This window comes from Anastrepha ludens, chromosome 5, assembly GCF_028408465.1.
Source record: "Anastrepha ludens isolate Willacy chromosome 5, idAnaLude1.1, whole genome shotgun sequence".
Classification (NCBI taxonomy): Eukaryota; Metazoa; Arthropoda; class Insecta; order Diptera; family Tephritidae; genus Anastrepha; species Anastrepha ludens.
In genome coordinates, this window is record NC_071501.1 from 109613431 (window position 1) to 109757609 (window position 144179).

General features: G+C 37.1%; 5 protein-coding genes and 1 long non-coding RNA gene across 7 annotated transcripts; all 6 read right to left on the minus strand.

Moving 5' to 3' along the window:
• Positions 1 to 13558: 13558 nt before the first annotated feature.
• On the minus strand, positions 13559 to 14502 carry LOC128864314 (uncharacterized). Its single transcript, XM_054103919.1, has one exon. The coding sequence runs from the start codon at positions 14304 to 14306 to the stop codon at positions 13719 to 13721; it is 588 nt and encodes a 195-aa protein (XP_053959894.1). The 5' UTR covers positions 14307 to 14502; the 3' UTR covers positions 13559 to 13718.
• A 28427-nt stretch (positions 14503 to 42929) lies between these two features.
• LOC128863289 (uncharacterized) lies at positions 42930 to 43646 on the minus strand. Of its 2 annotated transcripts, XM_054102395.1 has the most exons (2): positions 43371 to 43646; positions 42930 to 43340 (listed from the first exon to the last, which is right to left on the minus strand). In XM_054102395.1, the coding sequence occupies exons 1-2, from the start codon at positions 43567 to 43569 to the stop codon at positions 43072 to 43074; spliced, it is 468 nt and encodes a 155-aa protein (XP_053958370.1). In that variant the 5' UTR covers positions 43570 to 43646; the 3' UTR covers positions 42930 to 43071. The 2 variants fall into 2 exon arrangements, with proteins under 2 accessions (XP_053958370.1, XP_053958369.1); XM_054102394.1 differs by having other exon boundaries at positions 42930 to 43645.
• Positions 43647 to 46399: 2753 nt separating this feature from the next.
• On the minus strand, positions 46400 to 101293 carry LOC128864527 (uncharacterized). Its single transcript, XR_008454706.1, has 3 exons — positions 101064 to 101293; positions 100443 to 101003; positions 46400 to 46479 (listed from the first exon to the last, which is right to left on the minus strand). It is a non-coding gene; the product is annotated as an uncharacterized LOC128864527 (long non-coding RNA).
• On the minus strand, positions 54340 to 54841 carry LOC128864526 (uncharacterized). Its single transcript, XM_054104227.1, has one exon. The coding sequence runs from the start codon at positions 54738 to 54740 to the stop codon at positions 54474 to 54476; it is 267 nt and encodes an 88-aa protein (XP_053960202.1). The 5' UTR covers positions 54741 to 54841; the 3' UTR covers positions 54340 to 54473.
• A 6-nt stretch (positions 101294 to 101299) lies between the features above and the next one.
• On the minus strand, positions 101300 to 101980 carry LOC128864525 (keratin, type II cytoskeletal 1-like). The gene has a single exon (XM_054104226.1). It carries the CDS (start codon positions 101847 to 101849, stop codon positions 101436 to 101438), a length of 414 nt encoding a protein of 137 aa, XP_053960201.1. The 5' UTR covers positions 101850 to 101980; the 3' UTR covers positions 101300 to 101435.
• Positions 101981 to 120945: 18965 nt separating this feature from the next.
• On the minus strand, positions 120946 to 121263 carry LOC128864839 (uncharacterized). Its single transcript, XM_054104597.1, has one exon. The coding sequence runs from the start codon at positions 121261 to 121263 to the stop codon at positions 120946 to 120948; it is 318 nt and encodes a 105-aa protein (XP_053960572.1).
• Positions 121264 to 144179: the final 22916 nt, after the last annotated feature.

Genomic DNA, 144179 nt, shown 5'->3' on the forward strand with positions numbered 1-144179 from the left:
AAGATAATATTAACCCTCTAACCGTTTAGACCGTCTGTAGACGGTCAATAATTTTTTGCCAACAACTACGCCTTAAATATTACTTTAGAATAAAAAACCGTTACTCCGCACTGTTGTGAGTATGCATTTTATGAAGTGAAGCTAACAATCTCAGTTTTCTCTCTATTTTGAGCTCACACGCTAGTGGAGTGCCGCAGGTCAATGTGATAAGTGAAATAAATTATTTTGAAAACTGGTGAAGTTACGATTCGAAAGAAATTGCAATTTTTACTTATGCTGATGCTTTAAAATTTTATGGTAACCTTAAAATAATATATATTTTTATAATTTATCTTGTTACTTTGAGTAAGCGGAAGGTTATATGTATTATTCTAGCATTTTCTGATGACCGTCTGTAGACGGTCATAACGGTTAATGCGAAATTTTACATATTCATACCAAATATGACTTTCATTTATATATCGGCTATTTTGTAACGTATTTTTTCAAGTAATGGACAAAATGTGAAAATGTAAGTTGTCTACGATGTCGGATGAAGAGATAGAAGCATATATGATGTCAGTTGATGAGCAACTCAACGATGATGGCTTCGATAGTGACGACGATATTTCTGACCCTGACTTTCAACCTGATGATTTCAGTGAGGAGAGTACCGAAGAGAGTACCGATAGGGCAATATTGGAGTGCTTAGATGAAATGGAGGAAGCTAACACAAGCTCTGCATTTTTGAATGCTTTGGATTTGTCTTTGAATGTCAGCTCTGTTGAACAAGGTATATCTGAAAACTCTGTACTTTTCTTTACATTGAATTTCGATTTAATTTTTAAGAGAAACTAGCCCCTACCACCTCGGCAGCAACGCCTTTTAAACCATCAAAGCGACCACGATCTCCACTTCCTGTGATTGAAATTGAGGGACCTTTGTCAATTCCATCTAACGAAGGATTTAGCTGCAAAAATGTGAGGGAAATCGATATCAGATCGAAAGAATTTCAAAAAATTTGTTGGAAGAAAAAGTCATTACAACTTCACGTTAACGACATCGCATTTCGAGGCAATACATCTTTGCCAGCATTCATTAATAATTTAGAAACGCCATTCCAATTCTTCAAATACTTTTTTTCTTCAGAAATTGTCGACCTAATTGTTATGGAAACAAATCGTTCTGCACATCAGGAAAATGTCAATACATCGTTTTCAGCTACAGAAGCAGATATTCACAAATTTGTAGGAATTTTGTTGTATATGTCACTGTACCGATATCCAAACATGGAGCTACTGGAGCAAAAACGCATTTGAGCCAATACGAAAAGCAATGTCTTGCAGGCAGTTTGAAAATATAAAGCGTTACTTATCATTTGCTGACAAAGAGCAACGCGCTGAAATCCAAGCGATAAAATTAATCTTCCAGACTTCCGCGAGAAAATCGCTAGTGGCCTTTGTTCTTTTTCGCTTCCAAAGAAAGTAGGCAGACCATCAACAACCTCCTGTCAGCCAACTACAAGCCAGGGAAAAAGGTGTGTCAGACCTATAGATGACATCAGATTTGATAACACTGGACACATTCCCGCTATGTTTGATAAATCAGGAAAAAGGTGATGCAAATATTGCAAGCAGTCCGATACTAAAATATATTGCTCGAAATGTGAGATAAACTTGTGTTTGACGCCTAAAAAAAATTGCTTTAAGGAATTCCACTCGAAATAAATTTGATTAATAATCTTTTAATATGATTTGTATTTTAAACCATTGCAATGTAGTATATTTTAACTTTAATTGAATTATTAAAATACATTGCTTACCAGATTTCATATTTGATTTGTTTTGTCTCAAGCCGTTTTGACCGTCTACAGGCGGTCAAACTTTTTTCCTCTCTATATTAATTTCCTCATTTCGGGAATTTTATTGATCTGCAGTATTACAACATTATTCAGACTGCTAAATTCACCGGAAAATGAAATTCGTATGCATTTTAAATCGTTATTTAAAAAAACGGTTAGAGGGTTAAATGGAGTCGGATCAGAATATATTCGACGAAATATGTTCAGAAGTGGAAATAAGTCAGTGGCAAGAAAATGACGGTACAGTTTTATGTACTTTTATTTGTGGTTTTATATATTCTTATTTTATTTCAGAAATACAAATTCGAAGCCTTCAATTTGGGGTGGAATGTCCCCATGACGAGCGCTCTCCACCAAAAAAGCCTGCTCTTCCCAAAAAGTTGTCGTCATCTAAAGGCAGACACGCGGCAATAATAGCTGAGTTAAGCGCTATCCAGATATGCCAGGACTAAATATTGGCGAAACTGGATAGCGTCGAGACCCGTCAACTGGGCGTTGCTGGCCAAGTAGCTGACATACAAAGTGCCATTTTCGATAAGGTAATAACAGACTTTCACCATATGTACTATATATTTCGTTTGTAACATCGAAATTTCCCTTTTCAGATGCCGGAACGTGGTGAGGTGCAAGCGCAAAGTAAGCTGTTGCGCGAATGCAAATTGCTGACAGCTAGGGTTCAACAGTCTGTCAGTCGCATCACCGGGGACGCGGAAAGCGAGGAATCCATGGAACTTGCTGCTATGTTTCCCGTATTATCGGTGGAGCAAGTGCAGGCTGTTGAAGCCAAGCTGATAAATAAAGCTTACGCCGACGCAATGGTAACATAATAAAATGAACGCTAGTATAATTTGAAAATAACACTTTTCTTCCATATGTAGATTGGGCTTCTGGCAAGATCAAAAGGCACGAAAGGGATGGTTGACGGGGTTATGCGTTATCTTTTCACAGATGACGTCATGTACAGCTTCAACTTAGAAGGAAGAGCAGGAAAGATTCCACTTCTTAGACTTAAGGCGGTTGAACTTATATTTGGTAAGTACATAGCAAAAAGAAGAATACCTACGAGTTGCTAACAATTATTTCATTTATTAGACCTCTTTTCAGAAAAACACAAAAGAAGATGTACAAGGCGCTATTAGGAAGTATGTTCGTTTAAGCCACAATAGGTCTAACCAAAAAAAATATATTAATAGAAAAACTTTAAATGTGTAAATATGTAAAATCTTGAAATGTGTAAATATGTAACATCTTGAAATCTGTAAATATGTAAAATCTTGAAATCTGTAAATATGTAAAATCTTGAAATCTGTAAATATGTAAAATCTTTAAATCTGTAAATATGTAAATGAAAATTCTTAGTTTGTAAACAAGAAATGAAAAATATATATTATTAGAATAAATTTAAATATGTAAATATATAATATAAAATTTTATAATAACTAGTTTGTAAACAATAAATGAATATAATAATATAAATGTAATTTCGTTTTCGTCGTGTAATTTCGAATGAGGAGTTTAGGCCATTTGTGCTGATGAGTTTGTGATGACAACAATGAGGAGTTTAGGCCATTTGTGCTGATGAGTTTGTGATGACAACAATGAGGAGTTTAGGCCATTTGTGCTGATGAGTTTGTGATGACAACAATGAGGAGTTTAGTGAGCCTTTAGAGCAGGGCAGATATATTTTTCAGTTATAAGAAATTGCTATTGGTAAAAGAGAGATAGAATATCACACCGACAAGGGGAAACTATCAGAACTTTCCCACGGCTAGAACAAAAATGTGTAGTTGGATGATGATAGTAATGATGATAAAAGAGTGCTAATATGATAGTCAGCTGTCTTGTAGGGTTGCTGCACGGACAACACTTGCCTATTCATACACACACATGCATAATTGTGTTGATGTTTCGTTGAGTGTGATTTGCTTTGTTTTTTTTTTGCATTTTGTGTGACGGATAAATTAAAGGTGAGTTCCAAATAAATTCGCACGCGCTTGTAAAGAGGGAGAAAAAAAACAACTATCCAATGGAAGCAAACTAGTTCTAACTAACACATATTTAAAGAGGCCAATAGTAGTTCACTGGTATTTGGAGATGTTCACAGATGAAGAGAGAATGACGTTTGCAAACTCGTATGGCTCTTAGTTCTATTTAGTTTTATTATTATTTACTTAAGGGGTTATATACCTTGGGAGCCCGAAAAAATGGACGATTGTCATAATTTTTTAATTTTTTTTAAATATGTTTCAGAACATTTATTTAAATGAGGCATATATCATACTGAAGCGTAACTCTCGAAGAATACATTTTGGTGTTTTTATTTCAAAAAATGTTATTATTTATTGTTGATATCGCCCCTCTCCCGAAACGCCGTTTTTTAGAAGAGGATTGCGGTGATCCCGGTAGCGCATGAGCAGCTCAACTGAAATCAAAAAAGAGGTTGTCTGTAAAGTCGGTTTACTGACGATAGTTTAACGTGATAACGTCATAAGAAAATACTGAATTGCAACCATTCCATTTTTCAAAAGAAAATTTTAATTTTATTTGTTTGATAGATATTTTGTATGGATATAGAGAATGAGTTAACATTAACATAACATAATATACTTTAACATAAATAACATAACATAACATAACATAACGTAACACAACATAACACAACATAACACAACATAACATAACATAACATAACATAACATAACATAACATAACACAACACAACACAACATAACATAACATAACATGACATAACATAACATAACATAACATAACATAACATAACATAACATAACATAACATAACATAACATAACATAACATAACATAACATAACATAACATAACATAACATAACATAACATAACATAACATAACATAACATAACATAACATAACATAACATAACATAACATAACATAACATAACATAACATAACATAACATAACATAACATAACATAACATAACATAACATAACATAACATAACATAACATAACATAACATAACATAACATAACATAACATAACATAACATAACATAACATAACATAACATAACATAACATAACATAACATAACATAACATAACATAACATAACATAACATAACATAACATAACATAACATAACATAACATAACATAACATAACATAACATAACATAACAAATTACCCCGTATTAAAGCACTTATCAACAGCTTTCATTTGATACCCATATTGTACATACACAACCAAAGGTTACCCGGGTCCACGTTTTGACCTATATCTCAAGACTCCAGTCACGGAGCGGCATGAAAAATACTCTGTACTAAAGCATTCACCAACAGCTTCAATTTGATATCCATATTGTACAAACACATTCTAGGGTCCACGTTTTGGTCTCTATCTCGAGACCCTAGTCACGGAGCGGCATGAAAAATAACCTGGACTAAAGCATTCACCAACAGCTTCCATTTGATACCCATATTGTACATACACATCCGAAGGTTACCCGGGTCCACGTTTTGACCTATATCTCGAGCCTATTTCCAAAATAAAGTATAATCCATGTTACTCGTGGAGGATGTAGCTTTCGAATGGTGAAAGAATTTGCAGTTCATTCAATGCAATGAGCAAGATAATTACATATGAGCAAGGTAACACTAATGAGCAAGGTAACACTAAAGAGCAAGGTAACACTAATGAGCAAGGTAACTACATATGAGCAAGGTAACACTAAAGAGCAAGGTAACTACATATGAGCAAGGTAACACTAATGAGCAAGGTAACACTAAAGAGCAAAGTAACACTAATGAGCAAGGTAACACTAAAGAGCAAGGTAACACTAATGAGCAAGGTAACTACATATGAGCAAGGTAACACTAAAGAGCAAGGTAACTACATATGAGCAAGGTAACACCAAAGAGCAAGGTAACACTAATGAGCAAGGTAACGACACATTTTTTCGTGCGTGCAGCCTGTTAAATCGAATTTTAAGACGTTATCACGTCAAAAATTAAATGATTATTGTAGAAAAATGTTTTTTAGCGAATCCGAATGGTTTATTTACCCAAAAAAAATTTTTTCACGATATGAGGGTTAGAAAAATTAAAAAAAGAGGTCGTCTGTAAAGTCGGTTTACTGACGATAGTTTAACGTGACAACGTCATAAGAAAATATTGATGGAATGGTTGCAATTTTCAAAACAAAATTTTAATTTTATTTGTTTGATAGATATTTTGCATGGATATAGAGGAGGAGGTAAATGGAATTGCAATGGAAAAGGTCAAGTTACAGTTACACAAACGTGAAAAATGACGAAACATTTATCAAATTCATGGAAGATATCTTCAATTTCCATTGTACATCAGACGTTAATAAGTCAACAACACTAAGAGGCACCATCATCGATTTGCCTTTTTCAAGACACTTTACACTCGAAACACTCCCTTTCATTTCCTACTTTTTCTATCATCGTCCTATTCTCAACAGAGAAATGGTTCATTACCATGCACACAGGAAGAAGGCATATGCAAATACAAGTATGTGAATTTATATACTTACATATGCGCAAATACATACATATACATACATATATATGCTCACTCAAGTAGGACAGAGCCAGATGTCGAACGTTGCCGAACGCGGGGACCGATTGTGCCTTTGTCGTTCGTTCCGCGCTCTCGCTTGCAGTTCAAGCACATTAGCTTACATTTGCTTGCGTACGGAAAAGATTCGTATATTTGATATGCCCATATGACTTGTATGCATTTTTACATATAGATTTGCTCTTTTTGAAAATTGCGCGAAATTGTATATGTATATGCATGTTTATATACACATATTAGTATACAACATATCTTATAAGGTATATGGTAAATATTTCCATACATTTTTTCCTTCATATATATTATATTAAAAAAATTTATAATAATAACATTAAAACAACAGGTATTATTAACAAACTTGGTTTTTTTTAAATTCTTCAAGTAAATCAAATTAATAATAATCAATAAGAAGGCATATGCAAATACAAATACGTGAATTTATATATGTATATATGCGCATATACATACATATATACGCTCACTTAAGTAGGAGAGAGCAAGATGTCGAACGTTGCCGTTCGTTTGCTTTGTTCGTTCCGCGCTTTCGCTTGCAGTTCATTCAAGGTAACGGCAATGAGCAAGGTAACGACAAATGGGAAGGTAACACTAATGAGCAAGGTAACGACAAATGAGCAAGGTAACGACACATTTTTTCGTGCGTGCAGCCGGCTAAATCGAATTATAAGACGTTATCACGTCAAAAAAATTAATTCCAGCGTACTATGCAAATATTTATAAAAAGTGAACCGTTCAGATTCACGAGGTTGTAACTTCGAATAATTGAAAAACAAAGTTTATGCAAATCGCTCAAATAGTTTTTGATAAATAATAATCACCGCGACGGTAATTTTCAAAAAACACTACTTCGAGATAATCGCGCCTAAAGTTTGCGTGCACTTCATTTATGGATAAGGTCGCGCGCTTCCATGGCCTGTAACTTTGATTCTAGTGCTCCGATGTTTATCATTTTTTGAATTTAAATTTTTAGGATGATAAAAAATATCACGCCATAAAAAATTTTCGATTTTTTAGTCCAACATAAGGTATATAACCCCTTAAATGACTTTTTTAGTATTTAAATAAATCAAATAAACTATAAGGTTCTAAAACTATTTCGAAATAAATATGCACAACAATAATAAAAATTGTTTATACTTTGAATCAATTAAAATATAAACGTTAGATTTGTTTTTGTATAATGCGTAAATACTAATAAATTTGCCTACTTATATACATACAGCTACGTACACAATAATAGATACGCGACATATTGCAAAGTTTTGACTATTTATTTATTTTCTATTCACTTTTTATTACTTTTCACTACTACGACAAAAACTATATTACGCAAAGTTTCAAATTTTCGTACAAAATAAAAAAAAAATTTGGGTATGCAATTTTTTTAGTCAATTGAATTTTGATATATTATACTAAAATGCTAGTTTGAAGTGACTCACAAGTCGCGCTCATTTTGTACAATTTTTTGCACAAGACAGCGGACTTCCTCCGTTTCTCGAGTATTTTCATATGAATGAAAATGCATAACACCGTCAACAAAAAAACATGATTAACAAATAAATCCATTATTTTCTCGGTAGAAGGTGGCAGTGATCGACATGTCCTAAAGTATCGTGCAAACTATTTGAAATTTATGCTCGTTGAAAAGGCGACATTTTACACTAAACAAATCTTTTGCTGTTTTTTGTTTGTTCCCTTCAGTTCTGAGTTACAGGGTGTTACAGCGGAAGTCAACAAAGAGAAAGTTCGATACTTTCTACAGTTTTTTTTTTTTTGGTAAAGGCGAAAGTGCACAAATTATGAATAATGTTTCTGGTGCCGGCAGATTAGTAGTCGTAGCATCGCACAGTAGCTAAAGATCAACCATAAAACAATTTTAAACCATTTAAGCAAAAATAATGGATTTATTTATACACAAACTAATATTTACTTACATTCTTCATTTTAATCACTATTTTTTTTTTTTTATTTAGAACTTTTACCAAACTTCCAAATTATAATTTGTTTTTATTTTTACTTTGCGATCAGCTGTTTTTCTCACTTGCAAATTCTTACAAGTAAAAATGTATCCAGTAAAAACTTACGATTTCCCCTCAAAATGAAATGCCATTTTGCTCTCTCACTTTCCCCACTCACTTTCCAAGTCTTTTGCATGCATGAACACCAACAACTGTTACATATTATTTGCTTCATGAACAGACCCATTGAAGCGACAAAATGTGTTCAAATGGCGAACGGCACACGAGTCGTTAGCTGCTCGCCATTGTCACCGCAGGCATGCAGTGAGATGTCTATCGTACGACAGTCGGTTCTATGTAACCGGAACGACTCGGATTTATATTCAGCCAAGGACTGGCACTTCAGCAGCATTCCCCATATACATATGTATAAGGAATGTTTATGCTGCTACAACAACAACAACGACTATCGTTTACCAGTGTCATCTCGTAAAATACAAGATACTCGGTGGCCCCAAGCTCATTGTGATACCCTCATTTGATTTCACTCCTCTAACTAAGTTGCTACAACTACAGCGTGGCCGGGGACCAAATAAAGTGTGGTGTTGTGTTGTTGGCGATAAGCGAGAGCGACCTCCAGCATTCTTTAACATATCTTGAATTGATGCGCGCTAAGGCCAGCGCCTTGTTCGCTGCTTGGCTATCAACAAAAATGATAAAATTTGCTGGAGGTAAGTCTAGAAGTTTTATGATTTTGGATGTTCGTCTCTAATGTAGATCTCATGCCATAATGCAAGCGCGTGAACTGCTCAAGTTAGCGTATTTCCACGCCTTATAACAGGTGGCGTTAAAGTAATCCTCCTATCAGAAAATGCTATAAATTTTGCGATTGGCCCCTAATGTCAGTTCTGTTTTGACATTTGTGTGGTAAACACATGCGAAAAACAAGTTAATAAACAATGTTACGCTACACTGCTCCAGAACGCGGAATATGGCTGACTATTTATTTGACCAATAACCGGTCGGTGACTTTGGCACAACGTGAATTTCGTCGCAGATTTCCTCGCCGTCCAACGCCTACTGGTGAAACACTGCGACGTTTAGCCGCTCGCCTCGAAGAGACTGGCACAACACAAGATGCTGCCAGGCGTGGCAGACCCCGGAGTAGCCGTTCTGCAGAGAATATTGCTGCTGTAGCCGAGGATGTCATGGAAGCGCCGTCGACATCGATCAGACGACGTGCCACGCAAGTGGGTAACAGTCGACGGTCTTTACAGCGAATTTTGGTACAAGATTTGAAGATGTTTCTGTACAAAGTCCAGACGGTGCATCAGCTGTTAGCTGCTGACCGCCAATCGCGTCTAACATACGCTAAGCCATCCTTAATCACCACCAAGAGGAAGATGATTTTTCATCAAAAATAATCATGAGTGATGAGGCCCATTTCCATCTTAGCGGGTACGTAAAGAAGCAAAATTTACGCTTCTGGGGCACTGAAAATCCGCGTGAAACCCACGAAGAGCCATTACACCCGCTCAAAGTCACTGTATGGTGTGCTGTTTTCGCTGGAGGAGTCATCGGACCTTTTTTCTTCGAAGACGTCGCGGGCCAAATGATTACTGTGAATGGTGAGCGCTACAGAGCAATGATCAACGAGTTCTTTTTGCCGCAACTTGATGAATTGGGATTGGAAAACATCTGGTTCCAACAGGACGGTGCAACGGCATACACTGCACGTGCCACAACCGATATGCTGAAGGATGCATTTCCCGGGCGCCTAATCTCCCGTTTTGGCGATTTGCACTGGCCAGCAAGATCGCCTGATTTGACCGCTCCAGACTTCTTTTTGTGGGGCTTTTGGAAGGTGCGGGTTTATGTCAACAAGCCTCAGACTCTTGCAGCTCTTAAAGACAATATCCGTCAAGAATGTGAGGACCTATCGCCGGAAGTTTTGGCCAAAGTGATGGAAAATGCCATAAAAAGGGCTCAAATGGCAATCAACTGTGGCGGCGGCCATTTACATGACATCATATTCTCGACTTGATGTAAAAAAAATTAAAAGACTAAATAAAAATAATGCACAAGAAGAATTAAAGCTTTTCATTTTTTTTTTTAAATTACAACCAAAAAACATCGCAAGGTTACTTTTGCGCCACCATGTAAATCCAAGCTGACCGGCGAATAATACAACCCCAACGCCAGCGCAACCTGAATCTAAGCTTACCGGCGAATGCTACAACAACGTCAGCGCAACCTGAGCCAAAAATGCCAGCAGAAAATTCTACAGCAACACTGTCACCGAATTGTGCCAAGCTTAGGGACAGATAAGTAGGCGTCAATATTTTTAAGTTTAGTTGTAATTAGCTCGTTAAATAAAGAACAGCGCATAACTTAGTCCCTTATTATGAGCAACATTCGATCTTCGACAGTAGTCGAAAGTGCTGATCGAACGAATTTTCATTTGGTATTATGGAGCTCATTCGCTGAAGAATAGGACTATTGTGGATTTCGATCGCTCGACGAATTTACAGTAGATAATTTTTTCTCAGCAGATACAGCAAATCAAAATAAAAGAAAAAGCGATTGTATTGAAATTCTTTGTTAGCAACATTTTTAAAAGTTAAAAAAGAATTTTTTGTGAAACTGAGTACAACGAAGTTGTGGTTCGACGATTCATCGGACAATAAAAGATTAGTGGAATTAGCTAAAAGTAAAAAACGGTTGAGGTACGCATCCAACCCCCTAGAAATGGTTTCCATTGAGTAAGTTTCTTCTTCTTCTTAATTGGCGCTATAACCGCGGGGGGCAGCGCTTATAGGAGCGCTCCAGGCGCTCATAGAAAGAATCTTTGGTCGCATCGTCCTTCTCTTCCATCGGGGCGTGGGCGCAAATTAGCGATATGTTAAAAAAACGGGCTTTGATGCAGATTGTTGCGAGACGCTCGTCCACCGGAGTGAACGACAGTACTTGGCGACGAAGTCTCTCTCCCACAACAAATCCGACACCGAATTTGCGCTCCTTTACATGGCAGCTGTAGTAGACGTCGCAAGGTCCTATGGTTTTCTTCCTTGCCCCGTCCATCGCATCTCTTGGATGGCAGTGATTTCAGCCTTTACTCTCACGAGGACATCAACCAGCCGGGCAGAGGCACCTTCCCCATTAAGGGACCGGACATTCCAGGTGCATACCCTCAAATCATATTCCTTATTTCGTTTGCAGGGGTCGTCATCAGTATAGGGAGGTCTCATCCGAGGCTTTTTCAAACTTTTCATTGGGGGGGATTTTTAAGTGGCGGGTCCCAAACCCAACGCACAACCAGCTATCCTGGAATGTTTCGCCTTCTCACGTTAGCTCACTCCCAAACGGGTGTTCGGAAGCTACCCAGAGGATACGTGGGCTAATCCCGGACGTTGTGAGCTGCTTGAACCATATGTAGAAGAATAGTCCTAGCCATTCCCAAGTGAATGGCGATCAGTAACTTTCCCCACTTGCGTGGACTTCTACACATGGAACCATCCACTGAGTAAGTTTAGAATTTGTAAAATGTGTTAATGTACTTAGTATCACAGAAATTTCCTTACAGATTTTTAAAGAAATTTAGATTATCTAAAGAGGTGTTTATGAACCTACTGTCCAATACAGAAAATCAGTTGCAGCAGTGCTTTCGAGCCAAATCCATTCCAAATATTTCAAAACTAGCAACAGTTCTGCGATTTTATGCTCAGGGATCGTACCAGTTGAGCATTGGTAATGAAGGTATGCTAGGACTTGCTCAACCCACAGAGTCTGTTGTGCTATCGGAAGAAATAGATGTACTGGAAAATTATATTTGCCAAAGATAGATATAATTTAGTAGTACAGAGGCTGATCTGCAACAAACAAAAGCACATTTTTATAGCAAATACCGGATTCCAGAAATAATTGGCTATGTTGATGGCACGCATATTAAAATTGTCGCTCCCAGGAAAAAAGTTTAGCATTTGTATTCTAACTGGTGGTCCCAAGCAATTCAGCTCCGTTGTAAACTCCTCCCATTTTTTTGCTGCTTGAACTCTGGTGCAAATCCCTTTTGCGAATTGTGGATTCTCTTCCATTAATGCAACTAGCCTTTCTAATTGCTGTTTGGTACTCACGACTTTCGACCTGCACAAAATTAACAAAATTACAATAGTATATATTAATTATTTGGTTACTATAAAACCATAAATAATCGCAAACAACTTACATTTTAACAAATTTTCCCACAATACGCTACACAATCGCCACACACAGTGGTGGACCGCTCATAATACTAAATTGACATTCGAGTTTCGATCTTCGACAACCAGCGAATATCGAAGATCGAATGCAACTCATAATAGGGGCCTTAGTGTTTAAATGAGCACATAGAGCTCGCTAACTAAATAAAAAATAACTTCTGCAGATAGTAATTTAAAAGTTACCTCAGTATTCTATAGCGGCAGTGAAGAGAGGACGGATAACTTTTGTTAAAAATTAGACACTGACTTTCCTACGGAGTAGGGCTGAGAAACCCATACCTTCTTGTACTCCGTCCACCACACACTTCAGCGTAATCATAAGCCTTTGCTCCGCATTAATGCATTCACGCATGTTAGGATTTTTTTATTTTTTTATATCTTTTTTTGTGAAGCCGGCTATCACAATTTCTACAAGCTTCTTAAAAGCAAATTTAGACATTCTTTAAAGTGTCTAAAATTTGCAATAATCCTCTTGTAACTCTCTCGTGGCAATGAATTATCTGCTGTATGAGTTATTCCTATTGTAGACTGCACCCAGTGCCCCTTTTTCTCTTGTTTCTCCTCCGATGGAGAAGATAATATATTAAAAAATGCAGGAATTCTTCATCGTTCGACATATTGACAACTCGTACTTTGACGATAGTTGGGCGCATTGTGAGCGGACATAAAAAATAACAAGTCGTGCCGATGAGCGGATACGAGCCTTGTGCGAAGGGCCTAAGTTTACCATAATTGCAAGCAATCAGGTAATGTCAGTGTGTAGGTTAGTTGGAAAACCCACTTCTGCTGTTGTAAATTCCCGTGACTTAGTGCTGCATGAGAATCCACCCGGTTGAATGAACTTGGACACACTTCCTTAAGTTTACAAATATATGCAGGAATTTACAGTTATTATACTATTCACTTTTATTTTTTTCCATTTTTTATTCTTCATTCATTTAATATAAATTAATTTAATTCTAAGGCAGTCACATATAAAATATGTATGAATCAGGATACGAACACCGTTGGTTGTCGTTGATGTGCTTACTGAAAGACTTCATACGCACGTTTTTATACGAATGTCTACTTGCCGAATGCACCGGCGTTCGCAGTGGCGTCAGCATTAGCCGAACTGCCTCCGAATCCGCTGGCGTTCGCAGTGGCGTCAGCATTAGCCGAACTGCCTCCGAATCCACCGGCGTTCGCAGTGGCGTCAGCTTTAGAATTAGCATTGGCATTATTGAAACCGCCGCCATTGAATCCTTGGTTTCCACCGAAACCGCCTCCAAATCCTGGATTTCCACCGAAACCGCCTCCGAATCCTGGATTTCCACCGAAACCGCCTTTAAATCCTTGGTTTCCACCGAAACCGCCTCCAAATCCTGGATTTCCACCGAAACCGCCTCCAAATCCTGGATTTCCACCGAAACCGCCTCCGAATCCTGGATTTCCACCGAAACCGCCTCCGAATCCTGGACCTCTGCCAAAGCCGCCGCCACCGGGTCCACCAAATCCTCCTGCTCTAGGGCCACCAAATCCTCCTGCACCAGGTCCACCAAAGCCTCCTGCACCAGCGTTAGCTTCGGCATTGGCATTTGCATTTCCGCCACCAAATTGTGGCATAGCCCAACCAACGGCTACAATTGCGGACAGCACTACAAGTAATTTCATTTTGGTGGTGAAGTTTTAATTTGAGGAGAAATTCCGAACCCAACTATTTAGTATCGATAACGAAACTGATGTACTTTTGTCCAAATTTCCCCTTTTATAGCAAAAATCATCAAGCGGACTGCCGTTCATTGGTTATCACTTTGACACTTTGCTAGACGGACAATACTTGGCTACTCACGCGCATACATACATAATTTTGTTCAAGTTTCTTTGCGTGCGAGTATGTTTTGTATTTTATGAGACAGATAAATTAAAGGTGAGTTCCAAATATTTTCGCACGCGCTGCTAAAGAGAGAGAAAAAAACAAAACAAAAAACAATAGAGGCAAACTAATTCTAACTAAAACATTTTAAGCGGCCGATAGTAGTTTACTGATATTTGGAGATGTTCACACATAAATAGTGGAAAAGTGGAAGAGTGGAAGAGGCTTTCAAACCCGTATGGGTTCAACTGCTATTTAGCTGTAGATTACATACAAGTTTATCTTGAGTTAACATAAATGAGCTTCCACCAATCAAATTTTCAACAAATTACGTTTGCATGTCAAATGAGGCAAAGCTCAAAATGATTATTTTCATTTATCATATAAATACGTGCGTACTTCGTATTCTGTTACGTACGCAGAGCTGCTGTTTTGCCTTTTGGTGGATTTTCTCGTTGACGTGGGGGATTTAAATTGTTTAGCAATAAAACAGCCGTTGTTCTTTCATATCTTTCGATCAGTGTCTACTTATTCCAAATATTAAACTATATTAAAATAATTTTTTTTATTAGAAAATAGTAGTAATAGAGTATGTATGTATGTTTATATGTTTGTATGCAGGTATGTTTTGGTTTTCATTGAAAAAAACTTTGTTTATCAATTGACAGAATTTATGTTATATTAATTCTCGGAATGTTATTAGAATATCAAAGTAGTTAAGTTCTTAAACTTAGACTTGCCATAAACTCTGTGTCAAATTTTACTATGCATTCAGCGCGAATAAATTTGCAGAAAAAAGATCCGTTATTTTCGCTTTTGTTCGTAAGCATTGTCTACACTGCACAATACCATGACAGAGGATTGGGTTATGACATATGATCCTAATCCAATATTTTATGAGGATTTCAAATCTGTAACTTAAATTTCAGTATCTCTCTTCTCTAAATTGGCGCGATAACCGCTTACGCGATTTTGGCCGAGTTCAACATAGCGCGCCAGTCGTTTCCTTTTCGTGCTAACCGGCGCCAATTGGACACACCAAGTGAAGCCAAGTCCTTCTCCACCTGATCTTTCCAACGCAGAGGAGGCCTTCCTCTTCCTCTACCACTACCAGCTGGTACCGCATCGAATACTTTCAAAGCCGGAGCGTTTGTTTCCATTCGGACGACATGACCCAGCCAGCGTAGCCGCTGCAGCTTTATTCGCTGCACTATGTCTATGTCGTCGTAAAGCTCATACAGCTCATCGCTCCATCGCCTGCGATATTCGTCGCTGCCAACGTGCAAAGGTCCAAAAATCTTACGCAGAATCTTCCTCTCAAACACTCCAAGCGTCGCTTCATCGGATGTTGTCATCGTCCACGCTTCTGCGCCATACGTTAGGACGGGCATGATGAGAGTCTTGTAGAGTGTTAGTTTTGTTCGTCGAGAGAGATCTTTACTACTCAATTGCCTACTTAGTCCAAAGTAGTACTTGTTGACAAGAGAGATTCTACGTTGGATTTCAAGGCTGACATTGTTATCGGTGTTCTTGCTAGTTCCTAGAAAAACGAAGTCTCTTACAACCTCAAAATCATACCTGTCAACAGTAACGTGGGTGCCGATACGCAAATGCGTCGACTGTTTGTTTGAAGACAGGAGGTACTTCGTTTTGTCCTCGTTCACCACCAAACCCATTCGCATTGCCTCTTTATCCAGTTTGGAGAAGGTAGAACTAAAAGCGCGGTTGTTAAGGCCGATGATATCGATATCATCGGCATACGCCAACAATTGTGCGCTCTTACAAAATATTGTCCCTGAGCGATTAAGTTCTGCGGCTCGTACGATCCTCTCCAACATCAGGTCAAAGAAGTCACACGATAGTGAGTCACCCTGTCTGAAACCTCGTTTGGTATCAAACGGCTCGGAGAGGTCCTTCCCAATTCTGACGGCGCTGCTGTTGTTGAGCAACGTCATCTTACATAGCCGTATTAGTTTTGCGGGGATACCAAATTCAGACATCGCGGCATACAGATAACTCCTTTCCGTACTGTCGAATGCAGCTTTGAAGTCGACGAAAAGATGGTGTGTGTCGATTCTCCTTTCATGGGTCTTTTCCAAGATTTGGCGTATTGAGAATATTTGGTCGATGGTAGACCTTCCAGGTCTGAAGCCACACTGATAAGGCCCAATCAGTTGGTTGACGGTGGGCTTCAGCCTTTCACACAATACGCTCGCTAGAACCTTATAGGCGATATTTAGAAGACTAATCCCGCGGTAATTGGCACAGATTGCAGGATCCCCCTTCTTATGGATAGGGCAGAGCACACTTAAAATCCAATCGGCAGGCATGCTTTCATCCGACCATATTTTGCATAGGAGCTGATGCATGCACCTTACCAGCTCCTCACCGCCATGTTTGAATAGCTCTGCCGCCAGTCCGTCGGCGTCCGCGGCTTTATTGTTCTTTGGCCGCGTTATCGCTATTCTCACCTCGTCATGGTCGAGTAGCGGAACGTCAATTCCGTCGTCAACGATTGGGGTATCGGGTATCTTCACATTCTCTGTGACATGCCCAGCTATCACAGTTTAACAGGTTCGTGAAGTGTTCCGTCCATAATTTAAGACTGCTCTGTACATCAGTCACCAGTTCGCCGTCTTTGTTCTTACAGGAAAACGCCCCGGTCTTAAAACCTTCTGTAAGCCGCCGAACTTTCTGGTAGAATTTTCGTGCGTTGTTCCTGTTGGCCAGCATCTCAAGCTCCTCGCACTCACGTATTTCGGCCTCCCGTTTCTTCTATCGGATAATACGTCTCTCTTCCTTTCTTAGCTCTCTGTAGCGATCCCACATGGCTCGCGTTGCGCCCAATCGCAGCGTGGCTCTATAGGCAGCGAAATTTCAGTATCAGCTCTTATTAAAAAAATATGACACAAAAGTCCTTTTATAAAAAAATACTAATATTTAAGGGGACGTTTGTACATAATTTAAAAAAAATCGATTTTCTTTTACAGATTGCATTGTGCAACAGCAATTTTCGGGCCCAAGCCAAACCAAATGCAATTGCATGTTTTTCAAGTACGTTTAACCCATAGGTGTTCAATGTATTTGACAACCCCTAGTGAAATTTTCCAAGAAATCTTTTTGTAGAACATATTAACTCTTTAACACCCATCTTAAGGGGGCTTTTAAAGACATGGTTTTGGAAAAAATTGGTTAAATAGTCACATAACGGTGGGATTCAACGGGTTAAGATGTTCTGGAAAAAAATGTATCATTGAATTTTACTAGAAGTCTTCTAAGACAAAATTTAAGAAAAATCAATATTTCTACGGGATTCACCAGATTATTTTATATGGCATTTGATCAATATTGCGAATCTTTAATACACTCTAAACGAAAACTGTGACCCGGTAGATCAAACCAGAGTTGGGCTTTACTATACTATTCGTTTTTTCCGAAACTACTTTTTCCGGCACGGTCTGTATGATAACTCATACAGTTCATAATATTTTTCGATGCGGTTTTTTTTATATTCGAAAGTGCCTCAATTTTGATATTTTTATTACAAAATTTTATAAACATAAATAAAGTGTGACATTTATGACGTAAAACGCATAATTTAAAAAAAAACCGTAAATTGCAAAATTTTTCGAAATTCAATAATCTGGCTCGACAGACTATAACTACAACTTTATTTTGCAAGACGTCTTTACCTTTTACAGATCCATCAACATTTCAAGGAGAAATGATGCAGACCGTGGAGCAACCGTTTTTTCATTGTACTTTGGGTCACGTGATCTTTTATACAAATATTAGGTACGCAACTAAGTTCCCGCTGTTGATCAATTGACGCCGCCAGTAGTGTGTGCTAGTCGATTCTAGCATAACCTGAACGTCATAAACCAAGCTTAGACATATGGTAAACAAACTGCTTCGACACATTAGTGATTTTGTTTTGGTATCATATACTTTTGGTTTTGTGAAAATGTCCGATTTTGCGCCGAATAATCGTCATTTGCGGGAAGTGTTGATTTTCCTCTTTAATTCGAAAAAAACGGCGGCTGAAGCTCATCGAGAGCTACAAAGAGTTTATGGAGATGCTGCCTTAAGTGAAACAACGTGCCGAGATTGGTTCCGCCGCTTCAAAGACGGTGATTTTAATGTTGACGACCGTCCGCATGAAGGAAGGCCAAAAACCTTCGAAGACGCTGAATTGGAGGCATTGCTCAATGAGGAATTGTGTCCGTGGCAAACGCAAGAAGAACTTGCTTCAGTATCAGGAGTTACCCGCCAATCCATTTCCAAGCGATTGCATTCTTTCGAAATGATTCAGAAACAGGGGACTTGGGTTCCTTGTGAGTCAAAACCAAGGGATGTTGAACGTCGTTTTTTCGCCTGTGAACAACTGATCCAGCGGCAACAAGGGAAGAGTTTTCTTCATCGCATCGTGACGGGTGATTACAGCAATCCAAAGAAAAGAAAGTCATGGGGACTGCCCGGTCATGCTACTACCTCGTCGTCATGACCGAACATTCACGCTGCGACTATGTAGGTATTTGATGGGACCGAGTTGGTGTTATTTATGAACTGTTAAATCTAAGCGAAACCATCTTTGAGCAGCTTCAATTGATGCGATTGAGCCGAGCACAGCGCGAGAAGCGGCTACAATATGCGGAGAGGCATGAAAAAGTGATTCTACACTATGACAACGCTCGGCCTCACCTTGCCAAACCCGTTAAAACCTACCTGGAAACACTGAAATGGGAAATCCGACCCCACCCGCCATATTCTCCAGATATTGCGCCGTCCGATTATCACCTGTTCCGATCGATGGCACATGGTCTAGCAGACCAGCAGTTCCACAGTTACATTCATATGAAGACATAAAAAAATGGCTTGATTAGAGGATAGCCTCAAAGATGAACAGTTTTACCGCGGTGGTATACGAGATCTAGCAGAAAGATGGGGAAAATGTAGTAGCCAGCGATGGGCAATACTTTCAATGATTCACTTGTAACCATTTTTTTTCAAAATAAAGTTGTATTTTCACAAAAAAAAAAGCGAGAACTTAATTTCGCACCGGCTGGACGGTAGGGTCGGAGGAGGAGTATTCTGCAAAGAGCTCCCCATCAAACTCAAATTTAGGTTACCGGATCACTGCAGTGTGTTCCAAGCAGAGGTGGCCGCAATTAAAGAAGCAGCTGACTGGCTACTTACTTGCGTAAAAACTGTTAAGAAGGTAAATATTTACTCCGATAGCCAAGCGGCTACTAGGGCCCTAGGCTCTATTATGGTGCATTCGAGGCTGGTCACGAAATGCCTGGTCTCCCTCTCGATTGCATCAGAATTCTTCGACATAAAGATAATTTGGGTACCTGGTCACAGTGACATTGCAGGAAACTGCGAAGCCGACGAGCTGGCCAGACAAGGGACCTGTGAGGTAATGTGCCCGCGAAAGGAGAGAATCGGGATCCCCTTTGACAATCTGCGCTCTACTCCTGGAAGGATGGGCTCTGCACCAACTCAGCGAGCGCTGGGCAAGTACACGAATGTGTAGGGTCGCGAAGTCCTTCTGGCCACGTTTGGATAGGAGGCGTTCGAGGGATATCCTGGGGATGACAAAATGTCATCTCTCAAATTTCGTGGGCATCCTCACGGAGCACTGTCCGCGAGGTATACATGCCGTGAGACTCGGAATTACTTCGAGTCCTTTTTGCGTCAGCTGTAGGGAGGATGAGGTGGAATCATCTCAGCACCTGCTCTTTAGCTGCCCAGCTTTCGCGGGACTAAGATTCAAGCATCTTGGTTCTCGCTTCTTTTCTGCGCCTGCTGATATAGCAGGTGTTGATAACAAAAATCTGATGAACTTCATCAGCAGCATAATGAGGTTAACACAACCGCAGACTAGTCACCGTTCGTAGTCCACAAACACTCACCATTCCCCATCCCTTCCTCCCCTTTTCTCCTTCACCCTCTTGCAATGGTATCACAAAGGACGAACCAAACTTTTTTCGTCCAAGTGGGCTCTACTTTCTGGGCAACCATCACTACCTAACCTAACCTAACCTAATTTCGCACCTAATACTAATTTTTGGAAAGAAAAATTAAAATATATTTTTTTATAAAGTTTAAGTACTAATAGACAATGTATAAATTTTTTTTATATTTTTATTTTTATTGTTGTCCTTCTAAAAACAGTTTTTCTTTTAGCGCATTTTTGCCGCAGCTGGACGTCTGTAACCCCTTAAAGATAATCATATTTTAGTTTCTAAGTTGAAGAAAAACATTCTTTTATTTGATTTTCTTTTTGAAGCTGAAGGCTCATGTGTGCGTTTAAGTAGCCTTGATAGCGTTCATTCATCGTACGAAGGTCCTGGTGGAACCGCTCCTCTTGTTCTTTACTTCACATCCCCAGGCAGGGAAATAGTCGAGTTGAACGTTGAAAGTGAATCGTTTTTCGATGTGTTATTTTCCAAAAAATTTTGAACAAGCCCAACAAACTCATTTCATGCGTTTTTCTCGATCTCGCTCTTAACGTCCGTAACATCTGAGTGTTTTTATAAAGACCTTACCTGCGGACCATCAAAAATTCCCCCTTTTATCTTTTCTGCACTTAGTTTTGGAAACTTTTTTGATAGAAAAAGGAAACAATTTCCGTTTTTCACACGACCTTTTACAAATGGTATTATAAGCCCTGGTTTTATGTGTAACGGCGATAAAATTATACTAGAGGTGGATTTATCAGTGCTTCCCGAGTAGGCCAATCTTTTTTAATCCAGTGATGTGTTTTGACTCTACTGTTTCACAAGCAAAGAAAACAGGGATACTTTGTGTAACCACTTTGTTGGCCTAGAAGGAAGCTTACCATTTGTAAACCGACACACAAGAGCCAATTGTGTTCAATATATTTAATTTTATCTAAAACCAGAGCAACAGTTGTATATTCTTCTTTTTTTTATTAGAATGTGCAATCGGCAACGATCCGAATTGATTCCCATTGTGCAAGAGAACACATTTTAGACTCCGTTTTGTTGAGTCTATGAATAAGCGCCACTTTTGTAGTCCCATTGTAGCCATTAAGCCCGGTATATCTTGACAAAATACAAAGTCATCTTCTTCAGCAAAGTATTTCAGATGATTTTGTTCTCTTGTGCGGTAACAACAAATTTTAGTTTCCTTTGTTACTAAGTTTCTTTCTTTTAGCCTAGAAGCCAAAAGTTCAGAAGCACAATTTCATAAACCCAAATCTCTGATAAGCTCGTTTAAATCATCTTGGTTAAATGGTCTTGGCGTATCCAGGTCACATTCAAAGTCACTACCCCTATAGTCGGTATTCGCCTTTAAACGCATAGGCTCCTCCTGTAATGGACCAGCAAAAATAACAGTCGTCGTGGTGGTTCAGGGATTCCATCCAGGCCATAGCGCAAATCTATTCGTACAAACGTAGAAACTCAACGCATATTTGCAGTGAGATTTACGAATTGCAGAAAAACTAAATATTTGGAGAAGGTTTGCTTACCGCACGATCCGTGGTTTTACCCAAACGTCTGAAGTGACAGACAGAAAGATACGTTGTCGTCCTCGCGGGCTTGGAACTCGTGCAGTCTTAAAACCGTTCGAAAAAGCATTCACAGAAATCCCCTTAAAAAGTAGAAAATCATGTCCAGGGAAATGAATGTATCGACCAGATCCGTGTCAAGACAAATTACAGATGATCTCCACATAAAAACCTTCCCCCTGGTCATCTTTTGGCAACGCGCTTGAATAAAATTAGACTCGACAGATGCAAGCAACTTATTCGGTGGCACGCGGTCTTTTCACAGATGATAAAATGTTCACTGTTGAAGAAGTTTTTAATCAGCAAAACGACAAAATCTATGCTAAAACTTCTAAAGACGCAAAATATGTTGTTCCAAGGGTTCAGCGTGGCCACCATCTTGCCTCGGTAATGGTTTGGTGGGGCGTGTCTTGTAAAGGCGTTACATCTCTTCATTTCTGCGCAAAAGGAGTTAAGATCGGGGCAAAAGTGCACCATAAAGATGTCTTAGAAGGCGTGAGGGAAGTAATTGAGCAGAACTCTCTTCAATGGAGAGTGACGGATCGTCTAGCAAGATTGCGCTCCAGCCCATAAAGCAAAAACCACCCAGGAGGGGCTAAAAAACAGTATTCCTGTATTCATAGCCGCAAAAGATTGGCCATTTGGAAGTCCAGATTTGAATCCATGGGACTACAGTTTGTGGTCAGAATTGGAGGAGATGGACTTTTGAAGACCTCAAAGAAATTTGGAGAGTCTCAAGCAACTTTTGGTTCGAGCAGCGGCGTCAATGTCCATGGTAACCGCGCGTACTGCAAAAGCTGCAAGGCCTAATCCTTAAAAACTTTTTCTATTACTTTGGTGTTTCATGCACTGAGTTTCGAACCTACGCACTTCCGACTGGTAGTCACGCACTATTTGATTCGGGTACGGTTGTCGCTTCTTATGCATTAGGGATGCAAATTTGGTGGATTTTTACGATCCCGGGATATTCTGGTTCGCATGATTATAATCCCGAAATTCCAGGATTAGTCCCGAGATTTAAATATTCATTATTTTGGAAACAACTTAACTGAAACAAACAAAAAAAATGCAGCTATTTTGTTTGAAAAGTTTTCTACCATATACAAAATAATACAAAAATGGGTTTTAATATAGTTTTTTATTTAAAATGAAAACGATTTTATGAGTAACAAAAAACGGCCATAATTAAATGACTTCACGATTGACGAAAACCAAATCAATGCAAAAAACAGAGAAAGTACAAAAATATATTTTGTGGTTGAAAGAAGTTCAGGTACTTTTTAGCTTCGTACAATTTAAGCGGAAACTAGTAGGATTTAACGCATATTAAGTCATTTTCTGCAAGTGCTCTACGTTCATTCCAGCTCTCATTCAATGACCTCATTTCAGCCACCGTTGAATGGCGCCAAGAGGTTCATGGTCTGCCTACATTTCGTCTAGTCTGTTGGAAGACGTTCAAACGCAGCGCCTGGTTAGCGACTCTTTAACCCTAGAAGGGTACTGTGAGTAAAATATACTCACATAAGGAATAGATTTGTTCGTAAATCTGCAGGTTGGCCACACTGAAAGTCAAGCCACTAGCAGTGGACAATTTAAAAAAAGTTAGTGAGTAAAATTAACTCATCGGTATCCTTTACGTTTTTTTTTTTTTTTTTTTTTTTTTTTTTGTCGGGACAACTAGCAAGTGCAGCACTCAGACATTAATTGAGTCCATTGTACTACACTTGGATTCCCTTTTAATTTTCTTTAAATCTACCCGATCTCCGAAGAAATCTGAGTAGATCTTGTGGTGCCAAGGAGCCAAGATGGTCGCTTCTTAACACATCAGTGCCAAAGACCTCAAACCTGATTCGAGTGAAGGCGGGGCAGACACACAGGAAGTGGTCCGCCGTCTCATCCTCCTCTTCACAAGCTGGGCAGAGTATACTGTCTGAGATGCCCAACCTTTCCATGTGCTTTGCCCACAGAAAGTGGCCCGTCATCAGTCCAACCAGCCGTCTGCACTCCCCTCTGCTTAATGACAGAAGGGTGTGCGACAGTCGATCGGACATGACAGGTAACATCAGTTTTGTCCATCTGCAGCCTCTCTCAGCCTGCCAAGCTCGCTTGTGGGTAGTAGTTACCCATTTGCTAACCGTGGCCGTGATGGCCGCAGAGGGGAGTGGTAAAGCGGGCTCTGGGCCAAAGAAGTTGGCTTCAGAGCCCGTCTTAGCTAAGGAGTCAGAGGTCTCGTTACCCGCGATACCCACGTGTCCCGGGACCCATGTTAGCATCAGGCTATTATGTCTACCGACATAGTTCAGCCTGGATTTACAGGACTTCGCTACCCCTGATGTGGTTTGAGGGCTGTCTAAGGCCATAAGCGCTGCTTGGCAGTCGCTGCAGACACATATAGATCTGCCTCTCCATCGTTTTTCCACAACAAAGTTCATCGCTTCTTGAACTGCAGACACCTCCGCTTGAAACACAGATGCATGCATTCCAAGAGCAAAGTGCAGTTTTGTCCCGCTGGATTCCACGTAGACCCTAGAGCCGGAGCCATGCTCGGTCCTGGAGCCATCCGTAAAAATGCGAAAACAGTGTTTGCCGGCCTCAATTTCTGAGTCTCCCCACAACTGAGCCTCTGGTAGCAATACACTGTATCTCTTTTCAAGTACGACTCTTGATGGCATTGAGTCAAGGGGCATGGAGAGAATCGTTGGATCGATGTCCATGCCTTCTCTGTGTTCCAATGCCGGACAAGGGCCGTACCAGTTCCCACTGTGTTTCAGTCTGCAGATGGCCTTCAGGGCCTCTCCTCGGATGAAAGCATCAAGTGGTGGTAAACCAATCCCTTACGTACTAAATTGTGTGAGTCAAATTTATTTATCAGTAACTTACTACGTGTCTAAAAAACATATTTTGTGCTGAATTATGACAATTATGTTTATGTTTTGTATTATGTTACCATAAAGAAAACTACAGAGCATACAAATGGCAGGTCGCGGGCTATCAGAACAAAATATTTTGGATGCAATACTTGAACTAGAATCAGAGGAAGAAGACAATTTGGAGTTGGAGCTCTGAAACTTTGATGAGGATTCTTGGGATAGTGTTGCAGATCCGGAATATGAACCAGAACCGAAAGAATTAAATGATGTCGAAGAAAATTTGATACACGGAATCATAAATGCAGAAGAAGCTGAAAAGGAAGAAAGGGAGGGAACACCTGGAAGCAGCAAACGTAAAAAACAGGAACTTATTGAGGGGAGAAGAAATGAAAGATCAGCTGCCCAAGAAATTCGTGAAACAGAAGAGGTAATTTACACCTAGTACCAACAATCTGATCGGAAAAGATGGAAATTTTATTTGGAGTAAGGAACCGGTTACTGCGCTAGGTCAAAAAACTCTCTCAAAAAATATTGTTCACATTCGCCCTGGCCCAACAGCAAATGCAAAAAATTCGTTGTGTCCTGCCAGCTGCTTCAAACTGTTTTTTACCGCAGACATATTGGAAGAGATTTTGGTTTATACAAATAAAGAAATAAGCATTCAAAGGGAGAACTACTATAACGATAAATCTCACGCGGTTTTGTCAAATTTGGAAATGGACGAACTTGAAGCATTTCTTGGCTTGTTAGTCTTGTCCGCTGCTCTCAAAGATAATCACTTGGCAACACATATGATGTTTGACACTACCTACTGTGGGGAAAGGTACAAGGCAACCATGCCTGAGAGAAGGTTCAAATTTATCCTAAATTTTTTAAGGTTCGATGACAAAGAAACAAGAACTGCTAGAAGAGAAATGACCAAACTAGCTCCAGTTTCTTCTATCTGGGACAAACTTCTAAACAATTGCAGAGTGAACTATAAGGATGAAAGCTATATAACCATTGATGAGCAACTGGTTGGATTTAGAGGCAAATGTCCATTTAGGATGTATATTCCCTCTAAACCCAACAAGTATGGCATCAAAACAGTACGGGTAGTATTCATGAGACCACTGGAAAACGAGAAATAGTGCATGTGTACAACTCAACAAAAGGAGGAGTTGACAGTTTTGACCAGATGTGCCAAAACATTAACCATGGCAGGAAAACCAGAAGGTGGCCTCTAGCATTTTTCCAAAATACGATGAATATAGCTGCAATAAACGCAACATGTGTAGCCGTGGGCAAAAGCCAGAATTCCGACTTAATTTTATGTTATCTCTACACAAGGAGTTAACGGAAGGATTTCAAAGTAAAAGATTAGCAACTAGTTTGCGAAAACTTGATGGCCACGCAAATTTCATCATTTGTACAGAACAATCGTCTACTCTCTCCACTACAATCTGGCTTTAAACAAAGTCACAGTTGCTCGACTGCAATGGTTAAAATAATGGACGACATTAGAATTAGTTTTGACAACGGAGACTTGACTCTACTTTGTTTACTTGACTTTTCTAAAGCATTTGACTCAGTGAATCACAAATTATTGTGTTTGAAGCTTAAAGACTATTTCGGCTTCAAAGACAGTGAGGTGAAGTTCATGGCCAGCTACCTTAGTGACAGAACGCAGAAGGTCAAGACCAGTAAATTAACATCTCAGTCAAGATACGTACAAACTGGTGTTCCGCAAGGGTCTATTCTTGGTCCACTTTTATTCAGTCTTTTTGTCAATGATGTTTTTACCGTTTGTCAGTACGTGAATGTCCATGCGTATGCTGATGATATACAATTGTACTTGTCCAGTCGTATTGGTCTCGTTGAAGATTTATGTTTCAAAATAAACAGTGATTTGTCTGCTATTTCTGTATGGGCTAATGATAACTCATTATGTCTGAACGCGTCAAAGTCATATGTCTTACCTATATGTAATAATGTTGTGCATGTTGACAATATCCCTAAATTGTGGATAGGTACAAGTTCCCTTACCTTTATGGATAAGGTAAAAAATTTGGGGTTTATTCTTAACACAAAACTTACCTGTGCTGACCATATAAATAGGGTTGTGGGGAATATTTACGCTACATTGCGAAAGCTGAGTGTCTCCGCAACATTCACGCCAGAGAAAACGAGGCGCAAATTAGTTCTCCAGCTAATTATGCCCCTCATCACCTACTCTGAGGTGGTATACAGCAAACTCGACTCCACATCTTGCCATAAACTTAATGTGGCATTTAATAACGCCACGCGGTATGTATATGGGATTGGCAGATATGACCATATCTCTGCCTTCAGATCAAGGCTACTAGGCTGTTGCCTTAATAGCTATTTATCTGCTAGGAATTGCATATTTTTGTGCAAACTTATATTATTCAGGTCTCCTCCCTATCTGACAGAGAAGTTGATACCAGTAAGGTCTCGCAGACACAACAAATTCATCGTTCCAAAATTTAATTACCTACCATCATCTAGATTATTTTTCATTAACGCTATTAAAGTGTGGAACTCATTACCCGACACTGTGAAGGCTGGACTTAACAGATCTAACTTCAGGGCACAAGTCTATAATTATTTTAAAAGTGTTTGATTGCATTAAAGTAGCGCATTACATTTCTCTTTACATTCTCTAATTACTTGTACTACTTTTGTTTTTTTCTTTTTCTTTTCTAAATCCTTCTTTTCTTTTCCTACTGCTTTTGTTTTTTTTTTTCTTCTTATTATTATAGTTGAGGTAAATATATTGGATTGATTTGTAAATGAACTGGTGTAAAATTTAGATTAAGAAACTTGTATGTTAAAAACATTCCAGTTTTTTTATAATATTGTTGAAGTACTATCAAAAGACCTTAGTCTTACTATGTACTATTTGTATAAATAAATAAATAAATATTAAAATAAATATTAATACAAACATGAGTCTGGCGTTGAAAAAATCCATTCAGAATATTGTAGGCGCAAGCCAAGAGGCCCATAGTGCCGGAGAAGACCAAAAGGGGCCAAGAAAGTACTGTAATATTTGGAGTTATACCAAAAATTAAAATTGGTTAATTTGTTCATGAAATATTTGCGTGTAAAGTTATCAAAATTTTCATATTGATAACAGCGACGTCTATGCAAAGCGGGATGACACACAAATATACGCATATATATGAGTACGTTCGTTTGCTTTGTTTAGCTCTATTTCTAATGAGCACAGCATTGTATACCTACATTTGGATTCTCAATAATTGTTTTGTTTTGTTCTCTTTACTAATAAATATGTATTCATGAACATAGTCCCAACGGGTGCTGCGAATTTTTTTCAAAATTTTGTTGTGATGGCAATAATTGGTATGAATTGGCAATTGACTTGAAATTTGTCAATTCACTTAAAACAACGCTAACAGTGCAAATTAGAAAGAGTTTTGGACAGACGCAAAATAGAATTTATTTTAAGAAAAAAGTACATCCATATTTAATTTTAAAATATGCCTAGAGGACGACCAAGAAGAGTTGGTAGAAGAGTTCCTACTTTAAGTGGAGGAATAGAGCAGGTAAGTAAGTGATAAATGTTTGAAACGTCACGTATTGTATATGATTGGTAGAAGCATCCACTTTTGTTTTCGTTCATAAAAATGAGGAGAGAGGGACAAATTAGTTATTTATTTGATACTATTTCAAAGGTAAACTTTGGGCTATTCTCAGACAAATTTTATAGTAATAGACGATGCCCAACGCCATTTAAAAGAACACTATTACCCATCAATTAAACGAACTTTTTGACACAGATATACATTTTTAAGTGTTTTTTTTCTTTGTATTGTATTCTATATGTGTACATGTATATTTTTATGTATGCAGCCATTATCAAATCATATACTACTGTGGGCAAAAAGTAAGGGGAATTTATTTGTCAAACTTCGCGGGATTAAAATTTCGCTCTAGTTATTTTTTTCATGAGTTGGCAGCCCTGTTAATAACATCTGGGCCAACTTTCATGTCAATGTCATTATCAGTAATATATTTACGCTTGTGTTTACCAAACGACAAAGAGTGCATTTTTCGATTTTTACAATGTCTGAGCAGAGAAATGCCATCAAATTTTGTTTGCGGAATGAAGTTTCGACTGCGGAAACGTTTAGCATGTTGCAGAAGGCATTTGGTGATTCGACCATGTCGCAGAAAAATGTTTATAAGTGGTACAAAGACTTCAAAGAGGGTCGAGAACGTGTTGCTGACTTGGAGCGCTCCGGACGACCACCGACGTCAACATATGACCAACACGTCAATAAAGTGAAGGAGTTAGTGCTCAAAAATCGTCGGTTGACTGTTAAAAACCTTACTGATATGATCGGAATATCAGAAAGATCTGTGAAAACCATTTTGAAAGACCATTTGGGCCTACGAAAAGTCAAATCTCGTTTGGTACCGAAAACTCTCAATTGGAAAAAAGTCGCGTTCAATGGAAAAAAGTCGTCGCGTTGATGTGTGTGAAACTTTCAGACTATTCGGATAAGCTCAAATGCATCATTACGGGAGATGAGACTTGGATTTATGCTTACGACCCTGAAACAACCGACCAATCAAGCGAATATCGTGCTAAAGGCAAGGCCAGACCGAAAAGAGCACGTCAAAGTCGTTCAAAAATAAAAGTCATGATAACAGTTTTTTTCGATTTTCGTGGTGTGGTGCACTGTTCCTTCCACCTGGCCAAACTGTTAATAGGGAATATTATTTGAGCGTTATGCTTCGTTTACGATAATGAACCGTCTCACACTGCACTTGTTCTTCGTGACTATTTCGCCAAAAATGCCATGCATATCGTGGTTGCGGAACACCGTATTCGCCTGATTTGGCTCCGTGTGACTTCTGGCTATTCCCAAAACTCAAGAGACCACTCCGGGGAATGCGTTTCGAGACGATTGAGGATATAAAAGCTGAATCGAAGAAGGTGCTGATGGCTATACCGGAAATGGATTATTTGGCAGGTTGCGGGGATCGGAAAAATCGTTGGCATAAGTGTATTTCATCGAGAGGGGATTATTTTGAAGGGGATGAAATTGATTTACAAGACTAAATAAAGATTTTTCATTTTACAACCAAATTCACCTTACTTTTTGCCCACAGTAGTATGAATATGAACTTTGAAACTTTTGTTTACCATTCTTCTTAAAGTTTTTTAAAACGTAAAGATCTGTAAAAAAAAAATTTTTCTTTTGTAAATCCAAGAAATTTTACGAATGGCAAACAAAAAAAAATTGTATAGTTGTGTTGGTGAATGGCACACGACTTATCATAAAACAAATGCATCCGAATAGTTTGCACGCGGAAGTGTTATACGGAGAGGCTCAGGGAAGGCGATTTCTATTGCCTCGTATAAATTTGCAGCCGAGCGAAACCACACTTCCTTTTAGGTTGAAGCGCCGCCAATTTCCCAGTACAATAGCCTTCGCCATAACAATAAATAAGGCCCAGGGGCAAACACTATCAAAGGTGGGCCTTCATTTAAAGGAGGATTGCTTTGCTCACGGCCAACTTTATGTTGCGTTAAGCCGGGTTAGATCCTGGGAAAATATACGAGTTCAAATGGGCAATAACGAAAACTTGACATTGAATGTAGTTTATAATGAAGTAATTTAAAAAAAATATGACTGATATAACTGAAAAAAATGTTATATGCATAAGTTCTTACATGTTACATATGAATAAAAATATACACGTTTCTAATCATCATAACTTTTAATACAGGGTGGCTGATGAAAGCCGCTACCAAAAAAAAATTGAATAACTTTTTTTCTTTTTAAGTTATCTGTTCCATTTTTGTTTTAATTTGCAGATTGATCTTTAAAATTTATTAAAATGGATAACTGGGACACGCAAAAAAGAATTTGGATAGTCCGCCGCTATCACGCACTGGAGTCCGTAGTTTTGGTACAGAGAGAGTACAGGCGGATGTTTGGCGGCGATCCCCCGAGCAGATGGACCATAAACGGGGGTTACATACTAGGAAATTACAAATCCCGAAAAAGTCCCGAAATTAAGACCCGAGAAAATCCCGTGTTTTTCAGGACTTCAAAAATATTGAAATCACGGAATTTACATCCCTATTTTGTATATAGAAGTAGTTATTTCAATAGTTCGCAACTGCTGCTTTGAACAGTAGGTTTCGTTTTATTTTTAACTTTTTTGACGAGAAACCTTTTTTTCAATTTTTTGTTTGTTTTCTATACTAAACGTGAATAGAAAGTGCAATAAATATGTAACAAAAAACTTTCATTTCACACGTCCAATAGACGCCGCGGCGGCCGCTGTAGCCGAATGGGTTGGTGCGTGAATACCATTCGGAATTCACAGAGAGGTCGTTGGTTCGAATCTCGGTGAAAGCAAAATTAATAAAAACATTTTTCTAATAGCGGTCGCCCCTCGGCAGGCAATGGCAAACCTCCGAGTGTATTTCTGCCAAGAAAAAGCTCCTCATAAAAATATTTGCCGTTCGGAGTCGGCTTGAAACTGTAGCTCCCTCCATTTGTGGAACAACATCAAGACGCACACCACAAATAGGAGGAGGAGCTCGGCCAAACACTTAACAGAAGTGAACGCGCCAATTATTTATTTTTAATTTTTAATAGACACCTAATTAGCAATTTAAGCGAGATTGGCTTCTAAAAAAGGTCAAAAGGTCCACACTTACAATTGCAATGACGTATGTATGAAAAAATCATCAAGCTGATAGCAGCGCTTGAAAACAAATCTAAAACCCATAGATACAGTAGCGTGCAATAGTGAGCACATGTTGGGCGATTTAACTTTAAAGTCTCTGAAAAAATTTAAATGCTCAACTTAATGAAACAAAACTTTCGGCATTTATTCGTTGCTTAATTCTTAAAATAACGGCTTAAATAAAAACATCAAATACAAATGTAGGAATGGGAAGGAGGCAATAATATAAAAATGTACATATTTACTCAGTTTTGCACGTTTGGCACTCATGGCTAAAAACTAATAAATTTTAATAGTTAATCCATAGGCCTTTATTTTTTCTTAGACTTTTAATGCATTTGGGCATACTTTCGACAAGATTCTCGATAAATGTGCGCGGAATTTGGTTCCACTCCTGCTGTACCCGGTCCCATAGCTCTGTCATGTTCTCAGGAGCCCTGCGATATTTTCCCAGCCGCTGGTTGGTTATTGCCCACAAATGTTCAATTGGATTTAGATCCGGGCTTTGTGCAGGCCAATCTATTAGCTGAAAATTTTGTTGCGACAGCCATTCTTTAACAATTTTGGCGGTATGTTTGGGATCGCCGTCTTGTTGGAAGATAACTTCCTCTTCTGCGTAAGCGCTCATATCAACAAATTCTGGCAAATCAATCTGCAATATATGTAAGTAATCTTCTTTTTTCATAATACCATTAATTTTAAGGAGTGGTCCAATGTGCCACCAAGTGAAGCAACCCCACACCATCAAATTACCACCGCCATGTTTAACAGTTGGCTTCACGTGATGCCTTTGGATCCTTTCTGTAGGTCGGCGCCAGCAATATCTTATTCCGTCGGACTGAAAACGATTAATTTTTACTTCATCCGACCGAATTACCCGTTTCCAGTCTTCAACATTCCAATTTCTGTATTTTCGAGCAAATGCTCGACGGGTCTTAAAATTTTTGAGCGATAACGCCACGCAGGCTTTTTCTTCTTTACAGCTGATTTATACCCGATTCTATGGAATGCTCTACGCGCGGTCCACTCGCTGATGTTCTTATTTAACATTGCTGCAGCCTTCTTTGGTGTCACAAAACTGTTTTTGCGTACTTCTTGTACCATAAGGCGTGCGTCTAAGTCCGAAAGAAGTTGTGGTCGACCTCCAACATTCGGTGCATGCGCTACATTTCTTCGCTTCTGTACATTAATAACTGTGCGTTGGCTAATACTTAATATTCCATTTCTTTTTCTATTTCTATTTTTCTATTTTCTTGAGGAATTCCCACTATTAGTCAAAACCACGACGCTGTTTTCGAGCTCCACACTTATTTTCTTCATAATTGATATTAATATTAATCATAAAGCGATTGTCTAACTTCGAACACCTTTCTACTACTAATAACAAAAGTAAAAACACAGTAACATGAAACAAAAACCATAACGGTATATAATTACAACTGTACTAAATGTTACAGCCCCTTTCGGTTTACATATATAAACGGTTTACATATAGCAACGAATAAATGCTGAAAGTTTTGTTTCATTAAGTTGTACATTTAGATTTTTTCAGAGACTTTAAAGTTAAATCGCCCAACATGTGCTCACTATTGCACGCTACTGTATGTGAAAGCTTAACTTAACTATTCAATATTCAAACTGTAGACTTTTGTTGATTTCCAACTTATTTGCGAATTTTTTTAAACTTTATTATCATAATTAAGTAAATAAATTTAGTTCAAACAGGTGAATGATGATTTCTTGGAAAGTGGGAAAACTGGTATTAAGAAATCCCCGAAGATAATGATTTTGTTTAGAAAAGGGTGCATTTCAAGAATAACAGCAAGTTGAATCGTCATTAAGATGCATCTACGTATGAGTAAGAACTGCTATTTAATACACATTTCGCATCTGTTAAATATTTATGGCTTCGGCAGAAAAAAATAGATAAACCAGTTGCGTCGATGGATTGACGTCATAAACAGACTGAAACGGTCGTACAAGTTTTACACGCATGAAGCTGTGGATGCACATACATGTGATTGTATGTGTATATGTACAGTTGCGAATATAAATTTATGGACACAAAAAAAAGTTTGCTTTTTATTTCACTACTCTTTTACATGTTAATGTTTTGATAATATTTTGTGTTTTTTATCAGTTTATATTGTAAAAAGATGGAAGTACAGGTATCCCTCGTATAACGCGATAGTTACGTTCCAGAAGAATTGCGCGTTATGTAATTCCGCGTTATCTAAAACATAGTTTTCATATAAATTTGGGGGTTACGTTCCAATAGGTTTTTTTTTTAAATAAAATACATATAAAATAACAGATGCACATATATTTCAACTCAATACTAAAGTTCAGACTTTCTTATACAATTAAAAACACAAGATATGAATAATAATACATATGTACATACATATTTCAAAATTCAAAAAACAAAATTTAAATAATTATGTGCACATTAAAACATCTAAAAACAAACTAAAACAAATTAAAGGTTTATTAAAAACTTTATTGTTATTCTTCAAACTTCATATGGTAATTAATCTGTTTCACTGTCTTCAAAGATCTTTGCGCGTGGGCGTTTTGGGGTAGCAATAGCTTCATCAGAAGATATTTCTTTAACATAGTTTTCGCTATTGGATAAGAAACTAGTTGTGGGACCTTGTGGTTCTTCTACTGGTTTTATAATTGCAAAATCTGTTATCAGTTTTTGGTGGGTGGTTTTTTTTAGCTCCTTTTCAATTTCGTAATAAGGTGCTAGATTAATATCTATTCTATCTATCTAAGGCAAAAAAGGGTAACTCCCGGTTTACATTAAAAATACATTACATATTATAAATATGTGGTACGCAAATTAGTGTTACCAGATTTTATAATTATGTATTTTCCCCTTCGCGTTATATAAGCCTAAATTTCGCGTTGTACTGAAACCTAATTTTTCTAAATCGCGTTATATCCCAACCGCGTTGTATAAGACCGCATTATACAAGGGATACCTGTACTTTTGATCAGATTGGAGGTACTTTTTTCCAAACTTATAATTCTTTTTCGGTAGTCATTGACATTTCATCATGGAAAGACGAAATGTATTTCGAAAATCGACGCTCTGTGAAATGTGTTTCCAACTTATGCCGTTCAGCGATGAAGCCATTTTTGGCTTAATAGCTACGACAATGAGCAAAGTTGCCGGACTTGGGCTGACGAGCAACGTGAAGCCATTCTAGAACAGCCATTATATCCATTGAAAACTAGCGTTTGGTGCGGCCTATGGGTTGTAGGAATTATCGGCTCATATTTCTTCAAAGACAAGGTGCCAATGTAACCGTGAATGGCGAACGCTATCGCACTATGATAAACCACTTTTTGATACCGGAAATTGAAGCCCGTGATCTCTACAACATTCAGTTTCAACCAGGCGGCGCTACTTGCCACACAACCCGTGAAACAATGGATTTACTGCGTTGTTTGACGTCGTTTCGGTGAGCGATTTATTTTTCGTCTCGCACCAGTGGATTTTCTGCCAAGATTGTGTGATGTCACACCTTTGGACTTTTATTTGAGAGGGAATGTAAAATATGGCTGACACTGAGAAGAAAGGGAGTTCTCGCGAAGATAATCCGCCTCATCAAAGCCCTCTACGAGATCTCCGAATTGGCAGTGCTGCACAAACGCGAGATCAGCGATCCATTCGCTACCAACGCAGGCATAACGGAAGATTGTTGTCCCCTGTCGCTCTTTTTCTTCGCCATCGTCCTTGATGACCCTGCCCAAGAAAGGCATCGCTTCGGAGTTTCACCAGACATCTTGAGGATCTGGACTTCGCCGATGACATCTGCCTCCTCTCTCACAAACTCTCTGGCATGCAAGTGAAGGCGGACAAACGAAAGGCGCTGGCACGCACCGTTAAACTGGAGGTTAACATCGCTAAGACCAAGGCTATGAGAGTTAACCACAGTAACACAAGGCAGATATTGGTGGAATATGTCGGAAGCTTCTGCTACCTCGGCTGCATCATCACGGCAGATGGTCGAGCAGATGAAGACGTCAACTACAGGCTAATGCATACAGAATGCATACAAATATTCGACTCATGCGTGAAGTCCGTATTGTTGTACGGAAGCGAAATATGGCTGGTCTCTAACACCATCACACAGAGGCTGCAATCTTCCGCCAACAAATGCCTCCGCATCATCTGCAGAATATTCTCGCCGAACACGATCAGTAACGACGCACTGTGGAGATTAACAAATGAGGAACCCATCCTCTGGTAAATCAAATGCAGAAAGTGACGATGGATAGGTCACTCGTTGAGAAAACTACCAGATAGCATCACGAGAATGGTACTGGACTGGAATCTGCAAGGGAGCAGAAGTCGCGGTCGACCAAGAAACACTTGGAGAAGGTCGATGTTGCGCGAACTAGCAGATGCCGACACCTCATCTGACGCTGCAAAAACAACAGCACAGAACCGTGTACGAAGGAAGAGTCTTGTCGAGGCCCTAGGCCCCCGAGAAGAGTGAACAAGAAAAGAAATGTTTAAAAAATAAATGTCATGAATGGTTCTACACAAAAATAATAAAGATTGCCCAATCAGTTTGAATTTTCGTTGTTTCATGTCAATGTACAATCCGATACCTCTAAATTGATCACTCTTTACATACCTGCTCTAACCGCTATTTGTTCGTACCCCCACTGCTTTTTCTCATATAAAAAAAGTAAATAAAAAATCCAGTAGTAGTTTATATTGCAACAAAAACCTGTTTAACCCATAGTTTCAAAATTTGTAGAAAATTGTTCAAAACTGCAACAAAAGTCTAGAGTTTAAGAAATTTTATAGCCCCTTTAGAATTCATAACATAAGCGAATCACTTCAAGCTTTCAAGATACCATAAAATACCGCTGATTTTTGACAATTCTTTTCCGGTGAGGTGTCGGTGGAGAGTGCCTTCCATATAAAGAACTTCGAGCTTCATAGAGGCATGGATTAATTGGTAGTGGTTGAAGCAAGTACGGATATTGAAATACGTCATAATTTCCAAAGGACAGGAACTTTGCATATCCTAGTTTTTTTTTAACCTCTATTTCAACTTAAAATATTTACAATTTTTCTTTCTTTTTGGGTTTCAATAATATTTAGAAGCTAATACCACTAAATACATTGATTTACAAAATAAACTCGTTATTTAATTATATATTATATTTATTCGTCCTTATTCATAGAAGTGTGAACTTTTCAAATTTGCAGGTCAGTTCGTCGTTTGCGCTTAAGCCTCCTCGTCTCGATTTCCTCTTTCAATGGAAGTTGCCGAATTTCCCTGTTAGAATGTTCTAGTAGTTGATTTGTGTGTCTTAAGTTGTTGTTGCGTATTTCTTCATGAACCTTTTTTACTTTAAGGTCTCGATGGATATTATCATTTAATATACATATACCATTCTGCTTTTGATATTATACGAAGTATCTTATTTTGCGTTTGTCGTATAGTTTTTATTTTTTTGTATTACTTGCAGTTCCCCAAAGCTCTGAGCCATATTTCCATATTGGTGTTATGATTACTTTGTATTGTATATTAGTATCTTATTTTCTAGTGACAGCGTTGAATTTTTCCCAAAAGCCAATGAAGTTTTTTAAACTTAGTCTTGATTTCGCGTCGTTTTTGTCCAATGTGTAACTTCCAATTAAATAAATTTATTGTCTGTAATCATATCCAAGTATTTTGCCTTTTTCTCATGCTGGATTTGTTTATTCTTTATGAATATTGGATTGTATTGTTTTTTTCTCTTGTTAGTGTATGTAACGTGGGCGGATTTATCTTCGTTTATTTTAACTCCCCATTTCTCGAACCATTGAAAGGTGTTGTCGAATAATTCCTGAAGTTTATAAGCAGCCATCCTTGGATCTTTGTTTGATTCTAGCAAGACAGTGTCATCTGCAAATGTTGCTGTTAGAGAGATCTTCGTTAAAGGTGTAGGGATATCAGCTGTATAAAGAAGGTAAAGAAGCGGCCCAAGGACACTACCTTGCGGCATACCTGCTTCCATTGTTAGTATATCAGAATACTTATCTTCGAGTTTTGCATAAAATTGTCTTCCAGTTACATATATAGCTTTTTATTAATTTGCAGTAGTCTGTTGGTAAATAAGTTAGGAGTTTTTGTAGAAGTCCTACATGCCATACTATGTAAAAAGCTTTGGCTACGTCGAGATATAGGTACTGCTTCACACGTTCGTTTTTTCTCGTTGTCTTCAAAAATTGTGTTTGTAACTCTGTGAGCTTGTTGGATGGTGGAATGTTTTTGCCTGAATCCGAATTGGTGGCAAGGTATTATTTTTTCTTCTTGTATGATGGCCTCGATTCTGTCAAAAAGTAACTTTTCAAGACTTTTTGATAATACCGGCAGTAGACTTATAGGTCTGTACGAAGTTACCTGCGTAGGATCTTTGCATGGTTTTGGTATTGCAATAATTTGAGCAATTTTCCATACTTTTGGAAAATATTTCAAGTTTAAGATTTGATTAAACAAGTTCCCTATATAGATAAGACCCTTGCCTGGGAGTTCTCTTAAAATTTTTCCAGTTATTTGGCCGTATCCAGGCGATTTCTTTGGATCAGTTCTATTACATATGCATTGTTTTATTTCTTCTAAAGTAACATTTTCCGGTTTTCATAGATATTTTTTTGCGTGGCTTGGGGAAAGGTTTACATTAGGAGTATTGCTGGTGAAAGTACAATACTTTTGAAGTGTTTTACGTGAACTTCAGCCTTGTCAAGATTTGTTCTAGCCAGCTACCATCAAGTTTTCTGAGAGGTGGTTTGTATACAATTTTATTTTCAATTTCGTTTGTAGCTTTCCATAGTGCATAGTTTGTCGTTATACCGGATCCATGATTTTCGATGCGTCTCTTAAGTTTCTTATTTTTATGGTCGAATAACATTTATTTGATTTCCTTTGTAGCTGCGTTCAGCTTGCATTTGTCAAGTGGCAGCCTTGTTATTTGCCAACGTTCACGTAAGCGGTTTTTGATTTTGATTTTTTTTTTGGATGTGTGCCCACATACGAACTGAAGCCGGTGTGCTGAAATTCTAACCTCTTCTATTGATAATGTGGAAAGAAGGGGATTGCTGCGGCACCTGTTTCAGCGGAGCACCTAGAAGACTTAGATTTTGCGGCCAATACAGTTCTGCTTTCTCAGCACAGATCAGACATGCAAAGCAAACTGAACGATCTTGTAAGACAACGTTTTCACAGCAGTCGGTTCTACGTCACCGAAACGACCCGAATTTATATCCGGCCAAGGACTGTCACTCCAGCAGCATTCCCCGTCTGTAAGTAGGGTGAGTGTTTATGCTGCTACAACAACCACAATGACATCTTGTAAGACAATCTCACAATGCTGGACTAAACGTCAATGTAAAGAAAACAAAATATTTGCCGATATGTGCGAATGACGCGCCTTTCAATGTTAAGGACCACAACAATGACAAAGTGAGCGGCTTTCAATATCTTGGAATACCTTTTTTCAAAAGTCCGCCATTTTGTTATTTTTAACCTACCAGAATGACAACCCTACAGAATAGTAATCGGTTTAACTTTTTCGTTTCAGATGTCCTGAAGAGCCAAAATCCTGTTGACAAGCCACCTATCTTTTTTTTAAGACGCTTACTTTGGTGCCGCCCTACTACAAAAAAAATATGTCAAAAAAAAATTGTTTTTGTATACTATTTAATGTCAATAATAATATACTATAAAATCAAAACGATCGCATTTTATTTCCTTAAAAAAAAAATTCCTCAAAAATATCTATAAAAAATAAGTATTTGACCAGACTACTTACTATGTTACCTTCATACGGGTCATATTTTGAAGGAGATAAAATAAATTTGCCTAAAATTTAACTCTGTTTTGTTTTATTTAAACATTCCCGGTACTTTCTGGTCATAGGGTAGATTTGTAGATAAAAAATTTTGTTACCCAGTGATAATGCAGATTTTTTGTTGGGCAACCAGTGGGCGAAATTGTACTCCTAGTTGCCTACACCTCAAGAATGTATCTATGTGGAAGTGATGTTGGCCTACTATTGAGCTAAATACCCAGGTATTTTGCCTGATGCCAGCTTGAGGTATTTGGTAGTGATTTAAAGTTACTGGAGGACATTCAGTCTTAGCGGAGTGTGAAAATAATTGATTTGGCTTTTATACGCCACATAATCAACCAGGTACTAACTTTGTCGAAGTTGTGCTACAGTAGAGATGAAGCAATGGAGACAAGATCATTTTTGGTCATTAAAGTCGTATCGCCCGCTTATGTAGCTGAGTGCGTGGTTTTTGTCATGTATAGATCGCAGCCTGTGCCAGAAGGAAAGAACCGATTGCTTTCTTGTAACTTCAAGATATATTTCGTTCTCCTTTTTGCTGCTTAATAGTCCCACTCAAGGGCTACGACGCCAGTGCTAACTCAGGTTAGTGCAGTTCGACACTTTCCCGTAAACGCAACCAAACAAAAATGAGTGAGAAGTACGTGAAGCGTTTCGAGGGGATATTTTTTTTCACGCATTCGAAAGGGCCGAAAATATCTTACGCCACGGCTGCAAAAGTAATTCAAAAATCAAAAAAGTTTGTTGTGATGTGGAATCTTCGGTATAAGGTGTACAAAAATGTTGATAAATTTCCGAGCGCGGCTTGAAGCGAGTGACGACTAAAAAGTAGGGTAAAGTGATCGTCCAACTTTTTAAGCGGGACCCTTCTTTGTGACTACGCCACGCACAATCAGTTCAGTCGAACGTTGACTGAAGGAGGCGAACATATCCTACCGTCCTACATCATCAGAACCACTGCTCTCAGAAAAACACTTTGAGAAACAACAAAACAAGAAAATGGCGTCACAGTATTGGGCTGGCCTTCCCAGTCCCCAGGTGCCAAGCCAGTCCATGATTTAGAGCAACTCGTGCGTCAAGTTCGCAAAATATAGTCCTTTTTGTCGACGAGCTAGGCAGGAAAGCTGGTTCAGCCAAGCTATACTCGACAACGATGAAGACTACATGGCTTATTGAGTCATTGCGACTCGTAGTTTTGTATATACTTTCATGAAAAAAAAAATTAAATATATCTATATCTTTTATACTTCATGAATAATTGCGATTCCTTTTTTCTGACACAGACTACAGGACCGGTTTGAGAGGAACGCCTGCTTCAATTTCGTGATGCCTAGTAACTTCTTTATTAATTTTCACAAGAAAATGTCTAGTCTCTAGGTAGGATTTAAGCACCTTTTAATAGCAGTGAGGCAGATTCATTTTGAGTTTGTATAATAGGCCTTCATGTCAGACTTTATCAAATGCTTGTGCTAAGTCAAAAAGACAATTGCGTAATATCCTCTCTTTCCAAGCGCTTTTCTGGCAAAGTTATAGACAGAATTGACCTACTCAATGGTCTAATGGTTTTCTGCGCGTATGCTGATTCTCTAATGACCGGTAAACACAGCTATGAGTTTGTTAATTAAGTGAAATGGAGTCCCACTGGAGAGAATCATCCGCCAATTCTACTGGTGCCACGGGGTTTTCGAAATAGCGCACGAAAAAATCGTTTCTATGCTTCCCTGAGAAATAAGTTGTGCAATTCTCCTTTAACAACAGTCAGCGGGGTGCCGATGGCGGAGTAGGAGGTGTCTCAGACCAATCCAATCCCCTTCCTGGCTTTTAATTTCGCTCTATGTTCTTGGAACCCAGATCAGAGATATTTTATTTTATTTTTTTTGCACTCAAAAGAGATTTGGTATCCTCCTTACAGGAGCTCACTAGTTTCGATGTGTACCATGGCATCGTCAGAGCTTTGATGGCAGCTAGACTACCGGAAAAATGTGAATACCCTCCTCGTTTCCACGTTCCCTAAGCATTTTACATGCCAGCAGGATCGCAGAGACTTCTGTCCGAAAAATACTACAGTATTCGGCAATTTTTAGAACAAAGATAAATTGGCTGATTAAGAGAAAACCCCTACTCCGACTACCGAGTCTATCTTGGAGCCATCAGGGAAGACAGGGTTACCAGCTTCGGTGCAGGTTTTCTCCTCGTTACAATCCTGCCTACTTTCAAAGATTGCCCTGGCACGGCCCTCAAACTCCAGTTTTCGTATAGAGATCTGTCCGAAATTCAGAGAATTACGGTGTTAACTGCCCAAAAATGCTACCTTGTCCTTTGAGAGATTGCCTCCAGAGGCCAACCTTCTTTAATTTGATTGCACTTTGAGCAGCGATGGAAATAACGTAAAAGTTGAAGGGAAGTAAGTGCAAACCGACATTCAGGGGACAAGCACTGGGACAACTTCTAGATGCTACGGTGATGCCAATGCATGCATGCACGCGCCACAGTTCAGTGATGTTATAGCCCTTCCAAAGAGCTTCCCACCACATCAGGTGTCCGTCCATATGTTCAGCTTGACAGAACCACTACTTTGTACATCTAAAGCACGACCTTTGGCTTGAGTGTCTCCATTTCGCATTATGTAGATATGCAGGATTAGAAAACTGGCCTTATTTTCCCAATTTTCAGTGTGTCCAAAGGTGTTTAATGTCAAGTATCACTCCAAGATAGTTAAAGTAGAGGTTTATAATTTCTGGTAAATAGCACTAGCTCCGTTTTGTCATAGTTCACTCAGGGGCCGAAACTAGCAGCCCAGCGACTGAGTACAACCAATGACCTTTTAACAAATTTCTCACCGAGTGAAACGGTCCAGATACTAATAGGACTACGTCATCGGCGTATGCTACTACCTCTACCCCACCCCCCTTTAAAGGAGTTAGGACTTCGTCAATTGCTACTAGATATAGAGAGACGTGAGGGCACCACCCTACACACGAATCTAGTGATTCTGGCCCTCCCGTCACATCATTAGTTTCCATACAGCCTAGCAAGGTCGATCTCCAGAGGCATATTGTTCCCTCTGGTCTATTTGGTGCAGTGACAATTAACTCAGACCTAATATTATTGCAAGCGCCCTCTATGCCCATGAAGGCCGCAAGAGTTAATTTTTTTTCACTCATATAGATCTCTTCGTAGTCCCTACTACTTCAGGTAGGTCTTTTTCAACTAAGGTATGCATTTTATCAGTATAGTAAACTCATTTCTTTGTCGAGCTTTTAACAATATGGCTTCCATGTAATTCTATTTTCATTATTTCATTATTTAAGTCACGTAGAGCTGCAGAACTCACATAATCAGCATGTCTCCGCACAATACACGTAGTCTTCAAAATGTGTAGTCTTTGATCCAACACAGAAAAAAATTCAAATAAATATTATATTAAATTTAAATTTTTTATTATTTTTTTTTCTTGTCACTTTTTTTTCTCTTTGTATCTTTGCTTAAAACTTTATACATAAATCACATTAGCTAAAAAATGTTGGGCAGTTCGAGATGAGTGTGGTGTGTGTTATTCTAGAATGCGGAGCCGGCTGAGGCACTAGCCTGAGCGTTTGCATTAGAGTGTGCGCCACCAAAGCCTCCAGCTTGAGCCTTTGCACTGGCATTGGCATTGGCATTGGCATTATCACCACCATACGCGTTGGAGCTCGCCTGTGCGTTGGCATTGGCACTACCGCCTCCGTAGACACCAGGACCACCATGGCCGCCTCCATGACCGCCTGCATGACCGCCTGGGCCACCGGGAATAAATCCACCAGAACCACCATGACCACCAAGACCACCTTGGCCGCCTCCATGACCGCCTGGACCACCTGGACCACCGGGAATAAATCCACCAGAACCACCATGACCACCATGACCGCCACGGTGACCCTGAGGACCTCCGAAGCCGCCTCCGCCACCACTAGCTGACGCATTAGCACCGGCATCAGCTCCAGCATTACCACCAAAGCCGTGTGGGAAGGCACAAGCCACTCCCAAAGTAGCAACAAGTACGATTAATAACTTCATGATTTGATTTGATTTCGATGCTGGATTCTGGATGCAAGTCGTTATAACTAACCACACAACAAAACTAATTTCTCACCGGCTTGCGACGCTGATTTTATAGCAAACGAGGAGTGCAAAAACAGCTACTCAAATGATGATAGTTGGCTATGTGTGGAGTCGATTACCGCCGGCTACCTGCTGTCAGCGGGATGCTAAATGCAAAGTCAACACCAACAATTAGGGGTGTTTGCGGGAAGTGAGAGAATCACAGATGTTCTAAGGCTTGAGAGTGCGCTCAAAGAGCTGAGCAACAAATACAACTGCTTTTTTTCGCGAGAAAGCCCGAGTCATTGTTGTGCTTCACTGCTACAAGCTCAAGGAGAAAAAAATGTACCAAGTTTCATATAGAAAATATACCATATGCATATGCATACAGACATATTCTTAAATGCATACATACCTACATACATACAGACAGACAAAATGAAATAAACTCCTCATCGCAACTAATTGAAAACGTTTTAGAAATCGCCCAAGCCAATCGATCGCTGTTATATTCAAATTACCACTAATTTCATACATAAAATAAATACATATTTACATATAAATATGTACGTATGTATGTCCAGCACGTATCTGTTTAAAAATTAGCATTTCTTTTATTTAATCAGTAAACGATTTAAGTTTAGATTTCTTTCGTCATGGATTTCTCTGCGCGTAAATAACTTATGCCCACTGTCAGTTGTAGAAAGAAAAATTATAAGCACAAAAATAAATAACAAAATAAAGCATAGAAAATAAAATACAGCTAAAATTAAAAACAGAAACATTTATTCATATTTTTTTCTACTCTTGTCAACACGAAACTCATTAATTGGCGAATTTTTCTTAATAGTTTTGTTGCTTAACACTTTTTGTTGCCTAACAGTTTTTGTTGTTTTGCTAAACGTTATTATCCAATAACATTTAATTAAAATTTCTTGTCATTCTGGTCTACAAAATTATACAAAGCTACCCTTTTTTCGCATTCTTAATGAGTTCCTATGCAAAGCATCTGCGTTTCGTATTTTCGTGGAACCGGTTCTCGCAAAATACTTATAAAATACATTAAGAACGAAAATTAATTAATTTACAAGAATTGATTTAATTACTTAGCTACAATAAAAACAAATAGTTCGAGTCTCGTTTGAAGCGTCGAAAGAAGAGACAGCGGAGAAAAGGAGAAAAAGCTCGACCGATCTGTGCTGTCACTTTGCTTGAACTCCTGCCTGGTTTTATACTACTTACTTCGTGACTGAACTGCTACTGGTGTGCAATGGGCTTAGGTGGAAGTTGCAGATTTGGATTTCGTATAAATTGCTTTATAAAAGGTTACTCAATGTTTAATTTTGAAAATAAACGAATAATTAGAAAGGAAATGCTTTTCTCCACATGCGAAGTGTGAGCATTCAATGAAGCCTGATCAATTTAGAAGTATCGGATTTTAAATTGATATAATAAAGGGTGGTTAAATTTCAAGGGCCGATATTCAATGTAAACCATACCTAAACGTCGAGCTGTTTTCTGCATCTCATTTGAGATTTTTCAATTTCAGACTAAGGCAATTCGAACTATGGAAAGATACATAATCGAGCAACGCGTTAAAGTTATTCAGGCTTATTATGAAAAAGGGCGTTCAAATCAAAATGCATATCGCGCACTTCGTGAAGAAAATCATCTTCAGTGATGAGGCACATTTTCACCTCAGTGGATTCGTCAATAAGCAGAATTGCCGCATTTGGGCGAATGATAGTCGAAGAGTGATTGCCGAAAAACCAATGCACCCACAAAGAGTGACAGTTTGGTGCGGTTTATGGGCCGGCGGCATCATTGGGCCGTATTTTTTCCAAAATGAGGCCGGTCAGACAGTTGCTGTGAATAGTGTTCGCTATCGTGAGATGATAACGAACTTTTTATGACCCGAATTGGAAGATATGGATGTGTACGATATGTGGTTTCAACAGGACGGCAGGACGGTGCCACTTGTCACACAGCTAAGGAAACAATGGCTCTTTTGCGCAAAAAATTTGATGGCCGAATAATCTCACGTCGCGGCGATGTCAATTGGCCGCCAAGATCATGTGATTTAACACCGTTGGACTTCTTTCTTTGGGGTTATTTGAAAGAAAAGGTGTACGTCGATAAGCCAGCAACAATTCAAGAGCTAAAGGATGAGATAATTCGGCACATTAACGGCATAGAACCTCGATTATGCCTCAGGGTCATCGAAAATTTTGACCATCGGATGGAGTTGTGCCGCCGAGACCGCGGCGGCTATTTGACCGATATTTTGTTCCATCCGTAATTGAACTATACCAATATTATCATAATAAAGAGAAATGATAATAATTTCTTGTAAAAAATGTATTTTATGCAAAATCAACACCGGCCTTTGAAACTTAACCACCCTTTACAGGGAATCCCTAAATTAACTGTACAATCTTCATTATATTTGTGTAGAACCATTCTTGACATTTATTTCTTAAAGATAATGACTTGCAAATGTTGGTCGCAACTGCGCCGTAATTCCGCCATCCGTAAACGCCAATTTTGAATAACTCGCTAGAGGACTTCGGTGGTCGGTATCTCGTGAATAACTTTAATAATGTTGGCTTGCTATGTCTCAATCGAAGCTGGTTTATCCACAAAGTGTTAAGACTTTACTTAAGGGGGTATTCAAGCCTAAAGGCCCGAACTTCGAGCATTTTTTGACGGTGAATAAAAAAAAGCTATTTTTACTATCCTTTTTTTACCATTTATTTATTTATATATTAAGATCACACAAAATGAATTAAAAATAAGTAAATTTTCATGGAATTATGCGTTCTTGAAATGGAAGGGGGAAACAAAAGGCAGAGTCCTCGTCAACACGATTTCTACCCTTGTGGTCATCTGAAAAAAAAGGATGACAAACTCTTAGTTAATATGAATGTCATTATCGTATGACGCAGAAAAAAACGGAGAAAATTTTTTTTTCATAAAATGGCGGCTACTCAAAAATTGAGGTCGATTTTTCCCTAATTTTTAAGCTTTCTCGAATTGTTTACACATATTAAAAAATTTAAATTTCTAGTTTTTCGTGCGTCATCCGATAGAGATATATTTAAAGAATATTCACGATAAACTTCAAGCAAATCGGTTGATTAGAACTTGAGATATCGTGCCCACCGTATCGAAAGAAATAGTTTCGAGAGAAACAAGTTTAAAGTTCCACTCCAACCAGTCCAGCTGTCGCGTCACTAAAATAGTTGTAACTTTGAAAGTAATTCGAATTTTGAAAAATCCTTTTAGGGAGATATTTTTGAATACTTAAACTATCGATTTTTTTAAATTTCTAGACTAGAATACCCCCTTAAGCCCACAAATAAAAGTCCAAAAGTGTGATTGGTGGCCAATTCACTGGTCCGAGACAAGAAACTACGCAATAAGTCCATTGTTTCACGGTCTGTATGAAGTCAATTGCTTTGAAGATCACGGGCTTCAATTTTCGGCATCTAAAAGTCGTTTACTACGACGCTACAGCGTACGCCATTCACTGTTACATTGGCCCCAGCCTGGTCTATGAAGAAATATTGGCCGATGACTCCTCCAGCCCATAGGCTTCACTAAACAGTTGTTTTGAATGGATGTAACCAATAAGTCAAAAATGGACCTCATCACTGAACAGTTCTGTCCACCAGAAGTTGGGCTGAGCGCGCAATGAACACTTTTCACAGAGCGTTGATTTTCGTAATACTATCTCACGATTTATTGTTGAGACGTAAGTTTTTCCTTGATGCAATGAATACTGAAAAAACTTATATATTTTGATTGACAGTAGTCACGCGTGATCTGTCAAAAACCCCTATTGCAAAAACTACCTCCAATCTGATCACCCTTTTGATTAGGTTAGGTTGAAGTGGTTTTCACTGGGTTAAAATGGTAAATCTACATCTGGAGAGACCAGGACAATGGCACTGGAAGTATGAGATGTTGTTGCTGTAGCAATTTACTAACCCCTGCCAGTGCTGTATAGTAATCGATCGTCTTCGTCTGGCTCATCTAACGGTAGACCCAGAAAACGTGCTGTTTCGACCAGTTTGGTTCCAGAGCGTGAAAGGTGCTAGATGAGCATAATTAATAGGTCATGTGAATAAGTATATAGTTAGTCTCGTGTGGTGAGCTCTCACATGCGGAACATATATTAGTTATGTCGGGGTCCACTCTTTCTGAGAAGGAGTTTAAAATAAATAAATAATAGGTGCGTACACTTCCGTTAAGTATTTGGCCGCGCTCCTCCTCCAATGTGGTGTGCGTCTGGATGTTGTTCCACAAATGGAGGGAGCTACAGTTTTAAGCTGCCTCCAAACACCAAGTATTTTTTTATGAGGAGATTTTTCATGGCACAAATACACTCGGAGGTTTCCCATTGTCTGTCGAGGGGCGACCTGCGAAGCCTTCGGTTGCCTCAGAGTTATTTCCTTCTTTCATCGGAGAAATGTTAAGCCCAACAATAGAGCGTAACGGTAGAGCAATGAAATATTTAAAGAAGTGTTGCACAATGAATCTCGTTCGTGTGTTCGAGAAAGCCGAGCAGACGTTCAAGATTATTGAGAAAATGGTAATCTGGATCATTCTGCCCGTCAGTTACGTACTCGTGCGATTGCATAGTCTCTAGGAATTGGAATGCAGAGAGAGAAGAGGAATGCAGAGAGAGAAGAGGAGTGCATTGTGGATGTGATCAAAAAATATTTTTTTTTAAATCACAATAAAATACTTCAAACGCAAGAATGATAGAAAGAAGATTGCGCCCATCAGAGAGTACGTGACGTCACGTTTTTCCGAGTTGTGCAGTATTGCCAACCATTTGCTCTTCGCAATAAATTTAGTGCTTTTTTATACCGAAAATGCAAAAATTTTGAAGTTTGGTGTTTGTTTCTTTTTTTCATTTAAAACTACCGAAACTCTAAGTTAAAAAAAAATTTATTATTATACAAAAGAAGGTTAAAAAACGTCACTCTGAGAAGATTTTAGTGCTAATGAGAATTAGTTGGTTCTTATAATATTTGGTATTTTGAAAGTGTGAATTTAATTTCTTGCTCCTTTTAAGGTTATGCAAGAATATTAAATGTTCCTCTATCAACTTAAAACCATACAGGTGTAATAGTTTCTTCCGGCCATCAATCCTAAGTGGGACATAGGGCATCAAGAGGTGTATTCATTGTAAAAATAAGCCACAAAATACCAGAAAATACTAAGAAACCATACTGACCTTTTTACAAAAAGAGTACCTTATCTAGTTACATAACCTCAAATTTAGCAAATAAGTCGTTCCCTTAACAAAAGAATCAATTAAATTGTACATAAGCATAACACATTTATTTAAAAAAAAAACGCACGTTCTAAAGACAATTTGTCACGCACACAGAGTTCTTTAAGTGATTCAAACAAAAATTTGGTGTTTTATTTTCTTTAAATGGGCATTTTAGTGCGTTTTTATATCCAAAGCTAGGCAACACTGCGGTAGGGAGCGAGAGATTTGACTGCCGAAAGCAGAAGAACACCAACAACACTTGGAATCGCGGGTAATGCCACCAGATGTTAAAAGAAAGTATCTCTAAAAAAAACTGAGTGAATTATTTAACTAATTATGAAAAAATGTATCTTCTTATATATAAAAATGGAGACGTTTTTTTGTGTTCGTTAGTCGCCGATTCACGCCTAAACGCATTCACCGATTTCAATCAAACCTTCACAGATCATTGGTATTGGTCCATAGATGGTTTATGTGAAGTTTTAAAGAAATCGGTAAAAGTATGCGTGCGTTGTATAAGTGTGAAAAATACAATATTTGCGTGTTTCCCTTATACGGACATTACGTATACGGAATGAGAATACACGCAAATGAATAGAATATACACAGGCATGAATAACATTGTATCGATGTCGAGTGACGTATGCGACTGTATTATTCGTAGCGCAATAATTGTCATCTCTTTTCTTTCCTTTTTATGCATGCGTGACACGGCATCAAAGCACATTGTTTTTTTTTTAAACTGGAAAAATATTTTGAGCTTCATTTGAACGTTTAATGATTTAAATAAAATAAAAATTCGTTAAATATATTTGATTCCATTAATAACCATCAGCCTGTATTTTTCGAAGTTCAAAGTTGTTGGATAAATATTGAAGCGTTTACTTAAATTAAATGTTAAATAAAATAAATAAATAAATAATTGGCGCGTACACTTCTGTTAGGTGTTTGGCCGAGCTCCTCCTCCTATTTGTGGTGTGCGTTTTGATGTTGTTCCACAAATGGAGGGACCTACAGTTTCAAGCCGACTCCGAACGGCAGATATTTTTATGATGAGCTTTTGCATGGCAGGAATACACTCGGAGGTTTGCCATTGCCTGCCGAGGGGCGACCGCTATTAGAAAAACGTTTTTATAAATTTTGCTTTCACCGAGATTCGAACCAACGACCTCTCTGTGAATTCCGAATGGTAATCACGCACCAACCCATTCGGCTACGGCGGCCGCCGTAAATACATATATATAAATGCGCAAATGTAAAAGTTTAGATGGATTTAAAATATACGAAATTATTCAGCGGTTGAATCCATACATTTTTTGAAATCCATCAATATGGGTCGACAGTCGCCATAAATGTTCTTTTAAAAAATAAAATGTGTTAATTTGATGGTAGCTCGAGTATTAAGATCAGGTTTCTATTAGTATAACTTTGTTCAAGGGTTTGCGTAATTTTTTTTGTGGTGAAAGTCTAAAACCTGAAAAGAAAACGCGAAAGCCGACGAGCAAAATGTAAAAAATAAATCCTCCTGTATGTATATATACTCGAAAAAGTTATGCTAAAACTTTTTTTATGCATTTAGGTAGACAATTTCATATGGGCAAACGTACTTTTACGAGATAAATGCCTAAAAGCAGGTATAACTAAAATAGCGCTCTCAGGGATTGCTGCAAGTATATTAACAAAGGTAGTGGCATGGCTGTTTTTGGAGTTGCAGAGAACCGAAATGATGAAATAACTCAATACCAAATGGGCAGGTACATTAGTAGTAACGAGGCAGTTTGGCGAATTTTGTTTTTCTCCATTCATGACCGTAGTCCAGCTGTTATTCATTTAGCAGTTCATTTGGAAAATGGACAGCGTGTGTATTTTACTGTTGATAATGCTCAGACAATTGTAGAGCGACCGCCATCAACCACATTAATTTATTTTTTTAAATTATGTGAAAGAGATCAATTTGCTAAAACACTGCTTAATTCACAAGTACCAACATATTACACATGGGAAAGACGTAAAAGAGGAAAACCTGTTGATGGTTATCCTGGTGTTTTTGAAAGTGACGCCGTAGGACGACTTTATACAGTGCATCCTAGCGAGGCTGAATGTTTTTATTTGGGTATTTTATTAATTAATGTTCGTGGACCAACGTCTTTTTTGAATTTGAAAAGAGTTAATGGGCGCCTCTGTCAAACTTACCGGCGAGCATGTGAAGAATTGCATGTACTTGAAGATGATAATCATTGGGATGCAACACTTGCAGATGCATCCGCAACAGGTACACCGCATCAAATACGGACATTATTTTCAATTATTGTGCAACATGTTTTCCATCTCATATTGAAGATATGTGCTTAGCAGTTGCAAATAAATTATTGTCACAATTAGGTTTACCACCTCCTAATCGAGCAATGCATGACGTATTTAATCAAGATATACAACGTGAACAACAATACGATATAAATGATCTTAACACATTTATAAATTTGAATCTGCCGAAATTGAATATAGAACAAAAACATGCATATGACACTATGATGCAAGCTATACAAAACAAAAGTGGAGGAATGTTTTTTTAGATGCGCCGGTAAAACGTTTTTGATTTCGTTGTTATTAGCGACTGTAAGATCACCAAACAATATAGCATTAGCGCTTGCATCGTCTGGAATAGCTGCTACATTATTAAATGGTGGCCGTACAGCGCATTCCGCACTTAAATTACCATTCAATATGCAAAGTAATGAAAATCCAACATGTAACATTTCAAAAAATTCTGGAATGGGAAGAGTTTTGCAACAATGCAAATTAATTGTGTGGGATGAATGTACAGTGGCACATAAAAAATCAGTGGAAGCATTGGATAGAACTTTGAAAGGTTTACGTAATAATCAAGAAATATTTGGTGGCGCTTTAATATTATTGCCTGGTGATTTTCGTCAAACTTTGCGAGTAATTCCCCGTTCAACACCAGCAGATGAATTAAAAGCATGTTTAAAGACATCCATTTATGGAGACACGTAAAAACTTTGACTTTGAAAATAAATCTGCGAGTTTATTTGCAAAATTATGCATCGGCTGACGAATTTTCAAGACAACTTCTGAAGATAGGAAATGGACAAATTCCTATTGATGCTGCTACTGGCTTAATCACTTTGCCACATAATTTTTGTAATTTCGCACACACAAAACAACAATTAGTTTCAAGTGTTTTTCCAAATATTGCGCAAAATTATCAAAATCACAATTGGTTAGCTGAAAGGCAATACTGGCTGCGAAAAATAAGGATGTTGGTCAATTGAATGCGAATATTTTAAATGATGTGCCTGGTGAGATTGTAACATTTAAATCAATTGATACAGTTATAAATCAAGATGACGCTGTAAATTATCCAACAGAATTTTTAAATTCCTTGGACTTACCTGGACTGCCGGCTCATCGCTTACAATTGAAAGTTGGTGCACCAATTATTTTGCTTAGAAATTTAAATCAGCCACGATTGTGTAACGGAACAAGATAAGCAGTCAAAAAGGTCAAGAAGAATCGTATTAAAGCAACAATTTTAAAAGAAAATTCAAAGGTGAAGACGTTTTGATTCCGCGTATTCCGCTGATTCCACCAGATTTAGCTTTTGACTTCAAAAGATTGCAATTTCCACTACGTCTTGCATTTGCAATGACAATAAACAAAGCACAAGGACAATCGCTGGAATTATGCGGAATTGACTTAGAATATCCATGCTTCTCCCACGGACAATTATATGTATCATGTTCACGCGTAGGAAAGCCATCAGTTCTGTTTATTTATACCACAACTCAGAGCAAAACAAAAAATGTAGTTTACGAAAAGGCTTTGTGTTAGTTTAAGTTTAAAATTAACATTCATTTTATATTGTAAAAAAGAATAAATACACATAGCGTGAATTTAAGTCGAGTGTTAATTATTCATTTCTAATTCTGATATGCCTAGCGAAGCAGGCAGAGGGTCCGCTAGTATTTTATAAAATTATAAACATTACATTTTAATTAGAACAGTCTAGAAAAATATCATGAAGAAAGAACTAAAACTCTGAGTTTAAATAACAAAAAAAATGCTAAATCAAGTTACGAAAATGGTAATCTGGCCATACTGGTGCTAAAATCCGAGTTACGTGATTTGTCAAATTCGCTGAGAGCAAAGTAAGGGGACCACAATATGCGCCATCTCATTATTTTTCCATCATGCTTCAAACCGACAGTCTCCTTTTCTCTTATTTAATAGCCACACCTGGTTTTATCGTTTATCTACCAACATTTCCTTTAGTTGTAAATAAAGTTATAATGACTCTACTATCCTCTTAGCAGCATATCTCACCAATCCAACTTTCCATTATCTTGTTGACAGTTTTTTGATTCTAACTTACAACTGATTTGAGCCATATTTACCTTTTTGCCATCTAAATCCTTTTTTTCCATAAACTTCGGGTGTCCTCGAGGCTCGCAAATAAATGCAGACATAGCAGTGAAAATGGCCACAAGTGGCTTCGTGTTTTCATCAGTTGAAAAGCTAATTGTCAAATCATTGTAGATATGAAATAAATGAGCACAATTCCGCTAGCAAAACTCCCGTGACGTAACAGCCAAAGTGACTCTCACCATTTTGCGTCGGATGGCCAAACCTTGTATTTCAAACGACCCTCGCATAAATCTAAACAGGTCTAGACCGATGAAAGCCGTCGACATGTTTAGCAATAGTTCAGTGATTATTCTTGTTATTTAGTCTAAATATTTGCGTTGATCTGCCATAGGGAACTGAAATCAGAAACGATGACTTAAGTGGAAGTAACTTACAAAATTAAGAAACTGAGAGAGAGAAAGAGAGAGGGCACAAAAAACTCTACCAATCCATAAACGGCGGTTGTAGTCGAATGGATTGGAGCGCAGCTACGATTCGGGAGTCGAATCTCCGTTCATGAGCATCAAATAATAGGAAAAACTTTTTCTAATAGTGATCGCCACTCGGCAGGCAATGGCAAATCTCAGAGTGTATTTCTGTCATCAAAAAGCTTCTAACTGTAACTGAAAACCTTTCGCCATTCGGAGTCGGCTTAAAACTGTAGATTCCCTCATTTTTGGAACAACATCCAGACGTCTGCAACAAATGGGAGGAGGAGCTCGGCCAAACGTCAAACAAAAGTGTACGCGCGAATTATTTTTTTATATTTTTTAATCCATAATCCATAACTAAAGAAGTGCTCTTCTGTGTTTTAGTTGCAATCTGCACATTTATAATATTCTTTCCACATTTTTAAGTATTTCAAATCTGAATATTTCTGAATAATTGCAAAATAGGCATCTGTTGTCGCGACACTTAAAGATAAAAGCGTGAATTTGATTTCAATTTGATTAGAAACATTTGTTTAAATACCTCTTCAATGGCTTTCAAGTTAAATGAAACACACAACAAGGTTTTATTTATATATTTCCACTTAACTTTTATTGAAAATAGTATAAAAAAGAAATGGCACTTTTACACCAGCGCAACACTTAGGCATACACCTTACATCTTATCTAAATTAGTTAACAAATAATTTTTTAAACTACGTTCGCCTCGCTGGCAGCACTTAGCGACCGAACGCAAGCCCACCAAAGCCCGGACCACCATAACCACCGCCAAAGCCTCCTGGAACACCACCAAAGCCTCCTGGGCCACCGCCAAAGCCTCCTGGTCGACCGCCAAAGCCTCCAAAGCCACCTGGAAAGCCAAAGCCTCCATAGCCACCTGGACCGCCAAAGCCTCCAAAGCCTCCTGGACGACCGCCAAAGCCACCGAATTGCGGCATCGCCGTAGCAGCCGCGATCAAAAGCGCCAAAACTAATAAAACTTTCATGATATTAAACTCTTGTCTGAAGGATATTTCTTAAAAAAAATAGTGATACGTTTAAGTTACGAACGCGGGTCGATGTCTTTCCAATTCACACTAATGCCAAGTCAAAGCTATGCGGAAATTTATACTCAAGCGAAGTCGCTGGCCGAATTAAACACAAACGCTGGCGGCCACTATGGTGAGAAGATTTTGCGATCTATGCCAATACTACTTCGCGTAATATTTCGACGCACATATGGATCAACAACAACACACGCGTGCTCAGTACACACGCACAGTCAGCATGGAGAAATGCATCACCCTGTGTTCGGCAAAAAACAAAAAGTGCTCGCTGACTGGCGATCACCAACGGCAAGAAAGTATTTCACTACTACTAATACTACCACAGCAAACCGCAAAGGAATGGAGATCAAAATGGCAAAGAGTAGCAGCAAGCACAAACAACTACACGCATTCATACATATTTATATGCTCCACTACCAGCACGCATGTCTGTTGATCGCAAAATATAATATAAACGATCGTGATTAATCGATGGGGAAATCTCCCCAAAAAACGGGTAAGAAAAAAACCGTCGTGTTTTCTAATCAATGCTAAACAAAAATATTTACTTTTTATATGGAAAACTAAAAAACAATAAACTAAAAAATATATATAAAAAAACTGCCACATTTTGGTGGTTAATATTAAGTTGACTCGGCGCAGGCGTATAGGCAATGGAATTTATTTTCAATATTTGCAATATTTACATTTCTCATTCTACTATTCTAGTCATCGTTTGTTTAGAATTCGGGTTTACCCAACGCTTACGAAACCCCAAAACAGACAATTCAAGAGCAAATTACAAATTTGGAAAGAACTAAACTAAATTTTAACACTAGAACTACCGACCGCTCAAAATAGCCGGTTGTGTGAATTGCTCGCAAGATTTTCTCTCTAAATTTTACGATGAAGATTATTTTGACTTCCGTATTTAAAACATACTTGTTGCTTTCCATTTCAATTCAACCGGGCTATTCGGGTCATGTTCTTCGATTTCGATGTAACTCAAATATGTTGCTCTCTGGTCTAAATAATGAGACACGTATTTTTTTGTTCGCCCGAAAATTTTTTTTTCAAGATTTATCGGCAATTTTGTTTTTCGGCTCAAAATCGATTTTTTCTAATTATATAAGAAACATTTTTTTTTAAATGAACCGATTTTAATAATTCTGGGTTCAAAATGATCGTCATTACTTGCACGAGCGACTTCATTTAGAACCAATTGCAAAAAGGTAGCTGAAAATTTTTTATTTAGCAAATCTTATAGAATGAAAAAAATACGTGTCTCATTATTTAGACCAGAGAGCAACATATTTGAGTTACATCGAAATCGAAGAACATGACCCGAATAGCCCGGTTGAATTGAAATGGAAAGCATCACTTATATATATACATACTATATACATAATATATATAAACATACTATACCTGTAAACATATATTCCAACCGGTGAAATTGACCGCTCCTTATTTTTAACATATTCGGTATATACGTATAGAGGGTGGTTAAGTTTCAAGGGCCGGTGTTGATTTTGAATAAAATACAATTTTTTTTGCAAATTATTATCATTTTTCTTTATTATGACAATACTGGTATGGTTCAATTACGCGTCGAACAAAATATCGGCCAAATGGCCGCCTCGGCCTCGGCGGCACACCTCCATCCGATGGTCCAAATTTTCGATGACGCTGGGGCATAATTGAGGTTCTATGCCGTTAGTGTGCCGAATTATCTCATCCTTTAGCTCTTGAATTGTTACTGGCTTATCGACGTATACATTTTCTTTCAAATAACCCCAAGTCCAACGGTTTCAAATCACAAGGTCTTGGCGGCCAATCGCGACGTGAGATTATTCGGCCATCAAGTTTTTCGCGCAAAAGAGCCCTGGTTTCGTTAGCTGTGTGACAAGTGGCACCGTCCTGCTGAAACCACATATCGTCCACATCCATATCTTCCAATTCCGGCCATAAAAAGTTCGTTATCCCCTCACGATAGCGAATACTATTCACAGTAACTGCCTGTTCGGCCTCATTTTGGAAAAAATACGGCCCAATAATGCCGCCGACCCATAAACCGCACCAAACCGTCACTCTTTGTGGGTGCATTGCTTTCTCGGCAATCACTCGCGGTAATTCTGCTTATTCACGAATCCACTGAGGTGAAAATGTGCCTCATCACTGAAGACGATTTTCTTCGAAAAATGGTCATTCACTATTGCCATTTCCTGCCACCATTCTGACAATTGACGACACTTGAAATGCTCAAGAAGTTTTAGTTCTTGAGTCAATTGCACCTCGTAAGATTGTAAATGCAAGTCTTTATGCATAATGTTCATCAATGACGAGCGTGAGAGATCCAATTGTTGGGCACGACGACGAGTTGCGGTGGACGGGTCTTCAATATTTTCTGCAGTTCGAGCTGTACGAGCATGCACTGGTGTTTTCACATCTCCTACAGACCCAGTTTGCTCAAACTTTTGCACAATTTTTCCGATTGTACGCTCATTTGGACGATTAAATTGACCGAAAAAATCACGAAGTGCGCGATATGCATTTTGATTTGAACGCCCGTTTTCATAATAAGCCTGAATAACTTTAACGCATTGCTCGATTGTGTATCTTTCCATAGTTCAAATTGAGTAAGTCCGAAATTGAAAAATATTAAATGAAATGTAGAAAGAAACTTGACGTTTAGGTGTGGTTCACATTCAACATCGGCCCTTGAAATTTAATCACCCTTTATATAATTGGCGCGTACACTCTTTTTGGGTGTTTGGCCAAGCTCCTCCTCCAATTTGTGGCGTGCGTCTTGATGTTGTTCCACACAAATGGAGGGGCCTACAGTCAAGCCGACTCCGAATGGCAAATATTTTTTATGTGGAGCTTTTCCATGGCAGAAATACGCTAGGGGTGACCGCTGTTAGAAAAAAACTTTTTCTTAATTTTGGTGCTCCACCGAGATTCGAACCTACGTTCTCTCTGTAAATTTCTAAGAGTCGTCACACACCAACCCATTCGGCTACGGGGGCCGCCGTATGAGATATGAATATGAAAATAAATTTAAAAACTTCCCAGGAACTATTTCAAGCGGCCATTACGTCGACGGCGAATCAAAAGTCCTAGAAAATGTAATTGCAGTTTTTCTCCACATTTTCAGAGTTTATCATTTTGTGACGCATTTATATTTTCTTATTTGTATTTCTTGTATATTTGAAATCCACACAGCACTCAGTCATTTCCTTATTGGCAGTTGTTGTATACAGTCGAAATACGAGCGATTGAGGGAAGTGTAGTTGAATATATTTCTTTCATTTTAAAATTAAAGTAAATTGTGTAAATTTTTGTTATAATAAGCGAATATTTTTATCCATTTATAAAATTTTACCCTAAAAATGCCGAGATGTCTGAAATTATCCATACTTTTAGAGAGCATAAAAAATACAAGGAAAAATGTTTCCGATATTGGCGAAGGTGATTTTGATACTGAAAATGGACTTGCACTTGTTTCTGACGATAAATCAGAAATGTAGGAAGAGCGTATTTCCTCAGACAGCTAATAGATCGGGAAGATTGTCGTGATCTTCGGATGAGAGTGGCCGTCAGGAAAATGAAATTGTTGTTGACGAAACTAACTGAATTAGCATAAAAGTAGGGAACGATTCCAGGATGGAGATCCAGAAATACTATTTTCGAAGGATTAACTGGACTTGCAGGATATACAAAACGAAATACAATGAAGCGCACTTTAAGTAATGCCTTTTTATTGGTAATCACAACGCAGTGGACGCCCAAATGAGTGCAGTGGACGTCCACCTGAAAACATCTTAAAAAATCCACAAAACCATTTTGAATGATGGAAAAATGAATTTGCGTGAGTTAGCTGACATCGTAAAGATATAAAAAAAAAGTATTGGCTTTATATTGCCTGAGCATTTAACCATGAGAAAACTTAGTTCAAAGTGGGTATCGCGTTTACCCACTGTTTTGTTTCATTCATCAAGCAACGCCCCGTATCTCAAGTCAATCAAAACAATGGCAAAACTATATGAATTGAACTTCGAATTGCTCCCACATCCACCGTATTCGCCAGATTTGGCTCCCAGCTACGACTACTAGCTGTTCGCAGGCTTAAAAAAAATGAGCGCCTGTAAGAAATTCACTCGAATGAAGAGGTTATCGCTGAAAATGAAGCCTTTGAGGATTTTGAGGCAAAAGTTAAATCGTCCTACCAAAGTGATATTGCAATGTGAGAGTGGCGCTGAAATGATTGCGTTGCTCTTGATGGAAATTACGTTGATGAATAAAGCTGATTTTAGACAAAAACAAAAACGTGTTTTCTTTGTTAGGCCTGTGACTTTTCAGCCCATGCCAGCAATATTAGAAGGAAATATATTTTATTTTATTTTATTTTATTTTATTTAAAGCTATTCTTTTAATTTTTATATTTTCCCAACTAATTTTCGCGGCGGTCAAAGTGACTAGTTTGATAGAAAAATGAATAATTATAACAACTGTTGCTAGTTCTAGTGTTAAAATGAAAATAATTCTGAAAAACAGAATTTTCACAGTTTTTGAAAACAAAGCATACCTGCTGCTCCATCTCTGACTACTTTACGATTGATTCTTATATGAAATTATCTCTTAATTAATCAGCCTATCGTACGATTAACCAATTTTGCAAAATGGCGCTGTAGCATACAAGCAGTGGAGCCCGTAAGGGTAAAAATAAAGATTTCTATCACTCCAAATAATTTTGTTTTATTTAAGTATTAAGTTAGTTTTGATGTTCTTTTTTTAAATGGACAGATGCCTATGACGTGCTGGATGTTTTCGGTGGCACCCAAGTTACAAACTGTGCTGGCAATCCTGCCAGCTAATGCATTCTTAAGGGGTCTCGCATTAACGTTAAGGGGTTAAGTGGGTTTGAAAACTTCAAAAAATCGATTTTTTTTGTCTCATTAAATAGTACAACATGTTTAAAATACTCTCCTAAAATTTTAAGTCGATCCGAATAAAATTCTAAGAGATAGACCCTTCAGAAGTTCCGCCCATTAGGCCACGCCAGTTGAGCGCTTCAAAACTCCATTTTTTAAGTCGGTGGACACGATATCTCGAAAAGTTATCAAGCGATTTAGTTCAAATATTGTACAAATCTTTGATATAATATCTAGTTATTGAATGAAGGATTAATTTTTTTTCTAATGACAACTATTTTTTTTGAGCCAATGTATGTCGAAAATTTCACTAAAAAATGTGTTTTTTGGTTTAAAGCCTGTCAAAAATTCAAATTTTGTTTTTTTTTTCCTTCGTACAACAACGAGATTTATCCATGTACTAACGAAATCCGTTTGGTTTTTGGTTCTAGATGAACCAACAAATGAGTTATGCTGTCCACGGCAAGAGCTTTTTTTTTTAGACGTCAAGGAAGATGAGGTTCCAACGGCTGAGTTTTCGAAATTTTTAAATAAAAATTTCACGAAATACTGTTTATCTATGTATCTTAGATATAGTGCATTGTTTAAATAAAATATATGATTGTATGTACTAAAAAAAATAGTCAAAATCTTCTTTCTTTCAACCACCTAACTCCTTAAGAATTCCTCCTCTTGCACGAAAAATTAAGCAATAGCTAAAGGTTTCCATCATTCAAAATCATCTTTTTTTATTTAGTAATAAAGTTATTCAAAAACTACAATAGATTGAGGATTAATTTTCCGCCCCCTTGTATTTTAATCACTTCTCGTTAGTTTCATAGGCATGAATTTGATTTGGAGCGACAAAAGACATTATTTTAGATGTAAAAAATTTGGTAATTATAAATATGAAAATACTCTGACAGCAAACAAACAAAATTGTTGTTTGTTACTCAGCAAGCGTATGAAAAAAGGGAGCCAGACATAGAAAAGCATACAAAATTACTGATTTTTCTATTGAGGGGTCCATGGCTCAAACTACAGCGTTCATTTACATACATATATAAGAAACTAAAATGAATGATTAAGTGAGCAGGTAGGTGAAAAGGTTGAAGTACCACTCTGACAAACTGAGTAGATAAGTAAGGTCACGTGTTGACAGGTTTTTTTTTTAAATTAATTTTGTTTATTTTTATAAAAATATATTTCAATCCTTAGCAAAATCCACATAAATCCAAGTATCAACTGTTAGAAAAAATGTCTAAGATTAGATATAGATGTAGATTTGTGGGGTGATGGACAAGTCCAAGCACTCAGTCAGGAAGATCATTGCATTACATCCGGATATACATATTAATAGTAAAAAGAATAGTGAGGCAGGATAGATACCATACGGATGGTAAGACTGAAAAATTTTAGTATGAGGTCACTCATCCGCAAATCTTTTGGATTCATTGATGAATATTATGAGATCCGGATTCTAGAAAATGCCAAACAGCTACAGGGAAAATGATATGCAGTATCCTCATTGTTCCGGCAGGATAAGCATATTGGGTCGTCAATGATTGTTCCCTGTGATAACACCCACCAGTACTAACAGATCCTTCCTACTATGATAAGTCTTAAGAGCAAAGTCGCCAATCGATGCGGAATTGACACCTAGAAAAGGTTCAGGGCCTAGTGCCATACTTGCAGAGCCTTCATTAGCTAGTTTGCCAGCCAACTCGTTCCCTGCAATACCACAATATCCAGGCACCCAAATAAGACAAACTTTATTGTGCTTTGCAACACTGTTTAGTTTGGTCTTACATTCACCAACTAACTTCGAAGAGCAGCGTGGGTTAGCAAGGGCTTTCAGTGCATCTTGACTGTCACATTGTCATTCCCCGCCACTTTTTCTCAATTAGCCAGTATGGTACCTTCAAGATGGCATAGATTTCCGTTAAAAGCACCGTAGCTAATTGTCCTGCAGTGTAGGAGTACCTAGTGTCTTCGCTTAAGTGCCATCCAGATCCAATCCAATCAGTGATTTTGGATCTGTCAGTGTAGAGTGTTTGCTGAAATCCGTTAGTAGGTTCTCTAGACTTAACCATTGATCTCTATCTGGGATCAAACATCATACTTCCTACCGAAACTGGTGGCAAATCTGACAGTGAGCAGTGTTTACTTCATTTCCCCAGACTCCGTTTGACTTAAATCTGAACGCCGCCTTCATCGCTTCCTCTTTTAGATTTGAAGTTCTAGAGCTTGCAAGTTCAGGATGACATTAAGTACTCATAGCACCTGTGATACCCAAGCACACACTTCGCGGTAGCCTGTTTAGGGGTTTACTCTGGAATTAACCATAGTAGACTTCCACCAGGCTACAGTGGCATATGTAATAATGACTCTATTCAGGGTGATATGTACAACCAGTGTGCTATCGCCGGTCTTATGCCCCATGTCTTGCCAAAGATTCTCTTACATTGCCAGAAGACTTTTAGTATTCGAGCGACCTTCTGCTCGACGTGCGTCTTCTAGCTCACCCCATAAATTTCACCCCATAAAGACAGTTGTAGTGGTACTCCTTCCTAAATGTTAATCCAGTTTCCATTAAAAATTCACATTATTTTCGAATTTGTAGAAAATGTTTGTGTATGTAGTGTTATAGCGTATAAAATTTAGTATAATAAAGTGCAGGCTTCAAGTGGCTCAAAATTCGTTTTGATATTACTTTTTTCATAGAACGAATGTTTCCATTCCTCCATAGAACGAATGCACATTTTTTTGTGGATTTAATGCAACACCGTTAAAGAAAACAATTTTAAAAAAGAAATTGTAAAATTGCTAAACATTTTTAGTCGCGTAATGAAAAATGCTCTATTTCCAGCCATTTCCAGCTATTTCCGCCTCTTGTTAACCGTACTGGTAATTGCATGGAATGAGTGTCGATTGCCGACATCAACAACATCATTACCAAGCGCTCGATAAACATCACAAGAATAATGTTGCCGATACTTCATTATTGAAAGCCTGCTTGCCCACTCGTAAAACAGTGCACTCATTTACGAGAGCCACTAGAATTTTATTTTTCGTTCGTAATTTTATTGCGGGAATTTTCTGCTCGATGCTGTTGCAAATAAAACTTGTTAATTATTTTGTTAAATACTTGTGAGCTCATAGCCATATGCGATAATTATGCATTACTAGCAGGGGGGCATAAAGTAGCTACTGCATACGCGTACACACACATCTACAAACTTAAGTATTTTATTCACAAGTGCAAGCGCAAAAGTGCATCCACTCATTTATACAGAGCCAAGTAATCGGCTTACACAGACAATTAATATAGCAAGCGTGATAAGTTCATATATGTTTAGCAAATTTTTCTATAGAGCAAATTTGATTGTACCATAGACCCGAAAATTTGCAAAGGGGTTTTAATTAATATTCAATCGACAAGAACGCTTTTCGGGGGAAAACACGCAAAATGCTAAATGGAACTCTAAGAGCAATAATACTTCAAATTTGGGAAACCCAAGGCGATGCATTATATTTGTTTTGATATGGCTAGTAATTCTATGGTCCTCTGTATATTATTCGCAAAGTGCTTCTACTAGGTAATTTAAGTCATAGCAAAGGTATTTACTTCCACTACGTAAACACTTCAACATCGTACTTTTTATCAAGCGACCGAAATGTGTAGGAATGTAGAATAAATATTCGCTATGATTAGTATGAAAAAAAAATAAAAAAATTGATCTTAATGCTTGATGCTCATCGTACCGGTTTCTTCATTATTCACCACAAAAAGGGTGACGCATTTGTTTACGTTCTGCTCGCGTTAACAGCCAAGCGTCACGTCTGCCGCTAAGAAGCATCTATTAGCACTAATTTTTAGTTAAATATAATAAAAAATACACATACGAGGTGGCACTATTAAGTACGGACACGGGTGCTGTGCAATATTTTATTTAAATCTCCCACATATTTACTTATTATCATCTACAGTTCGACTACGCCGCATGGGAATCTTTTTTCGGGCAGGGCTTCCTTTGCCTTAACTTCAAAACAGGCATTAGAATTGTTTCGCAATTTGTTTGATCTCATTTTTGCTCTCACGACTACTCTGAACCTGAACAGATGAGTAGTGAAGCAGGTAGCGCAAAGCGCGTAATCGACTAATTTGCTCCCCTCCAAGCTATGTTTCGCTACTGCTAGTAGCTCAGAGCCATAGTCAAAACAGAAATTTACGTGCTCTCCATAGTTACAGTAATAGTAAGGAACTTGAAATCGGCCGGATCGCTACTTGCGAAATTATTTATGTGTACTCCAGCTACCGCTGCTGCTGTTGCTTCTGTTGCTCTGCTACTGCGCCCATAGCTATTATTTTAGGTTCTGTTCGCTCTTGTTTTGTTAAATGCATTTTGTATGCGTTTTTGCGGTTCCTAATTGAAAATATAACTATGTACTACCACTACTCATCCGTTCAAATTTAGAGCACTAGTGAGAGCAGTTCAGAGAATTTTTTTCGTTGATATTGCGTCGAAGTAGGTAATACAAACACTGCTTAAAACAATTGCAGTGCTGTGCGTTTTAACGCCTACACTGTTGACCAGTTTAAAAAATGTATTTATTTCTCATTTCATTTTAGTGACATTTTTATGAAAAAATGTTTCATTCTCCCACAAAAACCGTATAAATCTAAGTTTTAGACTTTGTGGAAATTTACATAAAAACAAAGTAATTCAAACTTTTTATTTAGAATTTTATTAAATTAAATAACTATAGCAGGTCTTATTGACGATTTACGACAGTTTATTTGTTTTTTAATTATTTTTTTAATTATTTTTAACAGCTTTTTATGACAATACTCCTACAATAAGTATAAATAAAACATAAACTTAAGTTTGAAACTTTTCGTATATTAAAAATATTAAAACTTTTCATTTTATATGTTTTTTTTTAATAAAAAGTTAAAGAATATATATACAAATAATACAATTTTTTTTATTAAAAAAATACATGAAATTAATACAAATTTTATTCGTTTCCAAACAAGTTTCTGTAAAAAATTTTAAATTTTGAAAAAAAAATGTCTAAAAACGCTAAATAAAAATTTGGAATTTTCCAAAAAAGATTTGTTGGAAAAAATTGCAGGATGCAGTTTTAAAGCGCATTAAATTTGGATGCAATTAAGTGCAAGTTTCAATTAACATTTTTTTTTAGTTTTTTTTAATTAAAACAAATTGTTTGTTTATCAAATTTGCAAATTTTTGAATAAAAATATAAAAATTTTTTTTTTGGAAAATTTCAAATATTTAATACAATTGTTAGAAAAAATTGCAGCTTGCAGTTTTAAGCCCCATTACAGTTTGGTGCAATAAAGTGCAAGTTTCAAGTTTCAATTAAAATTTTATGAATTTTTATTTTTGATTTTTAATTTTTGTTTCTCGAATTTCCAAATTATTTAATGAAAATTTTTAGAAAATGTTTTTGGAAAATTTCAAATTTTTTAATAAGCATTTTTCGACTTTTTTTCAAAATTTCAAATTTTTTAGAAAAACTTTTTTTCCAGTGTTTCAAATATTTAAAACAATTAATATAAAAAAAAAAATTGCAGTATGCAGTTTTAAAGCCCATTAAATTTTGGTCCAATAAAGTGCAAGTTTCAAAGAGCTCAAAATTCGCGTTGATTTTTTACCATCGCTGACGATGTTGTGCATAAAAAGGTTTCATACATTCGCTACGTGGAAAACACACCAAACACCTCCAGTAAAAAAATTTTCAAATTCGAGGCTTGTGCTACATGGGCTTTAATGGACCAAAATCTAAACAACTATAAATATGAATACCGCAGTTCTTTCTCAAAAATTTTGTTAAACAATTTTAATATTTGAGAAAAAAAAAATTTCATTTTCACAAAGGTTCAAAATATGTCGAAACGCTTTTATTAAAAAAATTGAGGTTTTGATGAAAATTCTTTTAGTTATTTTTTAATTTTCACTAAGTTAGTTTGCAGCTTGAATTTATGTCTTTTTTGTAGGAGATGGAACTGTATTTACATAAAAAAAAGAGGTTGTCTGTAAAGTCGGTTTACTGACGATAGTTTCACGTGACAACGTCATAAGAAAATATTGATGGAATGGTTGCAATTTTCAAAACAAAATTTTAATTTTATTTGTTTGATAGATATTTTGCATGGATATAGAGGAGGAGGTAAATGGAATTGCAATGGAATAGGTCAAGTTACATTTACACAAACGTGGAAAATGACGAAACATTTATCAAATTCATGAAAGATATCTTCAATTTCGATTGTGCATCAAACGTTAATAAGTCAACAACACTAAGAGGCAACATCATCGATTTGCCTTTTTCAAGACACTTTACACTCGAAACACTCCCTTTCATTTCCTACTTTTCCTATCATCGTCCTATTCTCAACAGAGAATTGGTTCATTACCATGCACACATGAAGAAGGCATATGCAAATACAAGTATGTGAATTTATATACAAATGCGCATATACATACATATATATGCTCACTCAAGTAGGACAGAGCCAGATGTCGAACGTTGCCGAACGCGGGGGCCGATTGTGCTCTTTGTCGTTCGTTCCGCGCTCTCGCTTGCAGTTCAAGCACATTAGCTTACATTTGCTTGCGTACGGAATAGATTCGTATATTTGATATGTCCATATGCCTTGTATGCATCTTTACATAAGGATTTGTTCTTTTTGAAAATTGCGCGAAATTGTATATGTATATGCATGTTTATATACATATATTAGTATACAGCATATCTTATAAGGTATATGGTAAATATTACCATACATTTTTTCCTTCATATATAATAATAATAATAGCATTAAAACAACAGGTATTAGTAACAAACTTGGTTTTATTTTAAATTCTTCAAGTGAATCAAATTAAAAATAATCAATAAGAAGGCATATGCAAATACAAATACGTGAATTTATATATGTACATATGCGCATATACATACATATATACGCTCACTTAAGTAGGAGAGAGCAAGATGTCGAACGTTGCCGTTCGTTTGCTTTGTCGTTCGTACCGCGCTTTCGCTTGCACTTCATTCAAGGTAACGACAATGAGCAAGGTAACGGCAAATGAGCAAGGTAACGACAAATGAGTAAGGTAACGATAAATGAGCAAGGTAACGGCAAATGAGCAAGGTAACGACACATTTTTTCGCGCGTGCAGCCGGCTAAATCGAATTATAAGACGTTATCACGTCAAAAAGATATTTAAATAAAAAAAAAAATTCGAAAATTGTGCATTAGTCCCTTTACTATAGTTAATTAATTCAATATATTCCACTAGAGAAGTCACACGGCTCGATAACCGGTGAATGGCCTAACTTTAAGAGAACGCGCTTGGCCTGAAACCTTTTTTCAGAATAAGCCATATTAAGCAGAATAAGCCAGTGCTTCGTGTTGGTGAAGAGTTCTGACTTGTCCTTCTAAAGGGTGGGCCACACGTCAATAAGCAAAATTGTCGGATTTGGGGCTCAGAAAATCCACACGTTACTGTAGAGAAGCAAATGCATCCACAACGAGTCACTGTTTAGGGCGGTTTTGGGTCTGGCGGCATTATAGGCCGTTTTTTTTCGAAAATGGGCTGTGATTTAAGCCCGTTGGACTACTTTTTGTGGAGAGCCGTTAAGGACAAATGCCATGCGAACCATCCAGAGGCGATTGATGCTTTAAAACACGAAATCGAAGTTGCCATTCATGAAATTGGAGCCCAAACAATCGAAAATGTGCTTAAAAATTTTGTTGATCGAATGGCCAACTGTAAAGCCAGTCGTGGCAGTCATTTGAACGATATTATTTTTCATTCATAAATGACAATGTTCAATCTTCAAAATAAAAAAAAAAATTGAAAAAATATTGATTAATTTTTTTTTTATAGCCAATTCAAAAAGCAAAGGCCCACCCTATACATTTCGCAAATTTTTTTTCTTAGAGTTATTTTCTTCCTTCTTAGAGTTATTTCGTGCAGCAGTTTCCGTAGTTGTTTCTCAAAGTTCCGTCCGATTTACAGAACAACTCACTGCTCTATTGTTACGCTCTACACGCCTTAGATGAGACAAAGAATCAACTGTAATGCCGCCGAAGGCTATATTGACATTTACAGAAGCGAGAGGTACTGCCGTATTACTTAATAGCTACACCTCGTATGTATTTACACTACATATATAATACTTGTATGTATCTAAGCGCGTTTTCAGGTGATTTACCTGCGAGTTAGACAAGTGTGAAAAAGCCGGTATTTTCAAGGATCTTGGCAAGAATTGAATTTTCAAATGTTTTAATTTTTTATTTCAAAATGTTTAATTTTTTAAAATTTGTTGAAAGTATGAATTTATTACACACATTTACATACATAGGTATAGAATTTTAGGTTTTCCACACATGTAAATGCCGCTCATTTAAATAAATTACAAGCAAATTATTTAAATTCACTAATTCGTGTGCGAATAAAATATTCATATTTAAGAATCTAATAAACAAATAAATTTAATTTTATTTTTGGCGGGAGATTTTAGGTAACTTGATTTTTGATTTTCTTAATGTTAAGTGAAATTCTTGCTCTACAGGCCATATGGGCCGAGTACTTTGCCCACATTCCGATGCGCTTAATCATTTATCTGAGTGAACAAAATAAGGAACAGATTGGTATTCATATCGATACATACACACATACATATACATACATACATATATATATCTACAAAGTGAAGTACAAAATAAACAAGACTGACGTCATAAAAATGTTTTTGATGGCGCCATCTTTTTAATAAGTTAGTGCGTGGAAAATTACATCCCTAGCTGACTTCCAGTGAAAGCTTGGTGGCATTCGGTTCAGTGGAAGCGAAGTCATTGCCTCCAAAGTGTCAGTATGTTTGTGTCATCGGTACAAAAATGAGTTTCGAACAAAGATCTAATATCAAATTATTTGAAAATCGGTAAAACATTTACCGATACATTTGAATTTATGAAAAAAGTTTATGGCGATGATTGTCTATCTCGTGCCAGAGTTCATGGAGACACGTTTCAGAGATGGTTGTGAGGACATAAATGAAAATGAACATACAGAAGCCCAAAATCAGTAATCACCGAAAAATCCATCGAAATTGTTCGTAAATTAATCAAAAATTAACCGAATTCATCGTTGAAATTCATAGAATCTGAGTTGAATATCTCTAAAACATCGATTTATCGCATTTTAACTGATCAGTTGGGCTTACGAAAGGTCTGTGCCCGTTTCATTTCGCACAAGTTAACTGGGGACCAAAAATTGCTCAGAATTCAACATCCGAAAGACCTCATTAAAGAGGCGAGAAAAGACGTGAACTTCCTTTACAATATTCTAACTGGTGATGGAAACTGGATTTTCCAACATGAACCTGAAACTAAGTGTCAAAGTGCCGAATGGAATGCCCCAGACGAGCCACCACCCAAAAAATCGCATTTGTTGTTACGATTCCAAGGGAATTGTCCTCAAGGAGTTCGTGTCAATGGCCCAAACCGACAATGCAAATTTCTATCTTGGTCTTTTGAAGCGTTTGTTGCATCGTACGAGTATTCGTCGAACTCGTCCTGAATACCGCGAAGGAGGCAGCTAGCCCTAATTGCATGATAATGCACCATCTCATCGATCCACTCTTGTGACAGATTTTTTGAATAGAAATCGCATTTTAGCCATCAATCACTCACCTTATTGGCCTGATATGGCTCACTGTGACTTTCACCTATTCAAAAAATTGCATTTGGCCATGAAAGGAAAACGTTTTGCGTCGGTAGAGACCACCCAAAAGGCTTGTACCGACAACCTGAAGGACATTCCGACCAATGGCCTTCTTTCCAAAAGGTTTTAGATCGCACAAAACACTACATCGAGGCCAGAGGGGACTATTTTAAATAAATAAAGTCGAAGTTATCAGAATAAAGCTCCTGCCGTTTCTAATTTAGCTCAGTCTTGTTTATTTTGTACTTCACCTTGTACTTGCACACTTAGGAATAACTTTCATTGAATCAAGAGGTAGGTATGTATTCATACTGTGCGCCCGAAAAACGCCACCTGTGGCAGTTTGTGTGACCTAGAGCACAACCTTTCCGATTCGGTATTTTTATCAACAACTCAGCATTTGCTGGGTCCACTACCTGAAAAGTTTCAAGGTGATATCAGAGCTCACATCTATACATAATCTATGGTATAAATAATAATACAAAGGAAATTTTAATCCTTGTACCATTACTTGGGTTGCACGCTTGGTTGGTGAGCTAAAAATTAATTGGAGATTGAACAAAATTTCCTTGTTTGTGAGAATTACCCTATTTGGGGCGAAGATAACCTAACGAAGTTTTAGAAGTCCTTTCATGATTTATAGATGGGTTTTATTGCCTGCAGTATAATTCCAGGTAAAGGGATTTTGTGCCTGTATTTATTAAATGTACCTTTAGCTTTTGCTCTCTGCCAATCTCACCAACTTTCTTCTCCAGGTGGACAAAGAAAAAGCTGAGGTTTTTCGTACGTTGATGATTTATGTTAGAATGTCGCCCACATGGCAGTTTTCATATTTAGCAGTGAGTTTATATTATCTCTAATTGTCAAACCGTAATAAATGGCTAGCTGATCTACTAGTTTGGCGACTAAATTTTTCTTTTCCTCCCAAACTAATTCGATTAATTTGATTCGATGAATTTTCCTTCGAAGTAGTTGGTTTCTCTTCTTCTTCTTTCGTGATTGACGTCGATTTTTTACCGTCATTGACGACTTGGCGAAGATGCTTACCCATACGTTTTTGAACATGACCCCCGCATTCTTTCTTCTTTACTTCCCAGTCTTGATGCGGCTGAGCATTCGTGCCTTTTATGTTTCGAGATTTGACAACCCTGGTGTTGCAATCTGGCAACTGACTGATCGCAAAGTTTGACATTTTTTGGCTTTTACGTACTCAGAACGTTTTGAAATACCAGCGCTATTTGTGTTGTTTGCAGTAACTTAAAAGATTCATCTCGGTCCAAAAATGGAATTAAATCGGGAACATTTTCGTGCAATTATTTTTTACAACTTTCGACGTGGATTAACTCAGCAACATTGCATGGATGAACTTAATTCATTTTTTAGCGATAAAGCTCCATCAAGGACGAGTGTTTATCGATGGTATGGTGAATTCAATCGTGGTCGTAGTTCACTCCAAGACGAATTCCGTGAAGGTCATCCAAAATCAGTTGTTGTTCCGAAAACCATTGATGCTGTGCGCGAACTGATATTGCAAAATCGTCATGTGACCTATGGTGAGATTGAGTCAATCTTAGGCATTAGTGGGACCAGCATACATTCAATATTGCATAAACATTTGACTGTCAAAAAAATTTGTTCGCGTTGGATCCCACACAATTTGTCAACCGCTCAAAAAAAGGCTCGTGTCGATTGGTCGAAGGAAATGCTCAAAAAATACGATCGCGGGGCTTCGAAACACGTCTATGACATCGTGACAGGTGATGAATTATGGATTTACGCGTATGAGCCCGAAAGTAAGCAGCAGTCGACTGTATGGGTGTTTCAACATGACCCAAATCCAACAAAAGTTGTTCGCGCACGAAGCACTTCCAAGCAAATGGTCGCCTGTTTTTTCAGAAAAACTGGACATGTCGCAACCGTACCACTAGAACAACGCAGAACAGTAAATTCTGAGTGGTACACAACCATTTGTTTGCTAGTTGTCTTCGAAGAAATTAGGAAAACCAATCGCCAAAGACGGATCACTCTTCACCAGGACAATGCGAACTCTCACACATCGGCTCAAACAACTGCATTTTTGAGCACCCAAAACATCGAATTAATGGGTCATCCGCCGTATAGTCCTGACTTGGCACCGAATGACTTCTTTTTATTCCCGTACGTAGAAAACAAACTGAGAGGTCAATGTTTTTCGATACCTGAAAAGCGGTTGCGGCATTCAGAATGCATGTTTTGGAGGTGCCCCATTCAGAGTGGCAAAAGTGCTTCGACAATTGGTTCAAACGCATACAAAAGTGTATAGATCTTCATGGAGAATATTTTGAAAAACAATAAAGTGATTTTCGATTATTAAAATTTGTTTTTGTTCTCTAATACCGACATATAAAAGGCACCCCTCGTACTACAAAAAGACTGTTTGTATCACCGTCACCTATGTAATATTCATATTTAACCCCATAGTTTTCTAATGATCTCTCAAACAGTTCCACAGCACTATTTGGCTCCATTTTCCCAGAGCTAGAGTGGTTTGCTGCACAATTTTCATGATAATTTCATAACCACGATTCATACCCAATGTTCATACTTGCAATATCGGCTCTTTACCAAATAGTCGACAACTTTTCCCGAGAAATAACTAATTAATGTTGTGACTCCGTAAAAGAAAGAAACACCTCTCTTCCTCCAGGTGCCATCTCCGGATATAATAATTCCATCCGTAGGTAATTGTAATTTTTCTTGATTGGCAAATTCTTGAAGTTCTTCTTCAGCAGAAACTTTTATAGATGCTTTGGCACCGCTTGCTGAAGCTTTTTCTATATTTTTCATAATTGAATTAAATCTTGTTTGTGATGGTGCTAAATCCATCACACCACAAAAAAGCTGCATTGCCTTCAATCCTTTTCCTGATAGTCGGAAAGCTAATGTGAAGCGTCGATTTATTTCCTATGCAGTGTTTATCAAAGGCGATGAAGAAATACTATTGATGTTAGCATCACACACTGTACAAAAAACATTTACTTTGAAACCAAGCAACTGACTAGCATAAAAAAATTATTGAAAATCATAATTTTTTCGGACTTCTGAGTACCCCTTAAATATGTTTCGCGCTTCGATAAGAGATGGCTTTGCTACTATCCTAAACTTGTATTACTACGTTGGTACGAGTACACTCATCATAAGAACGTATGTGAAGTTTCATTTCAACCTATTAATTCATTTTTTCTTTACAAGCCATTTTATACCGACCCGTGACAGTTTTATCTACAATGGAAAAATGCACGATCAGTGATTAAATTTTTATTTTTGGAAGCTTCAAAAGCAAAGGAAATTTATGAACGAATGTTGAAAATGTGTAAGGACCTTTCGCCATCAATGAGTGCAGTAAAACGATAAGTTGCTGAATTTAAACGTGGTCGTACAAGCCTTGAAGACGATCCACGTCAGCGACGTCCAAAAACAACAACAACTCCAGAGATCATAGAAAAATACAAGAAATCGTACTGGAAAATCCTCGAGTGACCGAAAGAGATTTAGTAAAAGTACAAGGCAGCTCGCTGGGCAGTGCAAGCAATACTTTAACTCACAATGGGTGCCGCATTCCGCCCATAATGGCACAAAAACACATTCGAGCGCGACTTTCTCAGCTAAATTTAGAGCACGAAAAGATAAACTGGGTTATGTGCATCGATTCATAACTATGGATAATACTTTGGTCTATCATCACAATCCTAGATTAGGTTAGGTTAGGTGGAAGCAGTTGTTCTGTGGGGCACACTCAGGCTCATAGCCCATTGTGATGCCGGGTGGGGAGTCACAATCCAAAATCAGACCAAGATTAAAGAGCGACGTGAACCTGGTTCTATGCCTCCGAAACGCGTTCGTGTCCAGAAATCATCGAAGAAGTTGTTGGCACCAGTTTGTTGAGATGCGAAAGGAATTTTGTCAGTGGTTTAGTTGAAATACTTATAATTCAATAAGCTCTGAATATTTTTGTAAACTTTTAGACCAGTTGATGGAAAAACTTCGCGAAAGAAGACCCAGAAAAATATTATTTTTCATCAGGACAATGCGCCGCGTCGCAAGAGCATTTTGACAATGGCTAAAATCCATGAATTAAAGTATGGATTGTGGGAGTATGGACTAGATTTGGCCCCCAGCGACTTCCACCAGTTTGCAGACCTAAAAAAATGCATGCGTGAAATGAGCTTTTCATTAAATGGGGAGGTCGTAACAGCTGTGGACGCGTATTTTGCAGCTCTTCCAGATTCTCACTTCAGGGAGGGAATTCATAAATTGGAATCTCGTTGCAATAAGTGTATTGAATAATAAATTATATTTAAAACTATAAAATTTTGTTTTTCTCATCGAACCGCAAAAGGCACTGGAATATTTATTACCTACACAGCCACCAAGCTCGAAGCACCGCTTAAATATTTATGTAGGAGCCGTAGAGGAGCGAAAGAGACAGCATCCTTTCAATACTGTCTGAACGAAGACCACACACCTCAGATATTTTGATGGCTTCGAGTACCTGGATAGTTTAGCCCCTGCCTCATTTTAAAGACTGGTTGAAATAGAATATTCCGTTTTTTAAAAACACATCACAAATTACCAATAATTCAAATGAGGTGGAATTGAAAGAAATGAAATTATGCATGGCCAGATATTTGCCAAGCAGTCAGGATTATTAGAATAAGGTACTACTCATTTCCTTCTTCTTTTTCTGCTTAATTGGCGCGATTTTTTCCGAGTTTAACAAAGCGCGCCAGTCGTTTATTTCTCGTTCTAACCGGCGCCAATTCGACACACCAAGTGAAGCCATCTGATCTTTCCAACGCAGAGGAGGCCTTCCTCTTCTTCTGTCAGCACCAGCTGGTCCCGCATCGAATACTTTCAGAGCCGGAGCGTTTGTATCTCTTAGAACGACATGACCCAGCCAACGTAGCCGCTGGATCTTTATTCGCCGCGCTATGTCTATGTCGTCGTAAAGCTCATTCAGCTCATCGTTCCATCGTCTGCGATATTCGCCGTTGGCAACGTGCAAAGGTCCAAAAATCTTACGCAGACTCTTTCCCTCAACACTCCAAGCGTCGCTTCATCTGATGTTATCATCGTCCAAGCTTCTGCGCCATACGTTAAGACGGGCATGATGAGAGCCTTGTAGAGTGTTAGTTTTGTTCGTCGAGAGGACTTTACTACTCAATTGCCTATTTAGTCCAAAGTAGCACTTGTTGGCAAGAGAGATTTTGCGTTGGATTTTAAGGCTGGCATTGTTATCGGTGTTAATGCTGGTTCCTAAGTATACGAAGTCCTTTATAACCTCGAAATCATAACTGTCAACAGTGACGTGGGTGCCGATACGCGAGTGCGCCGACTGTTTGTTTGAAGACAGCAGGTACTTCGTTTTGTCCTCGTTCACCACCAAACCCATTCGCTTTGAATCTCTATCCAATTAGGAGAAGGCAGAACTAACAGCGCGGTTATTAAGACACTTCCATCTACAACTACAAAAAAACATCAATACTGACAAATATAAAAAAAATATGAAGCGAAGGGATACCTGCAGACTCATGCGGTTATAACTGGTTTCTGGTCTATGGGGGAAAAAACAGCCAAAATGGGCATCCCTCACAACACACTGTTACAGTTGCAAACAACTTGAGAAAAAGGCAACCATTTTCCATTTCCTCTGTTAATGCCCTGCCTTATTGAAGGAGAGAATGTCAACAATTGGCAAATCACTGTGCGACAGTCTCTAACAATGGTCAGGCTTAGACGTCAAGACCCTAATAAGGTTCTTAAGCCGCACAGATTGGATAGAGTCATACTGTAAATAACCCTTAAATGAGTTGGTAGCGAGGATATGGCAACAAAATGGTGCGAAAGCGCTAGTTGAATCACCACTTTAACCAAGCAACCATCCAACGATTTCCATGTGATCCATTCCAACTACTCTTCAGACCTCGCTCTAGACTTCAGCAGACCTCGAAGTCGCGCCTCGTTCGTACGAAGCCAATAACAGCTACACTGAGCTAAAGTTACAGTGTGTAAATTGTTTTTAGGTTTTGCCCTTGAGCTCCAAAAAAACAAACAATATTAATGTTCAAAATTTTTAGGCCCAAATATAATAAGAAAAATGCAATAATTTACGTAAAATAGTTTTTGCAATAACAAATCAAATAAAATAAGTCACAAATAGGCACGCATGTGTGCTGAATTTTTTTTTATTTATTTTGTTTTTCTTTAAATACATTTTTTTTTTTTGTTTATGCGGCTCATTTCCATATTACGTCATATATTTTTTATATGTAATATTTGCAAATTTTTATAAACCGATTTTGAACTTTCGCTAAATTTCCATAAACGCTAATATGTAACGAGTTGCAAACAAAAGATTTAGGAAACAAAGGATTAAAAAAAGCAAAAAAAAAATTAAAAAAATATCAAAAAAAATCATAACAACATCACCACAATACATACATACGTCCATACGTATAAATGAAACCAATAAAGTGGATCAATAAAATCCAAACCTATCGATTGACGTTATTAGATACACACAAACACATGATGGGGAAGCCCCCCGGAAAAAATGATCGTCATTCGAAATTCGATCAATATGCTCATTAGAGTATATGTGTGTGTGTGTGCATGCTTATCTGAATGCTGCTGCGTCGCGTATTGTTGCGTTGAGTGCCGTGCCGTGCCGGTTGCCGAAGCACTGCATTGCAGACAGCATGAAAACTGGTTAAGTGTTTGATCTGACAACGTTCGAAGTGTTAGCTTGCCGGTGGCAAAAAGCAATTGATAATAAAAGATGGATGTATAATATTATAAAAAACTGTATGTGTGCGTGTGTGTGTGTGAGTGATGTTTATGAGTTTCGTTAGCACTTGAACGCCTGCCAGTCGAGTTGAAAGTCATGGCAACTATCTTATGCATGATTTGGAGAAATCTCCTCTGCTTTAATTACACTGTGCAACATTGATAAAGGGTAGAGCAGATGGAATGCAGAAATGTGATGAAGAATTTTTTTGGGAGTTTGTCGTATTATATTTATTGTACATTGGCTAATAAGGACGAAAATTGAGGAGTAGTAAGGGTATTCAGTTAAAAATGGAGCCTACTAATAAATAAAGTAACTACTGACCGCCATTTTAATCTCATTAATACTTTTTTATCTTTATTTACTTTTTTATTTATTTATTTAATTATTCATTTAAATATTTATTTATTTTTTATTAATTTTTTAATTTTTGACTTACTTATTTATTTATTTATTTTTTTATTCTTTTTTGTTAATACATTTATTTATTTTATTTTTCATTTGTTTTTTTATCTATTTACTTATTTAATTATTTATATATTTATTTTTTTATATTTATTTAGTTTTTTATTTGTTTTTTTTTTTATTTTTTTATTTATTTTTTATTTATTTATTTATTCGTTTTATCAGGTCAGTCCATAAGTTCGAGCGTATTTTACCCATAATTTCACCTGTTCACGGAGAGGATACCGTAAGTGTAAGGATTGCGCCAAAGTGGTTTTGAAAATTCCGAAGTGGTAACTGCGACGTGGAGGATGCCCCGCGCGCTGGTCGTCCTGAAGTCTTTAACTCCGACGCCTTGCTCGAACTCGTAAACTCATCGCATGGAACAGTTCACAGTTCACAGGCACCTGGTTCAGTTGGAAAAGGTTTCAAAGTTCGTAAAATGGGTTCCGCATAGACTTTCTGTTGCCAACCTTCAGCAGAGAGTGAATGTGTGTCCTCAGCTGCTACAAAATTAAAGTTTTTTTAACCGAATTTGCTCCAGAGGGCCATGGGGATTACTGGTGAGGAATCGTGGGTTTATGGTTATGACGTGGAAACCAAAGTTCAATCATCTCAATGGAAGCTGCCGCACGAACCAAGACCGAAAAAACCGCGCCAAGTTCGGTCGAATGTACAAATTTTGCTTACCGCTTTCTTTGATTGCTGGGGCGTTGTGTATCATGAGTTCTTGCCACAGGGTAAAACGGTCCATAAGTATTGGTATTCCTGCAAGTTATGCGCAACTTGCGCGAAGCAATCAACCAAAAACGCCCGGATTTGTGGAAGAACAAAAATTGGTTCCTGCATCACGATAATGCCCCTGCTCACACATCGTTACTTGTGCGCGACATTTTGGTCAAAAACAACACACTAATGATGTCACAGCCACCGTATTCCCCATATCTGGCCCACTGTGACTTTTTCTTGTTCCCGAAACTGAAGAGGCCCATGAAAGAACGACGCTACGCTATGATTGACGAGATACAGACGGCATCGAAGGAGGAGCTGAACAAGATAAAAAAATGATTTTTGAAGTACATCGAAGATTGGAAAAAACGTTGGCACTGGTGCATAATATCTCATGGGGATTACTTTGAAGGGGACGAAATAGATATTAATAAATATTGTAAATAGTTTTTGAAAAAACACAAAATTCGCGGTTCTTTTTGAATACACTTCGTAGTTACACATTAAAAAGCTGTTCGGAAAGTTGATGCCGCAGTCATTAAAAATTCAGCTATTTTGCTGCTGTGGAACAATGTTTTCCAGGGCCTTCAGAAAATCATTACAGGAATGGGCCGAGTATAAAATTATTGGAGAATCGTTGAAATAAGTGATTTGTCAAGTGGGCAGATGTAAAATGTTACGCAATAGAACACCGCGTTAAAACTATTGAAAATTATCGTAAAAATGGTCGATCTTTTAGAACAAAATATCGCAAAATTCGTGATTCTTTTTGTGGGAATAAGCACCCGAATGAGTCGACAATTCAAAGGTTGGTGAAAAAATGTTTAGAAATTGGTTCTATTGAGGATAAGAAAAAGGATTGGCTGGCCAAGAACTGGACGTTCTGTTGAGAATATTGCAGCTGTAGCCCAAAGTGTTGCTAAATAATCTTCAACATCCATGTCCCAGCGTTCCCAAGTAATCATGTATCGACTGATTGACGGATTTTACTTATAGACGTGTTCGTGGTGGACATTTAGAGGATGTCATTTTTCACATAGAATTGTTAAGCGTCGTATTTTGAAAAAAAAAAACTTGTCCAACCTGAAAAACCTACATTTTTGGGTATTTTATTTTAAACCAACAATGAGGAGTCACTTTTGAAAGACCCTTTATATAGCTTTATGTGTATATAATTGGCGCCTACATCCGCCGTAGCCGAATGGGTTGGTGCGGGATTACCATTCGGAATTCACAGGGAGAACGTTGGTTCGAATCTCGGTGAAAGCGAAATTAATAAAAAGCATTTTTCTAATAACGGTCGCCCCTCGGCAGGCAATGGCAAAACCTCCGAGTGTATTTCTGCCATGAAAAAGCTCCTCGTAAAAATATCTGCCGTTCGGAGTCGACTTGGAATTTTAGGCCCCTCCATTTGTGGAACAACATCAAGACGCACACCAGAAATAGGAGGAGGAGCTCGGCCAAACACCCAAAAAGGGCGTACGCGCCAATTATATATGTATATATATCCTTTGTTGGTTGCCGAGCACTTCCTCCGATTTGTGGTATGCATCTTAACGTTTTTCGACACATGAAAGGATGTCGTCTCTGAACAGCAGATGATTTATATGAAGAGCTTTTTCATGACAGAAATACACTGAAGCGCCTATCAATAAGCGAGCGCTATTAGACAAAAAAGCACTATTCTATCATTTTGGTATTTCATCTCCATATCGGGGTTTGAATTACACTGTGGAACAAATTCAGGTTAGCAAAAATTAGGTCCATTCTGAGAGTGGCGGGTGAAAATAGAGGCGAAATTAGAAGACCCGTATCGCGCCGTTTTTTTATGTTAGTTCGAATTTTTTTTTAATCGGCCTTCGAAGTTTGCAGTCAAATGCCGATTTTCAGTATATTGTTTATAAGTACGACAAAAATTTTCGAAATCAATTTTTTCAAAAATTGTAATTGTTGCACAGGTCTCTAGCAATAATTTGGCTTTTACAGATTGAAAAAATATCAATTAGTCGACGAGTTATAGCCAAAAAACCATATAAACAATTTTGCTCCGATTTCAAACTTCGAAGGCCGATTAAAAAAAAATTCGAACTAACATAAAAAAACGGCGCGATACGGGTCTTCTAATTTCGCCTCTATTTTCACCCGCCACTCTCAGAATGGACCTAATTTTTGCTAACCTGAATTTGTTCCACAGTGTTATTATATTGAACAAAAAAATCATTTAAATTAAAAGTTCACTTTACCCCATTTTCACTTTGTATACTTTTCAACCAACCTGTACGATTTATTTAAGCAAATATATATATATTTGTGTGTGTGTATGTTTATGTCTTTCCCTGCAGCATTTACGGTAGAGTGTCAATAAATATAAAATACCGGAAAAATGGGGAAGCGCCATTCCATTAATTAACTAATTTAGCAAATTTATGCTAAATATATTGGTTTCAAGTTTTCTTTGTTTATTTACCTTTATACGCTGATATTCATATGCATAATATATAGTTTCTTTATCTACTATTTATAAAATTTTAATTTTTTAAATTTTTTTTATTTTTTGGTTGGAATTTAGTTTGCCACATTACATAAGCTAGTCAGCGTTAGCAAATGAAATACAGATTTCAAATGTAATGCACCAACACACTTGGATTTTATAATGAATATAAACACAAATGCGCCGATTAATACATCTAACGTTGCCTATTTGATAACGAAAGAAAACCTCATAAGCCCAAGAAGCCTGGTTAGTGTCCCTATGTTACCGACCGCTTCCATGTCAAGCAGTCAAAGCAATGATTATAGATTTACCAGGTTTAGCAATTAACTATGCCGAAAAACCAAATTATGCGTGCAACTTTGGCTGCCCCGTCACTGGGTAGTGACAGCACAATTCTGCCCGCTCATTGTTCAGACAGCGAGACGCCAGATACTCGTAAGACTACACTGTAACCGACCTTAACTTCAAGAAAGCCTTTACGGTACGTTTTCCACCGAGACCCGAATTGCACAAAGGGTAGGTGATTGGAAGATACGAAATCGAAATCTATACCGATGGTTCTAATATGAACTGTGGTGTGGGAGCCGGCTTTCATTCGGAGCTACTCAACCTATCTCAGTTAATTCGACTTCCTGACTATGCCAGCGTGTTCTAGGCAGAACTTTTAGCGATCAGAGAAGCATGCAAGTCACTAAAACTCTACAAGGAAGTTGGTGCAAGAGTAGCTATCTTCTCAGACAGTCAAGCAGCTATAAAGGCCTTGGACTCCAACTTCATTTCATCCAAACTAGTCTTACAGTGTAGAGAGGAGCTGGAAATGCTTAGTCATTGGCTTAAAATTACTCTCATATGGGTTCCCGGTCATAGGAACATACGTGATAATGAGATAGCGGATGAGCTAGCAAGAAAAGGTTCGACACTAGACTTAGCAGAGGCGGTGGCAGTCTCCACCCCACTGAACACAATAAAAGCATCCATTGCTTCACACTATCATGCTTTAGCCGAAAGAGGGTGGAAGCAAATAACTACATGTATTACAACAAAAAACACATGGCCGTCATACAAAATCCAAAGGACGGATCACCTGTTAGGATGTTCTCAACCAAACATCTCACGCATCACTGCAACCCTTACAGGCCATTGGAAAGTAGGAGAACATGCAGCTAGACTCAGCCTCCCCTTCAATCCCATCTGCAGAAGCTGTCAAGCGGAAGGGCTGAGGGAAAGTCTTTTCCACTACTTAGTTATGTGAATATCCAGGACTCCGCTCCTTCGGTAACCCTTTCTTGCAGCAGATTAATGAGATCTCAGACATCGAGATAAAGAATTTGCTATAGCAGCAATCTCACAGAATGGATCTGACTAAGAAGCAAAAACAAAAAAAAAAACAAAATAAAGACATCTTCACGCGAGAGCAGCGGGTAGTAAAGTGATGCTGGTCACTAATTAGAATTATTTCAGTGAAAATACTCAACCACTTCAACAACAGCAACAATATTTTATCCTAAAAAATACACAAAAAAATATAAAATTAAAAAAGAGACTGAAGATATTTCATTTTAAAAAACCCTGTACCAAAATTTTCAACATGGATTAAATCTCAATACTTTTATTTTAGTTCAAATTTTTTTCAGTTTACTTCTTATTATAATCAATCTCGTATAAATAAGCTGATTTTCAGAAAAATTTACGATCATACCCAAAATTCCTGGATCACTTGACATGGAAACGCTCAATTAGAAAAAGTAAAAAGTAGAAAAGAATCACTAACTCGGCATATTTTTTTATCGCTAAACTATCATTCACAATTTTATGTTCGCCACTGTATTTGCAATAACTCGAAATGGACATAATCGCTTATAATTATTTATAAGTAGCTGAACAATATTTTGGAGTTTATTAAAAAGCAAATAAAATGGAAATAAATTATTGTTTAGTTTGCAAAATTGAATGCGTATATACTTGCATCTGTTAGAGGAAAAAAACGAACTTAAATAAATGAATAAAAATGGGTGTGCAACGATGCTCAGTACTTCATTTCGATATGGAGAGTAAACCATAGTGAAAACATTTGCAAATTTTATGTGTGCGATTATATGGGAATAAATTATTAAGTGGAGTTTTATTAAGCTTGCTTACCTACATCAACATATATATATAAATATATATATTATACACATGTTTATAAACATATCTATGGGCATATATTTGTTGGTATTTGCACATAATTTTCATTCGAATCGGAAAATGCTGACTAAAATTATAAATAAGTAAATAAATATATTTTTTATTTCACTGGTGCCACAATTTTAATTACATACGCACATTCCCTTCATCGGCCCAATTCAGTTCATTTAATTCTCATAAAACAACAACAACAGCAAATAAATAACAATTAAAGTTACACCATCGACAACAACTCATGAAAAAAGTCATCCCAAAGCAAAGTGTGGAAAATTGAGTTGAAATCAATTTAGTTAATGCAAATAAAAAAATAAAAGCAGTAGAGAAATAAAAATTATACAAACGCTGTATTGTGAAAAACATGTGCAACTGCATTGTTCATTTAATAAATCCGATTTTTATTTTCATAAAAACTTTTTAATTATTACTTTTTGAATGCCATTGAATTTGACTGAGAAGTTAGTCTGGCGGCAACGAAAAACAGTTAATTGAGGATTATTTATTTATTTATGAGAGAGAAATTCAACATTTTTCGCTAATTAAAAAAAAATCATTTTTTTGGAAAAACAGATTCAATTTAGATTTTTTAAAACTTTAACTTTCTTAAGGTTTTTTAGGTTCAACCAGAAGAGAACTTAATTCCGAATACAATCAATGTTATCTCGTTTCGATAGGTCGTTTAAGTTTTCCCCTATCTTTCCCGCCAATTAGGAAAAATCGTAAAAATAAAAAACCGAGAAATCGCACTTCGAGCGATCCGGCCGCTCGTATACCTGCTCGACGCTTGCTCACAATTTCTTCTGTAACTCCAAACTGCTTCTGAAATGTTGAGGACACATTCTTGGATAGTTTGGGAAGACATTTATGCAAAACAAAAATCAATTTTTTGAAGCCTCTAAAGCAGGCTCCCCCTTAAAGGACTCAGCCAATGTTCGCTCAAGAGAGGGAAATTTTTCCCGATACCTAAGACTTATTATAGGAAAAAATGGATTATGTACGCAATTTACATAGATGGTCGAGTCCGAACAGAAAACTGTCAAAATTCTTTCCAAAACTTGGTAGAAAAGACGTTCAGTTGATATCATTAGAGGACACAACCGATGGGATCAGCATATGGGCACTATTGGAATCATTGAGGACCCGATTTGCCTGTCTTGCTTGGAGGAGGCGGATAGTGCTGAGCACTTTGTCTATGAATGTAGAGCAAGGCTAAGAACGTTGGGTTCCGATGTCATGAGAATGAGTCAAATTCGTTCTCTCAAAATGGATAATATGTTCAGCTATCTATCTAGCTAGCTATCTCTGTCCCTGTCTCTATTTCATCCTTTCTCTTTCTTTCTGTTACTACTCTCCTTTCCTCCTTTATTATCTATCAATTTACTTTCCAGAACTTTGAATGCAAATCTCTCAGTGTTTCTTCACTCGCCTATTTCAAATTTCAACCGCCTAAAGAAAGTGTCCGTGTAATAGAGGTATTGTTATGAGAGATTACACTGTACATAAATCTACAGTATCCAGATTTTTTTTTTCAAATATAACAAAAAAAATGCCAGTTGAAAATATATATTCTGATGATCGCCCCAAAAAACTGACAGGAAAATCAAAAACGCAAAAACAAAAATCATTTCGGGAGAAAATTTCCGGAAGAACCGCCAATGAACGCTCCCAATCAATTGATTTGAGCTCTGGTTTTGTTTTTTAGGTTGTCATGTCTGTGATTAGCACTCCTACCGAAATTTTGTTATCACTGCTTGACATTTGTAAAAGTAACGCCGCCTTAGGTAAATCTTCTTCTGTACGTGTTTTCGATTTTTTTCAGCCAATTCGTTGAGAAACACCGAATTTTTTTATGAAACTACTGCACGGTGCATGTTTCATGCCATTTGTTTACGATAAAATATTATTAAAATAAAAATTTTGAAAAAATCTCTTCGGATATGTTTAGTTAAAGCTCAGAAGATACCTTATGAATTTTTTCTAATTTTCTGTTGGCGTTATATATTTTGTAGATATAAGTGCGTTCGCACGACCCATCAACATGGGATTAAGAGCGACATGCGAAAACCTATGGAAAACGTTGGGAAACGGTTTCGTTAAAGATACTCTAAAAAAATGATACTCTAAAAAACAGCCTTTTACGAGTGACATGAACGCTTCAAAAGAGATCCTCAGTCCATCGAGTATGACGAACATAGTGGCAGGCCGTCGGCATCGAAAACTGATGAAAACATCAATAAAGTAAAAGAAAAGTTGATCAATCAATCAGAGAGCTGACAGAGAACTTGAAAATTACCCACATTCATTGTCCCTTTAGGACATTGGACATTCATCGAACGAATCATTACTGGAGACGAGATGTGGGTTTATGAGTTCCACACGCCACCCAGACATCAGGCAAGCAAGTGGAGAACTCCGAGTGAACCAATACCAAACAAGCCACGTCATTTTCAGTCAAACAATAAGGCTATACTCACGGTTTTTATGGATTACGACGGTGCTGTACAGTACGAATTTTAGTCAAAAGGTCTGACAGTTAATAATAACTATTATTTGGGCGTTGTGGGACGTTTACGTGACGGAATTCGCCAAAAACGAAAGGATTTTTGGGAAAACCACTCGTGGATTTAGCACCATTATCCGTACATTTTTGACCAGGAATGAAACGAACACCATCATGCCATCACTCCAACAGGCATGGAATTCGCTTGATTTGACTCCCTGCGATTTCTGGCTGTTTGATGGATTCAAAAAACCACTACGAGGACCTCGTTTTAACAGTTGAAAGGAAGTAATAGAAAACTCGAAGACGGCTCTGATGGCTTTACTGAAAATTGAGTTTCAGATGTGTTTCGCGAGCTGCGATGCAGTTGATGAGAAGTATTTACTTTGAAAGTGATAATGTCACTTTTTAGGAATAAACTTTTATGTTGAATTTTCTTCAAAATTTTTATTGGCGTAACCCATAAGATACCGTAATGTAACTTTATTTGACAAATTCAAATAATAATAATAATATAAATAATTTTTTTTTCGAAAATATAAAATATTTTTTTTTTTTTTTTTTTTCAAATATGTAACAAAAAAGTTTTTTTTTTTTCAAAAAGAATTTTTTCATATAAATAAAAATAATTTTTTTATTTCACAAAAATTTTAAATTTTTTTATTCAAAAAAACTTTTAATATTTTTTCAAAATTAGTAAAAATATTTTTCAAAATAAATAAAAGAGTTTTTTCAAAAACAATAAAAAAAAAATTTCAAAATAAATAAATTTAAATATGTTTTATTAAATTTTTTTATGTTGCTCTTCCATAAAAACAAAAAAACAAAATATCAAACTAAATGACAACTAAGTTTTTTAAATAATATAAATAAAAAAATTTCTAAATAAATAATAAGTCAAATACATTTTTCAAAAATATATAAGTAATTCCTTTTTTTTCAAAAAGAATTTTTTCAAAAAAATTAAATTTTTGTTTTTCAAGAAATATTAAAATTTTTTTCCAAATGAATAAATTGATGAAAAATATTCAAAATAAATATAAAAAGTTTCAAAATAAATAAAAAAATTAAAAAAAATATTTCAAAATAAATATATATAAAAGTGTTTCATTAAATTTTTCTTATGTTGCTCCTCCATAGAAACAAAAAACAAAATTTCAAAATAAATAAAAAAACTTAAATAAATATAAAGTTTTAAAAATAAATAAAAAGATTTCTAAATCAATAAAAACATTTTTTCAAAATAAATAAAAACATGGTTTCATAAAAATTGCTCTTCCATTTGGTTTTTGTATTCAAAACTCAAACCCTCACATTTATACGTGTGTTGAAAACCCAAGTGTAAAATGTGTTTTTTTAATTACTTTGGATTTTATTTTGCAATAACTTTGATTTTGAAATTTTTGAGTGTGTTAAAATTTTGTGTGTGAAAATTTAAAATCTTTTTATCAGAAGCAAACAAGAGGTCTGCTGGTCTTGGATACTTTGTCAGTTTATTAATACGCTTTAAGTTAAACCATATTTTTCCCCTTTTATACTCTTCTTCTTTTTAATTGGCGTGATAACCGCGCGCCAGTTGTCTCTTTCTCGTGCTAACCGGTGCCAATTGGACACACCAAGGGAAGCCAAGTCCTTCTCCACCTGATCTTTTCAACACGGAGGCCTTAGTCTTTTATACTCTCTCGCATCAAATTTATCAAGAGAATTCAAAAAATATTGAACTAAGCCAGTTCGTTGCCTGAAACACCAAGAAAATTACACTTTTCTTTTCGATTGCATATATTTTGCTCAATACTGTACATATAAGAAACCTTTATAAGCATGTAAGTGAAAGAGCCGCAAAATAAACGCAGCTTAAATCTCTCATTTACATATGCATGCATATATGTACATATGTATGTTTGCACTCATCTGCATATGGAAGTAAATTTGAAAAACCAGCTAGCACGCATCAAAATCGGTCACAATCAAATTCCGATTGTTTGTTTGTGTGTATCGCTGCCACCACAAATGTTTGCACAGCTAATGGTCGCGCCGGATGCACTGCGCTGCCTTGAACGAACTGCACTGATTTTCAAAATATTTTCATATTTTTCATACAGTTTTGGATTTGTGTATTTAATTTGATGATTGTTGTTGTTGCAGCATCGCATACTAGTTTATGTACTCTAGTCATTTTGCTGTTTATACTCTGATTCAGTGCCAATTATCAACTGGTTGTAATCAGTCAGTTTAACCACAGGCTGACTAACTAACCGATGAGAGAATTTACTACACGGGGCGCTTGAGTGTTGTAGTTGTATAAATATTATGCATAGAAAGTATTTATTGTATAAATGTATATATAGTTGAAAAATTATTTAAAACTGTACAAATTACTGACTAGTATGAAATTCTGCAGCCCATTATTATTAGCACAATCGTAGCAGATTCGATCCCTACATCGAATTTCAAGAAAACAACACACTAGAGCATTTAAAATCATCGATAACTAAAAAGTATATGGCAGCTCTGTTTAAAAAATTTTAAAAATAAATTTTATGAATTTATCTTAAATATTTTTTGCTTGTTAACCTAATATTCTTTTATAGAATTAATTGTTATCTTAAATCTATCCACTACTAGAAATCATCTGGCAAAAAAGATTTTAAAATTGAGAATAAATTTATCTTAAACGCCTTTCGTTTGTTATTCTTATTTTATTTTATAGATTGTTACTTTAATCTATCAAATACTAGAAATGATCTGGCTACTCTATTTGAAAAAATGCTCGAGGAAATATTTATATAAACTTCTTCTAAATTCCTTTCATCCGTTATCATAATATTATATTTTAGTAATAATGTGTATGAAATATGAAAAACATGTGGCAACTCTGTTTAAAAACGAGTTGGAAAAGAAATGGCTAGATAAAATCAAATTGAATGATTTTTGTTTATTATCCCTGTATTTTATTATAGTAAAATCTTTTACTTGAAAGCCCATCAAATACTAAAATTATATGGCAACTCTATTAAAAAATATTTAAAAATGCCAATAAATTTATCATAAATGCATTTCGTTTGTTATTCGTACCTATTATATTTTATAAATTAGTTGTTATAGTAAATCTATCAGAAATCATCTGGCAACTCTATTTGAAAAAATGCTCTAGGAAATATTTGTATAAAATTCTTTTAAATTCCATTCATCTGTTATCATAATATTATATTATAGTAATAATGTGTATTAAATATGAAAAACATGTGGCAACTCTGTTTAAAAACGAGTTGAAAAAGAAATTTGTAGATAAAATCAAATTAAATGATTTTTGTATATTATACCTCTATTTTATTGTGGTAAAAACTTTTACTTGAACACCCATCCGAATCTAAAAATTATATGGCAACTCTAATAAAAAATGTTTTAAATATGCTAGTAAATTTATCCTAAATGGTTTTCGCTATTTATTCTTATTTCATTTTATACAAATAATTGTTATTATAAATCTATAAAATACTAGAAATCATCTGGCAACTCTATTCGAAAAATCGTTCGAGAAAACATGTGTACGAAATTCTTCAAAATGCCTTTCATTACTTAACATTATATTATATTTCAATAATTATTTGTATTAAATACTAAAAATATTTGGCAACCCTATTTAAATACGTTTTGAAAGAAGTACTTAAATAAAATTATGTTAAATGATTTTTGGTTATTATTCCTTATTATTCCATTAAACTTTGAAAATTATATGGCAACTCTATTGAAAATGATTTTAAGAATGGTAATAAATTGATGTTAAATGTATTTCTTTTGTTAATACTATTTTATTTTATAGACTTAATTGATATTTTAAATTTATCGAATACTGGAAATCATCTGGCAACTCTATTGTAAAACTATTTGTATAAAAATTTTCTACATGCCTTTCACTCGTTGTCACTATATAATATTTCAATAATAATTTGTATTAAACACTAAAACATTTGGCAACCCAATTCAAAAACGTGTTGCAAAGAAATATTTGAATACAATTTTCTTAAATGCCTCCCGTTTGTTATCCTAATAATATATTATGCCAATAACTTTTGCGTTATATCAGTTATGTGGCAATAAAAATGATATGGCAACTCTATTTAGAGTGACTTACACTTCAACTCCCTTGGACCTTACTGATATGCCGCTTGTATTGGTGCGCAACTAAGTTCCCGCTGTTTGTCAATAGATGCCGCCAGCAATGAGTGCTAGTCGATTTTAACACAACCTAAACATCATAAACCAAGCTTAGACATATGGCACACAAACTGCTTCGACACATTCATGATTTTGTTTTGGTATCTAATACTTTTGGTTTTGTGAAAATGTCTGATTTTGTGCCGAATAATCCTCATTTGTAGGAAGTATTGATTTTCCTCTTTCATTCGAAAAAAAACGGCGGCTGAAGCGCATTGAGAGCTACAAAAAGTTAATGGAGATAATGCTTTAAATGAATCAACGTGCCGAGGTTGGTTCCTTCGCTTCGAAGACGGTGATTTTAATGTTGACAACCGTCCGTGTAAAAGAGGGCCAAAAACCTTCGGAGATGCTGAATTGGAGGCATTGCTCAATGAAGATCCGCGTCAAACGCAGTATTAAGAGTTCCCCGCCAATCCATTTCCAAGCGATTGCATGCTTTGGGAATGATTCAGAAACAGGGCACTTGGGTTCCTTATGAGTCAAAACCAAGGGATGTTGAAAGTCGTTTTTTCGCCTGTGAACAACTGATCCAGCGGCAAAAGAGGAAGGGTTTTCTTCACCGCATCGTGACGGGTGATGAAACATGGATTCATTACAACAATCCAAAGAAAAGAAAATAATGGGGACTGTCCGGTCATGCTTCTACGTCGTCGTCTTGGTCGAATATTAACGCTGCGACTATGTAGGTATTTGATGGGACCGAGTTGGTGTTATTTATGAACTGTTAAATCCAAGCGAAACCATCTTTGAGCAGCTTCAATTGATGCGATTGAGCCGAGCACAGCGCGAGAAGCGGCTACAATACGCGGAGAGGCATGAAAAAGTGATTCTACACCATGACAACGCTCGGCCTCACCTTGCCAAACCCGTTAAAACCTACCTGGAAACACTGAAATGGGAAATCCGACCCCACCCGCCATATTCTCCAGATATTGCGCCGTCCGATTATCACCTGTTCCGATCGATGGCACATGGTCTAGCCGACCAGCAGTTCCACGGTTACATTCATATGAAGACATAAAAAAATGGTTCGATTAGTGGATAGCCTCAAAGATGAACAGTTTTACCGCGGTGGTATACGAGATCAACCAGAAAGATGGGGAAAATGTAGTAGCCGGAGATGGGCAATATTTCAATGATTCACTTGTAACCATTTTTTCAAAATAAAATTGTATTTTCATCAAAAAAACACCGTGAACTTAGTTGCGCAACTAATATTAAAATAAGTAAATATTTCATTTCAAAATTTTCATTTTCTCATCCTTAAAATAGGAGGCCAACTCAATAAGTTTCTGAAAATTGGAATAAAAAACAAAAAGTTTAAATTCTACAATTTATTGACGTCTTCCGAAGGCGAATCTATTCAATGTGGTATCGGTAGACAAGCTGATTCTTTTTCGTGTACATCCGAATGTTAGCATAAAATGAAATGACAAAAGGCCGTTCCACTCGCACCAGCGTCGTATGCCTCTAGCTCCAACTTCATGCCGGTTGTGCAACATAGTTCGTCCATTTCTTTTTCTTTTTTACTTTCTTGTGTCATGACATTTCTATGCACAAAACATTGTTGTTGATTTAGTACCACCAGCTTTAACGAATACGTCTTGGGTCCCCCAAATAATAACATTTCTGGCGCCCTGAGCATGCGGTTTGTGTCATCGTTGACCTCTTTATTCGACCTAAGCTGCTTACTCTCGATGCGATTGCTCAATCGGATGACAGTCAATCGGATGCTGACCGATATATTTTGCTGTAACCTCGAATAACCGCATGAAAATGAGATTAAATCATTAAATATTTGGTCTACCTTTTTTGCTCAAGCCTCTCATGATTCTCACGATTTCTACTTCGACGATATTTATCTTAAGCAGGTTTGACGCGTCAAACCACCGAGCCCAACAAAAATTCTCAATATAGCGTTAGCTTCATTCATGGCGACATTAATTAGTAGCCCCGGAGTTGAATTGAACTTAATTCTTTTCAGGTACCCACTAAGAGTACCCACATTTTATATGCCGATTTAAAAAATAGGAATTCATGTACATACGTAAGGTGAATAACACTAAAGATACATTTCTTTTAAACTCTACGACTCTAATGCAAGTGCATTAAAAGAATAAATTATGCAAAAAAACCTTGCAACTTTAAATTTTCCAGACGTCTCGAATCTAATTTTATTCACAGCAACAAATTTTCCATTTACTTCCGTTTCCAATTGCCCCCTTCCTGCTGTTGCATTCTACAATGCAAACCTTACTGCGCCTTATTGCCCACGCTCAGTGCCGCCAGTTCGTTGGTCCAGTTATTTATTTATGTACAACATTTATTTGTTTGTTCGTTGCTTTGTTATGCTCTTTGGCAACTTTTATTGTATTTGCACTAGTTTTATGGCCTCGTAAATTTTACTCAGTTTCTTGCCAATGCAAAATTGTCCAATAACTCTAACCCAGGACATTCCAATAGCAAGAAGCTTTCCTTGAATTTTCTACTATATTTACTTACAAGCATGTATGTATGTGTGTATGCGTGTATGTATGTATGTATATATGTGCGTGTATGTAAGCACATAGGGCTGGTTCTAAGCAGGCAGGCACTATCTAGCCGTGCCGCTACCAAATCTACCAATTCCACATATTTCACCACCTCATAATAAAGTTAAATAACTTTGTCTGCTTGGCCATGAAAAGACCTTAAAAATTGCAAACTTAAAGAGAGAAAATGAAAGAAAGGCCGCGCCGTAAAACAATGGAAGCTCCAAGTGCAAAATAATCTGTCTGCAATTGGTTTGAATAACTGGGGATATGAGCAACTGCCGGCCGTTTTAGATATTGGCCTGACGTGTTGAATGCCTCCAAGGCCTTCAAGAGCTCAACGTGGGCCTCCTTTTAAATATTTATCTTTCTACTACAAGTCCTACGAGTATTATTTTATTAGAATAATTGCGTTAAAAACAAAATTAGTGAGATGGGTTTTCTTCGAAAAAAAAAATGTTTTTAAGGAACTAGAAAAACTTGCTTGTTCCTTTTTACGCTCCATCCGAAACACATACCGTCTGGAAAGAGTTAAATGAATGCTAATATCAAGACAGAGCATTCCAAAAATTCTGATTTAAAGCTCAATTGTCCTAAATTTCAAAACGGTATAAAATGAAAGAAAAATCGGTGGCTAAAAACTCAGCACAAAAAGGATTTCAAAAACTGTGAGGGTCAAGAGAAAGTGAACACCTATAGTCCGGGAGCCAGGGGTCGATTTTGGACTGCGTTTTTATACCGTTAAATTCTTGACTATACTTGTGACTTAGCTTTCATGAATAACGAAAGTGAACGTCAGCTTTGGGAGGGTACGAAACGTGTCGGAAAAAATTTTCTACCAACTCATTTTATACCGGCTGAAATTTTTTTCATGTATTGTTGATATTTAGCAGAATAAAAAAAATAGTCAGCTGCGCCGTAGAGGGGGAAAATACGTCAGCTGAACGCAATGATACATTCTTGTTTCTGCTGACGGTCTTCCCACCGCTATAAACGCAGCTGATCATCATCATTACTATATTTTCATATGTGTCCAAAATTATGGAAAAAAATTTCAATCGGCATAAAGTATTTTTATTTTTTAATTTATTTTACAAGTTCGTCTGTTCAGCTGACGTATTTCCCCCCTCTACCGCGCAGCTGACTATTTTTTTATTCTACTAAATGTCAACAATACACAAAAAAATTTCACCCGGTTTTAAATTAGTTGTTAAAAATTTGTTTCGACACGTTTCGCAGCATCCCACGCACGTACCCACCGCTACTGGACCAGCTGACTGTTGGTTTCGTCATCCATTGGATGGCGTCTACATTCAGTATTAAAATCAGTCAGCATGAAATGATGAGGTCAAAATGACCCCTGGCTGCCGGACTTCAACATATTTTGATAAGTTTTGACTGTTTATTTATTTATTTTGGTATTTCGTTATTTTTTTTTTTTTAAATATAGTTCATACTACAGCAAAAATTAGGAAAATTTGCATAAAAGTTACAAACTTTTTAATCAAAATTTTCTTATAAACTTTGAGTAAACGAAGCTATAGCTCATTAAATTTTGGTATAGTAAAGCGAAAGTTTCAAGTAGCTCACACTGATTTTTGAGAATTTTTTTTGGGCGCGGTCTTGTGCATTTTCACCATTTAACGCCTGTTCCACAGAAAAACCTAACACCGTCAGCACAAAAAATTTAAAAAATCAACCCGATGTTGGTGTGACTTAGGTAGGTAGGTAAAATGGTTGAAATATCACTCTGGCACTCCCCAAGTAGCACTAAAGCGCCGTTTTGATATCATTATGAGACCTCCAACAGGCAGGCATCTACAGCCAGCCAGAGCTGTTGATGTAAAGGAGAAGATGGATGGGATTTAGGTTGGCGCACTGCGCGAGGCTGTCGAAGAGAGCAGCACCTAGTGACCTTAGTGACTTAAAACTTGCATTTTATTGCTCCAAAATGCAATGATCCAAAAATCTGCGTGGCCGAAATTTTTCTAAAAATTCTGAGTAAAAAAATTTAAATTTTAATGAATATTTGCTGAATTTTTGAAAAATTTTATACAAAATTAGAAGCTTTGCTTTTCTTTTGTTGTAATATGAAATAAAATTTTATAAAAAAATAATTGTAATTAAAAAGTGAATAAATAAATAGTCAAAACTTTTCCAAAAAAGGTGGGTGTACACTTTTTTTTACATTAACTTTATGTACAATATATTTTCAATCAGATTTTATATGTCCAGTTTTTTTTAATGTTCCAGAATTTGAGTAAGAAATCACATTGAATTAAGTGAAATGAATTAAAATTACAGTTTAAAAAAAGGTGGCCACCTTAGCACAAGTGCACTTTTTCCTTTTTTCTATGCCCTGGAAGTAAACTTCTACTCTCTATAAAAGAAATCGTTTACGACAACTTTGCTACTATGTTATTTACGAGCTATGTTGCTGTTATTTATGTATGTATGTATGTATTTACATATATTGTTACTTGCTGCCTGGCTTAAATGTAAATGCCTTTCTTCAACGGCTGCATGAAACATAGAAACACATATGGACATACATATATATACATATGAAAGTACCTATGCATATGTATGTGAGTACAGACAGTTGGCTGCATGAAAATCGAAAATGAAAATTCTTCAACTAAATTTGTGAAAGGAAACATTGGAATTTGTTGAAGTTTTTGGTGCGAATTTTTGGTCAGAACAGTCAACAGGTACGGCCGCTGTATTAAAAAACTATCAATACAACAATAACAATAATAAATATCACTCGTTCACTGAAAGACTACCATTATCAAAAAAACAAAATTATAACACAAACCTTTTTTTTTTTAATAAATATGCGGTAGTGATGGTCAGCCATTCTTCTACGCCCCCTATGTATGCTATACAAGGTGGCGCAAAGGTAACCTTGCGATGTTTTTTGGCTGTAATTTAAAAAAAAATTAAAAATTTTGATTCTTCTTGTGGATTAATTTTATTTGGTCTTTCAATTTGTTTTACATCAAGTTGAGAATATGATGTCATGTAAATGGCCGCCGCCACAGTTGATTGCCATTTGAGGCCTTTTTATGGCATTTTCCATCACTATGGTCAAAACTTCCGGCGACAAGTGCTCACATTCTTGACGGATATCGTCTTTAAGAGCTGCAAGAGTCTGAGGCTTGTTGACATAAGCCCGCGACTTCAAAAAGCCCCACAAAAAGAAGTCTGGAGCGGTCAAATCAGGCGATCTTGCTGGACAGTGCAAATCGCCAAAACGGTAGATTAGGCGCCCGGGAAATGCATCCTTCAGCATATCGGTTTTGGCACGTGCAGTGTGTGCCGTTGCACCGTCCTCTTGGAACCACATGTTTCCCAATCCCAATTCATCAAGTTGCGGCAAAAATAACTCGTTGATCATTGCTCTGTAGCGCTCACCATTCACAGTAACCGTTTGGCCCGCGACGTCTTCGAAGAAAAAAGGTCCGATGACTCCTCCAGCGAAAACAGCACACCATACAGTGACTTTGAGCGGGTGTAATGGCTCTTCGTGGGTTACACGCGGATTTTCAGTGCCCCAGAAGCGTAAATTTTGCTTATTTACGTACCCGCTAAGATGGAAATGGGCCTCATCACTCATGAATATTTTTGATGAAAAAACATCTTCCTCTTGGTGGTGATTAAGGATGGCTTGAGCGTGTGTTAGACGCGATTGGCGGTCAGCAGCTGACAGCTGATGCACCGTCTGGACTTTGTACGGAAACATCTTCAAATCTTGTACCAAAATTCGCTGTAAAGACCGTCGACTGTTACCCACTTGCGTGGCACGTCGTCTGATCGATGTCGACGGCGCTTCCATGACATCCTCGGCTACAGCAGCAATATTCTCTGCAGAACGGCTACTCCGGGGTGTGCCACGCCTGGCAGCATCTTGTGTTGTGCCAGTCTCTTCGAGGCGAGCGCCTAAACGTCGCAATGTTTCACCAGTAGGCGTTGGACGGCGAGGAAATCTGCGACGATATTCACGTTGTGCCAAAGTCACCGACCGATTATTGGTCAAATAAATAGTCAGCAATATTCCGCGTTCTGGAGCAGTGTAGCGTAACATTGTTTATTTGAGCAAACCGGGGCTGTAGGAGATGTGAAAACACGAGTGCATGCTCGTACGGCTCGTACTGCAGAAAATATTGCTGCTGTTCGCGATAGTGTGGTTGAAGAGCCGTCCACTTCAACTCGTAGTCGTGCCCAACAATTGCACCTCTCACGCTCGTCGTTGATGAATATTATGCATAACGACTTGCATTTACACGCTTACAAGGTGCAATTGACTCAAGAACTAAAGCCTATTTACCATTTCAAGCGACGTCAATGGTCAGAATGGTGGCAGGAAATGGCAACAGTGAATGACCAATTTTCGAAGAAAATCATCTTCAGTGGTTGAAGCACATTTTCACCTCAGTGGATTCGTCAATAAGCAGAATTGCCGCCTTTGGGCGAACGATAATCCAAGAGTGATTGCCGAAAAACCAATGCACCCACAAAGAGTGACTGTTTGGTGCGGTTTATGGGCCGGCGGCATCAGTGTTCGCTATCGTGAGATGATAACGAACTTTTTATGGACCGAATTGGAAGATATGGCTGTGGACGATATGTGGTTTCAACAGGACGGTGCCACTCGTCCCACAGCTAACGAAATAATGGCTCTTTTGCGCGAAAAACTTGATGACCGAATATACTCACTTCGCGGCGATGGCTAGTTGCATTGTATATAGACAAGCAAGCATATCGCACTCGTCGCTATACAAAAAAAAAAAATAAAGTAGTGCAACTGGCGATACGACCCGTGTGCGGAGGTTCCTTAGAGGTTGTGCCTGTCGTCACTATTTCCTATGTCCCTATTTAAATGGTTTCTTTTGCTTATTTGTTTGCTTTATTTTTACTTAACGTCTAGACACTAATGATGACTTTGAAGTTATGTATTGCCAATATATGTGAGCTGATCAGCTGCCATTTTGCATGTTTGACAGCCAATTAGTATTTTATTGTGACGCTCACATTGGCAGCAACTTTGTTAATTTTAGTTATCGGCCGCCGTAGCCGAATGGGTTGGTGCGTGACTACCATTCGGAATTCACATAGAGAACGTAGGTTAGAATCTCGGTGAAACACTGAAATGAAAAAGAAGTTTTTTTCTATTAGCGGTCCCCCCTCGGCAGGCAATGGCAAACCTCCGAGTGTATTTCTGCCATGAGAAAGCTCCTCATAAAAATTTCTGCCGTTCGGAGTCGGCTTGAAACTGTAGGTCCCTCCATTTGTGAAACAACATCAATACGCACGCCACAAATAGGAAGAGGAGCTCGGCCAAACACCCAAAAAGGGTGTACGCGCCAATTATATATATATATATATACACATGCCCAACAAAGTCTGCGTTCACCCGACTAGCCTTCTTAAATTTATTAGAAACAATATAGAATATTATGATTAAATCGAAATCTTTACAATTTGTTTATTCACTACAGTCCCAAAACAAGATTCCTTACTTCACTTTTTAGATAACGGGAAAATAATAAAAGTCTGAGTTCAGCCTGCTTATTTTAATGATACCGTTAATTTCAAAATATTTCTCATTGTTTATATTAATTTTTAATTGCGCATTACTTCGACTAAATGTTAACAAAGCTTAGTTGAAAATTTTATTTATAACTGGAGATAATTAAAGAACATGGAAGGAAAGGGAAAAGAAATAAGGGTTTCTGAGAGGAAAATAATTATAAAAATGTGGAAAGACGGAAAAAGTTTCCGAAATATTCGAAAATCTATTGGGAGAACGTATTCCTCTATTCAGCGAATTGTAACAAATTTTCGGCAAACCGGAATTTTTACATCTAAGCCCAGGTCAGGGCGTCCGAAAAAATTATCTACCCGGGAGGAGCGTTCTATAATCAACTTGGCAAATGTTAACCCCCGGATTACATCCTCAAAATTAGTTGAAAACATAAATCAAACATTTAAAAAAAGTATTTGCGCTGAAACTGCCAGAAAAGTTCTACGCCAAGCTGGATACCATGGAACAGACGTAAACGCATTCAGTTTGCTAATGAGTACATAAATAAGCCTCCCGAGTTCTGGAAAAAAGTAATATATTATTTTCAGACGAAAGTAAACTTTGTATATTCGGAATAAAAGGCCGTCAAATTGTTTGGCGAAAACCTGGAACTGCTCTTGGAAAGCAAAATCTTGTTGGCACGGTTAAGCACGGAGGTGGCGGGTTTATGGTTTGGGGCTACACGGCGGCAAATGGGGTGGGTCAGTTAGAATTTATTGATTCGACGATGGATAAATGGGGATACTTGAACATACTAAAACGGAATTTAAAGCAAAGTGCAGAAAATCTCGGCTTATCAAGAACATTTTGGTTTCAACAAGATAACGACCCGAAGCACACAGCCGAGATCGTTAAGCTTTGGCTCTTGTACAACGCCCCAAAAGAGCTTAAAACACCGCCACAGTCCCAGATCTTAACGCCATCGAGCACCTGTGGGATCTATTGGAAAAAAGAATTCGTCAGCAAGTGATTACTAGTAAAAACGGTTTTGCGGAGTGTCATGCAGGCAGAATGGAGGAAGATAACAACAGAGGAAACAGCGAAACTAGTAAGTTCAATGCCAAATAGGCTGGGTGAAGTCCTGAAGCAACGTAATTTTTGCATATAGCATATCATGTTTTTGTATTAGGCTTTAAGACTGAACGCAGACGTAATGGTCGCTTTATTTACTTGTTACAGCCATTATTCACCGTTATCTAAAAACTTATGTGAGGAATCTTGAAATTTATTTGTGTTTTTGAAACTTAAACATATAAATATATACAAATTTATAAAAATTACAATATAAAATCAGGTTGTGTGTTTCATTCACTAAAAAGTTATTGTAGGGTGAACGCAGACTTTGTGGGGCATGTGTATATAGATTATGTGTTTACTTTACAATTTAAAAATTTAAAATAAATAAATTTATTTCAAAATCCTTTTTTACCAAAACGTGCCAATTGCTTCTGGTGCGGTACTCATAAATTTGGCGTTTCTTCTCATTTGACAATCAATATGACTAGCAACATTTCACGGCAAACTAAGCGCGTGCTGCTGGCGAAATTTCACGGCTGTGAAGTTCGTATTTGTCTTAAAAATAAGTAGAGACAATTCTATCTATTTAATCTTATAGGTCGCGCTTATATCCAAAACTTTTCCTTGGAGTTGCTGCTTTCAATACTTTGCCCCAAATAAACCAATTCCTTTCTGAAATCAAACTCATCTTTACGGCCGCTCCGCATCGTAGTACCGTGATCGGCACTTGATGAAAATCCTTGATGAACCATTGCTTCTTTCACAACCTTGTGCCATCGATATGGTGGTATGTTAATATAGTCCCTATTGTACGGTCTGACTCAGCTCACTATTCAGTCGTGTAAAAGGACAATACCTGCTCCAAGTGCAATTTGGCACACACAAAAATTTCTTTTAGACTGATCGTTACTAGAACGGAACGGACCGAAACTTGAATGTTACGGAGGGTATAAATGCACACATTGTTTCCGACTTGCTACTATTTTGTCTGAACGCTCATCGGCACAATGATGTGGAGCAGCCCTTAAAGTACCGTCGCGTCGGAAACTGAACAACAACTTCGTATCAGGCATCACGGGTGCCATGAGTACAACCTCTGGTGATGCCCTAAATGCTATGCTTGATTTTCTCCCCCTGGATCTTAAGATACAACAGGAAGCAATAAAAGCAATGTGTAGACTCTATAAATATGGTTTCTGGCACGAATACGGAGCTTCGGGACACAGAGAAATCTTTGAGTTGCTATCTCTGTTGCAGTCCACTGTTTTTGGCACTTAAAGTCGACCTGATACCCACAGTTCCATTTGGAAGGAAATTTGGTGTCAGATTTCCATTGCATGAGCATTGGAACAATCCAGAATGCATGCAGGGAGGTTTGACGGTTATTTTCTTCACCGATGTGTCCAAGAATGAAATAGCGTCCGGAGCCGGATGATACTTAAACAACAGTAATAGGTATCACTATGGTATGGGGCAAATGGCAACTGTTTTCCAAACGGAAGTTTTTGCCATCCTGAAAGTAGCCGAATGGATAGTCGAGAAGAGATGGAGCGGGAAAAAGATTGGAGTTTGCAGTAACAGTCAGGCTGCACTGAAGGTCATGAAGAACGCGAAGCAACCCTCAAATATTGTTCAAGAATGTAAGAAGAAGCTCAATTCTGTCGCAAGACAAAACAGGCTCGTACTTATATGGGTTCCGCGACACTCCGGTGTTCAAGGAGACGAAATTGCCGATGAATTGCCAACCGTGGATCAGCGGTGCCCCCACAAGGGCTAGAGCCAATAATCGGAATCAGTTCCGCAGGAATCATGAATTGGATCTACGATTATGTAGGCAATCTACATAAAGAGCGATGATCCGGTCTAGAACGCTGCAGAGCTGCAAAGTGTTTTGTGACAAGTCCGAACAGAAAACTGTCAAACTTTCTACTAAAACTTAGAAGGAAAGACGTGCGGTTGATGGTCGGCATCATTACAGGACATAACCCATGGGGTCAGCATATAACCACCATTGGAATAATCAAGAACCCGGTATGCCTGTCATGCTTGCCTCCTCCAAGCACTGAGCACTTTCTCTGTGAGTGTCCTGCCTTTGCTAGAGAACGGCTACGAGTACTGGGTTCCGATGTCATGAGAATGAGTAATATTCGTTCTCTAAAACTGGAGGATATTTACAGATTTGCCAAAGAATCTGAAAAATTCTCACAGGACTAAATATCTCTATCTCTGTCTCTATTCTTTCCTATCTCTTTCTATGACTATCTACCCCCTTTCCAGAGCTTTAAATACAATTGGCTTTTTAGCCTGAGTGTTTTAGGAGCCACCAAATCTCCTGGTGCTCCTTGGCTCGACCTTTTCAAATTTCAATTTCGTATCATGCAAGCAGTCAATTTTTTGGTACAAAGAATAAATAAATGACATTCAATATTGAAATAGAATTTCTTATAAACTTTACTTACTTTTCACCCTCCATTTCGAACGCGCAGAAGATTATTTTGTACTCCGTTTGTTTAACTGGTGATGAGTAGCAGAAAGTCAGCATTTTGTTGATCAAATGCGTGATGTTGCAGGAATTTCCGTGCTTCTCTCCACCCTGGTTGAGAACGGAATGTTTTTTCGTGGAAAGTAATACAGCCTTACTGCCGCCGTTGCTGGAGCTCAAACAAATCCATAGTTTCCGAAACGCAGTTGCTGCCAGGATGTACACAAGTCACAGGTGTGACTAACATCAAACCGTTAATCGACTCTCAGAAAATTTGAAGGAGTTAGCTGATTTGCTATGACAGCAGTTTGTTCAGACAGAGGTTGACAAAAACCTAGCAACCAGCGCTCATGTTACATGAACGAGTGATTGGAAGAGTGTAGGTATATGAAGACGAAATCCCGCTGACAAAACCACCTTGACGTAACACGCAATCTTACTTTCACAATTTTGTTTCGTATGACCAAATCTTGTTTTCTATCAGCCTTAGCCGCTGTCATATGCCAAAAGTGATTGTCCACAAAAGTGATAGTACAAACTGAAAATAAAACCTTGAATTTAATTTTTTCTATACTGCTTAAGATGACAACATACTTACCTACATATATTTAGTTGGCTTTAAGTTTCCGAGAATCGAGCCACTAAAGACTACAGCGAGTAACGTAAAAAAAATGTATACGAAAACTTTGCTTAGATTTATTTAAAATGCCTAAACGATGTGATTGTCGGGCTGAGCTGAAATTTGTTTGAAATTGATTCCAAAATAAATACGAAACAGTTAAAACCAAAACCCAAAGCCAACGTTGAAGAAACATTTAAAGAAACACATTTTTACTTGTGAGTATTTCTGAGTATTTTTTATTAAAATTTTTACACAAATAAAAAATTTTTTTTACATTCATATATTTACTACTGTTCAGCCTTCTTGCATACTTAAATCTAGTTTAAAATTCCCCCTGCTCAATTACACTTAGCCGCGGAAGCCACCACCGAAGGAAGACGACGCCGAAGATGAAGCGGACGCTGACGAAGAACCACCGCCTAGACCGCCACCACCAGACGAACTCGCGCTCGACGAAGCTGAGGATGAAGCACTTCCACCACCACCACCACCACGATTACCGTAACCGCCTGGACCGAAGCCGCCATGGCCAAAACCTCCACCATGGCCAAAACCTCCACCAGGACCAAAGCCTCCACCAGGGCCAAAACCTCCACCATAGCCTCCGCCTCTAAAAGGCCGGCCGAAACCGGGTGGTGGAGGACCGAAACCAGGTGAACCGAAGCCAGGTCCACCACCATAGAAGCCTGGTGGACCAAAGCCGAATTGCGGCAACGCCGAAACAGCTGCAATCAACAACGCCAAAGTAAATAAAACTTTCATGACGTTAAACTCTCGTTTAGCAGTTAATAATAAGATGTTTATGAGTTTGAGTTGAGAACCGCGATGGTACGTGCGTCAATATCTATACAGTTTATGCGAATGTCTAGTCGCAAATTTGTGAAAATTATTTATACTCCAGCCTGGCGGCTCTGACCAACAACGATTTGATTTACTTTGTGAGCAGGTAGTAAATGTCAGTTCTGCCTTCGCATAATGCTTTGACGAACATGCTAAGTATGTATGTATGTATGTATGAATGTATGTATGTATACATGAAATTATTTATGCAGATTTGAGCCAGAAACTAACACATTCACTCGTTTGCATGCTCGTGCACCGCTGTGTATTCGGTAAGAGCAAATAGTCGCTGACCGACGATCTTCAACGAAGTACCTGATATATAAGAAAGAGTAGCAGAGAAAACAATAACAATTTGCATGCTACTCTCAAACTGTCAATTAATCTGGAAATGAAAACATTCGTGAAGAATCGATTGGCAAACGATCTTCACACACACATACATATGTACATAAACCGTGTGAGACAGCAATCGTAGGTAGCTGAACGGTTTTCTAATCTCAATGTTGCTAGTGATTCCCAAAAAAATATTTACACATAGAAAAATAAATAAAGAGAAACCAATTCATTATCGCCTTATTTTCGTAGTAGACCTTAAGCTGCGTCGGCGCGGGTGATTAACCGTTAACATTTATCTTAACACATAACTATGTTCATACATACATACATACCTACTCAGAAGCTGCGCTTGCAAGGTAATCCTCTATAATTCGTCGTCGCGTTTTGCTATTACAGTGTCGGAGAAAACACATTCAACTAAGCACTAATATAGATTTATTACCATATAATTTCGAAAAGTTAGCAAATTAAATTAAATAAAGACTAAGTTCAATAATTATTTTTCATAGCCGAATACGATTTGAATTATTATGAAGCATTTTTTTACAAATTTTGAAACCACTACCTGCACTACTCAACGTCTCGCGACTAAAATACCGTTATTTGTGTACGTCTCTACTTAATGCGTACTTTAAGCATTCTTAGTAAGATTTTACTTGATGAAGCTCCAGGTGAGTGAGTAAAAGACGAATATAAATTTTTTAATATTTCCTTAAAAATGTCGTAAAAACGTGGTTATTTAGGGGTAAAAATGAAGTTCAACAGAAAAAAATAATTAAATATTAATCATTACATATTAAACTTAAGCAAAAAGTTGTCGAAAAAACAGTATGTTTCATATTAACCAAGTTCAGGGTAGATGGAGCCGTGGAGTCTCATTCTCCTCGACAGTCGTCCTAAAGCTAAACGTTAAAGGCCACAGAATTCAATAGCAGAATTCAATTCATTAGCTCAATAATTTTTTTTCTATTTTTTTTAATTTTATTTTCTATTTTATAAAACTTTTTTTATTTTTTCTATTTTTTTTCTATTTTTTTATTTTATTTTTTTCTATTTTACTTAAATTTTTGTTCTCTTTTTATATTTAAATTTTATTTTATTTTCCTGTTTCATTTAAATTTTTCTTACTTATTTATTTCATTCAAATTTTATTTTTCTTTCTACAGGGCCGCCGAGGTAAATCCGGAATGTTGAACTTAAAAACAAAACTATTGGATATTTACTCAAAAATAATTTTATTTGCACTTAACTTTGTATAATGTGAAAATTATTAATATAGTAATATATTAGTTGAAAATTATTCTATGTAACCTCCATCTCGTGCAATTACCTGCTCCAGCCGGGACCTGAAGCGCCCACATGCGCGAGCTACCTCCTCTTTGTCCATTGTGGTCATCACTTCCTCGATGGTTGTCTTCAGAGTGTCCTTAGTGTTATGAGGCTTCGCGTTAACTTTTGCTTCAACTGTGCCCCACACGTAATAATCAAGGGGATTGCAGTCTGCGCTTGAAGGTGGCCAAGAATCTGGGGACCAGTGGTAGGGAAGGTTGATCTGGAGCCAATCCAGAGTCTTCTTTGCCTTGTGAGCAGGTGCGGAGTTCTGCTGTAACACTCTCTTCCAGCAGCCACGCGGTCCATCCAGGGTTGCGTTTTTTTGTAGCCAAACCAGTCAAATCTCTCTTTAGGACTTTTTCCGGCGCGAAGTGACTCTAGTATCGCAGCTCTTCTGTCCTGCTCTCGAGTCATCGTTTCACTAGCACTTACTCCGGCACTCCAATATCATACACTAAAAATATGTCCCTTTATCGTCGGTTTTAGACTTAACGCTACTGCTCCAGAGCTTTTGAAATGTTTTACGGATTTACCTCCACGGCCCTGTATTTTATTTAATTTTTTTATGGTTTCTTTTATGTATAATTTTTTTTTATTTAATTTATTTTTTTCTGTTTGATTTAAATTTTATTTCCTATTTTATTAAAAAATTTGTATTTCATTTAATTTTTTTTTTCTATTTTATTTAAATTGTCTTTTATTTTACTGTTTTATTTAAATTTTATTTTATTTTCCTGTTTTATATAAATTTTTCTTACTTATTTATTTCATTTGAATATTATTTTTCTTTCTATTTTATTTAATTTTTTTCTATTTTTTCTTGTATCTATAATTTTTTTTATTATTTATTTTTTCTGTTTGATTTAAATTTTATTTTCTATTTTATTTAAATTTTTTATTTCATTTACTTTTTTTTAAATTAAATTTTAATTAATTAATTTAATATATGGAAAATAACAATAAATTATTATTTTACAATAAAAAATTTTATTTTTCTTTCTATTTTATTTAAATTTTATATTTCGTTCTGTTTTATTTAATTTTTATTTTATTTTATTTAAATATTTTTATTTTATTTCATTTTTTTTTCTATTTTATTCAAATTTTATTTGATTTAGATTTGATTTTTCTTTCTACTTTTTTAATTTTACTTAAATTTTATTTTCTATTTAACTAATATAAAATTTTGTCATTTTATTTAATCTTTTTTCTATTTCATTTAATTTTTTTTCTTTCTATTTTATTTAAATCTTATTTTATTTTCCCGTTTTATTTAAAATTTTCTTATTTATTTATTTTATTTGAATTTTATTTTTCTTTCTATTTCATTTTTTTTTTTTTATTTCTTCTTTTATATATAACTTTGTTTTTCTATTTTTTTTTTATTTTTTTTATTTTTTTTTGGATTTAAATTTTATTTTATTTTTCAATTTTCTTCTTATTTAATTTTTCCTTCTAATATATTTTATTTAAATAGAAACATATTGTGCCCCTATTGAAGACCCCTTTACAAATGTGTACTCCTTGCAGCATTTCCTTATAATAAATCTATTTATATAAACCATACTTTCTGAGAAAAGGATACTTCGTTTTTTTGAATGGCTGAACCGCCCTTGAAAATAAGTGTTTTTTCCAGACATCAGGTAAATATTTGGTATTTACACATTAAGGACGTCAGCATTATTGTTGATTGTATGTCTACCTGCACATATGTATATGTTGGTATATTGATTGTCTATTTCTAGTGAGATTCTGAAATTCCGGGACTCGTCCCGAAACCGAACTTTCTTAAATTAAAGAAAAATTGAATAAGCCAGCGTTAGCGTTGTTTGTCGATCGTGTAATTTCGAAATATTTTTAATGCAATCCCGGTATTAGTCCCGAAATAGAACTTTCTCAAATTCAAACAAAGATTCAATAAGATTTTTTTGTTTTTGGTGGCTGAGGTAGGGTTCAAAATGCTTTCACACTTACAGCAACCGTCGTTTACTATGTTGAGTGGTGTGGCCACTAAAACAATCCTTATTTCTGGGGAAACTTCCTTCCCGTAACTACGCTCTGCATTACTTTGCGAGGGCTCAAGACGGCGTCCATGAAATGAACCAGTTCTATATTTGTAGCCAGCTTTCATGCTATAGGCTCGTCTTTTTATGTCTCTGTCTGTGAGGCTTCGCTTCGTTGTATTGCGTCCAGGTCTATCTTTTTCTCCGTAATAGGTCTTCATTTTGAGTTTTACTAAATGCTTAGTGCAAAACAATACCAACAAATAATTCTCAATACAGAAGCTATCGGATGTTTCTTTTAAGAGCTTGAGAAATTAAAATGATAATACAAAACACAAATATAGTTGGAATGAATATTTTCTTATAATAATCTGGTAGATAATGTCATGGCATTTATGGCATATCGCTAATCGACTGATACATTTTTTAATTCTTTAGGTTTTACAAAACATCTATCAGAACGAGCAAACTTGTTTTTTTTTTTAATTTTCCAAATTTCTCCATTCAAAAACCATTTAAAGTTATGTCTTCTAAAACCTGCCATGGAAAGTCTCACTTTGCAACTAAAGTGATCAGCAAAAAAGGAAAAAACTTCTTTAACTTTCTGTTCTACACTTGCCAAATAATCAAATTATCCAGTTTTTCTTCTTCTTCTTAATTGGCGCGATAACCGCTTACGCGATTTTGTCCGAGTGCAACAAAGCGCGCCAGTCGTTTCTTCTTCGTGCTAACCGGCGTCAATTGGACATACCAAGTGAAGCCAAGTCCTTCTCCACCTGATCTTTCCTTCCTCTTCATCTGCTACCACCAGCTGGTACCGCATCGAATACTTTCAGAGGCGGAGCGTTTGTTTCCATTCGGACGACATGACCCAGCCAGCGTAGCCGCTGCAGCTTTATTCGCTGCGCTATGTCTATGTCGTCGTAAAGCTCATACAGCTCATCGCTCCATCGCCTGCGATATTCGCCGTTGGCAACGTGCAAAGGTCCAAAAATCTTACGCAGAAACTTTCTTTCAAACACTCCAAGTGACGCCTCATCATATTGTCTTCGTCCAAGCTTCTGCGCTATGCAATAGAACGGACATGATGAGAGCCTTGTAGAGGTTAGTTTTGTTCGTTGAGAGACGACTTTACTGCTCAGTTGCCTACTTAGTCCAAAGTAGCACTTGTTGGCCAGAGAGATTCTACGTTGTATTTCAAGGCTGACATTGTTATCGGTGCTAATGCTGGTTCATAAGTATACGAAGTCCTTTACATCCTCGAAATCATAACTGTCAGCAGTGACGTGGGTGCCGATACGCGAGTGCGCCGACTGTTTGTTTGATGACAGGAGGTACTTCGTTATGTCCTCGTTTACCACCAGAACCATTCGCTTTGCTTTTGCTTTTGCTTTTGCTTTCCAGTTTGGAGAAGCCAGAACTAACAGCGCGGTTGTTAAGGCTGATGATGTCGATATCATCGACATACGACAACAATTTACGCTCTTATAAAATATTGTGCCTGAGCGATTAAGTTCTGCGGCTCGTACGATGTTATCCAACATCAGGTTAAAGAAGTCACACGACAGCGAGTCACCCTGTCTGAAACCTCGTTTGGTATCAAACGGCTCGGAGAGGTCCTTCCCAATTCTGACGGCGCTGCTGGTGTTGAGCAACGTCAGCTTTCAAAGCCGTATTAGTTTTGCGGGGATACCAAATTCAGACATCGCGGCATATAAGTAACTCCTTTCCGTACTGTCGAATACAGCTTTGAAATCGACGATCAAATTATCCAGTTGCTTATATCAAATAATGCCCGAATTACTTATTTATTATTATCGAGAGTCATATAAATCGAGCACAGGACACTCCTGAAACGACCAAAGTTTCTGAGTCCCTGCATTTGCAACTCTAGCATGCAAAGAGCAGCTGCCATTGTCTGTTATTTTTTCAGATTAAGAAATTTGAAATTACTATTAATTTTTAATGCATCTAATTAAGTTCTTTTTTCATTTAAAAAATAGTAATTACATTTTATTTAGTCCTTTAATGGGGTTTGAAATAAATGAAAATTGCCAAAAATCAATGCGATCTTTGAGCCACTAGAAACTTGCATTTTGTTTTTGTATACCAGAATTGAGAGGACTCTAAAAGTGTGTATCCAAAATTTTTTAAAATTATATTAAATAAAATTTCTTAAAATTCTGATTAAAAAATCTGAAGTTTTAATGAAAATTTCTTCATTTTTTATCTAATTTGGACAAAGTTGGAATTTACTCGTCAAGTGGGAAAAGTGCAGCATCCGTCAGTCGGTAGTCAGCTAGTAGGGAATGTACATATGTATGTATTTATGTGTGTCGTTTTTCGCCTTGGCAACATCATCAGCAAGCGTTCGATGAAAATAACAATACTGCCGATGTTTTATCAATGAATGACTAATGTCCTCTAGTAAAGCATTCCGCATTCAGAAGTGCTACTGAAAATTTATCTCTAAATTAATTGCGGGAATTTTCGGCTGGATGCTATTACAAATAAAACTTGTTAATTGTTTTGTTAAATACCTGTGAGCTCATAGCCATATGCGATAATTATGCACTAACAGCAGAGGGTTATGAAGTAGCTACTGCATACCCGTACACACACATCTACAAAGTATTTTATTCATAAGCTGAAGCGCAAGAGTGCATCCACACAATTATACAGACCCAACTAATCAGCTTACATAGGCAATTGGCAAGTATGAAATACTCATATTTTTCTATAGAGCAAATTTGATTTTAATGAAATTTCGGTTTTAATAAAATTTCGGTTTTAATGAAATTTATTGAAATCTCACTTATCAAGCACCCACTTCGTGGAAATACTGAAATTCTAAAATCAACGATACTTAACAGCATACAGGGAAAGCCCAGGGCAGCATATTTGTTTTGACATGACTGGCAATTCTAGTCATAATTTCCCCGGAAGTTTCTGCAACAAACATTTTATGCCGTTACATTCACATACTTACATATGTACGTAGATACATGCATAAGTGATAATGTTTAACTGAAAGTACCTGCGTCGATTACTTAAGCACTTAAATATTTTTTTAACTACGCGGATCGTTTGAAAAGTCCGTGCAAAGTTAGATAGCTGGCACCACTGGCGCGTATCGAGATTGCGTTTAGTTAGCAGCATCTCTTGGAAGAACACACACCAAGTTTCAGTCAGATCAGCCTATGTCTTTGTGTTTGGCATTCGCTTGAACCGAGGACGTCGAATGATTTTCCTTTCCCATCATAATTTGGCAACGAACCATCTCACGCCTCAGCAGTTGTGGTTGCAAAATTTATGGAAATAGAATTCCAACTCGTTTCACATCCCCCCTATTTTCCATACATGACTCCTACGTACTCCTCGCATTACTAAAGGGTGGCTAAATTTTAAGGGCCGATGTTCAATATGAAGCACACCTAAACGTCAAGTTTTTTCTGCATTTCATTTAACATTTTTCAATTCCTGACTAACTCAATTTGAATCATGGAAAGATACACAATCGAGCAACGCGTTAAAGTTATTCAGGCTTATTATGAAAACGGGCGTTCAAATCAAAATACATATCGCGCACTTCGTGAAGAAAATCATCTTCAGTGGTGAGGCACATTTTCACCTCAGTGGATTCGTCAATAAGCAGATTTGCCGCATTTGGGCGAATGATAATCCAAGAGTGATTGCCGAAAAACCAATGCACCCACAAAAAGGGACTGTTTGGTGCGGTTTATGGGCCGGCGGCATCATTGGGAAGTATTTTTTCCAAAATGATGTCGGTCAGGCAGTTACTGTGAATAGTGTTCGCTACCGTGAGATGATAACGAACTTTTTCTGAGCCCGAATTGAAAGATATGGATGTGGACGATATGTGGTTTCAACAGGACCGTGCCACTTGCCACACAGCTAACGACACAATGGCTCTTTTGCGCAAAAAATTTGATGGCCGAATAATCTCACGTCGCGGCGATGTCAATTGGCCGCCAAGTTCATGTGGTTTGACACCGTTGGACTTCTTTCTTTGGGATTATTTGAAAGGAAAGGTGTACGTCAATAAGCCAGCAATAATTCAAGAGCTAAAGGATGAGATAATTCGGCACATTAACGGCATAGAACCTCAATTATGCCTCAGCGTCATAGAAAATTTGGACCATCGGATGGAGGTGTGCCGCCGAGGCCGAGGCGGCCATTCGGCCGATATTTTATTTCACGCATAATTGAGCCATACCAGTATTATCATATTAAGGAGAAATGATAATAATTTCTTAAAAAAATTGTGTTTTATTCAAAATCAACATCAGCCTTTGAAACTTAACCACCCTTTATTTGTTCACCAATTTGAGGAAAAGGCTAACGGAAAAAGATTTTATTCAAACGAGGTGGTGATTGCAGAAACAGGTGGCTATTTTTCCTATTTTTCGGACTTTGACAAATCCTATTATTCGAAAGGTATCAACATCCTAGAACAGCGTTGGACGAAGTGTACGAGTATAAGCCTAAAAGCGAGTATGTCAAAAAGTATAGCACAGGATTACACCCAACAATTAATTAGTTTTTATTTTCGCATGGAATTTTCAAACGACTCTCGCTACCATCAAAGTAGCGTTGAATATCTGTCCGCATCGCATGAAAATTTTAATGATAGAAGTTGTCGTCTATGGATCGTTTTTGTGATTAATCATCACTGGCACTGCCATTTGCGTTAAACAATAATTCAGAGTCGTCGCGATAAATCCGGAATATTCAACTTTAGAATAAAACTCATGTAGGTATGTTCCTATTTATTGGAAAAAAGAGGGAATTTTGTCTCCCGTACTGGCGACACCCTTAGTGTTCTTATTCGTATTTTCCATCTTAAAGTTGACTGTAAAACAATTTCTGATAGTTGCTTCTTTCGTTTTCTTCTCTTATGGCAGTAAGTTTTGAGTTCTGTGTTGGTTTTCAATGGGAAATACAGGATGATTTTTACTAGTAAAGTAGCAGTGCAAAATTAAAACACGAAGTTGTTTGATCCAATGTTTCGAAAATAACAAAAGTGGCGTCACTCTTAGCACAATAACTCACGAACTAATGAATAAAATATCTTGAAATTTCAACAGCTGGTCTCCTTAAGGTTAGCACTAACTGAAAGAGGGGTGAATGTAATAAAACTAGTGCTATCTGATTGTTATGCCCGGGACTTTTCACCCCATGTGTTAATCTCAGAAAACATTTGAAGTTAAGTATTTTTGTTTTTTTATTGCTTTGCTTTTTTTGATATACTAATACTTTTTACTTGACTACAAAGTGGCGCAAAATTAATCATCGAATTTGTTTTTGGAATAACTTGAAAAACAAAATATTTTGAGTGAATCTTTATTTTGACTTTTTTGTGGTGCAAAATTAATCATCGAATTTTGTTTTTGAATAACTTGAAAAAAAAAATAAATTGAGTGAATCTTTATTTTGATTTTTTCATGGCGCAAAATTAATCATCGAATTTTGTTTTTGAATAACTTGAAAAAAAATATTTTAAGCGAATCTTTATTTTGACTCTTTTATGGCGCAAAATTAATCATCGAATTTTGTTTTTGAATAACTTGAAAAAAAAAATAAATTGAGTGAATCTTTATTTTGATTTTTTCATGGCGCAAAATTAATCATCGAATTTTGTTTTTGAATAACTTGAAAAAAAATATTTTAAGCGAATCTTTATTTTGACTCTTTTATGGCGCAAAATTAATCATCGAATTTTGTTTTTGAATAACTTGAAAAAAAAAAATAAATTGAGTGAATCTTTATTTTGATTTTTTCATGGCGCAAAATTAATCATCGAATTTTGTTTTTGAATAACTTGAAAAAAAAAATATTTTAAGCGAATCGTTATTTTGATTTTTTCATGGCGCAAAATTAATCATCGAATTTTGTTTTTGAATAACTTGAAAAAAAAAATATTTTAAGCGAATCGTTATTTTGACTTTTTATGGCGCAAAATTAATCATTGAATTTTGTTTTTGAATAACTTGGAAAAAAAAATATTTTGATTTTTTTATGGCGCAAAATTAATCATCGAATTTTGTTTTTTAATAACTTTTTTACTAAATAAAACAAAAATGATTTCGAGTTATGGAAATCGAAGTCCGACGCCATTTGCAAAAATTATAACATCTTTCAATAGGATGATTAATTATGCGCCACCTTATGCTCTAAATTTATCAGAGATATTTACAAACAGCCTATAACGTTTTTGAGCTGGGTTTCGATTATCATTAATCTGCAATAAAAAGCAGTAACCTAAATTTACTTGAAACAATTAATAAACAGAAGACTTGAGGCACAAACGCAGAAAAAAAACCAAATCCACAACAAGATTCAATGAAATCAGCATCACAAGTAGTTATAGACAATAAAACCGATCAATAAGCATCAAAGCCATCAAGAGACACAATTATAATGGGGAACCCCCACCGGAAAAGATAAAAGACATTGGAATTGAAAATCAATATGCGTAGCAGGCTACTTATATATGTATGTATGTGTGCATGTTTGTGTATGGTAATCTGAATGCTGCGCCGGTCGCCAAAATACAGCACTGAAAACTGGTTAAAGTGTTTAATTCAACAAATACGTATGTGTGTATGTGTGTAAAACAACTCACACCACCGCACGAACAACTTTGGCAGCGATGATATGTCCGAGGCAAAGAGCGATTGATAATAAAAGAAACAAATATTATTATATATTCGAGTAGGTGTGTATGTATATGTGTGTGTATGTTTGAGTAAGTTGATGAGATTCGTTAGCGCTTGAACCCCTACGAGTTGGGTTTAAAGTCAAGGCAATTGTCTTGTCGATGATTAGGCGATATTTCTACTTAATTACACTGAAAAGAATTGGCGAAGAGAATATAGTGTCTAGCAACTGAAAACAGTAATGGGATGAGACTCTACAAAAATTAAATAAATGGGCATTCCAAATTAAAAATAGTTCGGAGAAAAAGAAATCCGTTATTTTCTCGGTAGAGGGCTGTAGTGATCGATATCTCGTAAAATTTTGATTAAACAATTTTAAGTTTATGCTCATTGGCAAGGTGACTTTTCACACTAAAAAAATTATTTTGCAGCTTTTCTTTTTTTTTTGTTCCATTCAGTTGTAAGTGAACCAGGAGAAAATTCGATACATTTTACACTATTTCTTTGATAAGGGCGAAAATGAATGAAATGAAAGGACGTTGAAATTGTGAATGGTGTTTATGGTGCGGATACTGTAACAGCTAATTACAAGCAATTTTGGTTTCGAGGATTCCGTTTAGGCATTTTTGTCAATTATCAATAAAATCACAAGAATAATCGAAGTTGGCCAGCCCGTTAGTAGTCGTAGCATCGCCAAGGAGCTAAACATCGACCATAAAAACAAATAAAAATTATGTAATTCTTTTTGAACAGAATATTTATAAAAAATTAAGGGCAGCGCCAAAAATCCGCTACAAGAAAAACTATTTTTATAAGGGATAACAATAGAAATAAATATAAAAAATATATAGACTGTTTATTAGTACTTAACAATAAAAAATGTATTTTAATTTTTCTTTTCAAAAATTAGTACAAAAAAAATCACGTGACCCCAAATACAATGAAAAAAGTTGCTCCACGGTCTGCATCATTTCTCCTTGAAATATTGATGGATCTGTAAAAAGTAAAAACACAATATTTTAAAATAAAGTTGTAGCTATAGTCTGTCGAGCCGGATTTTTAAATTTGGAAATATTTTGCAATTTACGGCATTTAAAAAAAAAAATGTATGCGTTTTACGTCATAAATGTCGCACTTTAATTATGTTTATAAAATTGTTTAATAAAAATATCAAAAATCAAATCTATAGAGAAAACACTTTCGCATATTTAAAAAAACACCGCATCAAAAAATATTAAATACTGTATGAGTTCTCAAGCAGACCGTGCCGGAAAAGTAGTTTCTAGAAAAACTAGGTTAAAGTTTGAGGCTCAGGAGCACGCGGACCGCTCTCTACCTAGTTAATGGGCTGTAAAAGCTATAATATTGGGAATTTCCGCATGAAAATTTCACAGTATATTCTTATGATACTCTACTTTCGAAATATCGGAAAAACAAAAAATTGATTTTTATAATTTATATTTCTCCTTAATGTTACCATAAGTTTTCATAGCAACGCAAAAACCATTAGGATTTTTATTTTTTGACTGGATACTAATCGTATCGTTGACATATTATTCTTTATAATCTGTTAAGAGTGACTTAAGTTAAGAGAATGTTGAAATATTGAACTACCTTAAAAGACTCAATTGATTTTCATGGTTTGTTTATCGAACTACACAAGGAAGCAAAAGATGCAGTCCGTTATTTTTATTTTTGACGTTATAACGTCTTATAATTCGATTTAGCCAGCTGCACGCACGAAAAAATGTGTCGTTATCTTGCTCAATCGTCGTTATCTTGCTACTTCGCCGTTATCTCTCTCATGCATCGTTACCTTGCTTGAACTGCAAGCGAAAGCGCAGAACGAACGAAAAAGAGCACAACATTCGGCAACGGTCGACATCTTGCTCTCTCCTACTTAAGTGAGCGTATATATGTATGTATATGCGCATTTGTATATAAATTCACATATTTGTATTTGCATATGCCTTCTTCCTGTGTGCATGGTAATGAACCATTTCTCTGTGGAGAATAGGACAATGATAGGAAAAGTAGGAAATGAAAGGGAGTGTTTCGAGTGTAAAGTGTCTGGAAAAAGGCAAATCGATGATGTTGCCTCTCAGTGTTGTTGACTTATTAACGTCTGATGCACAATCGAAATTGAAGATATCTTTCATGAATTTGATAAATGTTTCGTAATTTTTCACGTTTGTGTAAATGTAATTTGACCTATTCCATTACGATTCCATTTACCTCCTCCTCTATATCCATACAAAATATCTATCAAACAAATAAAATTAAAATTTTGTTTTGAAAATTGCAACCATTCCATAAGAATTTTTTTATGACCTTGTCACGTTAAACTATCGTCAGTAAACCGACTTTACGACAACCTCTTTTTATTTTTTATTTTTTTTTGAAGTGAAACTTCTTAGGCGTCCATGGACGAGGGAAAATGGTGAGTAAAATTTCAAGGTCATGCAACGTTTTGAGCATTTTCGTTCCGCGAGAGAAAAAAAGATATAACGTAGAGGAAAAGGAGGGAGAGAGCTAAATCTTATATACGTCTTATATACACTTTAGCCTATTTTTCGTGAGTTTTTCCTTGTGGTTGCAAATTTCTAGTGAGAAATAACACTGCCTACTTCTTGGAGCTTATTTCCGTTTCCTGGCTAGTGCTTGTGCGTACTATAAAGTGCTATCCATTCCGCCGTCGGATTTATTGGTATTGCCTTGTGCTAATTTGTGTCGTTGCTGCGGTCCGTTACCTACACCAGTGAACCCTTCTCCGTTTTTTGCAAATTTTATATATTTGTATTCTCTGCAAATGTTGTGAATTTATTTAGATATATATTCTTTCTCTCTCTCTCATTCTCTCTCCGGTCTCTACCTCTTTTTTTATCTGCCTTCAAAACTTCACTTCTGTTATGTGTACTACGCTACACGTACTTTTTTGTTTTTTTTTTTGTTGCTATTTATATGTATATATAATATAAATATATTGTGTTTATTTAGTAAGTTAGAAGTAAAGTTATTTAGTAAAAAGTACAACAATAAAGATTTTCGTCACACAAAAAAAAGTTTCTTTGTCTAGTAGAAAATTTATTCAAAAAAAGACTTGGATTATTAATTTTGTGCCATAAAAAAGGGCAAGAAAAGGGACTTGTTTCACTCAAAATTGTTTTTTATTATTTATTTAGCGAAAAAGTTATTCAAAAATACAATTGGCTGATTGATTTGATGCCATGAAAAGGTCAAAATAAAGATTCACTCAAAATCATGTTTTTAGTTAGAAAAAAAAAGCATTAAAAAAAATTGGATGATTAATTTGGCGCCACATTGAATATGAGCAAATTATGCGGTAATGTTACACTAGGCAACATGAATTTTAAACCGCAACATCATTATTGTTATACCCGCGCAGTACACAAAGGTATCATAATTTTTCAGAAGCAGCTCGATCACTAAGGACGTAATCTAGTGACACTTTTTAACAGTATCCACGGGCATCAGCTGTCTGTTAGTTGGCTAAATGACAGTCCAGAGTAATCCAAATCTGTAATGAGTTTCAAACAGTGATTGCATTATATTTGGCCGGAAAATCACAACCAGCGAATGTTCGTGAGCTCGAGCACCAGAGTAAATAATTTTTTTGCTTTTCACACCATTACTCGTTACAATGATACTGGTAGCATCGCGAAACCTCATGGAGGTGCTCATCAAAAGATTGCAACGCCACGTAAAATTTTTCTAAACGTGAAGAAGGAACTTGAGGGAAATCCCCGGCGAAGTGCCAATCAAATGTCGAAAGAACTGAAAATATCTGACCTTAGCATCCGCCGCATTCTAAAAACTGATCTCAAAGTCAAGCCTTACAAGATCCAAAAGGCGCATGATCTCACACCAAAGCAGCAACAAGTCAGTCCTGAGAGAGCAGAGGAGTTGCTTCGCACATTGTGTTTTCTGACGAGAAATTTTTTTAAATAGAGCAATTCGTACACTCCCAAAACGATGGGATTTATTTGACAGACCGTTCATACGAGAATTTGAGTCATCGATTGGTCACCAGAAGGCAGCACCCGCCACAGGTAATGGTTTGGGCCGCTGTAACCGCAGATGGGCGCTCTCCATTGAGCGAAACAACGTTCCGACTTTCATAACATCCACACAATGGCTCTGAAATTCACCTGTTCAGATTCCGATGGATTATTCTCTTTGGGCCATTTTGAAGAGCGAGGTCCGAACTAAAAGATTCACCAGTCTCGAGGCGCTGAAAAAAGCCATTGTCCGCGAGTGGGCCAAAGTACCTGCAAGTCACATTCGGGCAACTTACCATTCGTTTCTGGACCGTCTCAGGGTCATAGTCAAGGGAAAAGATGGTCATATCGAGCAAAAGTAAATTGAATCTTAATTTTTTATTAATATATTTTCATGCATTTTTTACTTTCAATTTAATAAAGCGTTTTTCAGTAAGAGCGCTTCAACTTTTTTTTTGAATAAAACACAAACGGTTTGACTTTTTTAACTAATTTTTTTTTTATTATCGAGTTTGAACATATACATTTAAGCATGAAATTCGATTTCTTTTGCATGACCACCGCGTGCACGTTTTACGAAGTCCAATCATTGAACCCAATTTTCGACCACTCTTTTGCATAAATCGGCCGAAATTCCAGCAATTTCGCGTTCAATATTGGCTCTGAGCTCACAAATCGTCGCCGGCTTGTTACTGTAGACCAATGACTTCACATAACCCCAAAGAAAATAGTCTAGAGGCGTCAAATCACACGAGCGCGGCGGCCATTCGACCGGTCCATTTCTGGAAATAATGCGCTCATCGAACTTACTCTTCAACAAATCAATTGTAGCGTGTGCTGTGTGGCTTGTGGCCCCGTCCTGTTGAAACCACATGTCGTCTAAGTCCATACCATTCAATTGCGGCCAAAAATAATCGTTTATCATGTCGCGGTATCGATTTCCATTCACAGTAACGTGGCGATCGTTCTCGTCAACGAAAAAAGATGGGCCAATTACGCCGCCGGCATGTAAACCGCACCAAACAGTGATTTTTTCGGGATGCAACGGTGCCTCATGAATCACGTGTGGATTGTTTCTGCCCAGTAACGCATATTTTGCTTGTTGACAAACCCATTGAGCCGAAAGTGAGCTTCATCACTGAAGATGATTTTTTGGAAAATTTATAAATTTTCATAAAAAATTTCCACGATTATTTTCATAAAAAATTTGCACGATTTGCAGCGCACCTATTGAAAAACGCTATAAAAGTAATTTTCCAAACTAAATTTATGGCATTTTAAATTGGTTACACTTCGACTGCCGGAACCTGTAATATGTTATGGAAGAATTGACCGTGCAAGAGAAAAAAAATCTTAATGATTTGTGGTTTGTACGGAAAAATATGTTCAGTTAGAACGGTGTCCGTTAGGAGAGAGTACACTGTATTTTGAATGGCCATATATAAAATCGAAAAATTAAAAAAAATAAAAAACATTTTAATTAAAAAAATCAAGCAAAAATAGTTACTAATTAAAAAGATTTTAATGGGGTTTCGCAATTCGTTGATCGGCCAACGCAAGAAAAAAATAGAGGCACTTCGTATGTACTCCTTTTTTTGTTTAATTTTTTTGCCCGGTGTTATTGAGCAAACCCTTATGAAATCGGCATATGAAATTGGTTTACAAACATGTAAATTTTTTTATGTTTAAATATTTTTTTTACAAAAAAACCATTTTACTAATTAACTAATTTGGCAAATTTAGGCAAAATGTATTCCTTTCAACGCTTGATTATTTGGTTGCTATGATATACATATATAAGTATGATATACATATTCACACACATGTGCATACAGATATACTTATATTATATATACAAATATACGCACATATAAATATTTTTCTAACTCCCTTCTCTAGTTTTGCTCAATATTTCATCTTTTTTTATTCTCTGAAAGATCTCTACGAGATGTGCCTAAATGCCCTTATGTACGGATTTATAGCTGTGTATGTGTGTTTGTAATATGTGAATGATTTCATTATTTTGAATTTAAAACAATTCTCTTCCTTATTTTAGTTGAGGCACCGTACACCGTGCACCATAAAAACCGGTGCCCATCATTTAATAGATTAGCAACAACGGTTTAGTGGAGTTGAATGTGAACTGGAGAGACAGACGGTCGAATGTGGTCAAGCTCGCGCTAAGCATGAAAAAATGCGAATATTGTAATTTGAAGTATATTATTAATGACTAAATCATTTTGTGAAATTTTAATCCATGTAAATTTAATCTAAATATAAATTAACTTAATTATCTATTCGTGAATTATCCATACATGAATTACTATATATCATACGCCGTTTGAGCATTGCTACCCCTTTGGAGGGCGATTGAAAGACTAGCATACAGAGAATGTGACTCTGTTAAACACTTATCAAAATGAAGTTTTTTGGTGCTTCCAGTTTTTTCTCATTCCAGTTTTTTCAATCCTAACGGCCTTATGGAACTAATTCTGAATATACTCGTTCATCAAGGCGATTTTTGAAAATATCTCGGATTAATTTTTCTATAATTTTTTCTAAATTTTTTTACATCTACATATTATTTATTTATTTTCTTTTTTTCAATTTTTCTTTCACCATTTTTCTCCCAAAATTTAAGTCGTTATTTTATATATTTACACTTCACAGTAAAGGGTTTTCCAATAAGAGGAGTTATTTTGATATTCAAAGAAAAATGCTATTTTTTAATATAAATGATCGGATGTGTGATTCATTATAAAATGGATGGTATGCCGTTAAGAGTGGAAAATAACATCAGGCAAATGACCACCACGACCATGCTTTCAGGACAATATCCTTTTCATGAAATTTTCCAAAACCGAATTGCAAAGTAGATGCCCTATTGCCTCGATAGTCTCACGAACTCCATCTTTGAGGTCTTGAATCGACCCTGGGCTGTTGGCGTAGATCTTCTCTTTCACGTGGATCCAAAGAGAAAAGTCACAAGGTGTTAAATCACAATCACAAGATCTCGGTGGCCAATTGTGATCACCTTTTCGGAAGATAACACGGTCCGGAAACTTTTTCCGTAAAAGATCAATGATTTCGTTGCTTGTATGGCACGTAGTGCCGTCTTGTTGAAAATAAACATTGTCCAAATCAATACCATCCAATTCCGGCCATAAAAATTCGTTAATCAACTCTCGATAGCGCAAGCCATTCACCGTAACTTTTGCTTCAGCTTCATTTTCGAAAAAAGTAAGGTTCAATGGTCCAAACAAAGTTTAGAAACGGTCAATTTAATTTTCATATTTGTCATCTTGCCATATTTCGTTTATTCTTTTCGTTAATTTCAAGTCTAAAACTTAATTACAGTTCTTACAGACCACTTAGCTAATATACGCTTAAATTACAATAGATAGTTAAGTAAATAAATTTAAAAAAGAGTAGGGAAATTCATAAAATTCATTCTTTGTCACCGCAAAGTCGAGCGGAATAGAACGCGAGTTCTCATTGAATTCTCTTAGAGTGCGGACAATAGGAGCGGAGCATACGGCATAATAATTGTTAAGAAAATTAAGATGAAATGAGTACGCATTCCGTAGAGTTCTAGTAGGAGTATGAAAGTGAATGCTACATAATAGAGATCAACAATCGATTTCCCCTCTAATTACACTAAAAACAACAGACAGTGAGAGTACAGATCTTCTACTCACTAGAGACTTGAATTAACTTAAAGCAAACAGGAATTATGAGGAGGGAGAGACCTAAGAGCTTATTTAAGGAACACCTTCCGTTCACCAGCAATTTCCTCTATTGCAATATTCTTCAGTATGCACCCATATGAAAATTGAAGTATGTAAATGTTTAAGTACTACTTTACCTCAACAACTGTAACCAATATGGTAAAACGGGGTATGCCCTTGAATTTAAAAAGTCGCAGTTAAGTCAGATGAACCATCGAAATCTCTCCCCAAATTTTGTGCAAAACTCAGAAGGTGTGGCCAATATCAAACCGTTAAGCACATCTCAACAAATTTGAAGGGCACAGCTGATTGGCTGACGTAATCGTGGACATGAAAGCGGTTTGTCTACGAAAAAGACTAAAATTGTGTTGAAAAAAAATCAGACAGTGTTGCCGTCTGAACAACGACTGATTGGAGGAATATGTGAATCCGTGTGGAATAAACGAGCAGAGTTCTGATGCCGAGTACCCTGTGACGTGGCAGCTGAAGTTACTCGCTTTCGTTTTTCGTCATAGCTGACGGCCAAATCTGGTAATCTATGTTTTTATCACATTCCATGAACACTTCATTTATTTATTAACCACAGAGACGTTGCTGGATAAAACAACATTAGCTAGCTAACTCAGGAACTGACAAAGACTTTTTTTACCGGGTGTTTTATTTCTTGTTCAGCTTAACTAAAATAATTTATCTCAAATGTTGACATCTCAATTCCTCACTTTTTAACTTGAACATTTCTCTCTGCTTCGAATTTTTCACACTTACAAAAAATGAGTAAACAAAAAATGCATTTAGTGTTTTTTCATCAGTGTAGCTTAGTAGTCACATTTTATTTTATCTTCAACAGCTGAAAATCTGATAATTATACGATATAACGAATAACTCGTACCACAGCCTCATTTTTATGCCGATCAATCTCATTTAACGTAGTAGCCGCCGCGATGACGATGATGATGATGTCTGCCTCCGCCCCCGTAGCCTCCATAGCCTCCATAGCCTCCATAGCCCCCATAGCCCCCATATCCGCCACCACCACCACCACCACCACCAGGATAACCATAGCCTCCATAGCCGCCGCCGCCACCACCAGGATAACCATAGCCACCACCAGCAGGGTATCCACCATAACTAGGAATGGCAATACTGCCACTTTCACTTTTACTTTGTGATCTCGAGTATGTAACTTGGGCTGTTACAGCGGCCACACACAAACTCAGCACAATAATCACTTGCATTTTGACTTGAAGATGTTGTCAAACTGACGCTGCAACGTCGTTGCCAAATGCTTTTATAGCGCAAAATGCAGTGCTGTTCAGCGGCTTTCTTCGATAAGCCACCAAATTAAAATCAAAACAAAGGCCGATTAAGAATTTAGTTAGTACAAAAGGATGCATGTGACTGCGAAAACAAAAAACAAAACAAAAAAAAAATTCAAAATTACTTACATACATTCAAATATACCCAGCGCATATTTCTTGAGAAATGTCGCAAGCAGAAAGTTGCGAAAAAAAATATCTTATAAGGAATTCGAGTAAGTTTTTGTATTAGTTGTTGTAGTATTGTATATTGTATTGTTAAAGTTCTTCAATTAAGATGAAATTTTCAAAAAATTGGGTTGAGGAATAAGTTCACAGCGTTTTAACTGAAGATTTTATTTAAACAAAAATCAATCAAAGAAGTTGTGGAGCCAGTTTTAAAGGACCTGTTTGTTATTGAAGGTAACGCCCTTCATTTGGTTTGACAGCGAGCGGAAAAGATGGTAATCGGTCGATGCTGAAGGACCTCCCATTGGAGCTCTTAGAGTGCGGCTCTTACGACTTGTGCAACATGGAGCCTGGCATTGCCATGAAAGAGTATGGTTTGACCATGTCGATCAGCTCTTTTCAGTCGAATAGCCTCATTCACGCTGTGCAGCTGGACAATGTAGAGCTTCTTGCTGACCGAGGCATTCTTTTTGAGCATTTTCCAGTTCACCACATCCTCCCAGTCCCACCAAACACATGTCATGATGATCTGCTTTGGATGAATATCCGGCTTGACTCTCGGCTTTGGCGTATCTCCTGATTCATGGCTTCATATTGATATTGATGAGGCACCATTTCTCATCTTCCGTGACGATTCGGTACGAAACGCTTTGTTTATGAACGCGTGTTACTCGATAGCGGGCGAGATGCTGAGAAGCAATTCGAAGAAGCTTTTCTTTTTTTTTTCATTGAGCTCGTGAGTTGGTACCCAGGCTCCCAATTCTTTGGTAAATCCCATTGAATGAAGATGATTGATAATCTTTCGATGATCGTGGTTCAGTTTTTTTGCAATTCACGACTGGTTTAGCGACCGATGTCCTTCAAAAGTGGTTTGAGACGTTCCGCACTGAATTTAGAAGGCTTTCCGCTGCGGGACGTGTCATAGACGTATACTTCGGCAGCTTTTTGATCTCGAAAAGAAAAGAAGGGCAGGTGTCGAAACCGTTGATTTTGGTCTCCTGGGTACTCCATTTCTAAGCCTCAAAACTGCAATAATGAAAAATTAAATAACTCAAAAATACAATTAACATAGTTTTGTAGAGCAGAAAGAGTTCTATCGAGCGATTGGAAGCTGACTTCAGCCACTTGAATTTACGAAAGCGGCAATAAGAGCGATTTTGCGAATTACGGACCAACTTCCAAATTATCTGCTTTCTTTAAACTTTTTGAATCTGTTGTCGAAGAAAAGTTATATTTTAGCGTAAAACTTCTGATCAGTTCTAGACAAGATGGTTTTGTATTTAGTTCCAAGCTCACGATATCTAACTCATCAGTTGACGCGATATGCTCGCACTTCTCTAAAGCCTTCAATAAAATTTTCCATACGATTGGCATTTCTCGGTTTTCAATTAATAAAAGAGGGGTGCAGCACAGTAATTTTCGATCGGGTTTCTTCGAAACAGTTTATTGCCACCTCTGCTGTACCCCAGGGTAATACTTTAGGATCTTTCTGATTTGTTTTGTTTATTAATGATATCTTTTCGTGTTTTTCCTTAGCTAATTTTATTCTCTATCCGGATGACGAATTAAGAAATTCTAGTGATTCAGCCGTCCTGCAGTCTGAATAATTTATTTGCCTGGTGCCTTATGAATCGTATATTTATTAATAATTGAAAAATGTCATAAAATCACTTCTTCTAAGCTTGAAACCCCCACTAATACCTCTTATCATATTAATTATGCGTCTCTTGCTTCGCCTGATGTGATTAAATATTGAGAGGTTTTCTTTGATTTTAGGCTCAATTTTAGCACGCACTTAAATTATGCCGCTTCCAATTCACTTGCTATGATCGCTTTTATAAGGCGTCACTCATCGCACTTCACTGACCCATATACTCTAGAAATTATACTCTACATTTGTTCAGAAACCTTATCCAGCAGTTCACATAAGTCTAGTGGAGTGGGCTCAAAAAATGTGTGTGCCTTTCGCCCTACATTCACTGAATTTCTCATACCCAAGACCAGTCTACGAATCTCGCTATCAACTGATTAAACTTACCCCATTAAGGGACAGAGGTACTCTTCAGGCAGCATCTTTTATCTTTGATCTCGTTAACCTTACCATATTCTGAGCACTTGCCTAGGGCAACAGCTTCTTCATTTGTCAGGATTGATTATCTATCAACATTTCGGTATTCTGTGTTATAAATAAAAAGCACGTTTTTTGATAAGTTGTCAAGATGCCAAGTGTTTTTGACAAATAAAAAATCTCTTCTACTCCTTGACTTCTCAAATTTGGAAGAAATTTTGAAAGGAGGAGAAGAAAAACATTCAAAAATTTAAAAAGATATTTTACTTTCATTTTTATGACTAGACCAAGAAGAAAATTACGAAAATATAAATTTTTAAATTTGGATAAATTTTAAAAGAAGAAGAAGATAATTAGCGAATTGCAGAAGATATTTTACTTTCGTCTTTATGATTGGACCAACAAAAAATTACGAAAATAGATATCGTGCGTGTTACTTAAGAAGTTTAGGGACTGCCAGTGACTCATTTTCTTAATAATGAAAATAAGAACGGGTTTATGCAATTTTTTTCTTTGCCGCGATGATCGTGTTTTAATTTCCTTTAAACAGGTTTTCATATATAAAATATTTAGAAATGCGCCATGAATTGGATATGATGAGAAGACTTCATTTCACACTAAACAGATTTGCCAGAGAAAAAACTCCACGTACTAATGCGAAGACTTTACCATAGACCAACCTCCACGCACTAAAGCTCTTAGATTTACGATTTGCGCAGAATAACAAAATGCTTTTTGCTTGACAAAATTAGGATATCATCGACACTGACAAAAAGAAGCTGCGCTTCAACCGAGCAGCTCAATCAAAAATTTCTTTTACAGCCTGCCATTCAGCTTTGATCATAGGAAACTTCACTTTTACGCAGAACACGGAGCGGTTAACTGGATGTATTACACGTTGTACGCGATGTGGTGTGCGTCTTGAAAATGGAGCGACCTACAGTTTCAAGCCGACTCCGAACGGAGGAGGTTTTTTCATGGCGGAAATACACTAGGAGGTTTGCCATTGCCTGCCGAGGAGCGACCGCCATTAGAAAAATGTTTTTTTTTTAATTTTGGTGTTTTACTGAAATTCGAATCTATGTTCTCTCTGCGAATTCCGAATGGTAGCCAAGCACCAACCAATTCGGCTACGGCGACCGTCGAGTTACCGAATAGCAAAATCGTTAAAATTGTGTTCAAGCAAAGATAGCAATGCGAATATCGTTAAAATATATAAGTGAATTCCACTACAGATTTGTGGAAAATCAGCCTAATGACTTTGCAGCAATGTAAACGATCAGAATACTGCCTCTGATTTTCTGAGCTCAGCAAATATGAACAAATAGGATCTGGTTTAGCTCAAAGTCCTAATGCCCAACATGCACTGGTATAAATATTAGAGTTTCAATTGTTGTACAAACGAAATAAATGCGATAATGCTATAATTCAAAAATATGTACCCAGCTAGAATTAAAGGGGCACATAACCGGTTAAATTGCTTGGGTGAACACTTTCATTTTTTTTTTTTTAATTACATAAAATAACCAGTTACCGTTTAAAGCAAATGGATTAAAATTTTGTATCGAGTACAGTATTTTGTATGATATATAAATATTTTTTTTTTTTATTTCAAACTCAATGCAACAATAACGCAAGCTAATAAATTAAAAATCGAAAAAAACAACAAACCTATTGATTTTGAATCTGTGGGGAGAAATTAAAAAATCAACATTCACTTTGAATATTCTTAAATTCAGTCGCAATTTGCCACTCATTGCCCATCTGAAATCAAAAACACATTCAGAAAAGCGATTAGTGGCCAATCCGTCCAAACAAACAAGGCATTTCAATGACAGAACAGCTTAGACATGAAAAATTCTAGACCAAATAAAAATATGGGAGTAAAAATGTACATAGCCCGGGAAAGAGGTACAGCATCTCAATACTATTGCCAGTTTTCTCTATTTTTTTTGTTCCTTGCTTAACAAAGACTTTGGACAAAAATTAGAAAAATTGAAAAAATCTTCAATAAAATTTAAAAATTTTAACATAGAATTACAAAGTTACAAATTACAGTTTGGAATTTATAGAAAATACAGTTGATCTTTATTATTGTTACCCTGTCGGTCTTGCGCATTACCTCCACACAAAAAATCCACGAATTTTTATTAATTTTTTTATTTTCGATGTGCAGAAAAATCATAAAAGATCAAAGAGAATTTCGAATCACTTCGAACTTGCACTTTCTTATACTAAAATTTAATGCGCTATGAAACTGAAATTGAAATTTTTATGAAAATTTGTTGAATTCTTATAAATCTGGAGCAAAATGGTTTTTTATATAACTTGGTGATTTTTTAAGAGCTATAGGAAATTTTCAAAAATACACACATCAAATTCAGAAAAATTCATGTAATTTTTATTTAAATCGATAGTACAGTCCATGTAATTTAATGTTTCAAGATTATTTCATGCAAATGTTGACCGCGACTGCGCTTCAAATGGTCCATTCGCTTAGTCCAATTTTGGCATACGCTTTCCAATGTTTCGGCCGGTATCTCACATATAAATGCTTTAATGTTGTCTTCCAATGCGTTAATTGAAGCAGGCTTGTCTGAATAGAAATGAGCTTTAACATAGCCCCAAAAAAATAATCTAAAGGCGTTATATCGCACGATCTGGGTGGCCAATTGACAGGTCCCGAACGTGAAATAAAATGTTCACCGAACTCGCCTCTCAACAAGTCCATTGTTACGCGTGCTGTGTGGCATGTGGCACCGTCTTGCTGAAACCACATGTCATGCAAGTCAACAAGTCAAGCTCTTGCATTTTGGGCAAAAAAAAGTTGGATATCATTTCACGGTAGCGCTCACCATTCACAGTTACGTTACGATTCGCATCATCTTTGAAGAAGTACGGTCCAATGATACCTCCAACCCATAAACCGCACCAAACTGTGACCTTTTCGATACATTGGTAGCTCTTGCAATTCTTCTGGCTGATCTTCACTCCAAAATCGGCAATTCAGCTTATTTACGTACCCATTGATCCAAAAATGAGATTCGTCGCTGAACACAAGTTTTCGATAAAAAAGTGGATCTTCGGCCAACTTTCCAAGAGCACATTCCCCAAAAATTCTGCGTTGCGGTAGTTCGTTCGGCTTCAATTCTTGCACCAGCTGTATTTTGAAAGGTTTCACACCTAAGTCCTTTCGCAAAATTTTCCACGTTGTTGAGTAACAGAGGCCCAATTGCTGCGCACGGCGACGAATCGTTTTATTGATGGTCATTATTAACACTGACCGATACAGCTGCGATATTTTCTTCAGTTCGCACTCTACGTAAGCGTGTTGGTGGTTTTATGTCCAATAATGTAAATTTGGTTCCAAATTTAGTCACAATAGCTCGAATAGCCGCTTCAGTGGGTCGATTAAACTGACCATAAAATGGAAGAAGCGCGCGATAAACTTTCTTAACAGAACACGCATTTTTATAATAAAATTCAATGATTTGCAAGCGTTGTTCGTTTGGAACACAATTCATGATTAAATTATAGACTAAACTGAAGATGTTTTATAGTAAAACAAAACACGAAACGTGCGTCAGCTGTTTAAACCAACTGTTTAAAAAGATAATAGCTAAAAAATCACCCTTTATATATATACTATATATATTTTATATACTATATATACGTACACCCTTTTAGGGTGCTTGGCCGAGCTCCTCCTCCTATTTGTGGTTTGGGTCTTGATTTTGTTCCACAAATGGAGGGACCTACAGTTTTAAGCCGACTCCGAACAGCAGATATTTTTGAAGTGAAAACTTCTTTAGAATCGTTGGGAGTGATTTGAGACTCGATGAAACGAAAAAGCGACACCAAAAAGAAGAAGAAAAAAGATATACGTATATATATGTATGTATAGAAAATGCTTCATTACCAGGCACACAGAAGGATGGCATAAGCAAATTTAAATTTGTGAATTTATATATGTATGTATATATGCGGATATATGTATATATGTTGTGTGTATGTACATATGTGCCTCGCCACAGCAAAACATACGGTAAAATTTCTCAAGAAATCCAGCGCGCATTCATATGGCCTCTGGTGACGGTCAAGCATTGTTTGACAAGAACTTTATATGTGTGCGTGTCGGGTGCTTGACGCTAATTTCTAAAATTTTTGATTTTTACCGACAACAAGTATGTGTGACACGACGCCACCCGACTGCACTAACACATGCAAAGCTCAGTCAAGCATGCTGTATCGTCACCAGAGGCCAATAGGCACAGCGCACATTCATAGGCACAGCATTGCATGTACAGTAGGGCGAGTCGATTTAAAAATCGCTCATTGCTCTATGAAAATCGTATTCTAGGGATCAAAATAAGAAACTTTGCCGAAGGAACCATACCTCTAAAACGAATTCTGATGTCCCCCAAATTCAAAATATCACCATTTTTGGCCTTTACATGAAAAAATCACCTCAATGGCTATGTGTTTTCTTTATTTTTATTTATTTATAATATTATCTATTTTTTCTCTTAAGAAATTTATTTAGTCAGAACATATGTAAATTAATGAATGTGAGTTATAGAAAAGAAACTAAAAAGTTCGACCCATATTGGGGGACATCAGAAATCGTTTTAGAGGTATGGTTCCTTCGGCAAAATTTCTTATTCTGATCCCTAGAATATGATTTTCACAGAGCAATGGGCGATTTTTTTGCCTTCCCACAAATCGACCCGGCCTAATGTACAGTAACCTTGAACAGGCAGCTGCGGTTGTCGAGCATTTAGAAACATATATTTACATACATATATGGGTGCAAACATATTTACGGAGCCGCGGGCACTCGACTTGACAAAAATTGAATATTGGCAAATAATTCTACGCGAAATATTCCAATATTGACTATTTTCGAATTGTCGAGAAAATTAGCATATGGGCGGCTCGTTTTATGAATGAAAGTACTTGCTCTTAGAACTGTGAGCTCGAATTTATAAATCAATTTTTGGATGATGAGTTTTTGTTGCACAGTACAATAGTTGAAACTGTTCGGCGCCGCCGCGACTGTTCAGCGCTATGGCAACTAGGATGATGGCCGCTACGCCTGCGCCTATTAATGCATTTTGTTCTTGTAGTCGCTAGGCATAGAATTTTAGCTTTGGACGACATACGCATTTACAGGAATAAAGTGAGTGGCCTGTGTGTGCGGTTTTATGTAGATGCATATGTGTATATTAATAAGCATTGTTTTGCTGGAAGTTCAGAACACAAATATGTATGTACGTACATAGGCTAGGCCATAGTATAGCATACATACATATGGGCATTTTCACAAAAAGGTCAACCACGAGTGCAAAACTCAAACTGTTCCTGAGAACTTTTTGTTGATGAATAATAAATCTCAAATGTTTTTACTTTATAAATATAAAAGAATTTTTCTTTTCTTTTAATTTTGAGCCGAAATATACAACGAATATACAAAATTTACAAAAATCTAACTATTTTGACCAAATATACCAACTTTTTTCCTTGTAATATTCCCTTATTCAAAGCAATACTATAATGTTTTTATAATTTAAAAATCTTCTACTGATAGTAACATAATGTTTAACAAGCAGAGAGACTTAGTGGAGATCGAATAACGGTAGTTTTTTTGTGATTACTTCTGCTTATATTCGTGTGTCGCGTCCGTTACCGAAAAATAGCATTTATTGTTCTCATTAGTGCAAAAAGTGTTGAAGTATAAAATGCTTTCAGACTTTAAGCAAATAACTTATTTCACTTAAGAAAATTAGCCATTGACTGTCGACAAAAACGATTAATAAAATTTATTGGTGTTTGAAATTCGTCGCGTCCGTTACCGCGAACCTTAAATTTTAAATAAAGTCGTAGAGATTGCACAAGATTAAAATTTGATAGATGGCAAAAACGGCAAAAAAAACAAGAAAAGCAATAACAACGAAATATAGAGAGAAAACGAAAGAAAACGTCGAGAAATGGCAGCTGTGTACGCGATATTAAAGACGATCTAGTTCCAATACAGTTTATTAATCAAATTGATACGCAAATCGATCGCATAACTTTAAACTACACTATTGGTCCTTTAAGCGACTTAATTCATGATGTAGAGATTCCGCTACCAGCTTTTAAAATGCATTGTTTTATTAAACGTCACCAACAAAATTACTTTGAAATTAAAAAGAAAAATTGAGCACCTAATGAAATTGTTATTCAAGTTGATTTTGCTGAAAATTATCGCTTGACATGCCAAAACGAAATTCAAGATGCCCACTTTAGTTATAACCAAGTAACATTGTTTACGTGCGTAGCTTGGGTTCTTGGTGAAACCAAGTCCTATGCTGTTATCAGTGATAGATTGACTCACAGTATATTCGACGCTTTATTTCCAAAATTATCAATATCTTACAAAACCAGTACAAAGGAGTTACCAGCATCTATATTTTCTCTGATGGAAGCACTTCCCAATTCAAAAATAAATTTATTCTTTCTAGTATTCCAAGACTTGCAACTGAATTTCATTCCGGAATCTTAGAGTGGAATTTTTTCGCCACTTCACATGGCAAAGGTGCTGTAGACGGAATAGGTGCCGTAGTTAATCGAAAAGTCTGGCAAATCGTTAAAGCAAGAAATATCATTCTCGGTGATGCCTTATGCTTCTATGAATGTGCTAAGAACAACATTGATGGAGTTAAAATTTTGTATATCTCTGGAACACAAATTGATAGTTTTTCTAATCAACTGTCAGAGTTATGGCAAAATGTTCCAAATATCAAAGGAGTTAAAAGTATGCATTGGTTTTCATATTTCGACAGTAAATGTATTGAAGTTGCTCGGACGGCCTATTCATTAAAGAAAATAATTAAAATAGACCATCCTAAAAACTAATAACTTTCTTCTTAATTTTTTAAGTCGTTTTTACTGTAATATTACTTGAGTTTTTATTTTCAATAAAATTGAAGTGTTATAATGAAAAAAATTCTATTTCCTACCTCATGGAAAATTTTGTCGCGTCCGCTATGTCGCGTCCGTATTTCTTCTATACTCAATTAAAAAAAACGAAGAGAAAATTATCATATTTCATAAACCTACGAATAACAGTCATCTGTTCGCATTTATTAGCATATATATTGTATATATATAAAAATCCTTAATGTGCTGAATTTTGTATATTTCTGAATGCGCCTCAAAAAAACTTCTATTTTTTGTCGCGTCCGTATCACTTTATAATTGCTTATAACTACGTCCTTATTTGTAAAAGATCTTTCCCGTGTATATTAAAATCTAGCACTCCGTCAGCCCTTTAAAACAATATCAATATATATAAACTTTTACTTTGCCTTCATTGTTTTGGACGCACTTAAAAGCGTACAAATGTCGCGTCCGTTACTGTGAAAATGCCCATATGTAATATATAAAAAAAAAATTCAAACCAAGCGTCCTACGAATGTTTGCGTGTATGTTAGTACGTCTGTGTATTATACGCGTTACGACGCTCATAATAGCAACCGCGTGTGCTGTATTGCGTCCGTATTTTTATATTCGTAAATATTTTCATTTTTAAATATTTACCGCAATTATGCCGAAAAATAATGCAGGAAAGTGTCGTGAATATCGACAGAAAAAAAAATCAATAAATAGCATCACGGAATTCATTCACGAAAATTTAATAAAGTATACACCAGAAGTATCGCGGATACTTAGAAAAGATTACGATAAAGTTCCAATGATTTTAAGTGGCGATTTTAACGTAAATTTTGCATTGGACACAGCGGTTCCTTTAATTGACTTTCTCAATACAACATTCAATTTAAAAATGTGTAACAATCGCACTGAATCGATAACACAAAGATATGTTGACAACATCGAAACCAAAGCATTTGTATCATATTTTAGCTATCATAAGCCACTCGTATAATTTGTTGGAATTTAAAACATTGAGGATGAATAATAATAAAGTGAAGAAAATAATATATGAACTTTATAGCAATATTATAATGAACCTATAATTATCCCGCTCCTAATGCTGCTTTCGTCTCATTCTCTCTCAGTTTGTTTTACGGAAGGTTTCACTTCTATCGCGTCTAACCGTTAGACTGGTATTTTTTTTTTTATGAGGAGCTTTTTCCTAGCCTGCCGAGGCGCGCCCGCTATTAGAAAAAGTTGTTTCTTCATTTTCGGTGTTTCGCCGAAATTCGAACCGACGTTCTCCCTGAATTCCGAATGGTAGCCGGCTACATATTTACAATAAGTAATAAGCGTAAGACTGTAGCAGTGTTGCCGGTAGCAAGCGATCTAATGTGACAAAATTTACTCGCAGTTCATCTGAGTAACTCAACGTCAGCCGGACTAACGTAAAGGGTGTTCTTTAGTTTATCATTGAGGCCTGTCCGGGATACGCGATTTTATGTACCCTATGATCAAAAACTAGCGTGAAGCTGATGTTGACTGTTTTCTTCGATTTCCAAGGCTTAGTGCACCATGAGTACCTTTCATTGGGCCAGACAGTCAACAGAGAATATTATTTATCAATTTTGATGCGTTTGAGAGATGCTGTACGTCGCAAACGGCCGGGAATGTGGGCAAACAATTCTTGGATTTTGCATGATGATAACAGGCCATCGCAACGAGCCCAAATTGTGCTGGATTATTTGACCAAACACCAAGTAAATACCATCGTGCGAGCACCGTATTCACCTGATATGGCCCCGTGCGACTTCTTTTTGTTTCCCAAGATGAAACTACCACTTCGTGGAAGGAGATTTCAGTCGATAGATGAGATCGAAGAGAATGCGACGAAGGAGCTGAAGGCCATCCCTTCGTCGGCCTACCAGGGGTGCATGGAGGACTGCGTTAAACGTTGACACTTGTGTGTTACTTCAGACGGGTTATATTTTGAAGGAGATAAAATAGATTTGCTTGAAATTTAACTCTCTTTTGTTTTATTTAAACATTCTCGGTACTTTCTGATCGTATATGATTTTATTAAAATTTTATCGGAGTGCTTAAAAAGTCGTGGCAGTTTTGGATTCTGAGGCAACATAAAATGTGTAGTATGGCGGAAGGCTTTTGCAAATGCAAACCGCAGATATGAGTTGTCTGATGAAAATGGAACCAATTGAAAATTAACTTTCGCCCAAATAAATGAAGCCCAAATATGTTCAGAGGCACCTGATTCAATTGGGAAAGGTTTCAAAGCTGGGAAAATGGGTTCCGCATAGACTTTCCGTCGCCAACCTTCAGCAGAGAGTGAATGTGTGTTCTCAGCTGCTGCAACGGCTTGAAAATGAAAGTTTTTGAACTGTATTGTTACTGGTGATGAAAAATGGGTCCTTTAAAATAATCCTGTTCGCAAACGCCAATGGTAAGATAAAGATGAAACACCAGAACCGACGCCTAGAGATGGCCTTCACCTCAAGAAGATTATCCTGCCTGTTTGGTGGGATATGACCGGCATTGTTTATTATGAACTTCTGGAACCAAACCAGATGATAACTGCTGATTATTATTCCCCTCAGCTATCAAACCTGAATGAAATAACAAATTAACAAAAATCGACCGTCTTTAGTGAATAGACGCAAAGTTTTGTTTCACCACGACAACGCAAGACCTCATACCGCAGGGCAAACATTAGGCAAGCTGAACGAGCTCGGATGGGAGCTAATGCCGCATCCACCATACTCTCCGGATATTGCACCTTGTGATTATTACCTTTTCCATGGACTTCAATCCCATATGAGTAACAAGAACTACTCCTCAAAAGAAGCTATGAAAGGGGATATCGAAGGGTATTTTGGCTCCAAAAACTAAGAGGAGCCTTTTTTATTAGATGGGTATTTAAATACCACCAAAAATCCCAATGCATTTACAGTTTCTGGTTGCAGTTGTATTTATTTAGAATCGTGAAATTTGGGCAAGTTTTACAAATAAACTTTTTTTTATGAATTAATAAATTGGCCTTTGTTAATTTGTATTCCATTCACCACATTTTATTAGAAAAAAGGGGTGCAACGCATTTGGATTCGGAACACTTTATAGAAACAGGAAACTACATCCTTGCGTCGTTAATGGGTAAACTCAGAAATTGACGGCAAGTGACCATCTGCTTCGATGTCTACGCACTGTATGGACTTTCAGCGGCTGAAAAATGATCGCGAATGCACTCAAAAAATTATAGACATGTGTCCCTAAAATGTAAAATATATAAAATATAGTTTAAGTCTCGGAAAACATGGGTGTCTCGCTAGAGCATAAAAATCGTACTCCTATTAACAAAAATCAGAAGAAAAGACAATTAAGAACAGACAATTAACAATTTACACGTTTTACATTTCTTACGCCAGTGTTGGTGGCTATTCATTTACTAATAAACGTTTCATTTAAATATTGATTGGAAAGGTCAATGCTCCCTAATACAAAAATTAAATAAATTAGAATTACAAAAACCAGTTTGTAAATATTTCATAGAGATGGGTTCGCTAGATATTCAAAGGCGTTAGTGTAGCTGGTTGTGCTAAACGCAATTAAAGTCATTTATAATCGCCTTAGAATTTTTTTAGCGCATTCAAGAATTTAAAAAGTTACTTCAGTTCAATCGGTTTCAAAGTACGAATTTCTGAGAAAGGTAGCGAATATTTTTAATAATTTTTATTTCAACATGTGCAGTTATTTCTCTATTAATTATTATTTTTTTTTTTTATTAATTTTTCAAATTTAAAAAGTTGTTACGAATGATTAATGGACTTACCCTCTCAAATATTGCACAGCCTTAAGGCTAACCGGTAAGTAGCATAGCACCCAAGCAAGTGAAATTTCACTTAAGCCGAAAAGTGATGCCAATAGTCCGAGGTTGGCAATGAATCTTTTAGTTATTTACCCGTATAATTGCAAATATATACGATTTATTGTATGGTAGATACCTATGAAATGAAACTTTTTTCAATTTAATTTCAAACATTTATTAACAAAAAATGGTTACAAATTTAATCTTCAAATCTCTCAGGCAGTTTGTGAATGCCGCGCCAAAAAAATTGGCCGCCATTGGCCGCAAACCAATCATCGAGCCATTTTTGGCTTCTTCGTTAGAATTGAAGCGCTGCTCGGAAAGTGCGTGGCCCATCGATGCAAACAAATGATAATCGGAAGGCGCCAAGTCTGTTGAGTAAACCGCATGCACCAGCGGTTCCCAATCGTACGTATCCAACAATTCCCGAGTCGCTCTTGTTCGATGTGGCGGTGCATTGTCATCAAGAAAAATTACTTTGTGGCGCCGATCGGCATATTCTGGGCGTTTCCGGTGTATAACGCTGTTCAAATAGGCCAATTGTCGTTGGTAGCGTGCACCGTCAACTGCTGTTTCACCTGGTTTTAATAGCTCGTACCAAATCATACCGGGCTGATCCCAGAAAATACACAGCATTGCCTTGCGGCCGAAGCGATTTGGTTTGGCCGTTGTTTTGGCTTGTGGCCGGGCGGACCATACGATCGTTTACACTTGGGATTGCAGAAATACACCCATTTTTTATCACCCGTAACGATTCGATGCAAAAAAGACTTCCTTTTGAACCGGGAGAGCAGCATTTCACAAGTGGTTTTTCGGTTATCTTGCTGGCTTTCAGTCAGTTCATGCGGCACCCATCTTCCGACCTTTAAAATCATGCCCATCTCTTTCAAACGTTTGGAAATGGTTTTGTGGGTCACTCCCAACTGCTGTGCCATCATTTCTTGCGTTTGACCATCATCTTCAACAATTCTTGCAATTCGGCGTCCTGGCCGGCCACGGCACTCGTTCTCCCGCAGCTATTCATTGGAATATTTCGCTTTTATAAAATTCCCAAAAACTATTTCTTTCTGTCGCAAAGACACAACCTTAAATTTAATACTAATTACTCAATTATTTCCTCTCGATATTTGACGGTCAAAAGAATAATTATAATTTAATTACTTTAATGTGAAAAAGTGGCTGCAAAGCCAATTTCCCAGATAAATGACAAAAACTGCTTTCATCTGCTTTGCCTTCGTCTCCCTTTTGAAACATTTTCTAAAACACATTAAAATCTTAATTGCCTCTGTATCGTTTCTTATCGCCAACTCGCAGCTACACAGCTAAACAAGTTCTATAATTTTTCAAAAGAAGCAGCAATGTTTTAATATCAATTTTCATATTAGTCTACACATTCGCAATACAAAAATAAAAAATAGGAAGTAAAGGAAAAGAAAGACAAACGGAAACAAAACGAAGCCCGCCTTAGACGGTTTTTCTATCGACTTTTCACAACACTGAAAACTCCAAAATAATGCGAGTATCTACGCCAGCAGAATACATTTTTTCTTCTACGCCTTTTTTTGTATTAATTAAACTTTTCGCAGAACTTCCGTACAATTGACTTGTAGTCAACGCTGTCAACGTTATTATTACTGTTATCATCATCGTCGACTTTTTACTCATTATCGCCAATTTCTCAAGCTTAGACGGCTTTCTGCCCATTATGTCTTCGGTGTTAGCTTTGTGGCCAATAATAAATGCCATAAAAAACGCTGAGACAAACTTTTACATAACTTCTTGTGGCATTTCACTTCACTTATTGAAGGAAGCTGCGCAAGTTAGCCGTTAGTTGGTTGCTTGTGTGTGCGGTACTGCGGGTGGCGGATGTTTTGAAAATGCCTTCGGTTGAACATTTTCCCGCAGCGAAGATGTAAAAGTTTTATGAAATGCTTAAATAATTTTCTCTAATTACGTTATGCAAAATTGCGCCATTTTCTTGCCGACCGCAAGGAGACGCGCTTAAAGTGTGCTCTAACTATGCGCCATTAAATACGAGGACATGATTTCGAATATGCTGTGGGACTAAATTTAAGAAATGCATAACTTGTATGGGTAAAACGAGGAAAGGAAAGCTTGAAATGCAAGGCGATTTCCTACTAAGCTTTCATTAAAGCTTTACATTCACAGCTTTCACAGTGAAAGCGCTATTGTTTAGAATGTATGTAGGTGAAAACTTTTGGATGGTAGTTAAGAGTATCCAGCTAAAGCTTGAGCTTTCATCTCACCCACTACAGTTAATAATCTCTTACAACAAAGCATAAAAGTAAAAATTAGTACTAAATAAAAGTTTAAAATCCGCTTTAATATCCAGTTACGTTTTCTGGAAAGCTTCAACTTCATCGTGAAAGCACTACTTTTTGGAAAATGTGAAAACAGTGTCGTGGGAACTTTTGTATGAGAGCTAAGAGTAACTATTCAGATGCAATGCAATAACCAGTTAAGCTTTTATGAAAGTTGTACATTGCTAGTGAAGGTATCTCAGTTTAGAATATGTGACAACAGTACTCCTTAAAAATGTCTGATAAGAGCTAAAACTGGCTAAAGCTTGAGCTTTCCCATCAAACAGAATCATACGCTTTTATCTGTAATATAAAAATGAACCGCAAAATGTGTTGATAAGAGCATAACTCAACAACGCATGGACCAATCTTAACAATTCTTTTTTTAAAATGTTCCATCAAGTCCAAGGATGGTTTGTACGGCGAGAAAAATTCGAATAATTTCCGGGAAAACCCTAAAACAGTCCTTTTCTTTTTCCCATATAAATATTGTGCGTTCGTGTGTGTGCGTGTTCGCGTTGGAGTATCTAATGCGTTCACACAAAAGTTATAATATTCTTTCTTTTGTTTTAGTTTCAGAACGATTTAAGGAATGATTTCATTCACAAATAATAAATAAAAATAGTTAAGAAAATTGTAAGAATAATCATGCAGGGCTGAACAAATCCAAACATATTTTAAGAATACCAAAAGGTAAACATATTTTAATAAGAACAAAAGACAAACATATTTTACAAGATCTACGGAGCAATCATAACCCATTTGGTGGTGCAATGATTTTATTAGCAGAAGATTTTCGTCAAACATTGCCAGCGATTCCACGATCAATGTCAGCTGATGAACTCAATGCATGTTTAAAGTCCTCCAATTTGTGGAAACATGTCATGGTATTACGCTTAAGCAAGAATATGCGTGGCGAGTTGCAAAATGGCCTATATGGAAACATATTCTCTAAACAACTCATTGACATTGGTAATGGCGAATTTCCTATAGACACCTTCACTGATTGCATTAACTTGATCAAAATATGAACTTATTCAAAAGGTGTTTTCGGATGTTGCTCAAAATAACAGAAACCATGATTGGTTGAGCGAACGGGCAATATTGGCTGCAAAAAACATAGATGTAAATGAATTAAATTTCAAAATTCAAGAACAAATTACAGGCGAATTGAGGATATATAAATCAGTTAATATAATTCGACTACAAACCAAGATGATGTCGTCACCTATACGCCTGAATTTTTAAACTCGCTGGATTTACCAGGATTGCCACCTCACAATCTTCAATTAAAGGTTGGATTGGTAGTTATATTGTGGAGAAATATCAACTAACCGCGTCTTTGCAACGGTACACGGTTAGAGATAAAAAAATTATTGAACAACGTGATAGAAGCAACTATACTGAAAGGAAAGTATAAAGGAGAAGAAGTTTCCCATGATTCCGACTGATGTGCCATTTGAATTTAAACGACTACAGTTTCGAGTGCGGCTTGCCTTTGCTTTGACCATAAATAAGTCCCAGGGGTAATCATTGGGTGGTATTAATCTAGAAAACCCACGCTTCTCACATGGGCAATTGTATGTTGCCTGTTCCCGTGTTGGAAAACCATCAGATTTGCTTGTATAGCGTTTTTCAATAGGTGCGCTTCAACTTTTTTCCGATAGGGAGGGCGAACGACGCAATATTTTTTATTGTTCGCTTGTCATTTGTAAACTTCATTAGTATACATTTCATCATGGAACGCTACACACTTGAGCAACGATTGCAAATCGTGCAAATTTTTTATGAAAATAATCGTTCTGTTGCTGCTACTTTAAGAGCATTACGGCCATTTTACGGTCCATTTAACAAGCCATCCCGTTTTGGCTCAATGGCTTTGTCAACAAGCAAAATATGCGTTACTGGGCAGAAAGGGGGCGTCCATAAATTACGTGAGGTGTTTTTTTCAATTTTCTGTACCTCCCCCCCCCCCCCCCCTGATGAGATGTCGTGAGATTTTATTCAACCCCCTCCCCATCCCCCAATCTCACGTGAGATTTTTCAATATGTGGGTTTCTTATGTAATCGCGTTAGATTGTTATTGTAAAAAGAAAAAAAATTGTTTCGTGCTTTTATTTACGACTAGTTAAGACTAGTAATCAATATTGCTGAGAGTTATAAGTGTAATAAAAATTTAGCAATAGAAGACTTAAATCGTAACTACTGCGATTAAAAAAAGAATATCTACTCTAATTCAGTCCATGGAGAATCATGCGCGGTTTCAAGAGAGACTATTGGGACCAACATGTCCATGTGATTTTCAGTAAAATCATCTGCTCCTTCAACTTCGTTCTGATCTATCCACTCTAAGCCGTTGACGCTTGCGCACAATAACTCATTAGCTTGTCTTTCGACAATCCGTGAGGGTCGCACTTTGCGGTACATACGCGCTTGCCTATCTGGTGCAATGTGAGCTGCTCTCCTGTGCTCTGCAGCTCTTGTGATAGATGCGAAGTAAATACCGCATGTACTGCAGCATATTTTCTCTAAATCATAACGTATACTTGGGCAATAGAGATCAATAGGCGTGCTGATAAAGGCATTCAGCGGTTGAATCGGTAGGCGTATTAGAAATGGAGCAAATGACTTTCCGTCATGTTCTTTAAAGTCCGGAATTATCAAACTTCAATCAACCTAAGTGATGGGGTATGGAGGTGGCAGAAAACGGTCGTGAAGAATCATATGCAGATCACTCCGGCGTGGGCTGCAGCAGTTCTGATCATCGCATTTCACAACCTAAAAAAAATTAAAAACAATTTCCCTTTGTAACTCTTAATAAAAATTTGTTGACATTCGCGCTCGTTAAAAAACTAAAAAAAAAAAACAAAAATAGGCACGCATAAAGATTTGATATGAATCAACTGCAATGTACCGGGAGTAAATATTGGCTCTCTCTAAACAAAGCAGGTTGGAACCTGTCCGTGTGTCGCTGCCACTCAGCTCGTACGCTCTTGTTCATCGAGTCGCACGTTCGGCTGATAGTGGCGCGAAAACAAACGACGGGTTACACTGTACCGTAAATTCAGATTAAATTGAGCTATTTGGTATAAAACAAATATGGTGGTTTAACAGCAGTAATGTATAACGTCGAAGTATTAATGAAATTATTTTCTTTCGAACGAATTAGTGAATGATCTTAATCATACTACCATTACGCTTAAGATTAAATCTTAAGCATGTACAATCTGGATAATGGACCAAAATAGTATAATTTTTTTGTTTCAATCAGAAAAAAAAATGCGTGATATTTGCCGAGACCGCCCCCTCCCTCCAACGTAAGATTAGATGAGATTTGACTCGACCCCCTCCCCCCTTAAATATCTCACGTAATTTATGGACGCCCCCAAAGCAATCCACACGTGATTCATGAGGCACCGTTGCATCCCGAAAAAATCACTGTTTGGTGCGGTTTACATGCCGGCGGCGTAATTGGCCCATATTTTTTCGTTGACGAGAACGATCGCCACGTTACTGTGAATGGAAATCGATACCGCGACATGATAAACGATTATTTTTGGCCGCAATTGAATGGTATGGACTTAGACGACATGTGGTTTCAACAGGACGGGGCCACAAGCCACACAGCACACGCTACAATTGATTTGTTGAAGAGTAAGTTCGATGAGCGCATTATTTCCAGAAATGGACCGGTCGAATGGCCGCCGCGCTCGTGTGATTTGACGCCTATAGACTATTTTCTTTGGGGTTATGTGAAGTCATTGGTCTACAGTAACAAGCCGGCGACGATTTGTGAGCTCAGAGCCAATATTGAACGCGAAATTGCTGGAATTTCGGCCGATTTATGCAAAAGAGTGGTCGAAAATTGGATTCATTTTTTCTCCTTTGTTAACTCCTCTCGGAAGCTCGGAAGCATAGGGCCTCGACAAGACTCAGTCTTGCATTGGTTTCATTAATCTGTTTTTGATTTCTGACAGGGTAGGTGATTAGCCTGCCGCTACTAGTCCTAAATAGTGGAGCGCCATCTGTGTCTCAGATTTTTCTGGCAGAAGGATCGCACAGATGGTTGAGGACTTCGCTAAATTTCGTGCGTCTGCGCTATTACCGCGGTCGCCAGCTTCCTCTTACTGGCGCCACTGATGCCATGTCACACAGTTAGGTCTTTCTTTGGTGTTTGCTTATAAAGGGTTTTTCAATTGGCGCGGGTCGATTTTAGCGGCCTGTGGCAGCCATTTTGTCTTGGTGACATCTGTCAAATCTTTTGTTTATTATTCAGTTGTTTATGCCAAATCATCATGGCAAGTTACACGATTGAACAGCGCGTTCAAATGATAAAACTTTATTATCAAAATGAGTGTTCATTAACGCAAAAGTTGCGCGCATTGCGCCCATTTTTCGGAAGACGGTGTGGCCCTTCCAATTTCTTATGGCCCATATTGAACCATATGGACCTAGACGACATGTGGTTCCAGCAAGACGGCGCTACGTGCCACACAGCAAACGCCATTTTATTCCATTTCAACATCTACTCGCCCTTATTGAAAACCCCTTTATTAGCAGCCACAATGCAAATAATGCGCTGACTAATGTGCGGCAATAAGGATGGAAAGGATAAGTTTTTTTGGGGTTGAGGAATAGAATTGGAGGAATTTTTTTTTTAGAAACAGTAGGTGAATTTGGAAAAGTTTGAGAACCGACAAAAAAAACCATAACATATTGTAATTTTTTTCGTTGAAAAATGAAACTTAGTCCTAGAAGAAAGCTGAAGAAGAAGAATACAAGTAAAAATGAGCATTAAACGAAAACTTAAAATACGATTAGATTTCCAGTTGAGCTTTCATGAGTGACACTGTCCAGACCCAATTAGCCCATACGAAGCCATTTTAATACACCACTTGAAGAACCACTTTATCCTTTTATTAGACAAACCATCTTGATTTTACTATTTTTTCTAATTATACTGCAGGGTTCTCTTATCCCGAGAACTTCTGCTTGAAAAATACTATTCCAATTCACCAGACGAAGGGACTGGGAAGCTTCTTTCCGGCATGTGAAGGCACCACGCACAACTCTAACCATCTTTTCACATGCCGCTTAAAGCCTACTCATCTAACACCTCTCTCCCTCTGGACCCAACCTGTCGAAACATCATGTTTCCTGAGCTTACCTTTAGATGAACTAGCCGAAGACGACCGGTGATATACCCTACACTTACGGGGCTTGTATTACTGCTACAACAACAAAAACAACTTGAAAGTTTCTAGGTCTTTCGAAGTTCTTTCGCACTTGGCGACGACGCCGCAATCCATCTTGGACCCATCAGCGTAAAGTGCAATTGTATTCTCTTTGACTATTTAATTCAAATCCCATTCCTTTTGCGTGGGGCACTTTACCTTAAACTCTATTCTGAAGTCTGGAGTAGCAGTGGTAAAATCTGATGAGCTGCTAATAAGCCTTTGGCTGTGTAAGATAACACCGTGACCAAACGTCGTAGCATTCCGAAAACCACCTTCTTTAACCCGAAAGGCCGTATTTGTTTCTGTTAGTCATAGTTGTAAGTCCCTGTTATTCCTGCGCCCGACTGTCCATTGTACTGTTTGTTCAATGCAGGTCACCATACCAATACTCCGTATGACATAATCGGTCTTACTATGGCGGTATACATCCAAAGTGCGAAAGAACTTCTAAAAGTAGCTCAAGCACGAGTAGCTCAGCCCGATGGTTGGTTGGTTGGTTTAAGTGGTCATTCTTCCAGAATCCAACTAGCGCTTCCGCACCATTTTGTTGCCACATCCTCGTTACCAACTTGTTTTACAGTTATTTACAGCATGCCTATATCCAGTCGGTGTGGTTTAGGAACCTTATCAGGTTGTTGACATCTAAGCCAGACTCTCGAACAGCGGTTTGCCCAAGGTTAACATTCTATCTTCCATAGGGCAAGGCATTCGCAGAGGAAACGGAAGATTGTTTCTTTTTCTCCGGTTGTTTACAACTGTGACAGTATGTGTTGTGAGGGATACCCATTTTGGCTGCTTGTTCTCCCACAGACCAAAAGCCAGTTATGACTGCCGTTAGTCTACAGGCTACCACTCAGCACGATAATCAATAAACTAATCAGCCCAATGTCTTCCCATTTTCGCCCTCTAGTTGGTCCCTTTCAAGTCACTTTGGAGCACAACAACTTAATAGCCTTTTTCGGGCTTTTCTGTCTCTTTTCTTAGAAATTTTATGAGCTCTTAAGTTGTTAGTACAGAGTTAAGATTCATCACATTTCAGTCTAGCCACCTAGTCCAGCTAACTCAACGTTACGGTAACTAAAACTATTAGTTTCCTTCGTATAGGGTGGACCATGCAAAATTTGCTTTTTGAATCGGCATTAAAAAAAAACTAATGAATATTTTTTCAAACTTTTTTTTTATTTTGAAGATTGAACATTGTCATTTATGAATGAAATATAATATCGTTCAAATGACTGCCACGACTGGCTTTACAGTAGGCCATTCGATCAACCCAATTTTTAAGCACATTTTCGATTGTTTGGGCTCCAATTTCATGAATAGCAACTTCGATTTCGTGTTTTAAAGCATCAATCGTCTCTGGATGGTTCGCATAGCATTTGTCCTTAACGGCTCCCCACAAAAAATAGTCCAACGGGCTTAAATCACAGCTCCGAGGCGGCCAATTGATATCGGAATTTCGGATGATTATTCGGTTTTCAAAAACGGGGGCCAAAAGTTCGAGTGTAACTTTGGCAGTGTGACAAGTTGCACCGTCCTGTTGAAACCAAATGTCGTCCTTGTCATCCTAATCAATTTTTGGAAACAACACGTTGAGCATGTCACGGTACCGCTTGCCATTTACTGTAACCGCGGCTCCTCGCTCAGTTTCGAAAAAAATGTCCCGATGATGCCGCCAGACCAAAAACCACACCAAACAGTGACTCGTTGTGGATGCATTTGCTTCTCTACAGTAACGTGTGGATTTTCTGAGCCCCAAATCTGACAATTTTGCTTATTAACGTAGCCACCGATGTGAAAATCAGAAAAGAAGAAGAAGACTCACCACTTTGGAAAAAGGTTTTCAATATTTCCCAATTTTGTTCAAGCGCATAGCGTCCCATTTCGTAAATGTCCAACCTTTAAGTAAATTATGAACACATTTCACATGTCATTTGTGTTACCATTCTCAAAAAAATAGGTGGTTCAAAAAGCAAACGCTATACGGCCCACCCTGTATTAGTTCGTATTAGTTCCCTTAAAAGCAAGAAAAGGTTAAGTGATTTTTTAGACCGCAAAATTAGCGATATATACTTGAAATTAATGAATTTACTTAAAATATTTGGCAAGACCACCATACCACGTACTTCAGTTATTTTCGCATGTACCGTTATTTTCTTCTGAGATAAAATTACAGTAAACATCAATCCAATTTCGAGCACAATGGCGAAAGCGATTAAACCACTCGAAAAAAGTCGCAGTAAAAACAA

Excerpts from the sequence above, each read along its gene's own strand:
- LOC128864839 (XM_054104597.1), bottom strand. The coding sequence starts at position 121,263 with ATGCAAGTGATTATTGTGCTGAGTTTGTGTGTGGCCGCTGTAACAGCC.
- LOC128863289 (XM_054102394.1), bottom strand. The coding sequence starts at position 43,569 with ATGAAGTTATTAATCGTACTTGTTGCTACTTTGGGAGTGGCTTGTGCC.
- LOC128864314 (XM_054103919.1), bottom strand. The coding sequence starts at position 14,306 with ATGAAATTACTTGTAGTGCTGTCCGCAATTGTAGCCGTTGGTTGGGCT.
- LOC128864526 (XM_054104227.1), bottom strand. The coding sequence starts at position 54,740 with ATGAAAGTTTTATTAGTTTTGGCGCTTTTGATCGCGGCTGCTACGGCG.
- LOC128864525 (XM_054104226.1), bottom strand. The coding sequence starts at position 101,849 with ATGAAAGTTTTATTTACTTTGGCGTTGTTGATTGCAGCTGTTTCGGCG.